Below are 121896 nucleotides of genomic sequence, written 5' to 3'. Positions count from 1 at the left end.
ACGCTTTTCATGTCCCCTCTGCCTTGTTTCCAAGCCTCTGAGTGAAGAGCAGTCAGCCAAGCTTCCTGATGGAAGGCTGCTGGTTGCAGGCCCCCCTCCATGTGCTGAGACCACAGGACCTGAGGCAGCGCAGGGGCCCTGAGAGCATCCTGAGGGTTGCGGGGGCCCAGTGTCCCGCGAGGCGGTGGGAGGTGAAGTGACACAGCCAGAATGAAACGAGCCAAGCGAGGAGTCGACAAACTCAAAGCTTTCATCTCAGCTTAAAACACTGCTCTTTTGATCATTTTTGGGGGGTTCATTTCTGGGTCAAAAACTGGACTCTGAAGGGGTATGTGAATGTGATAACCGGGCTGTGGAATGATCCCGTGATTGTAAGGAATCATCTCAGAAAAGTATTTCTGAAGATCGAACAGAATGAGGTAACCAATTTGCTTTTCCTTTTATTATAAAAGTAAAATAAAAAATAGCATTTATAAATCCAACATATTTTCCTTTAAAGTATTTGATCTAAAAAACATATTTACAATAGCAAAATGCAGAAAAAGGGGGTAAAGACCATTTGCAGCACTGATTGTAACTGTGTTTACATATTGACATTATATGTTGACATTATATATTGACATTATATGTTCTGTTTTCAAATCACATAGATAACCACATTGGAAAAGCAATAAAGCCTTTTTTTTAAAAAAATTATACACCAGGTAACTTTCATTTAAAAATATCCCTTTTCATAATCCTTAATCTGAATGCATGACAGTGCTGTGGACGGCCAGAGAGAACACCAGGTGGGGACTGGGTCACCTTTTAATGCCAGCGGGAACGCGGGGGTGTGGGGGCAGCAGCAGTGACAACGGGAAGCAGCTGGGAAAGCTCACTAAGCCGGCCTGCCCACAGGGAGGCGGCAGGCCAGCCAGGCATGGTGACTGCTCAGGACTGTGTGTTCGTGGACTGGACTAGTAACATTCCCGTGAGAACCGAGAAAGGAAGCCAACTGCAAAAGGCCTTGAGTGAAATTCCGAGAGACGGAGGCAGGCTGCTTTTCCTCTGAGCACCCGTGGATGCACTTCGCCTTCCTTCTTTTGGACAAGGGTGGAATTTCAAAGCTTTGGTTTACACGGTGTTGGGGAACTGCCAGCAGGCTAGATTTTGCCCTCTATGGGTCCTTCCTGCCCGTACTCATGGGGCACTTTGTTAAGAGTCAGCAAGGAGCTGCTGCTGGTCAGAGACTCTGTAAAGCTGAGTTTGCGGAAGGACGTCTCCACGCCGCTGTCACAGATGCTGTCGTCTCGGACCTCGTCTGGGGGAAGAAGCACAGAGTCACTGGGGCACAGCTGGGGAGAGGGCAGAGCCTTGGCTCTCCTACACCTTTTAGCCTCGGCAGGCTCAGAGTCTGGGTCTAAGAGGCTCGTGGGCAGCTCCTGTCTATCCGCTTCCACAGGCCGCCTGCCTGTCACTCCTGCCACCCGCCTGTCGCTACTGCGCCCGGCGGCGGCTGACAAACAGAGAACCCCGGGCAACAGAAACACCGTGAAGACATCAAAATTAGGCAAATGTTTCCACATCTCTTTCTTACCATCACGTTTATCAGAATCCTTTCCGAATTCTCTTAACTCACAGTGGGCCTTCTTTTTCTTAGAAATCAGGTGTATTTTTCCAACCACTGTATTACCTATTTTCTAGCTGGGGAAATTGCTGAACCCAGGCAAAATAAATGTGTGACCGAAGTAGGAACTAAAAATGAGATATCTCTCTGGGCCTCACGTGCTATTAAATGCTACTCATTGCTTCAAAAACATTCTCGTAGCAGAGAAAAGATAAGGTGATAATGAGGAAAAGGAGTCTGTGATGAACCAGTAGGTCACAATCTCCTTGTTGAGAAACGTCTTTCAAGATGGGAACAATGTGGAGTTATTGCCTATAGAGAGAAAGTGATCAGAGAAACAAAGTCTAATATACACAAATCAAAATGCTATCTTCTTGTATATTAAGTTCTGATATTAAAATAGTAAGACCTTAATGGCCGTGACACGCTGTTGTTTTTTTTACTAATTTGGTAGATTTATTGACTGATTTGATTTATTCGGTCACCCAATCTTTACTGGGTTTCTATTATGTGTAGGAGGTATTTTAAAAATAACTACAAGTCAGAGATCAAATCAGATTTTAAAGATATAAGTATTTTTCTATTTCTTTGTGTAGAAGGAGCATCAGGTCACGACATAGGAGATTAGGGCTATTTTGCTGGTGGACACTTTATTCCTTTCCAACGTGTGCAACATCTGTCCTTACTCTCCTAGAAGGGCCCCTGACAAGGTGACCCCTTGGGCTGACATTGAAGGGCAAGAAGGAGCCACTGGGTGAGGATCTTTGCAGGCAGGGGGTCCTGAGATGGGATCAGACTTGTGAGCAGAGGGCTTGGGGGACAGTGGGTGCAGGGAAGTGGGGCAGGAGGAAAGGCATATGGAAGGGTTTGCGAGAGACAATGGATAAGTGACACTGCCTTTGTTACCTCTCTCTCTTCAAAGGCTTGAACAGTGCTAGACACACAGGATGTGCTCATTAAAGATTTGGTGAGTGGATAAGTGAACTGGAAGGTATACAACAGGTACAACCATAGCAGTACTTTCTAAAAAGACTCTTGTTGCCTGAGTGGACTGAAGGAAGAGGGGCAGACCGGAAGCAGGGAGACTGACCAGGAGCTGCTGCAGGAACTGAGGCAAGAAATGAAGGTGGATGGACAAGGGAGGCTGTCCCAGAGGAGGGGCTGGGGGCTGCGTGTGTTCTGGCTGCGAGCAGCAGATGTTCACAGCTGAGTCTGGGATCTTTGTCCTAACCTCCTGGAGGATGGAGGAGCTTCTGCCTGACATGGCCAACTGTTGGTCTTTCAGGGATGAGGGAATTCTAGCTGCTGCCATGTTCTCGGTGGGAACTGACAGAGGGAGGGTCCAAAGAGAGAAAGCACGAGTGGTTGTTGAGAGAGTTCGAGAATACATTTGCAGGGAAACAAAGGGCTGCTGGGAGTCTGTTCTGGGATGTGTTTCAGGTGCGGGACAGAGGATCAGTGCTGGGGGCCGGGAGGAGGCGCGGGGAGAAGGTGAAGCCACTTCTGGGCTGGACGGGAGGAGCCGAGGGTGCTGTGGTGGGAACTGCGGTGTCATCTACATTCTGGGGCCAGCCCTGGCTCTACAGGTCCTGCTCTGTTAGTTCCTTTCTCTCCTTTACACTTAAGAAGTGAGAGAGACACTATTTGCCTTAAGTAGCCACATCATTGTTTTTAGTATTTATTTTACTATTCACTACGTAGTATTTACTACGAATCCAAGTGACTCACGGGTCAATGGGACTGCTCCTGGGGACCGCACCCTGCCTGACCATCAGCATCAGGAGAGGCACAGAAGGCAGAACCCGTGAGCTGTGGAGGGAGATGGACACACGGGACAGGGTCCTCAGGGGACGACAGCCACAGCTCAAGACATGGAGGACACAGCCTGGGGAGCAGGAGGTTATCTCCGCTGCTTGTTCTGTTTTTCCCTTACCTACTGGCGACCTCGTGGAGGCAGGTGAGAGGGGCAGCGAGAGGGTCTGAGGCGTCGCCTTCCCGGGGCCGGGGACTACGGTTGCTGGGGTGCAGAAGGCTGCCTGGATCACTTCGATGGCTTCGGTATAGCCCATCTGTCTCAGGGCCTCCACCAGCTCTCTTATTGTGCCCCCGGAGACCTGCGAGAAAGACAGGCAGCGTGTGTTCCTGAGCAGGGAGCCAGGACCAAGCAGACAGGCCATCCCCACGACACCCGCCCCGCTCTGCCCCTGCGAGCGCCCAGTGGCCTGCAGGGCTGGGCGCGCAGATGGCCACGGAGACGCGCGGCCTTCATGTCGGGCTTCTTGTGTCAGCGCAGAGACCTCTCAGGAAATCACAGAGAAGCGGCTTCCAGTAAGCCCGGAGGACAGAGAAGGAGAGAAGTGCTGAGGCGGTGAAACTCTGCCTGCCATGAAGGTCACGCGGTATCCCTGTTGGGGTTGAGGCTCTGAAAACCACCGAGAAACCAGAGCCACAAAGGAAATTCTCAGTAGACCAATGATTTTACCTCACAGAAAGCTGCCTCTGGGTCCTGACTGGGGACCACGGCATGCTCTTGGGGATGGGAAGATAATGCATGTGGATCACAGTCTATCATGGTGGTTCAGGCGGTCAAAGTTCTGTGACAACCCTGACCTTCTACCTAGGATTTCTGCAGGAAATCTCAAGATATCTGAAAACTGCCTTCTTACAAAGGTGGGTTTCCGCCCTGGTCGGGGTCACTCTCCCAGGACACAGTAATGACTGACTTTCCGCCTCCTTGGGAGGGGACCATGGCCAGGTCAGTGATGTTAACAGACAAGAGTCAAGTGCAAGGGTGAGGTGATGGGTTACCTCATAGTTGTCCATCAGAGTTTTAGAAGGAGCAGGACTCAGCCGGAAGGCATTATTTAGTATCCCCAGACCTAACTTCTGTGCCAGAGTCGCCCAGTTTTTATCTGGATCAGGGATTTCTAGCAACTTGTAGAGCTGCAGCTTTGCATCCTCAGTCAGCTGTTTCATGTCTCCTGAAAGAATGAAGAAGAAACACAGCTGTGCTAAGCGCCCAGAGACACTCTGGAGGGACTGAGCACGGCCCCCTCGCTGCTGCCCTTGGCTCCCAGTGGGAGCCAGGAAGCTGCTTTTCCTTGAGCAGGCAGCAGCCCAGCCAAGTAAGGGCAGTATGCATGTTTTAGCAGATCACAGCCGGACAGGCTCCTTTGCATACATCCAAGGAGCTTTTGATTCTGGAATAAGCCACCGAGCCTTTCATAGCACAGCCTGGCCAATGCTGCTTCTCTCTCAGCCCTTTTAATGACTGTGTGGAGGGAATACCGGTTAAGAGCTCACCTTGCGCAAGTAAATCATCAGATGTAAACTCTGGCTCATAGGGTTTCCCATTTAATATATCAAACACCTGTTGGGGAGAAAACCGTGGAGAAACATTACACATTAAAGGGACCAGGATGGAGTCAGTTGCTTTGTAATAAACTCACTGTGTCCTCCTGATGAGGGCCTAGTACCCTAAAGGTGGAAGAATGGGAAGGAGTCGGTCCCATGACCCTCAAAGTTAGGACAATGCCTTTTGGACAAAGAAAAGCCCTGGGGGCTCTGGGGCCAGGAGGCGGGGCTCTATAGGGGCTTCTGAGGTGGATAGGAAGGCCCAAGCCAACCTTGCAGAGAGCTGGCACCACAGTACTTTTAAAGGACAAAGCCAGAACAGTCCAGTGGCACCTGGGTGGCTCAGTGGTTAAAGCGGTTGCCCTTGGCTTGGGTTATGATCCTGGGGTCCTGAGATCGAGACCCCATTGGGCTCCCTGCTCTGTGAGTAGCCTGCTTTTCCCTCTCCCACTGTTCTCCAGAACAGTCCAGGCCACCAGATCGGCCATGTGTTGGTGGGAGACTTGTCAGTAAGTGAAGTATGTCTGAGAGCCCGGAGGAGGACTGGGCTTAAGCAGAGCCGGAAGCTGGGCCTCCTCGCTGCCCCCTCCTCCCTCAGGGAAGGCGTCTGGAACGAAGTCTATAGATGGGCTCAGACTGGGGTATAGTAATGCTCACAAAGCTGGATATTCTCTTCCAGCACCAGCTGCATTTTAAATTGAGGGGACAGAAAAGTCTTAGGTTAAAAGGAAAAACACAATTCCGTAGCTATGGAGACCTCTCTCTGTGCTCTGCAGTCACTCCGGGCTCGCTGACTTTGGTAAGGACAACATGGGGTCACTAAAGTGGGTTATCTTTGTGTGTTCTGTGGTGAGGCTTCTGGGAAAGCCAGGTGCTCAGCATTAAAGGGAACCGTGTGGTCTCTGCCAGGGTCACTCAGCTCAACACCACGAGCCTCAAAGAGGCAAACAAGCAGTTTTTGGATGTGGAGCAGCGCTTGGCCCTAAGAAAGTCGATTTTGTTGTGTCAGAGATGTGTCTGATGCCCGTGTCCTCCCCCTGGCTCTTCTTCCTGGCCCATAAAGACTTACTCACTGCTTTTCACCCTCAGATCTCAGGTCACTGGAGTTTGGAGGAAGAGTTTAAGTCTCTTTACTATGTTTATAGTTATTAAAATCCTCAGAAGAATCCCTGGGTTCTTTTTATGAAAAGAAATCACTTAGCAAAATTCTAAGCAAACCGCAACATTCCTCCTAGCGTCAGAAATGGAGATGGGAACCATTCTGGTGTGAGCTCAGAACGGGAAACTCTTGCATGAATTTTGTGTTTTCTCTTGCGGAACCCTCTCTCACAATTTAACCGTGATCTGATTAGGCTCACACTTTCACACTCATAACTCTGCTGACCTAGATCTTTCATGGGTAGGCTTTTCAAGATAAGTATGTCTCTTGACAAACAGACTTTCTTAAAAATAAAAGGATTGTGCTTTGGGGAGAAGACCATCTGTTCTTATACTCCCGAATCATTAGCTCCCTCCGGAGCTGCCGCCACACAGACAGGAACCACACTCACCTGCCAGTTGGTGGCCATGTCTAGAGGTGTGGTTCCAGGCACGACTCCTTCATCCTCTCCATCTTTTTCCCAGGAGTCATCCAGGTCATAGAGAGGCTCAAAGTTCTGCACCAGGGGATCTGCGCCTGTTAAGTTACACAGCACAATAAGCCCCGATCTTATCGACTCTGAAATGCCTGCAGAGGTCACATTTCCAAAGGTAAAGCACAATAGCTACTTGAGGCAATTACCGGGATGATTTTTAATACAGGAAACATGCTTCTACCGAACTATTCAGAGATCCTCTTTCAAATTCTAATTTATTTTGACTGTAAAGATGTCTGATGATACCCTATACAACCAAGGACATTTTCAAAGACAAAAGACTTAGAAGTACCCTGACCCTCACATTTAACTCTTTAGGACAGTTTTCAACTGAATGAGGCACCTTTAAGCTGAGGAGTAACGGCAGCGATTTATAAGGGCTGGGCTGCCTCCTCAGGATTCAGGACCTAATTTAACGTTCCAGTTCGTGCCCACCACTGCACATGTCTCAGGCTATTCTCTTACTTGCTCAAAAGAGCAAACTTTACTGTATCCCTATACAGCCAATCCTTAAACGGACAAACACCACAAAAACATTCTCCTACGATGTCTAGTTATTGATCTTGGAAAAATGCAGTCTGTTTCTTAATGTGCAGCAAAAAAACACCAAAAGTCACTCAGAGATTAGAGCTAGTTACCTCTTAGAGGCTTAGAAACTATTTTTATGAGAGCATTTAGTCAGCTGTCTAACGAACAGTAGTCAGTTCAGTAAACCCTTCTGGGAAGAACCTGTTTTTATCTTGCTGGGCGATCATTTGCTTTGTGCCAACTTCAATAATAGGAGAGGGCCAAATGAGAGTCAGGGAAGGATCTTCGTGCTGTTTCTTACTTCAACCTTCCAGCCCTCACCTGATCCAGAAGGCAGGGAGGGCCATCTGACCACGGAAAACACAAGAAAAACTAAGAGGAATGATGTATGGGCTGATGAATGCTGGAGGAGCTGAGCTCGGGTCCTGAAGTGACCTTCGGCATGACCGGGAGCTCAGCACTAGGTTTTTCATCCGAGTACCTTCATTTACTATTTTTGTACTCTGTTTTCACTACTCCTTTCATGGGGTATTAAGAATTTAAGAGAAAGTGTTTTTGAAAGGGTTATAGGTTTTTGTCTGAAATCATTTCTTTAAAAGATTATTTATTTATTTATTTGACACAGAGAGAGAGAGAGAGAGATCACAAGTAGGCAGAGCGATAGGCAGAGAGAGACAGGAGGAAGCAGGCTCCCTAGCGAGCAGAGAGCCCGGTGTGGGGCTCGATCTCAGGACCCTGGGATCATGACCTGAGCCGAAGGCAGAGGCTTAACCCACTGAGCCACCCAGGTGCCCCCTGAAGGCATTTCTTAACTGGAGCACTGGGTGTGGTGCAAAAATAATGAATACTGTTATGTTGAAAATAAAAAATAAATTTAAAAAGAAGGTAAAAAAAAAACACTTTACATCAACAAAGTTATGCGATAATCACAAATTACTAAATGGAATGAATATTCATTGAAAAAAAAAATAACCAGGGACATCCCAAACTATTCACACATACTGCAATCAGAGTCTCTTGTTCAAGAGAAAGGTTGACTTGACCGAAATGAAGAAAAGAGAAGGTTACTGTTTATTTGGACATGACTTAATTCGCTTAGAAATATGTGGGGCTCCCAAAGAAAAAGTCTGTATATCATCCTGGGCTAAGTTTTTAAAGAGGTATTAACTCGTTGTGTTTTCTTGAACTTATGAAGCATCTGCTTTCTAAAAAGGTTCTAATAAGATCTGTAGTAAATCGGATAGCTCAAGGTTTGCGAGACTACTCCCATTAAACATTTGTTGAGGTTCTAAGTATGGAAGGCAAGAGAGATTCAGGGGTGAGCAGGAGTAATTACTATACCTCACAGGACTAAAGAATTAAATGGAATGACACCTAAAAATCCTTGAGCAGAGCAGGGGAGAGAAATAGGAGAGAGAATGGAGTCTGGAAGCTCAGATGGATGAGATGTGAGTCATAGCTGTGCCCTTCCTAGGACCCCAGGACAGGGTCCCACAGGTTTCTTCAGTCTGTTTCCTCTGCTGTGAGATGGGGAAAAAAAATGATGATACTTAACTCTAGGGGTTATTGCAGATTAAATGAGACAGTGCATCTGGCAGGCCTAGCACACTGCCTGACACATAGCAGCTAGCAATTTCTAGGGCCTCACAAAAAACCATTTGTTTTTTCCTGTTATTTCAACTTCTAAGGGACCTCTCTTGCCCACGGAAATTCCAAAATGTCTTCTATCAATCAGCTTTTTTTACCTGGAGATTTCTGACACGATGTGAGGCTGGCATTGCTCAGAGTTCTTTAAGGGATCAAGTTCAACCTTAAGAAGATCTCCTGTCATGGGAGTCAACCTAAATCACTAACACCCAAAACAAACCAATGAACCAGAGAGAAAGGACTGACACACGCATCGGGATGGAGCTCAGGATTACAAGTCCTGCCAGCGCCATTCCAGCCATGGACGTGTGATTTTTATTTACTCGTGCCTTCCAGCAATAGCTCCGTGGCTTAAAGGAGCAGCTGGGGCTGTGCGCCTGGAGTTGGGTTTGCATTCCTGATAGAGCTTTCCAGCCCGACCTGCCAGGCCGTCTTACCTGCTGCCTTGAGAAGAGCTGCCAGCCTGGTGGACCCTCTCCCGGCTGCTATGTGCAGAGCTGTCGTCCCATCATAGGTGGTACTGTCTACGTGGGCCTCGCCCTGAAATCCAGCCCACACAGGAAGGAGTTAGTGGAAGGTTCTTGTACCCTCCAGTCCCTACTGTCTCCTGTCAGCATGACTCCTGGGTCCTATACCAGATCCTATAACTAGCCCAGCGGCTATCTGGGATGCTCTCCGCCACTTCAGAAATCCCCAATTGGAGAGAAGGGGCCGGCGGTGTCAGGACAGCCCAAAGCTGACCACCCCGGAGCCTTGAGGAGCTCTGGAATAAATCGAGTCGGCTGCAGGGAGAAAGACGTCTCTGACGTCCGTCCTTGAAAAGATGGTCCTAACGCCCTCTGGGGAATGTAACGCGACGGCAAAGAGGCATGTCCGTCACCTCCAGGAGCAGGCAGCCGGCCAGGGAGATGTTGTCCCGCTCCACGGCCAAGTGCAGCGCCGTGCGCCCAGACTTCCGCTCCTGGGCGTTGACGTCGGCACCGGCGGCCACCAGCAGCAGCAGACACGGCAGGCTGTTGCTCATCACGGCTATGTGAATGGCGTTGAGACCTGCGGCCCAAGCACAGGGACAGTCATGGAGCTGGGAGGCTGCTCGCAGGACAGCAAAACTGGACCCTAGGGAGGGAATGCTGTCGAGTCCCTGCACACCTAGCGTCTGCTCCAGAGAGCCTGGAAAGGTGCTGCAAGGCTGTTGTTCTTCAGGAAAACCCACGGTCTCCTCGCGTGTGCTCAGGAGACACTGAGGGCAAATAAACATTCTGTGGCTTAGTGACGCTTGATGCTTGCTACACCTTGAGGCCGGAGTTTGCTCAGTCCTCTGCTTTTTCCACCTACTAACAATTCCAAATCATCTTTAAAGAAATTAGTCACAGCGGGCAACAGGAAATTCTCATGAGAGATGACAGACTCCAGGGAAGTCGGGAAGCATTTTTGGGTGCAAATCAGAGAACACACATTTATCATGTAGCTAGCTACCAACTGTTTAGAAAGCAGCGAGAGGTCACCCATGACATCTGCTTGTCTCTTACCTTCCCCATTAGGGTGGTCCATCAGTAGTGCTGCCTTCTTGTGCTTGAGTAAAATACTGAGAATTTTATCTTGTCCTTCTTTGGCGGCTAGGTGCAAAACAGAGTTACCCAAGCGGTCCAGAAGACTCAGGTCGGCCCCGGCCCTCAGCAGGTCCTCCACCACAGCCTCTTGCTTGGTGATCACTGCCAAGTGCAAGGGTGTCTGGGAAGTGGAGAAGGGTCAGGAGACAAATGGGTCAGAGGCACACACTTGAAACCCCCTGGGTTTTGAACCTACTGGCTTGGTCGCTACCATTGCAAGAGGGTGGTGTCCTGCCTCGGGGTCACTGCCCGTTGCCAGATCAACTCTTGACCTCTGCAAACGAGTTATTCCCTGTTCCATGCCCTGTGAGAATGCAGTCTGTGCCGGACTGACACTGAGCCACGTGATAATTAAGGTTATTTTTATATCTACAATTCCTAATTGCTTTCTTGTCCCTCATTACAGCCTGCTGACTGCTGATATGTTAATTTTTCTATTAATAAATTTCTTTTCCTTGATTTTCTAGCAGAAATCTATCTTCAGCTGATAATTCTGCATATTAACAAGTCAAAGCAAGGCTGCAGTTTTACTTAAGAAGTGGAAATGAACTCATTACTCAACAGAAACCAATTCACAAAGGTGCTGTCATTCAATATTGACATGGAAAATGAGTTTGCTAAAATGAAAAATATTCTTCCATGGACCGGCTCCATGATGAGACCAACCAACAGAACTCTGGCACCCCCATTTTACAACAGGTGTCCAAGGATTCTAAACGTCTTAACAAGGACGAGAGACCCATCTCAGTTAAGAGGGCTCCGAGGAACAAGCAAGCTGACTTGCTGACACCTCACAGGTGCGTCCAGAGTCCATTTGATTACTCTGCCTGCAAGCCAGTGCCTCGGCAAATGCAAATGAGATATTTTGCAAACAGTGTTTTCAAAATGAGCAACAAAAACAGAATTGTGAAAGTATCTTTCAAAGAACTGAGGCCACTGACAAAAAAGTGATATGTTTTTATACAACTCAGTCTATTTCACAGGAGTCCCTGAAATCCAGTGTGTCTGGTGACAATTTGCCTACACTTTCTCTCTCGGCATGCGATTCCTAGTGACAGCAGCGACAACAGCAACGCCCCTGGTGAAGGATGACCACAGCCCAGGATGCAATGCAAGAAGTTCCCACAGCTTCAACTCACTCACAGTAATAACTGCACACAGCAGAAGCAAGGCAGGCTTTTGGGCCAAATTTCCATTCTTTCTTGTTTTTTTTTTTTTCATATTTTATATCCCTGCTTGAAACAGAATGGTGTCCTCAAAACTTTAGATACTGTAAGCCAAGAGCCTTCTTCTCAAGAAATAAATATGTAAAACAAAAAGGGTGCATGTATTAATAGGAAGCGCTACTTGGGGAGATGAAAAATGCAAGAGAATGAAATTGTAAAAAAGATCTGAAATTATAAAATATTATACCACTCAGAAATTAGTAATTATCTCTGTTTTTTTTTTTTTTTTAAAGATTTTACTTATTTATTTGACAGACAGAGATCACAAGTAGGCAGAGAGGCAGGCAGAGAGAGAGAAAGGGAAGCAGGCTCTCAGCCGAGCAGAGAGCCCGATGCGGGGCGGGGCTCGATCCCAGGACCCTGGGACATGACCTGAGCTGAAGGCAGATATAGGCGGCCCTATATCTGGTTTTAATATGATTTTTTTTCCACGTTATACAAATTCTGCTACCGTGAGTAAGAGAAGTTTTTTTTTGTTTTTGTTTTTTTAGCATAGTCCCACCAAAGGTTTTCTATGAAATTTCAGGCTTTATATCTTTAACCCCAGGATTATATAATGTAGTGTGGACTGTGTGTGAGAGTATCCTAAAATATCTATAATATTTCAAGTGTATATGTTTATGTAGCCAGTATCTGGAAAAATACTTACAAATGCAGTAGTTATATTTGGGAGTGAGTTTGGGGGACCTGTATAGTGCCAGGGAGGGCAACTTCTGATTTTCCAGTGTATTTCCTTATGTATGATCCGAAGAACCATTAACATATACTATATTGATAAAAGTTAAAAATAAAGAAGCAAAAACCCACATGCACAAAACCCCTCATTAATGTTTCATGGGAAGCTATGCAGATAAAACAATCCATATCAAACACACTGGAGGGGTGATCTGTGGTGGGGGGGAGAAGAAGAGGAGAGGGCTTGAAGGCAATTGATTTCAGAAATATCTTCAGAAGAATCCTAACTCTATGCACTGGGATTATTTTGAGTACATCTCTAGAAAGTGGGTGGGGAGAGAGATTTGATCATGACAGATGGTCACAGAAATGTACTAAGATTAGTGAATGGTATTTTGGGAGGTTGTCTAAGACAATTGCCAAATAATCCAAATTACTTAGAGAACTGCAAAATTCTTCCATCGAGAAGAGTTAACAGAGAGCCTTTACAAAGAGAAATGAGTCCAAATTTTAGCCTTTTCTAGTTCTCAAATCGAAGTCGCCACTGGGTGTATCTTTGAGATCTAGAAGCCATTACCAGGGGATCCTAGATTCCCTGTCCACGAAGGAGAGTGGTGCTAAGTTGGGGGAGAAATGGACCTGTGTTCTCCCCAGAGTCCCCAGATCAGAAGGCAAGACGTGTCAGAGGTGGTGGTTTCAAGGTGTTTGTGTCTAGCACACCAGAGAGTCTCAATATATGTAACCAAATGATACAGTAAGGAGGTCAGCCCATAATAAATCACGACTACTGATCCTGTTGTGCGGTGCCCTTTGCAGGGCCTATTTATAAACAGAAAAACAAGTAATTCCTTGAATCTGACCTACAGGCAGCGAAGTGAAGCAATCTTTGAAAGGAGGACCGAGAAGCGACAGAGTCCTGTTCGTTCCCAGTTTTATTTGTATGCTTGTGATGGTTGAGAGGAACAGTCGTAAAGACGGAGCAAATCAAGCTTTAAGGGCCAGATGACTCTCCAAATACCACCAACCCCCAAGATGGTATGAAAATCTGAAGACATTCTTTAAATGTCTACCTAAAATTAGACTTTGTCCTCATTACTTTATATTATGAGTCAGTGAAGAATCCCCAACTTCATTCTTCCGGCGACATAAAGCACCACCACCAGGGAAGGAGCCGAAAGCCTTACATCAAATGAGAGACTTATTTTCCTTATCAGGAAACGCCTATTCACACATAACAATCTAGTGAGAGCTACATGTAGACATTTTAGCTCTTTTGCCTCGAGGAGATAAAAATGACTCACGGCACCTGCTTTAACAACTGAGAACTGGAACAGGTACTTTTACTGTGCAGTTAATTGCACACGACAGTCCGTATTTTTAGAGTGACAGGTATGCCCGGACCAGGCACCTAAGCACGCCGTCCGGGCCACCGAGGGCTGGGAAGTCACTCTGGGTGGAGTGAAGGAAAGGAGAAAATGGGAAAGCTAACAAGGAGCAAGACCAGGAGATTGGCACCAAAGCCAGGTGGGGTGGGGGCGAAGGTCTGGGACGGGAGAGCGCCCCTTTGGCCAGAGTGGCTGGGCCAGGTCTCAGACTCCCAATACCAGCCTCCAGGCTTTGGTTCTGCCAAGTGCAGTTTCAATTTCCTTTTCTCACCTAAAGTCTGCACGTGCCCATCAGGAAGCCTCACCGGGTCCCAGCTACCTTCTCTCTGCAACGTCTGAGACCTCTGTACCAGGGTTCCTCAGTTTGCTTCTGAACCCACTGAATTCCTGTTCAAACCCAACCCAAGCAAAATTCTTTTTTTTTTTTTTTCTGGTTTCCTTGATTTGTGCTGTCTTTCTGATTTTGAAAGACACTTTCTCCTCAACTGACCTTTTTTACTTTTCTGTGTTCTGATTTCAGCACCCTTTATTTGATACACACTTAATCTAGATATTGTCAAAATGTGTTTCAGCAGGCTTCAAAATTCTTACACATTATTGGGTTTCCAAACTTAATTTTTTTCAATTGTATTTATCTTGACAAAAATGACATATTTACTCCAGGTTCTCCCATACTGCATATCTGAAAGTTGCTATGAGCGTAGATCCAGAAGTTCTTATCACAAGAAAAAAAATTTGTAACTATAGGCGGTGATGGATGACAAACGTATTTTGGTGATCATTTTGCCATATATACAAATACCGAATTACTGTGTACCTTAAACTAATATAATGTTATATGTCAATTATATTTCAATTTAAAAAAGAAAAAAAGATGCTCAACACAACTCATCATCACGGAAAAGCAAATCAAAACCACAATGAGATATCACCTCACACCCGTCAGAACGGCTAAAATCAAAACCAGAAACAAGTGTTGACGAGGATGTGGAGAAAAAGTGATGGGAATGCGAAATGGTACAGCCACTGTGGAAAACAGTGCGGAGGTTCCTCAAAAAATTAAAAATAGAACTACCCTACAACCCAGTAATCCCACTACTAAGTAACTACCCCCAAAATACAAAAACACTGATTTAAAGGAATCTATGTACCCCTATGTTTATACCAGCATTATCTACAATAGTCAGACTATGGAAGCAGCCCAAGTGTCCATCGACAGATGAACAAAGAAGAAGTTACACACACACACACACAGAGGAATAATATTCAGTCATAAAAAAGAATGAAATCTTTACCACAACATGGATGGGGCTATAGAGTATAACACTAAGTGAAATAAGTCAGAGAAAGACAAATACCACATGATTTCATTCTTATGGGGAATTTAAGAAACAAAACAAACAAGCAAAGGGGGAAAAAGAGAGGGACAAAATACACTTACTGTAATGGAAAGAATAAAATAAATTTGAAAAAGAAAAAAAAAGAAAATGGATCAATTCTTTGACAGATTTCTAAAGTTTAAACTTTGCCTTCCCCCAGCAGGATGCAGAATTTTGTTGTGGAGTGATTTCTATTATACTCACAGACTAAAGGATCCTAAATCATAAGCAATATGCCCAAGTAACGGGCTTTTAGGATTTAACTTACAAAATACTGTATTTTTCTTACTGTTAACATTATTAGAAATAATATGTATACACACGCACACACACACACATGCACACACACATGTAAAGCATGTATTAACTGCATTTTTCTTCAGTTGGCATTTCTGCTTACCTGGTAGAGATCATTTCTCATATTGATAATGTCATCAGAAATCAAACCAGATGTGACTTCTAGTAGATCCCTCACAAGCTGAGCATGAAGATGGATGATTGCTAAGTGTAAGACACTGAAACAAAAACAGAGTGGCAGGAGTCAACTAAAGTGTTAGTGACCAAAAAAAAAAGAGATCCCCAATAAAGGACAGACTTGCAGACTGGACCTGGCTCACATACTTCCTCTTATTCAGCCCCCAAATGTCTTGAATCTCAAATGTCTTGAATCTGAGGTGGGAATGTTCTACTGTTACACTCATTTTCCATGTCTGCCTGGTCTCTGGGGGCATTTTGGTTTGATCCCTAGAGTTATAAATGTGCCTTGAGGCAGAGAAATCTAAGTTCAAATCCCAACTCTGCTTCCCTGCAATAGCCAAAGGCATTTTCTCCTCTAGCTTTCTGCTGGCTTCCTTTGACATATAGATCATGTATGTAAAATGCCCGGCACTAGGAACCGTTCAGGAGAATGTAGTTACCTCACCTAACCTTCCAGCCTCCTCCAAAATACAGTGTGTTGGCTTCTGAAAGATCTTCCTAGATCCCAGGAGGGAAGAATGGGGTCAGGCTTTTAACTACTGAGGGAAGACTCTTGAGGTAAACTTCTGAAGGAACCATGTGATTTTATTTCTCCCTGGCAAACATTCCCTCTGCCTGGAATGGTTCTGCTCCTCTTCTCTGCCTGGACAGTGCCTACTCCATCCTTCGTGTTCCAGCTCCAACCTTACCTCTTCTCCGAACTTCTGAAGCAGAGCACATGGTCAGTCTCCCCTCAAGTTTACTGCTTGGTTACGCAACTGTGGTTTGCTATGCGTCTTTCCCTCTCTCTGGCCTGTGGTCTCAGGGCCAGTCCTCCCTGGGTCAGCCTTACAGCCCTGGCACACAATTTAGGCACTAAATAAGGGTGACAGAATGAGACTGGGGGCTTAGGCTAATGAGGCTGAAAATATTGGCAGGAGCCAAGCATCAGTCCTAAGGACACAATTTTTTTTTTTTTTTGAAGATTTTATTTATTTATTTTACAGACAGAGATCACAAGTAGGCAGAGAGGCAGACAGAGAGAAAGGAGGAAGCAGGCTCCCTGCCGAGCAGAGAGCCCGATGCGGGGCTCGATCCCAGGACCCTGGGACCATGACCTGAGCCGAAGGCAGAGGCTTTAACCCACTGAGCCCCCCAGGCGCCCCAGGACACAATTTTTTAATTGTTAAAAATCTTACTACTAAAATTAACTTGAAATTCCTAAAAAAAGTGGTTACTATGGGTTTAGAGCTTCTATTTACCAGACCATGCTAAGCAGTTGACATATATGACCTTATTTATCAAAACAAGAAGCCCTATGAGGTAGGTAATATTATCCTCATTTTTCCAGTGACGAAATTGGGACTTGCAGGTAAAACAGAACTCAACCGATGCCACATAACTAGTGAGTGATGAAGCAGAGAGTCCAGCCCAAGTCCATCTGGCTCCAAAGCCACCTCTGAATCCCTTAAGCCCCCCTGGCGAAGGGGTATATGGGCGCTGCTCTGTAGAGCTGCTGATGAACCCTTAAGATAAGGAATACGCCAAAGAAAGGACAGATCTCGACGCAGAGCCTACTACAAGTATAGCGTGATGGCAGGACATCTGGGATTTGAGGACAGGCTAGATTTTCTCCAGTTGAAACATCTGAGGTGTCCTGTTCTTGAGGCCTCTTTCTTTGCAACAGCAAGTGCATTTTACTAAGGATTAACTTTGGCACAAGAGGGCCTAGAAAACAAACTCGTGACTTTGTTACTTGAGAGAGCAAATGAATGATGTCGAGGTTTCACTACTGTCTCTTGAAATGTGAGGCTGGAAGAAGGCTAGATTCTAAAATGGGCCCAAAGTCTGACGCAGACATGATGCACATATACCAAGAAAAAGGTCGTATTTCAAAACTCCTAAAAATTTCCATGTGCAGCTCAGCATTTCATCGCAGAAGCACATTCCCCCTCCCCCATAAATCCTCACACCCTCATGGGAATTTCCCCAATACCAGAAGTTCTTGTCTTTTCTTTATTGTACTTTCTGTGATGACTAATGACTCCAGGATTCAGATTACTAGCTGAGTGTGACAAATGCAATGAAAAGAAGAGCCCTGAGGTGTGAGGACCAACAGCTTTCCCTTGTCTAAATTCTCATGAGGCTTCCTCTTGGGTCTTCCCTCTCTGTCCTCCAGCTGGGGCAAACCCCAAGAGTCTGCTGGCAGGAGTACGTTTGGGGTCCCAGGAGGGGCCTCGAAGGATTCATGTTCCACTTGGGCAGGGAAGACCACCTCCTGGGTCCCCCTCTGTGTCCTTACCCATGCCTGCAACTTCCCCTCAATGCACCCATCAAACGCACGTGCCTCATATCTTCTCCACAGTCCTGCCCTCACAGACATGCAGTCCCTCGCTAGCTTCCACGTGCTCATCTTTCTTAGGCTCATCAACTCTGCATGCAGGTCTGTAAAAATGTCACTTGAAACCCTGTTCTATCTTGGTTAACTGGCTGCTTTCTCTTGTGGTTCTACGCTATTGAATGCTAATTGGATTCTTTAACCCTGTGAAAACATTCTGCTGTTCACAGCACCACACAAACGAGGCTGTACGGTCTCGTACTGTATAACAAGGCCAGTGGTTACACCACATCCTTGGTTACGTTGCAAGGAATGAGAACAAAGGTCTCTGTTTGAAACCCTGAGGTTGGCACTTTCCTAAAGCGTTTGATTCCGTTTTCAACCGAGGTTTAAAAACGCAGCCCTCAAGAGCTCCTCTACGGAAAAGGATTTCTCAGGGTTGACACTATTTTAGGAAAGTTTTAGATGAGGCACTTGACTTGAATCTGAGGGCTGTTGTCTCTTGTTATTCTCACAGGCTTTTGAGATCATTCTAGAAGTCTCAATGCAAGGCCTGAGAGGACTGGTTTAGAAAGAAGCCAGGGGCTTTGCCAATATAAACTCAGTAGCATTAGAAACGTACGATTGGTGATTGGAGCACAGGCCTCCCACACGGCGGGAGTTAGAGCCGTCCCAGGAGCCTGACCCAGTCACAGACTGGTAACTGGTAACAGACGCAGGAGGGAAGGAACCAGTAACTGGGAAAGAATGATAGCTGCCTCTTAACTGTTTTGTTGTTTTCGTGGTGCTATCTTTATAGGGCTTTTTCTTGAGTACACGGCCATCGTAAATATGCGGTTGGGATAACAAGTGCTTGAGGGATTTGGTTGGACCAAATTTTATTATTATACCATTTCAGCACATAAAGAAAATGTTATTAATCCAATAAATAAAATTTTTTGAAGATTTTATTCATTTGAGAGAGAGAGAGTGAGAGAGCACAAGCAGGGGGAGAGGCAGGCAGGGGTGGGGGGAGAAGCAGACTCTCTGCTGAGCTGGGAGCCCAATGCGGAGCTCGATCCCAGGACCTGGAGATCATGACCTGAGCTGAAGGCAGATGCTTCACCATCTGAGCCACCCAGGCGCCCCATACATATGTTTATTAAATCTTATTTCACATGTTATCCCAATAAACAGAGCGAGGTTTTTGAAACCTTCCCCATTCCCCACACACGTCTTTGTTTTCTTGCCCAGAAGGCAGTCCTCCTAGAAGAGGACTTGAGCTATGCTAGGACCCAACAGGTGAGAGCCGCAGGACAGGAGAAGCAAACGAAGGATTCAACCTTACTGACACCCTACTGTCCACGACAGTCTTCCAGTGACAGGACCCGATACCTCTAAACGATTCTTTTTATCTCTAGCCAGTGAGCATACAGCAATTTTCTCTCTTCCCTGCCCTAAGACAACTTTTGCTTGCTCAAATCCTGACTTACCTGTCTCCATTCTCATCCTGCACTGCAGTGAGGTGGCGCTGGACAGCCAGCAGCATCTTCACGTCCCCTGTCACCGCGTAGTCGAATAGGGCGTTGGCATGCCGCTTGGCCAGCTGCATAGCCTTCTCTAGAAAGAGGTTATCTGCAAGGCAAGGACACAATCGCAGCTGAGTTTCCTCTACTCGCTTTATAGGTACGGCGTGCTTGAGGTCAAAACCATCAGCAGCAGAGTTCCGATACCTCAACACACATCGTTTTAATTGCAAATGCTCCTCTCAGTACTTCTGCATTGTGTTCACTAGAAAAAGCACAATTGGACACTGGACAAATAGAGAGGCTGATCTCAAAAATCTGTCTCTGGTTCATCAGGGGAAAGAAATTGAGAAATGTCTGTTATCTTATGGGGCACACTCAATCTCTAAATAATGTTGATTCAATTCACTATATCATAAGCAATCCCTCTCTTGATGAAATAATCCTTCATGGAGTCTTCAGCAACTTTTCTGTTAGACAAAGTGTCAAAAAACACAGACAGACATTCCATAGGCCACCGGTGTTCTTGTGAAGTTTGCTTCTGGAAGGACAGGGGAAGGCAAACTGAGACCTGTAGGCCAAAACCGTGGCCTGTTTTTATATGATCCGCCACTTAACCATGCTTTGTACATTTTTAAAGTGGTATTAAAAAAAAAAGAATCTGTGATAGAGACCATAACTGGCCAATAAGTTGAAATATTTGCCATCTTTCCCTTCCCTTTTCTCTAATGAGTACTGGTTCAAAATATGCGCAGAAGTGCACCGTCCCTCTTTATCCTAATTGTTCAAAGAGGGCATCAGGGTAAAAGGAAATGGCAAAGTTCTACTTCAATATGATAGTCAAGCTCCAGTCGAGAGAGGAAACTATTAAAGTGATGGAAACTTTTCTCTATTATCTGTGATAGAAATGAATGAGATGATCTCCCACGATACCTAAAACTACATAATTATGATTGGAGAATGCATATGTAAACCTTAGTCTTTCTATTCAGAGACAACATGGGGAGCATGGAAATCTCAGTGTGAGTAAGATGATCAGACACATGCTTTTCGAAAAGGACACACGACTCTGAGGAGCACACTGAACTACGTATTGATGCATCATTCTTAGATGAACAGAAAATAAACCTGTCTTCTGGCAATGGTCTCCACACCTCGAACCAACCCATCTCCTCACCAGTCAATACCACGTAACCATGTGTGTGTTCACTTACCCTGAAACCTAGAATTCTCTTCCTTCATTCCCACTGTATACGTCAGTGTAACCGCATCATCCCCAGTGCTGGACTTCTTGTCCTGTTCTATGGGTTCCGTTACTTTCCCAGAGGGGCTGACTGCCCTTCCGTCCACACTCTTGCCACCAGCTTCAGAATCCTTTTTAGATGGGGTGTCTGTGGTTCCTAAGACAGAAACAAAAATTCCAGCTTTTTCTCAGTAAAATCTATTAAGTTATAATTTACTGTTTCATTTGTCAGATAAAGATGGGAGGCAAGTTTACTGCAAAGGGAAAAGAAAAAACAGTAATTTAAAATTTCTTTTAAAATAGTTAAATCATTAGGTAACTTGTTTTGGAACTATTTTAAAGGTTTTATTTATTCGGCACAGTGTTTTGGAGCTATTTTATTTTATTTAAAAAAATTTTTTAAAGGTAGATTTTTTTGGGGGAAGATTTTATTTATTTATTTGACCGACAGAGATCACAAGTAGGCAGAGAGGCAGGCAGAGAGAGGAGGAAGCAGGCTCCCTGCTGAGCAGAGTGCCCGATGCGGGACTCGATCCCAGGACCCTGGGATCTTGACCTGAGCCGAAGGCAGAGGCTTTATAACCCACTGAGCCACCCAGGCGCCCCTATTTTAAACATTCAATTCTAAAAGACACATTTTTACTACAGACATATAACATTACATTAGTTTCAGGTGTACAGTATAATGATTCAATATTTGTATATACTGTCAAATGATCATCACAATAATTAATATCAGTTAGCACATATAAATCTTTTTTCTTTTGATGAGGAACTTTTAAGATCTTAAAAAGTTTTTATTTAAAGTTCTAAAAACTTACATTTCATTGTTTATTTATAAAGGAGAAAAAAGAAATATAGCTCTTCTGTGAACTTCAGGGAAGTGGATTTTTTTTTTTTTTTAAGTGGCCTCCATACCCAGCATGGGGCTTGAACTCACCACCCTGAGATTGAGACCTGAGCTGAAATCAATAGCCGGATGCTTAACTGACTGAGCCACCCAGGCACCCCAGGGAAGTGAAATTTTTTTTTTTTTGGTAAAGATTTTATTTATTTATTTGACAGAGAGAGATCACAAGTAGGCAGAGAGGCAGGCAGAGAGAGAGAGAGGAGGAAGCAGGCTCCCTGCTGAGCAGAGTGCCCGATGCGGGACTCGATCCCAGGACCCTGAGATCATGACCCAAGCTGAAGGCAGCGGCTTAACCCACTGAGCCACCCAGGCGCCCGGGAAGTGAAATTTTTAAAGTTTAAATAAAAACAGAGGAATTATTCTTTCCCTAATGTTATTTCACCAAGCAAGTTGTTAGAATGCAATATCAAGCCATGTTCTTTAGTGCGGGATCTACTTGGGGCACCATTTCTGTGCTCTTTCAGGCTGGACCATGCCATCTGACAGGTGCTCTGAGAAGACACAGGTTTTATGAGCAGAATTGGCTCAAATCCTAGTTCTGCCATTAACAGGTACGTGCCTTCAGTGAGTGAATGAACATTTCTGAATCTGGGTGTCCTCTGTCTGTACAATGAAGACACTCCTCTTTTCCTTATAGAGCAATCATGAAGATTACACTCAAGATGTGTAGCAGCACCTGACAAAAAATGCATTCCATACCTGGGAAGGCTTCACTGTATTATTTCTTCAATGGGTCCACTAGAATGGACATGTAATATAAACCATGAGGCCATGGTGTGACAACTGCAAATTAGGGGATGCATTTGATGGGAAAGGTCACCCCTATAAAACTCAAAATGTCTATAAAGTATAGTATTTAAGGGGGAAAAAAGGGAAAGAATAGGTAAATTTGGTGACTTTTTTTATGCTTCAATAGTCAAGAGTCTCTCTAGATCCCTTTTTAATGTTTTCTTCCCCCTGGTCATACCACTCACAAAGTCAATATATTTTTTAAAGTGGGCTCCATGCCCAGCATGGGGCTTGAACTCACGACCCAGTGTTTAAACACAGCACTGGGACTAGAATTTATATTCATCACAGGGAATAACTTTTTTTTTTTTAATGGAAAAGTACCTTCTTAGTTTATTTGCCTTTATCAGTTTTTTTTCAAGATGATAATGTCATGATAGGTAATGATAAAAAAAAAAACAAACCCTTCTTAGCATTAGTTTTGTTATTCTTTCCTCACTATTAAAAAAACTATCTTACTTACCATGTTTCATCCCAGCATTAGATTTAGTGGTTCCGGGATGGAAGGTAATTCCACCATATGTAGGAAATCCATAGTGAGGGAAGCCATACCCTGAAAAAGCAAGCAAAACAATTGAAACCTCATGCTTTTTTTTTTTTTTTTTTTTTTTTTAAAAACAAAGACTCAGCAAAGTTAAGTGTCCTTCCTTAAGGTGAGTGTGGGCTTTGGTGTGGGAGGCCAGTGTGCCCAATCCGCTGCTTCCATGGAGAGTTAGCAAGATACACTGTGGGAGATGACAGGATGATCAGAATTCCACTCTGATCAAGCTTAGATTTAGCAACTCAGGCAACGCCCAGGCCTGGGGCAGTGTGGAAGAGTTCATGCTGGAGAAAGGCTCCCACCCCTGTGTGGAGAGGAAAGGCCAGTGGTGAGTGGTCACCAACCAAACTCCGATTTGCTGACACAGAGGACCCTGAAACAACCTCCGGCGGGAAAAACTGAACCAAACAAAATACGGAAAAAATACTGACTCTTCAGGGGAAACATGACCACATTGTTCATTCTCAGGCACTTGGTGGCAAGTTTTTCCAAAACTTGGTGGAAGCATAAACTCACACGTAAAACTCTTTGGGGGAAGCAGCTGGTATTAGATGTCATACTCTCTGACACTGTAATTTTACTTCAAAGAATCTAATTTACAAAAACAATCTGGAATAAAAGAAAAGCAATGTGGACGAAGGCATTGAGTAAAGACAATAAAAAACAGGAAACACATTCAAGTAAGTAATACTATGGTGTGTTCACTTGATGAAATACTAGGAGTCATTTAACTGATGCTTAAAATGTTACGCTTACATAAAATTTATACTGCCACGGGGGAAATGCTTATGTTACTTAATCTGTTAGGGAGAAGCGGCATCTCTGACTCTATATACACAATCGTGATGTGCTGATAATAAATCATACAGGTGAATAGATCAAATACAACACATTATGAGGACTGCAGCTGTACTCATGACACTGCATAAATACATAGTATAATGTCTGCACAGAAAAAAAAATTTGCAGAAGTTAACCTTCAACAGCAGGATTTTATGTATCTTCAGATTTTCTACAATGTAGTACATATAATATGAAATCCTCTCAATGGTTCCAAAGAAAACCAAGACAGTATGGAAGGGAGGGACTGAAGGGAAGGAAGAGGGGAGGAAGGAAGGGGGGGGAGGGGAAATACACCAAAACGTTAATAGATGCATTCTTCAGATAACTGGCCTCGGGTGACTTTTTTTCTTCTTACTGTTTTTGGTGTTACCTACATGTTGCAATAGGAACATGCGTTTCCTTGAAAAATTCTGTATGTTGGGAAATTTTAATTAATTTAATCTGTTGCATTCAATAATGTCCCGGCCGCTTGACCCACATACAATCTGGGAACTCTAGGAAAGGAAAATTCGACCATGACAAGCTTTAGAAAAAGCAGACTTAGCTCGTACCTGGCCCCGTACTTCCAGCACCCCCTCCGCCACCGCCACCTCCAAACATGCCTCCGCCTCCAGCTCCGGCTCCGCTCCCGCCGCCGAAACTATCTGAGAAATTAGGCATGAGCTTCTGCCGTTTCCTCTGCACTTCCTCTTTATCTGTATTTAAAGGAAGAGAAACCAGAGGAGAAAAGACTGATTCAATTCCACTACTAGCCACAGAAAGAGTATTGATTCGGATGGTATTTTTAAACACCTTAAAGGGAAACAGAAATCACCCAAGGAGGAAGAGATGCCAAATTTCAAGAAGCAGTATATTTATTCCAATGGATCGGAATACAGAGAACTGGCCTCAGAGAGACCACAGAGCTGCACACACCCAAATCCCCTCTGCAGCAGTTTCTGAAGTCCCCAGTGTCATTCAGATTAGTGAAAGACTAGATTTCCCAGCAAACGTTAGGATACTGAAGACACAGAATAAGAAAACCAATACTGAGCATTCTCATTTGGTCATTCACAAAGGATTCCTAGCCAACTACCATTTATAATGACTCTGCTATGAACTAAGTGCTAGGGAGAAAGAATATATGAATAATGTCTTTGCTGTCAAGAACCCTTAAAATATAATTTTAAGGTTGCAGGGGGTGTTGCGGGGGAGACCTGGAGAGAGAGAGGACCCCAGTGCTATATATGGTAAATTTATGGCGCACACCAGTGTTCCAGGAGATCGAGGAAGCACTTCTAGGAAGTCCCTGTGGGGTGGAAAACTCAGGAAAGTCTTGCAGGAATCAACTTTCTGTCAGGAGAGGGCACCGGGAGGATGTTCTGGAGATGGGATATAGGGGCAAGTAATGAAGGAAGGAATGTACACTGTGTGCTTCTGAGAGCTGCAGTGGTTCCGTTTAGCTGAAGTGAAAGTTGAGCATGAGATATTCTTGAGAAATGGGGCTACTTGGGACTGCCCTGTAGAGCTTCTGGATTGTGAACCAAAGGGGTTTACCAGCAGGAGAGCCACTGAGTGTTTCTGAACCGGGGATGATGCACATAGGGTGGTATTTTAGGAAGCTTCCCCTGTTGCAGTGCATAGGACAAAATGAAGAGTCAAAGTGAGAGGCAGAGACAGTGGAGACATAAGGAGACGGGGGCTGTTCCTTACTGGGCACCATGATAATACAACTGGGCGAACCCCAGAAATACAAGGAAAGAGGGATCGGTAGTCAGTGGTGACTGATGAGAAACGGGAGGCTGAAAGTCTAAGAACACAGCTTGACTGCAGTACAGTGATGCCCCCGAGACTGTTGACTGTCCCAGTCCAGACACTACTTAAACCATCTTCCCTCATTCCTTGTGTAGTTGCTGTTTTTCTTTTGCTTTTCACTCTGTTGTTCTCACCAGTCCCAATGCCTTTGCGGTCCATTACCGTGTTCTTGTTTCTTCTTTCTGTTTCCGTTTCTTTCTCTTCTCTGGCCTTCCTACCATATACTTTTTTCTCCCCTCTCTCTTTTGGGCTAAAAGGATGGACGGTTTTTGTTTAAGTAAATAACCAGTGCGGTATTCTTTTTCTCAATGAGCAGTTTGATACTTAACAATTGTCCTATTTCTGATTTTTCTTTTTTTTAATTTTTAAAATTTTTTTCTATTTTTAAAAGAGTTTTATTTATTTGTCACAGAGAGATATCACAAGTAGGCAGAGAGTTAGGCAAGAGAGAGGGGGAAGCAGGCTCCCTGATGAGCAGAGAGCCTGATGCAGGGCTCGATCCCAGGACCCTGAGATCATGACCTGAGCCCAAGGCAGAGGCTTAACCCACTGAGCCACTCAGGCGCCTCCTATTTCTGATTTTTCAACGTCAGTTTTGGTCAATGTTTTTATGTTCAGAAAGATCCCTACTTATTTCTAATTCTGTGGTTGTTTCAGTCACCTCAGGGCTCAAGAGGATGCTCTTACTGACTACCTCACAGTCACTACAGTGCAGCTGGAAGACTAAAGCATGGAATAGGATACAGCAAAGTACCCTTACAAATAATGGTTCAAAAACTGATCATGTCGGGATGCCTGAGCCGCTCAATCAGTTAAGCAGCTGCCTTTGGCTCAAGTCATGATCCCAGGGTCCTGGGATCAAGTCCCGAGCCCCACACCAGGCTCCTTGCTCAGTGGGGAGCCTGCTTCCTCCTCTATTTCTGCTAGCTGCTCCCCTGCTTGTGCTCTCTCTCTGACAAATAAATAAATAAAATCTTAAAACAACAACAACAACAACAACAACAACAACAAACTATCATGTCCACACCTGTTAGGAAGAAGAAAGCCAATGTCGGTCAACTTGAAGAGAATGTGCTTCCCCTAGAAAGTGTTGGCCTCAAAGTAGAAAAACTTTACAAATGTCCTTATCAAAGATTTTGGATAGATTTATAAAATTTTCCCATCAGTTGTACTATAACCAATAGTCGTATTTATTACTCAATCTATATACTGTTGGTCTCACATAGAATATTAGTTCATTAGAAATATGAAACACAGGAGGGAAACAGTTCACTCATTCATCTTCGGGGATAATGTTATCTATTGACGTGCTTTCTAGCAAAGAGATCATTTGGCATTTGCTATGTACTTCTTTTGACTTAGAAAACAGATGTTCAATGGTTATATTTCACTGTAAAATGAGAATTTTTGAGTCAATTAAAAATATTAAATATTCTATATCCATTAAGATTTCAATGACAAGAAACTGAAATGGAAATTTCATTACGACCGGCTTTTAAAGAGAAGAACCTGCAGTCTAAATTTCCCAGAAATAAACATGGAGATTTTCCCATTGCGTTTACTTATCTTCATGGTCTGCCTTTGACAGTGGCACCATGGGTTGTACTATGAAACATCAACCTATTCCAGAAGGGATCTAAGTGGTCACTTACTACAAGCTCTCCTTTGGGGAAGAGGAAATAGAAGCTAGGAAGATTAGGGGACTTGTCAGAGGTCAGGACAGAGTGAGGATCAGATCCAAAGTTTAGTGAGCTTTCCATTATATCAAGCAGCCATTTTTGGGAAACACTCCAAAATATCTCTCCTTTCCCACCCCTGCCATAGCTTTTTTTTTTTTTTTTTTTTAAAGATTTTATTTATTTACTTGAGACACAGAGAAAGTGAGCAGGAGGAAGAGGGAGGAGAATTCAAAGCTGCCTCCGTGCTAAGCGCAGTGCCCCATGCGGAGCTTGATCCCATGACCTCAAAATCAAGATCTGAGCTGAAATGAAGAGTCATACTTAACCCACCGAGCCACCAAGGCACCCCCTCTTTCTTTTAATAATTGATGATTATGATAATAGTTCAGTTCACAAACATAAGCTTTTAGTCTCCACCCTTTTTATGCTGTGTGTATGCCTTAAAAGTAACTCATTCTGATTTTTCGGGTTCTAGTGTTCTAGTAAAGATATCTGCATTCCTTTCATAATTTAAAGATTATGATTCTGTTTCTTCTGAATCTCTATCTTTTCAGACTGAAAAATCACATGGTCTTTTTTTGCTTTCATACAGCAGTTCCTCAAATATCTTCTTTTCTTTTCAATCATCCTTCTCTATTATTTTGTCTTCCCTGAACCCAACCGTCTCCATAAAGTTTTGATGAGGTACAATGTCAATAACCATAGAGGTGTCTGGATGATTCAATACAATGAAAGGAATATGTGTTATATTTCTTTGTCTGATGTCCTTCTTGATGGCACCCAACAAATTTCTAGCCTTTTGGAGGGGTCAATCAATAAGTCAGCTTTCATATTTACAAGAGCCAGGATATGGAAGCAGCCCAAGTATCTATCGACTGATGAATGGATAAAGAAGATACAGTGTGGGGCGCCTGGGTGACTCAGTGGGTTAAAGGTTCTGCCTTCGGCTCAGGTCATGATCCCAGGGTCCTGGGATGGGGCCCTGCATTGGGTTCTCTGCTCAGCAAGGAGCCTACTTCCCTTCCTCTCTCTCTGCCTGCCTCTCTGCCTACTTGGGATCTTTGTCAAATAAGCAAATAAAATCTTAAAAAAAAAAAAGAAGATACAGTGTGTGTGTGTTTGTATGTGTGATATATATATCATATATATAAAATACATGCATGTGTGTGTTTATACATAATATATATGATATACAATATTATTCAGCCATAAAAAAGAACAAAATCTTGCCATCTGCAAAAACATGGATGGAGCTAGACAGTATTATGCACTAAGCAAAATAAGTCAGAGAAAGATATCACGTGATTATAGTCATGTGGAATTTAAGAAACAAAACAAACAAGCAGAGAGGAAAAAAAAAGGAAGAGACAAATCAAGAAACAGACTTTTAATTACAGAGAACAAGCTGCTGGTTACCAGAGGGGAGGTGGGTGGTGGCGGGTGAAATAGGTGGTGGGGATTAAGGAGGGCACTTGTGATGTATGGAAGTGCTGAGTCACTATATCATACAGCTGAAACTAACAGAACACTGTGTGTTAACTAAGTGGAATTAAAATAAAAACTTGAAAAAAATAAGTCCGCTTTCAGATTTATCTCAGCATCTACTATATGACATATACTAAGAGGTAACCGGCTGGCTCAGGCAGTAGAACATGTACTTTTTGATCTCGGGGTAGTGAATTCAAGCCCCACGTGGGTGTAGAGCCTACTTAAAAAAGTACATACATGGCATATACTGTTCTAGATGTTGGGAATGTAGCAATAAACATGAAAGATCAAATCTATGACTTAAAGAATAGTCTTCCTATTGAAGATGGAAGAAGATAAGACATGTAAATTAATACATAAGACAATTTTACATATTGATAAGATAACAAAAAATACAAAATTAGGCAATGACATAAGGAGTGACTGCAGGGGCTGGGGCAGTGGAAGATGTATTCAGTGACTTCTGAGAAATGTATACAGTGATTCTTTTCCTGGGTTGTATAGTTCGGATTCACTTTCATACACTTAGTCTTATATGAAACGGCCTGCTACTTTTTGGGACCACGTCATATGTCGTGTGATGATTGCTCCCTGCAATTATTTCACCTTGGAATTTTATAATCCAGAAGGCTTTATTGACTAAGGTAATTTTTTACCTTCAATGAAATAGTTCTAATCTCACACGACTTGATCACAATATGTTTGGTCATTCTTTCTGTGGAGCTCAACTGCCCTTATTTTTCTTTTTTCAAGATTTTATTTATTTATTTGACAGACAGAGATCACAAGTAGGCAGAGAGGCAGGCAGAGAGAGAGAGAGGAGGAAGCAGGCTCCCCACAGAGCAGAGAGCCGGATGTGGGGCTCGATCCCAGAACCCTGGGATCATGACCTGAGCTGAAGGCAGAGGCTTTAACCCACTGAGCCACCCAGACACCCCCAGATGGTTCTTCTTATTTGTTTGTATTACATGGAGCTTTTAGTCAGTGGCAGTCTGGAAGTGCTTGAAGCATATAGGTGGGGATTTTGAACTTTTAGAAGACCCCATTCTCTAACCCCAGCATCTGATATTATGAATGAATGTCTGAACATGTCCCAGCTGTCCCTTACTCTTTTGATGAACAGATACCACTGCAAAAGGTAGACAGGTGGCCTAGAAACCAAGCTTAGCTTTGAATGCTTCTAGGCTCATACATGTGTAGGTAATCTGGGTATTTTTTTAAAAGTAATTCTCTGTGTCGGAAAGAACAGACATTATGTGAAGATGTATTTTAGGAGAAGAAATCTATTTTTTTCCCTCAGAAAGTCCCCCCAGATTAGCCATATTTCTCTTCTGTGTCTATTAAATAAGTGTGTTTAATTGAAAGCAGTGATTTTCATCTTTATGCAGCCTAAAGCATTTGGAAGACCTCAGGCTATTGCTGGGTCAAGAAATAAGGGGAGGTGGGTTTCTAGGCAAGACCAAGTGGGTCGGCTCCCTACTTCCACTTTAACCAGAGCCTGTCAGTACTGGGATTTTTCAGCCTATATGTACTGGGATTTTGCATGAAATTATACGTGGAGGGGGAAAAAAGCTCTTCTGCTGACAATGTCTTCACACCACAGTAATGGAATGCACTAAAAATTGGACTCAGTGGTGGACAGGTCACAACTTCTGAAAAAGAAGAGAACCCATGGAATCATCTTCTAAATGCTCCTGCCACAACATGAATCCTAGGAAAAGAAGCCCTTTTCAAGGATCCCACATCACATGTGGCTGTCACAGGATCCAATATTCCTGTGCATCATCAATACGGCACCTTTGTGGCTTCTGACGTCAGTCAAGACATGCCCTGTGATGATCATTTCATTGACCTCCCCCTATGGTCTCACTTCCCTCTAACCCAGGGGTTTCTGACTTTCTTTGTGCCATGACCCCTTTTTACAGTCTTGTGAAGCCCACGGATCTCTTCTTAGAATCTTAATTATTAATATGTAAAATACAAAATAGGATTATATTAAAAAGCTATTAACTAAAGTCCATTTCTATTTTTGGACCCTTTGGGGATCAGTGGACTCTAGGTTAAGAAGGATCTTTGAGCAATTATTCCACTGAGGGGCTTGTCACACTCATTCTGAGAGGATTCTCAATGCTAAATTTCCCACCCTGCCTTCTGGAGTTCCAGTCTTGCCTTTTGACGGCTTATTAGGAATTTGCCAGAGAAAACAATGTGACATGTTTGAAACTGAGCTCCCTCTTTGCCCACTCAAACCTACTTTTGCTCTCTTGATTCTTACATCAGCTCAACCACGTAACATGGCTGGGATTCCTAGAACCATCTAGGACTCCTGAATTTTTCCTTCACCTCCTACCCCAACCAGCATCTGGGTCTTCTTGACACTACCTTCTTTCATTCTTTGCACTATGACCTTCATGAACCTCACCTTTTCTCACCTGGACTCTTGCATTACTCTTCGGGCTCCTTGTATGCTGCTCAGATAGTCTCCTCAGTGTCCACATAAGGAAGTCAGAGTCATCAATCCAAATCTCAGTAGGCCTCATCATTCTCCTCTCCAGAATCAATCAGAATTCTTCAGCTACCCATCAGAGCACTTCTGTGCTTGGCTCTGGACTTCCTTACCTGCCTTGGTCTTCGGTGGTTCATCTTGGTGCTCACAAGGCTCTCACTTCTTTCTGAACAAACACTAATTGTTCAGCTCCTCAAGTTTCTTAAGCCTAGGAAACCCTTACGTTCCCTGTTTCTCACCCAATTACTGAAATACACCCCAAGTGAAAAAACCTTGAAGAAGCCTACTTCTTCTTCTTCTTCTTCTTCTTTTTTTTTTTTTTAAATTTTATTTATTTATTTGACAGATGGAGATCACAGAGAAGCAGGTAGAGAGACAGGAGGAAGCAGGCTCCCCGCTGAGCAGAGAGCCCAATACGGGGCCCGATCCCAGGATCCTGAGATCATGACCTGAGCCGAAGGCAAAGGCTTTAACCCACTGAGCCACCCAAGCACCCCAAGAAGCCTACTTCTTGGTGGCTTCTTTCGAAACAAGGGTCCTCAGAATCCTCAAAGTGTTTTTGGATGCCTCCCTGTGGGAGCTTATCAAAATCATAATTCTCATTGTAACTATGTAAGATTATTCTCTCCCCTTCTTGGGGTGTCTTTTGTGAGGACAAGAAGGGTGCTTTATTCATTTTTATGGATCTGCACTGCATGGTGGCTGAGTCTCCCGTTCTACCGTCTGAGGCCAGTTGATACAGCGTTTGATTCTCCTGAACAGCCGCCTTAACCGGCCAAACCCAAAGAGTCTCAAATAAATGGCAGATTCTCAGATTCAAGGGCTAATTCTCAAATGTCTAAATCTCACATAAGCTTGGTAAAAGTAACACTGTTTTGAAAGGCTGGACTTAATTCCATGATCCCTAAAATAGGATATTACTTCCCTCCTCTAAAAATCAATACCATTGGTCTGGGGGCCAGCTCCTCGAAGCCATTCAAAGGAAGCAGTCAACTGATCTTTTCTGATCAGCTCTGTCCTTTTATGGGAAACAGCACAAGAGTGTAAGCAACCGAGTTACCTTTGATTTCAGGGTAGTAGAGAAAAGGTTTGGGTTCGCTAGTTTCCAAATCAGATTTCCTCCGAAGTTGGACAAACACGGAAGCTGGTTTTGTGATGTTGACATCTTTATACTTTGGGGTTTTGAAGACGATGGCGAACTGTAGGATACAAAGATCCAAATGTTGGGGGAGGCCTGTATTTTTTTTTCCTGGAAATGCTACTCATTAAACATATTCTTTATGCCCAATGTCTAGACACAGTATACTAAAAAAGAAGGCATTCTAGAGAAAGTTACAAACTCAGAATTCTATGCCCATACATTATCATTAAATTGACACAGTAAAACTGAAATACAAGATTATGCTAATGTTTTGCCAACCTTTCTTTTCATTTGTCTAACATTTCAAATGTCTTCCAGTAGTTAAATAATCGTGTGAGTAAAATACATCATATACTCCTCTTTCTCTTCTAAGTCAGCCTTAACATGCTCCAAAATTATTTACAGCAATATCAGAAACACTGGATGTGGAAAGAGAGAGTGAAGAACGGGGTACTACAATCAGCCTGTAGGTTGGCCAATGAGGAGAGGAAGCTAAATTCTGCAAGAGAGACATGTATTTCCAAGTGAGGATGGCCAATGCGCTAGGCTTTGAGGGCATTCTGTGACACCTCTCAGCTACCCTCCTCACTAATTTCTGGTAATGCCACAATAGTTTGGCATTTTTACAGTTTCTTGTTTGATTTTTTTTTGACTATGTAATGTATTCATAGGGATCGAGTCTTTGTAAAATATGGAGAGGTACAGAGGGGCATACCCCATGTCTGAACACACCTGCATATGCCTCTGGAGCTCCAATCTAAGCAATTCCTACTGTGAGCCTGCCCCCAAAGGGAAGCACGGTGATGTTATTCATTCCTTGGGTACTCTTCCAGAATTTCCTTATGCTTATGCAAACATGAACGATCTATTTTTTTAAAGCATTTTGAAACAGGTAATCCTTTTTAAAAAAATTTTTAATATTTATTTGTCAGAGAGAGAGAGATCACTAGTAGGCAGAAAGGCAGGCAGAGAGAGGGGAAGCAGGCTCCCTGCTGAGCAGAGAGCCCGATGTGGGGCTTGATCTCAGGACCCCGAGATCATGACTGAATCTTTTTTATATGCACTTTGTTCTGTATCTTAAAATATTTTTTAATGTTGTACTTTCGAGATTTTTCCATATTAGTTCATCAACTATTCATTCTCTTTAATAACTGCATAATATTCCCTCATACAGATCCACCATAATTCCCTTAACTGGCCACTTCTTGATGGACATTTTAGATTGTTTCCAGTTTTGGGGGGTGAAAACAGTATTTCTCAATCACTGAGAGTGATTAAGATACAAAACAGCATTTCTCTTAGTTATATACTCACTTGTCACTGGGAACTCCTGACTTATCACGATGATATCAGCCTCAAGTAGAAGACTCTTCCTTTCGACACTTTCCATTACAATATCTCTTTAACAGGTCTCGCCATAATTACTCAGATGGAATACTATAGTAGATGACTGTCCCTTCAAAATTCACATGTTGAAGCCCTAACCCCTAGTGTGGCTATATTTGGAGAAAGGGCTTTTATGGAAGTAAATAAAGTTAAATGAGGTCATGAGGGTAGAACTGTGACAGGATAGGATTAGTGTTCTTATAGGAAGAGACACCAGAGAGCTACTTCTCTTCTCTCTGCCGTGAGAGGACATAGCCAGAAGGTGGCTGTCTGCAGGCCAGGAGGAGAGAGCTCTCACCAGGAACCATCCCTGTCAGGCCTTGATCTGGGACTTCTAGCCTTCAGAACCATGATGAAATAAATTTCTGTTGCTTAATACACCCAGTCGATGGTACTTTGTTATGTCAGTCTGAACAGATTAATATGATTACTTAAAATATTTCCCCTAAAGGACCTGAGGGCCATTGCCTTAATGGGTAGGTGACCAGACACCCAAATGAAATGTCATGACAAGGTCTCAGAGCCAGTAGTCTAAGGCCTTGCTCATAATTCTATGGTAGATAACTTTTCTGGAAGATGTGCAAGAGTGTTAAAAATAGTATTCTTTTATGAAAGTTAAATAAGTATTTACGATTTTTCTTATTTCATACATGGAAATTAAGTACTGAATTTCAACAAGACAGAAAATGTAAAATCGTCATGACCATCATCATCATCCACTTACTTGTCTATGAACATCTGTGGGGGAAAAATCTCCAAATCCTTCCCAGATCCCACCATTTTCCTCCTCTTCATAAAATCGAATCTGGATGTCATCTGCAAACAGTCACATATTACACAGAAGTATAATTTCACATAGAGTAGTAATATTTGTAAGCATGCTGGAAAATGCAGCTGGTTCAATATTCTACCTACTATGTGTTTAAACTTTTAAAAAAGTAATTAATATGAAAGACTTTTGAATCATTCAAAATTTTCACAAATCATTGCATTTTTTTTATTAGTTACCACAGTAATGGACGCTGAGTTTCATTTATAATGAGAGAACACTAGATTTACCTATTCGATCTAACTTTACTCTTAACCAGTCTTTGACTTTCCCACTTCTCCATCACTAACCCAATTCATTTCTGAGAAACACAAGGGATATCAAAGAATATCAGAATCCCAAAGGGTGGTTCAAACTCCATACAGATCTATAAATAATATTTAACTTCTATAAAGTATACTATATGGTAACACTATTTTAAGGGATTTATGTGTATACATGAACTGATTTCATCCTCACAACTCTGTGATGCAAGTGGACTATTAAAATCCCATTTTGTGGAAGAGAAATTGGATTCAGAGAGATTAAGTGACTTATCCAAGATTGAATAGCTAGTAAGTGGAGAAGCAGAATTTGAACACAGCCTCCAGGCTCATAAACATTCTGCTCCGCTGCTTCCTTGTGATACTTTGTCAGTCCATATGGAGAAGTTGTTAAAAATATCATATTGGGGGCACCTGGGTAGCTCAGTTGGTTAAGCGACTGTCTTCTGCTCAGGTCATGATCCCAGAGTCCCGGGATCGAGTCCTGCATGGGGCTCCCAGCTCCACGGGGAGTCTGCTTCTCCCTCTGACCTTCTCCCCTCTCATGCTCTCTCTTTCTCAAATTAAAAAAAAAATCTTAAAAAAAATCATATTGGTCAAGTACCTTTGGATGAAATAGGAATGCCTAAATTTCACACTTGTGTCATTGATTCTACTTCTGCAGAAATATGACAATATAACTCAGACTGGCATCTCCTTGGCTTTACTTCCCATTTTATAGAAAGAACTGCACTACTGATTTATGAAAACTAAGTTCATACTTCTATTTAAATAGAATTTTAGAAATATTAGGGTTGGATAAAACAGCTCATTATCTCCTGGTCAATTCCTTTGCCTTCAGGTAGGACTAAACAGGACCTAGTTATTCAGACTCTTTAAGCCAGGTACAAGACTTCTCTTTTTTTTTTTTTTTTAAAGATTTTATTTATTTTTTTGACAGAGAGAGATCACAAGTAGGCAGAGAGGCAGGCAGAGAGAGAGATGAGGAAGCAGGCCTCCCTGCTGAGCAGAGAGCCCGATGCGGGACTCGATCCCGGGAACTCGAGATCATGACCTGAGCTGAAGGCAGCGGCTCAACCCACTGAGCCACCCAGGTGCCCCTACAAGACTTCTCTTAATAAGTCATTCCAATGTGATGATAATGATTAAGAATTGCATTTATAAATAAAGGAACTCAGATTGTGTTTACTCATTGAATGTGTACATATCACCCGGATAGAATGGGTTAAAAAGAGGCGGACACCAGGATATGCAGAGGAAGTACAAGTTTTTTTTGAATAAAGATACATATACGTTTACCTTAAAATTAGATTGTATTTTTTTCTGACCTTTAAATCTCAGGCCTTCAAAGCCATCATTCTTCTGTTTAAGAGCTGTATTTTTAGGTATGCACTCCTCACTTGGAAATTGCTCGTCAATTTGTAGTGAGTAGATCTTTATCATACCATACTCTCTATCACTGTATTTTAAAAATGAGTTGTTGGAGAAAATAACACAATCTCCTTCAGCTTTTGCTCCTTTATAAATCTTGTACCATTACTAATGAAAGGTCAATGCCAAGAACCTTTCTTGAAAGTGGAAATTATGAGAAATATGCTCTGAGAATTTCCCTATAGTCCTTATTCTCTTTTTCACAATTGACATCAGTGTCACATGAATGTTTTGGAAAAGCTCTCTCAGCAATGAAGCCTTATAAAAGAAACTAAATTAACGATTTTACACTATAGGAGCACCTGGGTGGCTCAGTGGGTTAAGTCTCTGTCTTTGGCTCAGGTCATGATCTCAGGGTTCTGGGATCAAGCCCCAAGTCAGGCTCTCTGCTCAGTGGGGAGCCTGCTTCTCCTTCTCCCTCTGCCTGCCATTCTGCCTACTTGAGCTCTCTCTCTATCCTTCTGTCAAATAAATAAATAAAATTTTTAAAAAAAGAACAACAAATTTGGAAGAGGCAAAATGTGTACATTTTCTGAAGGAGTTCCATGGCAGAAGAGGCATATACTGGATTTGCTGCTAAAAAGTGACTCACAGACACACCCAGAATTACATTTCACATTTTGAAATCAGAGCTTATATTTACCTTTCTGAACCTTGTCACAGAGAAGATAAATTTCTTCTCCTCCAGTTACACACCCAGCTGTCCTGTCCATTCTTACAATTTTCAAGTTGGACGCATTGGGGGCCTCTGTCCACAGGAGAGAAACAACAAACATCATGCTTTATCCTCAGCTTTAGAAGCCAGTCTCTTAGAGGGAACCCTGCCCTTAGCACACATTAACCAAAGAAAGTTAAAATAATTTATCAGGAGTGGTCAGCATTAAGTCATGTATAAAACTGTCAAATCAATATGTTGTATGTGTGAAAGCAATATAATACTGTATGTTAATTATACTTTCATTTAAAAAAAAAATAGAGGTATGTGCTATGGTGAGTGCTGTGAAGTGTGTAAACCTGGCGATTCACAGACCCGTACCCCTGGGGATAAAAATATATTATATGTTTATAAAAAAAGAAAAAAAAATAGATGCTTTCATTTATATTGTTTCAACAAGGACACAAATACAAAAGCTTTTGGAAGTCCTTGGAAGTCCTCACCTCTTCAGCATGGATCATTCATTACTACCCAAACACACGAGGCAGAAAAGAACAATATTTGCTTCTCCCAAACACATTAAGAAAGATTCATACAGAAAGAGAAAGATCTTTTCTGATGTTTCAGGGAAGTACTGAGCCAACGGATTTGTGAAATTTTGTATAAGTCAAGACCTTCAATTATTTCCATGATACTGATATACTTTTACAAAAGTCTTAAAAATCTAGAAAAAAGCACAGTTTTCTTAAACTGCTTATAAATTCTTATTTTACAGAAGAGAAAAATGGAGAGGTTAAAATTCTTTTCCCCAGACTAAATTAGAATTCTGTGTGGTTAGGGGCAAAAGTTGCTTGTGGTAATAGTATAAAGCTTCCTTTTTTTTTTTCCCCCTCCCACAGCTGCATTTTAAGGTGATCTTTAGTATAAAAGTCTACATCATTTTATAACTCTTTCACTTCCTTTCAAACTTGTTTAAATTAGAGAAATCGGTCAGTTGTCGTACTTGGAGCATGGAGTTTTCTACTTAGACCAAACTCGATAAACTTTCAGTGAGCCTAGGTACCACACTTGCAGCCTTCTACAATTTGTTTAATAAATCCCATGCATACCAAATAAGAAATCTGCAGGGTAAATGCTGAAGACCATTGTAAAACTCTTTTAAAAAGTTCTAGGAACTACACACTGAAATAGAATTTTGAAGTCACATACTGTCTAGACTACTCATTCAGTTAACTTGAAGTTCTTTTCTTGATAAAAGCTAGAACATGCAAGAATGTAGACGGATAAGAGCAAGGGTTTTTTTTATTAACACCTCTTTAGAGCCTCAACAGAAAATATTGAGGGTTTTTTTAGGAGCATCAACAATATATCCTCATGGCAAGGAATTCATAAATAAGAGCTCTGCCATCCTCAAATGGCATATAAAAGTCTAGCATGCACATTGGAGGAAGGAGAGCCATATTTATTGCTCACCTTGTAGCATTCACTTTGAATCTAGACATCAACGTTTCAAGCTAGATTTTAGTATTCCAATTTTGTAGATGATAAATGTGAGGCTCCAAGTGATTAAGTTACTTGCCCTGGGATTCTGAGCTAGTCAGTAACTGCCAGGCCTGGGTTAAAAGTCTGTACTTGACACTACACAAGCTGCCTCCCGGCAGAAGTCAAGGACTCACTGCTGTCATAGATGGCGTCTGACACCACGGGTTCCAGGCGCCTCGTGAAGCTGCCGGTGCTATCTGGAAGAAAAGCTGTAAACATGAGCCGCACCACGCTGAGGTCCATCTCCTTCGTCTGCTGAAGGGCTGCCTGGCGGATGATCTCCTTTTCCCGATCTAGGACCACACAGCACAGCGCATTCATGCCCAGGGAAAGAGTAAAGCCAGAACACTTTAGATAAGATGTTTTTATAAAGCTCAAATAAAGACCATGAATTGAAAACAAAAATCTATTTTTTTCTTTTGAAATTGTTTGTATTGCTAATACAATTTTCAAAAAATTTGTCTCATTTATGTCATCCAAATTAAAGGCATCAAAAGAAGACCTATGTTTTCTCTGGATGATAGTGAAAACTGTCCTCCGTGAACTCAACTGCCTCTCTCCTTTCTTATCTTCCCCTGATTTCTCCTTTTTCTCCCTACAGTGACAGTTAAAGGCACAAAAGGTGTGAAGCCATAGAATGCAATAAACTTATTATGCGTGAGTTGTACTGTGAAATGTGAAAATTAAGTCTTCTGAAAGCTCCCTGAGCACAGGGACCATGTTCATTCCACAGTGCCTAGCACAGAGCCTGACACATGGGAGGTACCCCAAAAATGCTTCTGGAGAAACTGAATGACTCAACTGCATTTGACTCCTTCCTTGCCTGCTTGCATTTAAGTTATAGTATCATAAAAGGTGATAATTCAAGTGGAGAATACTGTGAAAGTGCTACAGCTAAAGAGATAGGGAATTTCAAAGGAGGGGAGAATCCAGAGGCTCTGGAGCAGAAGAGACATATGTTCTCAGTCGTGAAGGGATGGTACAACTTGAACTTATGCAGAGAGTAAATAAAGGCATTCCAGGAAGAGAGAGCAGGAAGAATAGAAAGAATGTGCCGAGGAAGTGAGAATCATGGTGTTTCTATGGAATAATTCAGTTTGACACAAAGGGTGGGGGGCGGTCCTGGGAAAGAACACTGGAAATTCAGCAGGGACCAGCTCTTGAAAGGCCTAAAAGGCCAGCTTACTGCATTTGGATCTTATAGACAGCGAGCGGGGAGATACTGAATAGTGGTGAGGCGTAGGCTTTTGCAAGATCCATCTGGCCCCGGGGTGTAAACTGGTTCAGAGGTGGGGATGGGGAGAAGCAAAGCAAGAAAAATGGAGTGAGGAGCGGAGTGCTAGAAAGAGCAGAGGGGAGCAGGGCCACAGGCTGGAGACGCAGTGCAGGCAACAAGGAGGATTCATTCAAAGGTGACGTGAAAGTTTCCAGTCTGGACATCAGAATGCGTTGAGTGGAAAAACAGTGATGGTTTGGGGTCACCTGAGTAACAGAGGATGACAGGATGACCAGACAATGGACAATGTGTGACAGCAGAAACGGCACATGTGGTAGGACAGGATTGGGGTGGAAAGAAAAAGTGTAAGTAAAAATAAGGAAACATAAAATCATAGCATTTTTACAAGAAAGAGCATAGTTTATGATGTGCCTGAAGAGCCCGAAGAGATTCCTTCTAATAAGGTGAGCCCGGGGAGGTAAAACAGAGAAAACTAAAACAAAGGAACTGAGTGTTGTCTTGTACACTGGTTTTGACAGGCTGAAAAGGGCAGGGTGTGGTGTTTTAAGTCGTGGAAAACACATAAAAAAGTATGAATCTGCATCAGGTGTTCAGGGAGCTGTGACGGGGAGAGAGGAGTGCATGGAGGGACTGGAGATAAAGCTGGAAAGGTGACTGGGGCCAGACTGAGGGCTTTCTATACCAGGCCGTGGAGGTATAGACTTTATTCTAGGAAAGAGTGGGATGCCATCAAAGGTTTCTGAGCAGAGAAACTGTGGTAGCAGCTCAAGGGACAGTTTGGGAGAAGGAGAAACTTGGGGTAGACCGAGGAGCACCCAGTTTACACACAAGCAACGGAGAGCCTGATCTCAAAGCACAGGCTGGCAGAGCGACACTCACCTGTGAGCTGCCGGTCTCCTCCGCCTTCCGCTTGCAAATAGGCAAGATCAGGATGCACCAAAAGTCCGGGGTTGTAGCCCTTTGTACATGCCTCTGTCATTCGTGCTTCCAGTGTTTCAAATACTTTCTTCTTTGTCACATGAAGTATACCCAGGTTCGCAAAGCTGGTGAAAAAGCAATAACAGCAACATCCACCACCAAAAGTTAGGCTGTCAATGACGAGAGTCTAGTTTTACTCTAGCAAAGAGGCTTTTAAAAAAAACACACAGGCCCTCAGTTGCTGGAGCCCACACTATAATCAAACACGTTACTATGTCCATGGTGAGACGTATGAAGTAGCCTCACCAAAGGGGATCATAAAGACTACACATCAGGTCAGAGTGGGTCTTGCTGCCAAAGGGGCCTGTGGCAAACTTCACAAAATTTTTTGGTTTTCAGGGTTTATTAGGCTTTCAAATAACACTTCAGGGAGTGAATACACACATATGTATGTCTTATTAAGAAAGCTTCACCTAGATTCACTCTGAAGTATTTTCTAGGAGAACTCTTTAAATTTAAAAAAAAATTCTGAATATAGTACTAACTTATCTCATTTTTTTGAAGAATAGAGGAATCCTATATTTGGAAGGATTTTTTTTTTTTTTCTTTTGGATCATCCCTGGGTTTCTGGTTGGGCTTTAAAGTCTATAATGGAGTCTCATCTCCTCTTGGGTTATCTCTAAGGCTGGAATTATTTATTACCACTAGAATGCAATCTAATGCTACATGTATTCAGGATAGAGAACCTTTTATTTCGTGAAGCCTACATACCTCTTGGGCAAAAGATGTTAATAAGCTAAATAAAACAAGTTAAGGGATTTTAAAGAAAAAGCATAAATTACTTCAGCTCTTCATTTTTGAAAGTACATGAAACAAAAAAGTATATTCAATAAACATAGTACAACAAACAAAAAAGTACTTTACCAAGGAGGAGACCCATTTGTTCAACAAATACTTATTCAGCTCCTTATTTTTTTTAAAAAGATCTTATTTATTTACTTATTTGACAGAGAGACAGATGACAAGTAGGCAGAGAGGCAGGCAGAGAGAGGGGAGGAAGCAGGCTCCCTGCTGAGCAGAGAGCCTGATGCGGGGCTCGATCCCAGGACCCTGGGATCATGAACTGAGCTTGAAAGCAGAGGCTTTAACCCACTGAGCCACCAGGCACCCCTCAGCTACTTATTAGTGCCAGGCAGTGTCCAGGTGTCCTGTCAGCACCCGGGCATCCCTTCCTTCGTAGAATTTATATGTTAGTGTAACCAAAGAGAAGAAACAAGAGATTTTACAGTATAATTAAGAGGGTAATAAGTGTTACCAAGAAAAATAAGGTAGGAATGGAGAAAAGGAAAGGTAATAGTAGAAGACACGATGTTTTAAAATAGGGAGGAGCCAGAAAAAGCCTCACTGAAAAGATGACAATGAGCAAAGACTCGAAGAATGTGAGGGAAAAGACGTGGCTAAATGGAAGAACAGTGTTTGAAAAGGAATACCAAGTATTTGAAATAACAGTATTTGAAAAGGAAGAAGCCGAGTCCCTGAGATAGGACCGGACCTGATGTTTTCAAAAGACAACAATGGCAAGGAGGCCAAAGTTACTGGAGGAAAATCCACAAGACGTGAGTGGTAAGTGAAAAGGTCAAAGAGATAAGTGGGCACACAGATCTTTTAAAGCCTTGTATGCTTTTGCAAAGACTTTCATTTGGTTCTGGCTTTTACGCAGGAAGAAAGATTAGTAACAGAAGACAAATATTATGACAACTGGACTAGATGAAACAAAGACTAAGATAGTATGGGAAGAAGACAAGATGAACTAGAAGAAGAAAATATAGGCGGTGAAGGCAGAATGAGATGAGCGTTCGGACAGAGGCCCAGAGTCGCAATGAGAAACATGTCCGGAGAGTGACAGAAAAAGGACATGAACTAGCACGATGTATAAATCTGGCAAATCACTATGTTGTGCACCTGAAACTAATGTAACATTGTGTGTCAACTATACTAAAAGAAAAAAAAAAATAGAATAGCTGAGGCACACAGAGGAAAAAACAGACCAACAGAATATAAGCTCCTGATGGCAAAGAAGTCCAGTGCTTAGAACAGTGCTTGATTGGGGCACTTGGGTGGCTCAGTAATTAAGCATCTGCCCTCGGCTCAAGTCATGAACACAGGGTCCTGGGATCGAGCCCCACATAAGGCTCCCTGCTCCACCAGAAGCCTGCTTCTCCCTCCCCTACTCCCCATGCTCATGTTCCCTCTCTCGCCGTGTCTCTCTCTGTCAAGTAAATAAATAAAATCTTTTAAAAAAGAACACTGCTTGACATATGGGTGTCTAATAAATGTTGAATACACGAATGCATGAATTCACACAGCACAGAAAAATATGCAACATGACGTATTGATATGTATGGAAGCATAGACAGTTTATTAGAAACAACACCATCTTTTGGCCTTTCAGGCTGTACTCTGATGTAGATCATCCACAACTACCTATGTATAGGTAGTGACAGTGACAAACACCTATATAACTCTTTACCCTTTACCATACAGAAAGTGATTTTCATGTATATTATTTACCTAATCCCTATGAAAAGGGCATCATCCTTATGTGAATAATTTATTTACTCTGGTAATAAATGGAATAATACAGAAGCTAATCTTCTGTTTCAGATAATGATGGAAGTAACAGGGACAATATTGAACCTTTCACCTTAAGTAACATAAAACACATGGAAAATGGTTTTCTAACACGGGATAACAGGCAGCACAGGATAGTGATCCTTAAGAAAAACAACTAAGCTGATTCCTACAATAATGCTGGGTTAATGCCTGGAGTTTCCGGGCTGCAGTCTAGGAAGGGAGACCTAAACAGGACCCGGTAATCTCCCTGAGTTTTGGAGACAGAGTTAAAAATCTGAGGAGGCTAAAGAGGCTGCAAGTCACAGGCAGAGAACCAGAGAAGAAAGAACCACATACAGAGTGATACTCAGGGATGTACAGTGTGACCAAGCCTTGAGTCTTCAGCAAAGTAATGATCAGAGCATGGGTGTGAGGAAACAACTGAGACTTGGGGTGGGGCCGGGGTGGTGGGGTACAAAACACCAGAAAGGAGCAGGCAAAACGTTTCTTGGAGCACAGTGGGGCTGGACTAGTTCAGGAAATCTTGTAATACATGAATCATCAGGATGAATATTCAGAAAGGTATTGGCTTAGTAATGGTGTCAAATTAACCCCAGATGGAAGGTTGATCTGGCTTCCCTAACAAATCTTAGAAATAAGTCTAGAAAGGATCTAACTGTTCCCAAATTTAATTTCATCCCAATGTTCAAAAGTATTTAAAGGCATACAAAAAAAAAAAAAAAAAAAGCCAGCATGCAGCAATCTAAAATTCAAAATGCCTGCCATTCAATCACAAATTACCAGGCATGCAAAGACAGAGAAAAAAAGAAAAAGAAAAAGAAAAAGAAATAAAGACACAGGAAAATACTGCTTATAATGAGGATAACAATCGATCATAGAAACATATCCAGAAATGAGACAGAACAAAAAATTTGTAGACGTCTACACTGAAATAGCTATTATAGATATATTCCATATGGTTAAGAAGATAAAAAGCTTTAATATGTTAAGGAACACTTGCAAGATATTAAAGAGACGTCAAACAAACCTACAGAGATGAAAACTGCAATGGCTGAAAAGAAAAATACACTAGATGGAATTAAGAATATGTTAGACACTACAGAATAAAAGGATTAGTGAACTTGAGGACATAGTAATAGAACAATTCAAAATGAAACACAGGAAGAAGAACAAGTAAAAATAACAGATCACCAGTGAGCTCTGGACAATTTTGAACAGCAAAACACACAGGTAATTGGTATTTCAGAAGAAAAGGGAAGGGGCGCCTGAGTGGCTCAGTGGGTTAAAGCCTCTGCCTTCAGCTTGGGTCATGATCCCAGGTCCTGGGATCGAGCCCCGCATTGGGCTCTCTGCTCAGCCGGAGGCCTGCTTCCTCCTCTCTCTCTGCCTGCCTCTCTGCCTATTTGTGATCTCTGTCTGTCAAATAAACAAATAAAATCTTTAAAAAAAAAAAAAAAGAAGAAGAAGAGGGAAAAGAGAAGTGGATGGACAAAATATTTTGAAAAAATAATGGCTGACACATTTTAAAATTCAATTATAAAACTCTAAACCCAGTGGTGCCTGGGTAGCTCAGTGGGTTAAGCCTCTGCCTTCGGCTCAGGTCATGATTCCAGGGTCATGGGATCGAGCCCTGCATCGGGCTCTCTGCTCAGCAGGAAGCCTGCTTCCCCGCCCCCCCGCCTCCTCTCTGCCTACTTGTGATCTCTCTCTGTCAAATAAATAAATAAAATCTTTAAAAAATAAAAACCTCTAAACCCAGAAATCTAAAAATCTTAATCAACTCTGAAGCACAAAAAAATGAAGAAAACTATGCTAAAGCCCATAATAAAATTGCTTCAAACTAGTGAAGAGAAATGAAAATTAATGAAGAAAAAATCTGAAAAGTTATTGATAGAGAAAAAAATGACACACTACATGAAGAGGAATAAAATATCAGAATGAGGGCAGACCTCTTGCTGGAAACAAGGCAAGCCAAAAGGCCCTGAGGGCAGCATATTTTAAGAACGTGAAAGAACATTGTCAACCTGGAATTCTATACTCTTCAAAAATATCTTTCTAAAACAGAGACAAAATGAAGAGTTTAAAGATGTATGACAACTTTAGAATTTATCAGTAGCAGACCAGCAATAGAAAAAAAAGGAAGGAAGGGCTTCAGGCAGAAGAAAATGCTACCAGACAGAAATCTAGAGCTATGAAACAGAATGAAGAGCACTACAAATGATAAATATGTGGTTAAATATAAATACTTTTTTCCTTATTTAAAATTTCTTTTAAAATATAATTGAGCATTCAGCCATTCTGGAAAACAGTATGGAGTTTCCCCACAAAGTTAAAAATAAAGCTACCATACGACCCAGCAACTGCACTACTAGGTATTTATCCGAAGGATACAAAAATAGTGCACTCTGATGTTTATAGCAGCAATGTCCACAATAACCAAACTATGGAAAGAGCCCAAATGTCCATGGACAGATGAATGGATAAAGAAGATGCAGCATATATTTATATAGTGGAATATTACTCAGCCATCAAAAAGAATGAAATCTTGCCATTTGCAACGATGTGGATAGAGCTACAGTGTATTATGCTAAGTGAAATAAGTTAGTCAAAGACAAATACCATATGATTTCTCCATAGGTGAAATTTAAGAAACAAAAGAGATGAACATAGGGGAAGGGAAGGAAAAAAATAAGATGAAAATTGAGAGGGAGGCAAACCATAAGAGTAGCTGAACTGCAGAGAACAAACTGAGGGTTGCTGGATGTAAGCTGGGTGGGGGATGGGGTAGTTGGGTGATGGGCATTAAGGAGGGCACTTGAAGTAATGAGCACTGGGTGTTAGATGCAACAGACGAATCAGTAAATTCTACCTATGAAATTAATAATAAAAAGGTAATTGATAATTTAAAACAAAAATTTAAAAAATAGTACATTGTGGGAATTACCACATCTTGTAGGTGTAAAACAGAATACACAATAGCCATGGGCTGAGAGACAAGAAATGGAAGTACTGTTCATATACCATCTACGAAGAAGTACAACGTTACTTAAAGGTAGACTACGATAAGTTAAAGATGTATAGTATATAGCAAGCTGTAAAACAACTTCTAAAAACTATAAAGTGGTTATAAACCAAAATAGAAGATAAAATCATAGCAAATAATTAATCTAAAAGAAGACAGAAAAAAGATGAAAGAAGGATCAAAAATCGGATGTGATAAGCAGAAAACAAAGAGCAAGATGGGAGAGTGAAACACAGCCCTATTAGTAATCAGATTAAATAGAGATTATATAAAGACCTCAATTAAGAGGCAGACGGTGTCAATTAGAAAAAAAAAATAAGACCTAACTATATGCAGTGCATATTTACTCTGAATATAAAGACACAAATAGGTTAAAACTAAGAGGATGGGCCAAAAAATGTTCCACACTAACATTAATGAGCAGAAAGCTGAGGGGTGCCTGGGTGGCTCAGTTGGATAAGCATCGACCTTTGGCTCAGGTCACGATCCTGGGGTCCTGGGATGGAGCCCCAAGGTGAGCTCCCTGCTCAGTGGGCACCCCCTACCCCCGTGCTTTCTCTTTCCTGCATAAATAAATAAAATCATTTTTAAAAAAAGGTGAAATGGCTATATATTAGTATCAGCCAAGGTAGATTTTTGAGCAAAAAACTAGTACAAGGGATAAAAGAGGGTCATCTCATAACCATAAAAGGATCAGTTCATTAAGCAGACGTAAGAATCCTGAATGTTTATGTATCTAATAAAAGAGCTTCAGGAGGGTCACCTGGGTGGCTCAGTTGTTAAGCATCTGCTTTTGGCTTGGGTCATGATCCCAACATCGAGGGATCGAGGCCTGCATCAGGCTCCATGCTCAGAGGGAAGCCTGCTTCTCCCCTCCTACTCCCCCTGCTTGTATTCCTTCTCTCTCTGTCTCTCTAAATAAATAAAATCTTTAAAAAAAAAAGAGCTTCACACAATACAAGAAACAAAATTTTATAAACTGGAAGAAGAAATAGATATATCTATAAATATTATCAGAGATTTCAACACCTCTCTCTTAACAACTGGGAGAACAAGTAGGGAGAAAGTCAGTAAGGATAGAGAAGACTTGAACAACACTATCAAACAACCTGACCTAATTGACATTTATAGAATATGCATTCAACTCAATTAGACTAAGCATTCTTTTTAAGTGCGCAAGGAACATTTACCAAGCATACCATATTGTAATCCGTCAAACAAATCTCAATAAATTTAATAAGAGGACTGAAATCATACCAAGTATTCTCCTAACAGAATGGAACTCGATCAGATATGAATACATGAAAGCTATCTAGGCAGGGGTATATTTAAACCAAGATGTAATAATTAATTGTCAAAGCTGGGTGATGAGTACGGTAAGGGCTCATTGTGGTTTTCTTCTACTTTTGAGTATGTTTGAAGATTTCTAGAGTAAAATGTAAAAGAAAACAAGAGCAGGCATTATTACTAACAGCACGTGCAACCGAGAAAACTGAGGATCATAAATGGTTTTTTTGTTTGTTTGTTTGTTTTTAAAGATTTTATTTATTTATTTGATACAGAGAGAGAGATCACAAGTAGGCAGAGAGGCGGGGGGTGGGGTGGGAAGCAGGTTCCCCTCTGAGCAGGGAGCCCGATGTGGGGCTCGATCCCAGGACCCTGAGATCATGACCTGAGCCAAAGGCAGAGGCTTAACCCACTGAGCCACCCAGGAGCCCCGAGGATCATAAATGTTAACACATGGGAATGCAAGATGGTACGGCCACTTTGGAAAACAATTAGGCAATCTCTTATCAAAACAAATGGACCCTTAGGGTCCATCCCTACAATTCCACTCTTCAGTATTTACCTAAGACCGAAGAAACGAAAACTTACGTTCACACAAAAAGTGGCTCTGTCAAAACGGGAAAGAACCTAAAGGTTCTTCAACAGGCGGACTAACTAACTGTGATGTACATCAGTGGGGTACGATATCACTTCGGAATGAAAAGGAGGGCGCTGCTGGTACACACAAGAAGCAGGAGGAACTGCAAATGCATTACGCTAAGTAAATGAAGCCAGACTCAAAAAGGCTATATATGTATTGCCGGATTCCACCTCTATGTCATTCTGGAAAAGGCAGAACTGTAGGGATAGAAAACCCATCAGGAGTTGCCAGGGCCTGGAGTGGGAGGTAGAGGCACAAAGGATTTGGGGGACAATGGAACTATTCTATACCTTAATTGTGGTTCTTATTCCTGTATTTGCCAAAATTCGTAAGACTATGCACTTTAAAGGCTAAATATTACAGTATTTAAATTATACTTTGCTTCAGTAAAACTTAACAGAGGTTTTTTTAGAAGATGGCTATCACAGCTAATGAAAGAGGGCTGGGTCTAAAATCTTGTGTCTTACTCAAAGTGCCATAGTCTCTACAGTAGTTTGCAAAGTGTAGTCTCTAGACCAGGAGCATCAGTGATTCCCGAGAACTTATTAAAATGCAAATTTTGAAACCCTATCCCAAACCTACGGAATCAGAAACTCTGAGGGTGGGACTCAGCAAATCCTCTAGGAGATCCCAAAGCACCTAAAGTTTGAGAACCACTGCTCTATGCTCTGCAAGACCAAAGAGATCAGAACCTCTGAGAGGAGGGCCCGCCTCAGTATTTTTATAAAATGACCAAAGGTGACTTTAATTAGCTGGCAGGTTTGAAATCCTCTACACTGTTCCAGATGTTTCCATCATCATCATCATCGTCATCATCTGGGAACTACTGCTGCCCTCTGGGTAGGTTCAAACCCCCATGCCATTAGTTTGGGATTTTAATTAATTAATTAATTAATTAATTTTTAAAAGATCTTATTTGACAGACAGAGATCACAAGTAGGCAGAGAGGCAGGCAGAGACAGAGAGAGGAGGAAGCAGGCTCCCTGCTAAGCAGAGAGCCCGATGCGGGGCTCTATCCCAGGACCCTGAGATCATGACCTGAGCCAAAGGCAGAGGCTTTAACCCACTGAGCCACCCAGGCGCCCCTAGTTTGGGATTTTAATGGGGCCCCTCTACCTGGCTTTTCTTCCTCTCAGGACGCAAACATTGACTTTATAGCTGACACAAGATTCAAAAGCATCCTGACTCCCAAACTACACCCTAATTTTAAAGTTGGACACTTCCAATCTCAGTCCATACCTTGTTCATTTTCTCCAACCAGCATCTTCTCTGTGTATTTGGGGTTAACATTATAAAACTGCCAATAATCAATTATTTTTAGACCTACAAAACCACCACTTTAATAGATTTGCACTAGCTCATTGAGGGAGACCTTGCTTCTCTTTTGTACTTATATAACCACTACTAGTGCTTACCAATTGGTACATGTAGTAAATAGTAGTTTTAAAAAAAAGCCTTCAAATCTCTCTAAAGCAGGGCTGCCAGGAAACAGAGGGTGTGGTGATCACTGGTGAGGAAGGCGACTTAAAGCAAAGTCAGGTAACAGATAGTTTCCATTGATTGAAAATTCAGAGAACTAAAATGTTGTTGAAACTAACTGTTGATATTCAAGGCCAAAAATAAAATACCGAACTAAAATTATTTTTATGAGGACAAGCACTAAAAGCTAACTGAACAAATGAGTAAGAAATAAAATGTGAAAAAACCTAAAGCTAAATAAAAAGAAATTTTTAAAGGCAAAATGTTAGCACTCAAACCTACAGTTGTGACTCAAGTTATCTAAAACATGAATATTTTAATCCAGATAACAAAATGTCTTTGAATATAGAAACTAAAAGAACCCCAAAGATAAATATGTCTTTGGCTTTGATAATTTATTTGTTTTAATTTGCTTTTGTGTTTTAAAAATTTTAATTCCAGTGTAGTTCACATACAGTGTTATGTTAGTTTCAGGTGTACAATATAGTGAATCAGCAGTCCCATATATTACTCAGTGCTCACCAAGATACGTGTACTCTCAATCCCCTTTACCTATTTCACCCTCCCCCAATCTCCCTTCTGGCTTTGATTTATCTCCCCTGAGTTATTTTTTACATATTCTTTTTGATATGTTGGATTGGTGCCCCACTCATGAATATATACTCTTAGCCTAAGAAGTATTATTGGAGAGATTTCCTGGTTCCATTTCTAGTATTGACAAGTCTGCGGAGTCACTCTGGCTATCTTCCTAAATTTCTCTAGGTCATATTCTTACCTACAAGTTAGAACTGAATAACAGTAATCGATGGCATTCCATAAATACATGTTGCAAGTCAGCTCATGTTTCATAATATTAGCTAATGTTAGCTCAGTCTAGAAGTTTTGAGAGGTAAAGGGCCTGGAGATAAATTCTGTAGCCCAACACTCATATTTTATAAGGGAAGGATTTAAAGGGCTCAAGAAGTCATATAGATTACACCCTAACCCTACTGCTGAGAGTGACAGAAATGAAGAGAATTCTGGTTTCCAGACTACTAGCATATTCTCTACTAAAATACAACAGGTTCTGACATTGGAAACTTAAAAAAAAAATTTAAATAAATAAGAGAGACAAATCATGAAGGAAATATTATATTTTAGAAAAGACTGTAGGCAAAAGTTTCTCAATTAAAAATCAATTATAAAGGGAGTACCAGTGTTTCATAGAACACTCTTTTTTTTTTTTAAAGATTTTATTTATTTACTTGACAGACAGAGATCACAAGTAGGCAGAGAGGCAGGCAGAGAGCAGAGGCAGCAGGGAGCAGAGAGCCCGATGCGGGCTCCATCCCGGGACTCGATACCTGGGCTCAATCCCGAGGCTCGATCCCAGGACCCTGGGATCATGACCCGGGCTGAAGGCAGAGACTTTAACCCACTGAGCTATCCAGGCGCCCCTCACAGAACACTCTTAACAAGAAAGTCTACTGAGTCTGTTGTAACTATCATGTGGCATCCTCTTGACTGAATTTCTTGGTGAAGTTGTATAGGGTCACAAAAATCCCACAGCGCTATGAGGAGACATCTTAATGATCAAACTTGGGAGTGTAGGTGCTCAGAATGTTTGCTGAGTGAATGAGTTCTCCCAGCGACAGAAACCCCCTGCAAGAGAGTAAAGGATTTCCTTTCTTTCCTCAGAAACAGGGAACTTACTTCTATTCCTGCTGTAGGTTTCAAACCAAATAACCATTAGTTCCTTCTAAAATCCTAGAAGATTACGAAGCCAAGCCACAGAAACACCAAATTATAGACAACATACTGGCAGTTTTATAGTAACAAATGTTATTAGTAAGGAACTTCACCTATAATTTCCTCTAAAGGATATGATTATCACACAGATTAAACAGGACCAACACTTCAAACTGACAGCAGCCTACTGGGGTAAATCCGCAGAAACACTAAGTGATCAATTAGTCTGAAACTCTGACAATTACCCTGCATCTCAAAGCTCTCACAGGTCAGTCAGGAACCGTAAGAGTATTCCAACACTGTGACATTCAACAGGAAACAGGCCAGTCGTTTAAGAGAATGTTGAAACAAGTTCATATAAAGCACAACTGAATTTTTAAAATCAATTTAAGCTTCTTCCTCCAATCGAGAGGCTTTTTTTTCTAACATCAAAAGAATCAGATTTTAGTGACTTAAAAGAAAGCTCTCTCTCTAGGTTTTTCACACTTGAATATTTTCACAGTCAAACAAAGAAATACCTAGGAACATGAAAGTTCAACCTCCCCAATATCAACCAACTTAAGACCTGATCAGAATTCAAAGCCTGAAATGCTACCATCAACTTAATTACAGTTGATTTAAACAATAGCTCTCTTTTGAGCGCATAGTCCAGGTTAACTGGGATTTTATCATTAACTGTTTAAACCAGTATTAGGAAACCCTAGAAAGATATTCTTAAGAATCAAATAAAATTAAACTTTCTTACTCCTTTTGGGCTGAACATCTTTTATAATAACTCATTCATTTAAAATTGTTCTGTCTGTCTAACTCTTACATGAATACGTCCCTTTATATTTAAATTTCAAGTCTGATGAATGCCAAAACTAATTTGCATTCCTGGGCTTCTTATCCATGCACACTTTCTAAACAGCAGAGAACTGAAACATATTTATCTATCTTTTTCATGCTCAAAATGTTCATCCTATAAATCCAAATCTTTTAATAATTCATTAAAAGCATCATCAAGAGTATAAAGCCATCTTTGAGAGTCTTGGGAAGGTTCCGAATGAAAAGGATACCTTCAGTCCAAGTCCCCGGGTGCCATGTTTCCTCCGCTCCTGCCTTTCACAGTGTCTGTGATATGCCCTCACTTACCCGACCACCATGTCCTTGGGTCCGGCAGTTACAGTGCAGATCCCATCCTCACAGTGTTTTCCCACCAGGCTGTGTGCGTGCAGGTGGATGTTTTTCCCATTTGTGACCAACTGAACAATAACCTTTGCAGGTCCCACATAGTTGCAGATCTATGTAAGAAGCACATTTAGAGAGTTAGTACATCTGACTATACAGCGACATGGAAAAACGTCTATGACAAAGCAGTAGTTGTAAAAAGTATGATACGAAATTTGGAATACCTGTACATATATGACCACAGTTCCATTAAAAAAAAAATATGTGATGAACAAATGACAGGATGGAAATAAAGTAAAATGCTAATGCTGGTTGTTTCGTGTAGGGAAGATATATTCCAGGAAGCAGGCCACTTATAATGTGTGTATTGTTCAAGTTGGAATGGCACATCTCAGAGGATGCTGTGTAGCCATGAAGCAGCCCCCTTCCAACTAGCTGAGAACACGTTTTCATCTGTACCCTCGTCACAACTTTTGGTCATGAATGAATGCTGGGTAGAAGAGCCATGAGAAGGGAAGTGGGGTTGATGGACTGATGGAAATCAAGGGAAAGAGAGAGAGGAGCAGAAGCAGTGTAACCCCAAGTCTCTGCCATGAGATTAGGCAGGACACAGAATCTTGCCAGGGACTTGGCTCTGAAGGTTGGCCATGGATACCCAAGCCCATGGACTTGTCTGTGGTGATGTGTCAGGACACTGAAGCCTTCAAGAGCACTCTCTGCTATGAGCTCTGATAAATGAGTTACACATGTCCAGGTCACAGTAAGTTTCAAGTAAGTGCACTCCCTATAGGCAAATCCTTAGATCTGACACTTGTTTAGCAAAACTGGATTTTTTCTGTTTAAGGTAATTTATCTTGTGCTCGCTTCGGCAGCACATATACTAAGGTAATTTATCTTTTTAACTGTTAAACCTTTAAAATGTTGATAGAAGCCCTAAAAAGGAAGTAGCATGGAGATAATGGCATTTTAAAGCAAAGACAGCCTGGACCCCCTTTCTCCTCTAGTTGGTCCCCCAGCCTCCTACAGCAGACCATAGATTGCTCCCTTGAGAAAGCCCCAATACTAAACTTGTACTAACAGAAAAGACCAATGGCCTTATTTTTACTTTCCTGAATCCTGTAAGTCAGAATTCTGTGATAAATTCAGCCGAACTATTGAAAATGCACTATATTTCCTTAAAGGGTAATCAGCCATCCTGGCTTGCCTGGGACTGAGGTGGTTTCCATGGCTTTCAGGGCTAACACTGGAAAGAGGTCACCATCCTATTTCCTTAGCTCTTCTTGTCTCTTTTTGAGGAAGTGAGTGAACTAAATTCAGGATCTCCTAACTATACAATCATTAGAAATATTTTGATCTGCACAAGCAGTCCCTAGCTCGGAAGGAAAAGAAAGTAGACAGGTACCCCATCTAGCAACGAATCCTTGATGGAAGTCTTTCTGACATTAACTTGAGGAAGAATCTACACTCGCCAATAAGATTTCTTGGAAAAAGACAGAATCCCCTTCAATCAGTCTGCTTCCCCTCTAAGTATCATCAAATGGATTCATATTCCATTGAGGCAGGGTTTTGTGAGGATTTTTTCAGTATGGATTTTTTCTCCAATCCAATCTCTCACTGCAAGAGTTGAGGAGAAGTTGATCAGAGCTGGGATTGTCTGGCCAATTGTCTGGCGTTCTGGGGAGAGACGTTTCCCGCCCTGAGCAAAGGACAGAATCCTCTCTCATCAACAGTATAGCTTCCCTGGAAACGCTAGCACCTCTTTGCCTGAACTTTGGTCCAGAGCTGCTGCCAAAGCTGCTTCAAACCTTCTAATACTCCTTCCCAAAGCAAAGGCCTTTCTAGGAAGTGGCCTCCCGACCTTGCAGAGCAAGCGCATCGCACAGAACGCTGAGGATTAAATCAGTGTTGACCAACACCTCAAAGCACAAATCATCTCTAGAACAGGTATAGCGCTTAAAAAAGCCTCCTGGCTATAAAAATAATTATGAACTTAGTGCTTTCCCTTTTAAAACATGCAGAAGAAAGCCTCTGCCCTTCAGGGCAGGACAGGGAATGAAAAGTTCTGGGTTTGCTCCAAAATTGGTTGTTGTCCCCGCAGAGTCCCTGGGTTGCTGATGCAGTTCTGGGCCTTGGTGTCAACATGTGAAATCAGCCTTTGTTATGATGACATATTCTACAGGGACTTCTTTGGCAGTAAAAAGCACTAAATAGACATGTAATTTCAATCCTAAATGCTCGGAGCACAGGAATGCAACCATGTAAGGCATGATGAAATGCTTCACTTGGGTGAAATCAGGGAGGCCCTCCACTTAAGCAGAACATCAGAAGGAATCTAGCGATTAGAGCCCAATCCCTTTGGATATTCGGGCTCTTCAATGTCACCACTATGAAGGAATCAGTCACTAGAATTGAAGGATAGACTAGGAGGCGTCCTCAAATAGCACTCACATCTTTTTCTTGCTATTACTTCATGACTGAAGGGTGGCAAGAATGAGGAAATGAGTAGTCTCTGAGGTAAAAGGACCAGAAAACTTTGCCAGTGACTAATGTGCAGTTTGATCCATTTAAAAGACTTTAGGTCAGCATGGCATCATCTGGTTTTTACACCAACCACAGGGCAACGACAGGGAGGCCCCTGGGTTTTGTGGACTTTCCAAAATACTGACTGAAAGAAGAAAGCTGAAGTGTGGGGACAGAAAAAAAAAATGATACTATTTTCAGGTTGTACGGCCAATGAAGACAATGGAATTCTAACCTAGGGGAGGGCATACTTCAGAGAATGCCGCCATGACTGAGAGCTATTTGCCACTGATCCAGAAATCCGTATGTTCTACAGAGAATTTGGTTATTTTTATTCAGCCTCCCTACTTCTTTGAATAGTGTAGTTCCCTTGAAAATGAAGTTTACAGAAAGCAACTGCATCTGCCAGGAAGGCTGGGTTATTTTTGAAAGAATCTGAACATATAGCAGGCTCTTAAATGGCAAGGGCTTAAATGCAAGTTAAGCTTTCAGTGAAAGCCAGGGAATCAAAGGTGAAAATGTGAGTAAGCAGCCAGCCACCAAGGGACACTGTAAGAGCACCTAGTGCAGGGGCAGAATAGCTAGGTGTGAAGATAGTTCCACCATTTACTAGCTGTGTGCCCTTGGGCAGTGTTCAGTTCCTCATCTATACAATAGGGATAAAAATAGGGCCTTGCAGGTTTGTTACGAGAATCAAATATGTTAAAGTTTTTATAATGCTGCCCAGTAAATAAGAGCAATATACAGTGTTAACTATCATCTTATTGATTACTGTAATGTACTCCCCTATCTAGAGACTTACAACTGCACTGAGGTGATTTTTTAAAAATCCTGTCTAAAGGCAGGGGCTGGAATAAATGACCAATTCAATCCACTTTTATTCCTAGGGTTAAGTTTTTGTTTTTGTGTTTTTTCCCCAGAGTGCCATATTTTATTGGGCTTTGTTAATTTTCTAGTAATAAACTGTGTTATTATAGTAACAGCTATTATTCTTGGAGGTGCTCAGGATTTCTCAGCTTCCTTGATGAAATTAAACCTTTCTTCTGGGAGCTTTATGATGCAACAGTCCTGATGACCACAGGCTAGATCTACTTTTTGAGTAAAAAACAGAAACCTAGTGTCGCATATCATACCAAACTTACTCAAATCACCTCCTTTTATTCAAAGTTATTCTGTCATGCTCTGGCAAAGTTCATACTGGTTCTTAAAAGGTGACTAAGAAAAGTAGTCTAAAATGTTCTGGGGATTAGAATTTGAAATGTCCGGTATACTTACTGAGGAAATTTGACCTAATCACTTTGGCAGAAGAGTCAACGTGAATGTAAAACGTGACACATGAAGGAGTTCTTTTCTTTCTTTCCTTTTTTTAAAAAGATTTTATTTATTTATTTGACAGACAGAGTTCACAAGTAGGCAGAGAGGCAGGCAGAGAGAGGAAGAAGCAGGCTCCCCACTGAGCAGAGAGCCGGATGCGGGGCTCGATCCCAGAACCCTGGGACCATGACCTGAGCCAAAGGCAGAGTCTTAACCTGTTGAGCCACCGAGGCGCCCCGAAGGAGTTCTTTTCTGCTTAGTCTTTCTCATGAAGTGATAACCATGATGACAATAATTGAGGAGGAGGAGGAAGAAAAAAAATCCATAATTTTCAAACAGAAATCTGTTCTAACTTTACCTGTGTACCTAACTTGGTCCCTCTTCTGCTAAAACAGCAGAGCAGTATGATTCATCTGAGAGCTCTGAGCTTAAGGTGCCAGGCTCAAATCCCTCTGTTACCACTTACTCTATAGCTGGGCCCATAAGAAAAGATGGTTAACATCTCTGGACATCAATTTCTCCATCTTTAAAATGAAATGAAACGCACTCGATTCCACAAACTGTTTTTGAGGATTAAATGAGGGAATACAGCGCTGACACTTAATGGGATTCATAATCTCAAATATAAACCTTTCTCCTCTCCAGACTACTACTTCACCACAAACCCAACCATATCCATTTATTTAGTGAGTATTTCTTAGGCTCCTTCTACGGTTCATGCGCTGCAGCAGGCCGGGGACTGAAGGGAAACAATGTGAGTGCAAAACAGACATAACCTCTGTTTTGATGGGAATAAAAGAGTGGGGCTCATAGTACTCAGAGAAACTCACAGAGAAATATAAACGCCTAACTGTGAAGCCCTTACAAAAGACACACATACTAGGAGCTGACCTCGTCAGGATGTCAGAGAAAGGTTCCTGAGGGAGCAACGAGAGACAGGAGTAGAACAAGGGAAGGGGTGGGCAAGAGATAGGGGGTTGAGAACAGATGTACAAGGGGCCTGTGGTGAGAGTCCTCCTCATTCTCTCCCCGGCCATACTCATCACCATTCTCAGGGTTTCCTGCAAGTGGTTCCAATCTCCCCAGCAGTATCCCTCCCGACTCTTCTCTATCTAGAACCACTCATTCTTCAAAGGTAAGACCTAAATATGCATCTTCCATGGCACTTTCCTCACCACTGTGGCCCACAAAACTCCATGACTGTCCCCTTTGGCAGGGGGGTGGAGGTGGGATGTGATTAGAGTGAGGCAGGAAAAGCAAATGCAACTTTTTGCAACGAGATGATGGTAAAACCAATTTGCAGCTCAAGGGTTATTGGCTTAGCTCTCTTGCTTGTTAACCCCCCAGAGCACACACATCTATACCTGGTAACCTACTGTTCGTAGGGAATGCAAGGGAACGTGTTAACTCAGCACGTCTTCATGTCAGCCCTGTGGGGTCAGTAGGGGTACTCCATTCTACAGCTGAGGGAACAGAGGAACACGAAGATGAAGCAAACCATGTTCCTGTCACTAGAGTGTTGGGCAGCCCTGCGAACCTGGGTCCGCCCAACTCCAAAGCCCATTCTCATTTTCCATTACACTGCCGACCACTGGCTCAATGATTTTTTCTTCTGTAAATACCCCGTCTGCCTGGTGTTGTGCAGCTCTCCTTTGCGGGGACGTGACAGTGACTCCTGAATAACCTGTTTGTTTGGTTTTGCTGCTGTGTGTTGTGAGAAAGTCTCAGAGTTAGCAGTGAGGTGGCAGAAGTGCACCTGTCCTCTTGCAAGGCTCCTTCATTAAAAAAAAAAAAAAAGAAAACATGCCACAGACACCATTAGCTACGCATCAATTCCTCTCAGTTAGGTGGCATGTCAGATTATAAAACAAAGAAGAAAGAGAGGAGGAGGCACAGGCAGGGGTCAAAGAAGAAAGAGAAGGAAGAGGAGGAGAACGGGAAAAAGAAGGAAAATAATAGTTTTCATTATGTATCCTCTCTCGGTGATGATAGATAGATTTTCCTGTTCTTTATTCTTTGTTGAGCACCCAGGAAGTACAGAACAACCTTTATTAAATGAGAGAGGACAGAACCATGTCTAACATGGTTTCTGGCATGGAGTGGGAAGATGCTCAGTAAAACTGGTTCTTTCCTTTCAAGGTACGGGATTTAAAGTTGATCCCGTCTGGGATCAAATGCCGACTCTTTCTTCTTCTAGCTCCGGTGACTTTGTATAAGTTAGGTAACCTCTCTGAGCCTCACGCTTCACAGCTACAAAACGGGCCAGTAATGCAACCTCAGATGGCTGTTGAAGGACAACACCGTGCCAGACACATAGCCAGTTCCAGGAGGCACTGGTTTCTTTCCTTCTCTTTTATTTTATACACGTCCCAGTTCTTCCTGGGCCTCTCACCGACCCTTTTGGGTAGACAGAGAGGACACTATCATCCCCATTTTGTAGAAGACAAAGTTCAGACAAGTTCAGACAGACTAACAAGTGACATAACCCAAGGTCAGACAGCCAAGACATGGAGGACCTCGGAATTCATCCTATGTCTTCTGAATGTAAGTAAGGGAGGTGTTCTTAGTAAGGTGGGATGATGTGAAAATATCCTCTTTGACCCATTCACTGTTGATGACATGGTTGTTTTTCCAGTGGGGCACCTGGCTGTGCACTGAGTCAGTCACATTCCTTTACCTTGTTTGCAGTCCTACTTGTCTGACCAACAACACATAAGACTCAGATGTCAGGCTGGGATAAGAAAGGCAAACTCAATACAACAAAATGTGCTAAGACTATGTTATCGACTACACAGAGAGAGGAATAAAATCCTGGTCTACTATAACTCTGCTTTCAAACTTGGAGTCATCTGCCATACTTTGACCTAAGGTTTCTTTTTTGTCTGTTCTATTTTAATTTTCAATTTTATTACATTAATATAGCTGTTTATAAATCATGATTCTTTCAGAAAATAAGTAACACAATTTCCTTAGCTTCAAGAATTGTTGGCATTTGGGGAGCCTGGGTGACTCAGTGGGTTAAGCCTCTGCCTTCAGCTAGGGTCATGATCTCAGGGTCCTGGGATCGAGCCCCGCTTTGGGCTTTCTGCTCGCAGAGAGCCTGCCCCCCCGCCATCCCCAGCCTGCCTCTCTGCCTACCTCAGGGTCCTGGGATCAGGCTCTCTGCTCAGCTGGGAGTCTGCTTCCCCCTCTCTCTCTGCCTGCCTCTCTGCCTACTTATGATCTCTCCCTCTCCCTGTCAAATAAATAAATAAAATCTTAAAAAAAAAAATTGTTGGCACTTGTACCTCAACAGGTGTCATCACCTCATCAGTAAATTTACAAATAAATCCTTACCCTTTATATGGCCCAATCATCCATGCTTGCAGAAGAACAGAGGAGGAGTACACAATGTGTAATTACAGATCAATCATGTTACAAATGTTCACTTATAAGCCAATTTTTCAGAATTGGGGTTTAGTCTAGAGTAGTGGGATTCAGGTACAACTCTCACCATCCTTACCATACTATGTGTATTTTCAAATTCTCTTTTTTTACCAAGTATACAATTATAACATCCAGGCAGTCCTTCAAAAATATCCCGACTCTGACCACTTCTCCCCACTGCCGCTGCTGCTCCCTGGTCTAAGGCCACGGTGATCTGTCTCCACACTGTTTGCTGTGCCTGCCCCACTTCCGCACCGCCCTTTCTCCTGAATGATCTTGCTCAAGTCAGGTCATGCCAAGTCTTGTCACTCCTCTGCTCAAAGTTCTCCCAAAGTGAAAGCTGTTGAAGCTGAATGATTAATACAAGGGGACTCATTATATTGTTCTAAGTATATATGATTAAGATTCTCCATGATAAGAAGTTAAAGAAAAACATCTCCAAACCCTCCAATGCCTTTCCATTTTAACAGTCCCTGGCAATCAGACACCCCACCCCCATTTCTTCCTTCATCTTTGTTTCTTACTGCTCCCAGCACGACAGTCACATCAGCCTGCCCGCTGTTCTTGACCTGGCCCGCTCAACTCCTGACAGCTTCTGCACGGGTTGTGTCCTCTGCCTGGAACACTCTTCTCCGGATACCTGCATGTTCTCTTGCCTTCCTTCCGGCTTTGCAGAATGCCATTCTCTGCGGGGGGTGGGGGGGGTGGGGTTCACAGCTCACCCCACCCCTATTGAAACTTGACCACTCCAATCCCTGCATTCCTTGCTCCTTTCTCCTGCTTTATTTTCCTTTCTACTAATTACTACTTAATTTACAACACACTTTACTTGTATTGATTATTGGCTATCTTCTAGACTAGAATAGAGGCTTTATCAGAGAAGGGATACTGATTCGTTTCCTGCTAAGTCCCCAGTGCCTGCAGTAATGTTTGTCATAGTGTGGGTATTTGATAATTGATTCTTTAGTGAATATACGATTAAGTAATTAAGGTATAAAATGTTATCCATGGAAGGCAATTTATTAAAATATAAAGAGCTGTGTTAAGTAGGAAGTGGAAATAAGGTAACTATATTCTTTCTCTTATTTTATCTTTTCAAAAAAAAAAAAAAAACAAAAAAAACAACCAACCATGGCTAGATTCCGGTGTAACCTCTCAATGGGCTATTTAAATTAGAATATGATTATTTTACATCAGAGCACATTAGCTTGAGTTGGTGGAAGGGTGTCTGGGTAGGGGCTCTAGAACCCCAGGATGGTAAGAGGACTCTAACTGTTCAGTGGTGGGAATTCTGGCAGCTGTGGGAAAGGTAAAGAAAGACCACTCTGAAATCATCTCCCTTGGAAAACCAAGGTAGCGGCTTTCCTCTTAAAAGTCCGAGACACCCCCATGTCCTTCCCTCGCCCCACCCTAACTGCTGATGCCCATCAGGCATTCTTCCACAGGGCTAAAGAGTCTTAGCCCCCGACTCAAACATATCTCTCTTCTTTGCTTTGTTATTGCCCTCAGGGACCCAGAATTCACATTTCTGGTCCACCCCAATTTCACAGTCCCTTCCTCCCCATGTGAGAGGGCTCTTCTTTGATGCTCACTGTGGTCATTGACAGGAATAACCACCCCGCAGGATTATGAGACAGCACAGCTACACCTGTAAGATCTCAATCTACTGGGGCTCCTTTTTTCCCCCCAGGCTTCCTTGCCATAGAGATTAGGCTCTGCAGTCTGACAGTCCTGGCTTTGAACCCTGGGTCCTCCCATTACTAGCTGAGTGAGGCTGGGAAAGAGAGTTTGCCTTTTTGCCTTGTTTTCCCATCTGTGTGTATAAAGTGAATGCAAATACATAATCTCTGAATCTTCATGCGGATTAAAGATCACTTAAAGTGTCTTCTATGGTTCTTGGTACACGGCAGGCACAAAATAAAGGACAGTGATTTTCATTTGTCTCTTCGAGCCTTAAGCAGATTATCTGCAGTTGAGAGACCCTCTCACTTCGTTGAGAGGGTGGAAACCATCGCATGCGAATCTGCTTAACCTCCTTCTCCTTCCTGTTCCCTGGGCTCAAAATGTCCCTGTTCCTTCACATATCCTCCCCTAATTCCAAGAAAGGTAGGTCTGTTCCCTTTTCCAGGGTCAACCAGTCTGCTTTTGCCCTTAGTGCCTACTTATTCCAGACCTCCTTGAATTACCCTCTTCCGTTCCTCTCAAAAGGACCCTTCCTCTTAGCCGCAAAACATGTACAGTCTTCTCCCTTATTCTAAAAATCCCTTTCCTGATAAGGATGATGACAACTGTGAAGGTCAGCATTTACTCAAACTATGGGCCAGGCATAACCCTAGGAAATACAGAAATAGAGAATGATTCTTTCATTTCATCTTCTCTCAAAGAACCCGGCGAGAGAGCTTCTTAGAAGGTCCTCCCACCTGCTTCAGTACCATTCTCTTTCTCCTTCACAAGTGTGTAAGCAAAGTCCTCATCTTTAAGTACAAAGCTGTACTTAACATGTAGCCTTCTGCAAATGAACTAAATCCCTTTTCCCCCAAATGAAAAAGTGCTTCAAGGTCATGATGACTGGGCTCCCCGTTTCCAAATCCACTAGCCACTTCTTAACTCTTCCTTCCGCTTCCCTCCTCAGAAACCTGGGCTGTCCTACCATTCCCTCTTAGAAACTCTCCCCTCTCAGTTTTCGGACACTTCGGCTAAGGCGTTCTCCTTCCTCCCCAAAGAGAAGTTTCTTCAGAGATTCAGTCTTTGGTGCACTTCTAATCTCTACCACGATCACTCTGTTGATGTTCTTATCTAGTCTCCCAGCTTTAATTGTCTGTGCCAAGCAGATAACTCCTTAATTTAAAACCCATGTGTTTACCTTCCTTGTAAGCGTCTGTAACATTGCCAGTGGTCTACAGAGCATCTTCCTGTCCACAACATCTTTGTAACTCAATCTGCCCGTGACTGAGTCAATGGCCCTTTATTCTGGAACGTACTCTACTGTTAGATGATCCTTCTAAGCAACTGCACTGGAAACCTCCCTGCCATCTCAGACACTTCTGCTGTCTTCCACATTCAGTCAGTTGCCAAATTTCAGTGAGGTCATAGTCCCCAGATCTTGGGCATTTGTCTTTCTCTTCTGTTCTCATTGCCTTGGTTTTTATCCATTTCAGCCTGAACTCTTGAGTTTAACTCAAAAAGAATCATGGCATTTCTTCTCACAGGTGTCCCTGTGCCTTTCCCTTCCAAAATCCCTTAGCACGTTGCTACCAGGTTTATGTTCCTAAAGCACAATGCTGTGTAGAGCATCTCATTCTCGTATTAAAACTTATATAATAATCTACCCATTTTCCACAAAACCCGGTCCAAGTTGTTGAACCTTACGCAGTTTAGCCCTGTCATACCTCTCTAACCTTATTCCCACCTCTCTCATCTGCTCTTCCTACCAGCAGAATTGTTCACTATTCCCATTCAACCTCAGACTTCTAAGTTTGAAGCTTTGCTGTTGATTTTTCTGCTTGTGCTCTTTTCTCCAGTTAGTTTGCTTTCAAATTTCTATCTTTCCCTCAAAAGCCAAGCCAAAATGCAATCTCCACCTCCGAGTCTTCTATGACCACCCTCACTAGCCGGCTCTTACAAGTTTGCCTTGGTCTTAGAGCTATTAGGTCATGCACTCTTCCAGTCGAAAAGCAAAACAAAACAAAAAAACCCAAACAACTTTATTCAGCCATCTCCACACGGCAGCTACAGGTGCCGATTAGGTAGTGGTGAACAAAACAAACACAATATTTTCATCTTTCAGATATTTTAGGACATATTTTAGTTCCTCTATTGAACTGACTGATCCTTGATGACAAAGGCGCTATTTAGTTCTTCTTTCCAATTCCCCAAACCCCAGCACAGAAACAGAACCGATTTAATCAATCCTTAAAAGAACTAATGAGTCTGGTACCAAATAAATAAATAAATAAATAAATAAACTAATGACTGAATAAATATTTAGCTCCAGGCTACAAGGAGGAAAGAAGGAGCAGCAAAGTGGTTAACTACCCCGGGGGCAGCAGTGGGCAGTGAGGAGAGGGGGCTGACAGCAGGGCCCCCCCAGGCTCTTTTGCCCTGAGGTCCCTGTTCTGTAATAGGGTTTGTCTCACTAACAGAACCAGAAGGGATTGCCCTGAGGAATTTCAGAAAAGTCTTAATAAAAGGGGTGTGAAATTCTACTAACTCTACTAACTCCTTGGCTTGAAATCATAGTAAGGCCACGGAACCTTAGCACTGTTTTAATTTCTTAAGATATTATTTTTTATAAGCACTTGTACTCCCTTTCCACTTTGATCCAGGTTTTCCACTAAGAAAAGGAACTGCCCTTTATACACAGTCTGGCTGCAGAGATGCTACCTCTTTAATTTTTATAAATTCAGTTCTCAGGCAGGATTTAACCCTGACATAGAAATTTCCCAACTGTGCTGGGGCTTGGCCAAGATGGTAGAATGGGAGGAAAACAATCATCAAGGTCGGTTCCAGGTAAAACAGAAGTGAGAGCCAGCGGAGGGAAGCACTGCCTTAGCCACAGGCCCTGGGTGATCAGGGAAGTGGACCTCGCCATTCTCCATCCCTGCCACACTCTGCCAGAGTCGCTGGAGAGGAGATGGCTTTCCCCACCAGCATCCCAGAGACGCGCAGTCACCCTCCCGCCCAAAAGAAAGCAGTCCAAACTTCACGGGGTCAATTTACATTTTTAAGTCACTGAAAAACACCCCAGGAGTGCAAACTCAGGAAGCTTTAACCCACCTGAAGCCATAGCTTATTTTCTAGTGTGATTCCAGGTTTGGGGAAAACAAACGGAATGATAGCACAGTTGGTCAAGCATGAACAAACTGTGCTTAATATAAACGCCTCAGAATTCTTAAATGTGTGAAAGAATGTTCTCCTGAAGTCTGAAAATCTTAGATAAGAAGATCTGGATTAATTCTTAGTGTTAAAGTTTTTGTTATCCAGCCAGTGGCTAGAGCTCTAGCCATAGAGCCGCTAAGATCCTTGGTTAGCCACCTTTCCTTCTCGGGCTCCTGATGTCTTCGTTTGTAGAATCACTACATAATGACTAACACATCTTCCAGCTCTAAAATTCTATGATTCCTGTTTATAGGTATGGGACACACAGGACAACACCCAAAGATCACATTTTCAAACTGAAGGGAAAAAAAAAAGAATTTAAGATCACAGAATTTCTGAGTTGGAAGGACCCTAATAGAAAAACTTCATTTTGAAACTGTGAACATTTTAAAAACATGTCACCACAATTACAAACTGAGAAAACATACAATCAACACTCAAATTACCTGTTGCAATGGGGCCTCTGATAGCATGGAAAATCAAAATTCAGAGACAAAGAAAACCTTTATGTTAGGCACAGATTTCAACTTTTGTCATTAACACTGAAATTGAGTACCCACAGTGTTTATTTTCAGTTAATTCAAGGAGGGCCCTGTCCTGGGAATTAAGTCCTGTTAATAAAGATAGGTCTTTTCCGGGGTTATGTCAGAAATGCGTCAATTACACAAGTTGGTGGGAGGGAGGCACAGACAAGCAAAACAAAGTCAGAAGGAGAAAATTTTGGTCTATGAAAGTTTTTTTTTCTTAATCCATACAAACTGCATGAAAATAATTAGAAGGATTAGACCACATATAAGTTGTGACTGAAGTAGGTCCAAAATAAAAATTTCCGGTTTCTGATTAGTTTATTCTTTGAAAATGGAAATGATTAGTATAACTTTTTAACATTACTTCTTAAATTTTTTTTAAATTTTTTATTAACATATAATGTATTATTAGCCCCAGGGGTACAGGTCTGTGAAATGTCAGACTTACACACTTCACAGCACTCACCATAGCACATACCCTCCCCGATGTCCATAACCCAACCTTTAACATTATTTTTAAATAAAGTCTCTCAACAGATTGTTTTTGACCCAAACTTGATTTGAGATAATTAAGATTATCTTCCAAAACTCAGATACTCAAATTTAGTTGGGATTATATATGACTAATTTCGTTCTTCTTAAAGGCATAAAATCATCCTCAGGATATATTTTTCTTGCTTACAAAACCCATTCTATTACTTTCCCTGAAACCCACTGGTTAAAGAAGTAATTAAATAATTTGGCTCTCAATGACTGAAAGTACTCAGAGACGACATTTGATGTAGAATTTAATTTGTACTGGAGTAAATACAGCTGCCTGTACAAGAAAGCGGACTACTTTGGGAAGAAGACAATTAACTGTTCCTTTCTTCAGAAGGAAAGTACATAAGATAAGGCATTTCAACTCTTCTTCCGTGATTTCCTGTGGAAAACCCCTACTAAATTAGAAGCATTACGAGTGAGTATAACTGGGAAATTTTCTTTGTCTTATTTCTTGTTGCCACTTTATTGGCTAATTTACATCCCGGACATGGGTGGGGCAAAAGAGAGAATGCGACCTAAGTGTCAGACTGAGGTTAACCAACATGTTGTACCATCTACATACTATGATGTAAGCAAAAGAAAGAAGGGGGAAACATTAAAATTTCTAACAAGCTCTAAAATAATATCAGCCAGGAATTTGGAAAAATGGCAGGCCTTTAAACCTGCAAAAAAACCCTTCAATGCGATAACTTTATATTGTTCAGTTCAGTATAAAATGACTAAAACACAAAGTATATGAAATGAATCATATGCTCTGATGCTTGGGCGAAATGTTCTGCAAGTTATTATTTTATGTCACTTTTAGGGATTTGCCAGAAAATTATAACTGCTTTATAACCCAAGCCTGGTATCCCTTATCATAAAGTCATTAATTTATTAAGGAAAATTCTTTTTAAAGGCATACATAAAAAGGAAATTTTCGGACCGTAAAGGATCTTACATAAGTTAGCTTCCCTGTCCTATCGTCTTCCAGTTGATTTCTGAGCCGGTCTGGTGACAATGTACTTCATTTGTCCTGAGGCTATACATGCCACCCTCAGGCAGCTCTAACTCTCAGTAACAACTGAACCCTCTACCGCCTGGGGATTCCATTCATTGTTCCTCATTTCATCTTCTTATGATAGACGGGATAAAGCTCATCTTTTCTTTCTCATGATAGCCATTCAAATATTTGATGACAACCAAATTCTCTAGGCTATAAATAATTTCAGGTTCAAAGACTACTTCCTTTTGAAGGTTTGAGTTCTGTCACCATTCTGCCCTGAACACACTCAGGCTGGTTTCTATTTGTCTACATATGTGGTGTCTTACTCAGTATACACCTTACTCCTTGCGTGGCCTTTCAACAAAGAGTGGAAATGACACCACCACCTCCTTTGTTTTATATACCCTACTTCTGTTAATGTAGTCTGATGTGAAATTACTTGTTTGGTGGTCACATCACATTGCTGTGATGTTAAGTCCACTGTCACCTACAACTTCTAGATCTCTTTGCCTGCCTATCCCACGCTGTATTTGTGGTAATTTGTTTTTTGGATGCATTCATCATCTTTAAATATCGCTGCTTAAGAATTTAGCCCTTTGCTCCCTGCTCAGTGGGGAGTCTGCTTTTCCCTCCTTCCTCTGTCCCTCCTCGTGCTCTCTTCTCTCAGGCTCTCTCAAATAAATAAATAAATCTTAAAAAAAAAAAAAAGAATTTAGCCCTTTGTCCCAGCTTTTCAAAACTAATCTGAACTCCTATATTTTGTTATTTGTCACTTCCCGTTACTGCAAATGTGGTAAGAACTCCATTGGAAACACTGATAAAATGCATGAAGTGGCTGGAGGAAGATCGCTAAGGCTGAACTATGCCTCCTGTTGACAGCACCGACACGAGAAATATTGTTATGACTGAAGTACCAAACCAGAGATCTCCAGCATCTCACCGTGTTACCACTCTTAGAGACCTGTCAGACAAGACACAAGAGTTACACTTGGTGTGATTTGTTCTTACTGAGGTGCCTGAGATGGATATCAGACCTCGAGCCTATGGTTTGGAAATATACCTACCAAACAAATGCCATGAGCATTCTATCACAAATGGGGGTGGCCGGCAGGTTAGAAGTGTGGAAGCCAGTAGGTGATCCCAATGTAAGGCTGTGCTTTCCTCCAGCCCTCCCCAAGAAACACACATGCATGCACATGTGTGCACACACTCAGACATATGCACACAGCTACACACATACATGCACTGCAGAGCATCCCTGAAGAGGCACTCCTCCAGCAAATTTATATATATAAACATTTTATATATATAAACATATATATATATATATATATATATATATAAACATTTATATATCATCCTGTATATATCTGCTTCCATGTGGCCCTGGGGGGCAGAGATGATCACATTCATGTGTGTGACCATGGTGCAGAGCTCAGCACCTTGCCTGGCATGTGGGGTGTGCTACATAAACACGGGCTACATGAATGTGAGGAAGGGAGGACAGCCAAGCAGCCTTTGAAACCTACACATGGAATGTTGTAGGTTTAGAAGGATTCAGGTTTCTAACTAATAACCCAGAACACAATTTACATCATGGCTCTCACTGATTCCTTTTGTGTCTATATTCAAGACAACCTGACTTTCCCATGATTTCTAAAGAGTCTAGTTAATTTCATGTAAATGACAGATAATGAGGTTGATAAATATTGAGATTCAAAAAATAAAATAAAATCAATAAGGACAGGAAATCCCTAAAACTGAAAACAAAAAGGTTGACTACATATCCCAACGATACCATACCTATATAGAAGGGTAAAAATTTAATTCAAGACACTTTCAGACACATTGCTTTGAATATCCTCTCTTGAATATATATGAAGGTCAAAAAAAACAAAACAAAACTACAAAGAAAGTCTGAACTGCGTTTAGTAAGTTTGTATCGATATTGGTAGAGCAATTTAGAAGCTACTCTGTATGTACTACAGGGCTGAGCAAAATGAGTAGGTTTATTGGTATGACCAGCAACTAGGGTTTTTATTATTGAAGAAAGGTGATACAGATATGGAATGGGAGAAGGAAAGGAAGAAGCCTGTGGGGTTAGACCGGAATTATCAGTATGAATTCAAAAATATTTTTAAAAATTAATTTTCTAGCTCTGTCTAATGAGAGCCTAGGAGAAATTTCTCCAATAAAAGGAACCAGGGCTTCTTGAAGAGATGGATGATCTCAGGGCTGGTGCAGGGAAAGTACAGGATGAACCTAGTACATTCTATTATTTCAGAAATAAGGAAGTATTAAAAAAATTGAGTGGAGACATATCAAAAAGACATAGAAGCAAGTACAAATAACTCTCACTGGCCAAGACTGGGACCAATTAAACATCGAAATAAACAATGACAGAAATGGCTTATAAAATATTGACTAACAAAATGACTAATGAGTACATACTGATCCTAAAAAAAAGTTTTTAAAGAAATGTGAAGAAGAGAAAGCTCTATGTTTTCTTTTTTTTTTTTTTTTTGAGAAAGCTCTATTTTTTTTTTTTTTAAAGATTTTATTTATTTATTTGACAGAGAGAAATCACAAGTAGATGGAGAGGCAGGCAGAGAGAGAGAGGGGGAAGCAGGCTCCCTGCTGAGCAGAGAGCCCGATGCGGGACTCGATCCCAACACCCTGAGATCATGACCTGAGCCGAAGGCAGCGGCTTAACCCACTGAGCCACCCAGGCGCCTAGAAAGCTCTATTTTTTAAACAGAATTCCAACTAACAAAAAGTAAAAGGAATGATATAAGTCGAAAATCACAAGTTTATCACCATCAATTGCCAATAATAAATAATTCAGTAAAGATTCATCCATGAATGCTAAAACCATTGGGAGCAATAGATGAGGATGGCGGCTTGCACCAAGGAGGCAGCAGTGGGGGTGGGGACAAGTGATTAGGTTCTGGGTAAGTTTGAAGGCACAACAGTAAGACTTCCTGGTGGATCAGACGTGGGGGTGCAAGAAGAGCGGAGTTCAGGAAACTCTTAAGGGTTTTAGCCTGAGCAAGTGGAAGGATGGAACTGCCATTTTCCAAGAAGGGAAAGGTATTAGTTCAGTAGGGAACACTTGCCGTGGAAAGAGTCCACTGAGGAGTCTGAAGCAGAAGGGGCCCATTTCAACTCAGAAAATTTAGACACGTGGCTAAGGTCTAAGTTACAGTGTCCCAACTCAGTGGGACGAGGACACGATCACCTGATTCTTGGTCAGGTGCAGCAAGGGAGGAAAAGGAAGAGAAGGCTGTTGAGATGAGAAGAATGAGACAGAGAGCAATTGGAGTGAAGCCTTGAAGGCTGGTCAAAGACGGGATGCTTCCAGTAACAGCCTATTATTATTACATCACATTAAGTGTGTCTTCTTTAGCTGTATTATGATAGTACTGGTGCTCCTTTGGGGAGGTCTAATTCTAGCATTTCCTGCATGTTGATGATTCACTCATTATCCAAACAATTACTGGTTACTCACTACATACTATTGCAGATACTGGAGATAACAGCAGTAAACAAGACAGAAAAAAAAATTCCTGCCTGCCCTCATGGAACTCACAATCATGTTACAGACATTTTCATGATTTTTTTTTATTATTAAAAACATAAACATGTCCTGCATGAACATTTAATGCTATAGATGTGCCAGGTGCGTGTATGTCAGTTACTTCACTTAATGCTGCTACTCTTCCTTCAAGGTAGGTATTTTTATTGTCATCTTATAAATGAGAAAAATAAAGTCTGAAGAGATTTAGCAATGTGAAAGATCACATCACCTTTAAGGGCACAATCTTGAGCAAGATCCAGCTTTTGCTTTCAAGTACGATATTTTGCTCACAAGACCACACAACTCTACTTATCTGCTATATGACAGATATCTTCACTTCAGCAACTTAATGGGTTTACTCAGATCCTGCAAAGTCCCCTGTATTGTGTAAAGCATAAATAAAGTACCTTATATGAAGCAATTCATTATCTTCTCTTGTTCTAACTATTGTTCACTAGGATTAATATCTAGGATATGATCTCATGCCTTTCTCTTTGTGAAATCTTGCAATGGTTATGGATGGAATTGGTCTGACCTGCTTACAGGATTGATTGTTAAATTTTCAGAAATTTTGCAAGCTAGTACTTCATACCGATAGCTTGAAACTGACCATGGTGGGAGTATTTACATCCAGGAAACTGACAAATACTACAAATCAGGGCTTTATTTTGTTCTCCTGGACAGCTGGTTATTAAACAGTTACTAGCACACAACTGTACTGAAGGTCCAACATCTACTGAATGGGGGGAATAACACAGGAGTTACTTTCTTAAACAAATTATTAAAAATACTGACAAACTTCTCTAAATTGAAAGATTTTTTACTACTCCCTAAATCTATATTAATGATATATAAGGGAACACAGCAGATATATGTAAGTGTCTTTCTGTGTGCAAAATGGGGCTAAAATGGTCTTTATCCCATACCTCAAAACCACTAGTTTATAATGCCAGGACCTACACCTAATGAGTTGAATAGTGTACCCCTGAAGTTCAATGTTCACCTGGCACTTCAGAATGTGACCATATTTGGAAATGGGGTTTTTGCAGATATAATTAATTAAGATGAGGTCATACTGGATGGTGGTGGGCCTGAAACACAAGACCAATGTTTTATAAGAGAAAGGAGAGGTAGATTCAGACACAGAGGGAAGACAGCCAGTTGAAGACAAAGGCAGAAACTGTGCAGTGCTGCCGCTAACAAGCCAAGGAGTGTCCAGGATTGCCAGCTCCCAACCACCAGAAGCTGGAAAGAGGGAGGGAGGATTCTTCCCTGGAGCCCTCAGAGGGAGCACGGCCCTGCTGACAACTTGAGTTTTGACTTTTAGCATCCAGGACTGTTAGAGAATAAATTGCCATTGCTTCACCCGGCTTGTGGTAATTTGTTATGGCAGCCCTAGGAATTAATACAGTACTCACGCAAACGAAATCAGTGCATGCATGGTGTTGAAGAGAACGCAGTTAAGGAGCCTAACAAAAGTTTAATACACTCCTTTCTGGCTTCTGACTACCTATATTTTCGTAAGAAATCATGTGTTACATCTACAAGGAAGCTTTTGGCATAGGATCTCTTTTCAATCTCCTACTTTAAAAACCCCAGACAGAAGGAAGGACATGGTATAAACAGAGTGGAAACAATACTAATTAGTGAGGTTGTGCTAAAAATAAATTAGTGGACTGGTGAAGTTTTTGTGTAACTCCATGATTCCATAAGCCAATTAGCAAAGTTGTCACTCAACACTTAAATTATTGTGGGTATATAAAAATAAAAGTAAAGGGGCACCTCAGTGGCTGAACTGGTTTAGCATCCGACTCCTGATTTCGGCTCAGGTCATGATCTCAGGGTCATGAGATCAAGCCCCACGTTGGGCTCCATGCTGGGAATAGAGTCTGCTTGAGATTCTCTTTCTCCCTCTTCCCCTTCCCCCTACTAATCCCCACTCACACATGCTTTCTCTCAATAATAAATAAAGTAAAATAAAATAAAGTAAAATGAAAGCAACTACTATTTTTAAGTGCTTACTATGTGCAATGCAATGAATACCTTAATTTATATGCATATCCTATGGAGTACATATTCTTTATCTCAACTTTACAGATGAAGAAACTGAGCTCTGGCCAAGTTGAGCAATACTGCTAGTTAGTGGCAAAGCAAGGCATCAACATCACTCCCAGCCCTAAACTGGCTGACTTCAGAGGTAATGCTTTGAAACCTAAAGGTGTGGTCCATAGCCACACCTGACCTTACCTAAGCCCCAGAACCTCTAAGCGTAGAACCAGAATCCTGCCTCTTTATCACTTCCTTCCAGGCCTTCAGTCAGACACCTGTTGCTCTCTCTCCTGTACCCTCTATCTCACTCTTTCCTTCAAGTGTTCTGTCCTTCTGTGATACATTCCAGGAAATTATTTCAGATCTATTTTTCCATTTGGTAACTGAAGTCAATTATCATGTCTCTAATCTTGATTTTTTTAAAGATTTTTAAAAAGATTTTATTTATTTATTTGACATAGAGAGAGAGAGAGAGATCACAAGTAGGCAGAGAGGCAGGCGGGTGGGAGGGGAAGCAGGGCCCCTGCTGAGCAAAGAGCCTAATGCAGGGCTCCATCCCAGGACCCTGAGATCATGACCTTAGCTGAAGGCAGAGGCTTAACCCACTGAGCCACCCAGGCGGCCCTAAAGATTTTTTTTTTAATTTATTTGTCAGAGAGAGAGAGAGAGCATGCATAACCAGGGGGAACAGCAGGCAGAGGGAGAAGCAGGCTCCTCTTTGAGCAAGGAGCGGGATGCGGGACTCAATCCAAAGACCCCAGGATCATGACCAAGCCAAAGGCAGCTGCTCAACCAACTGAGCCACCCAAGTGCCCCTCTAATCTTTATTTTAACTCATTCACTGAGTTAAATAATTTCAGTGGTTATATTTTTAATTTGGAATCCTGCTTTTTTTTCCTTAACATTAGCCCATAAGCAGTTTTCCATGTTGTACAGTCTTCATAGAGGTTTTTTTTTTTTTCTTTTAAAGATTTTACTTATTTATTTGACAGAGAAAGTGAGAGAGCACAAGCAGGCAGAGCAGCAGAGGGAGAGAGAGAAGCAGGCTCCCCAATGAGCAGGGAGCCTGATGTGGGGCTCGATCCCAGGACTCTGGGATCATGACCAGAGCGGAAAGCAGTCGCTTCACCAACTCAGCCACCCAGGTGCCCCTTCACACTGTTTTTTACAAACAGTGGCATAATATTTTATTCTGTAGTTATACCATGATTTACCTATTCATTCATCTGTTGTTATATCTTGTCATTATATGACATAAGCCCTCAGAAATTATCTTAGAATTATAGAATCCCAGATTGGCTAAATGACCCATTGTGACTTAGCATGTGTGGAACAGGTCCCAGGCATCTCTGCAGTTAGAATACTCTTGGGTGGGGTGCCTGGGTGGCTCTGTAGGTTAAAGCCTCTGCCTTCGGCTCAGGTCATGATCCCAGGGTCCTGGGATCGAGCCCCACATCAGGCTCTTTGCTCAGTGGCGAGCCTGCTTCCCCTTCTCTCTCTGTCTGCCTCTCTGCTTACTTGTAATTTCTGTCAAATAAATAAATAAAATCTTAAAAAAAAAAAAAAAGAATACTTTTGGGTGATTCTGATGAGAGGGAAACATAGATTTAAAAGACCCTCATAATTGGGACGCCTGGGTGGCTCAGTTGGTTGAACGACTGCCTTTGGCTCAGGTCAGATCCCGGAGTCCTGGGATCGAGTCCCGCATCGGGCTCCCAGCTCCATGGGGAGTCTGCTTCTCCCTTTGATTTCTCCTCGCTCATGCTCTCTCTCACTACCTCTCTCTCAATAAATAAATAAAAATCTTTAAAAAAAAAAAATAAAAGACCCTCATAAGTAGAAAGACCCTTAATATTTCAATAATGAATAGTATCTCCTGATGGTTAAGAGTATGGACTCTTAAATCATACTGTCTGGGGGCGCCTGGGTGGTTGGCGTCTGCCTCTGGTTCAGGTCATGATCTCAGGGTACTGGGATGGAAGAAGCCCTGCTTTAGGCTCCCTCCTCAGCGGGGAGCCTGCTTTTCCCTCTCCCTCTGCTCCCCTGCTCCTGCTCTGTCAAATAAATAAATAAAATCTTTAAAAAAAAAATCATACTGTCTGAACAGAAATCTTGCATTCCATCCCAGAAAGACTGTGAGACTCAGGGTAAGCCTCTTAACTCTTCTGGGCTTCGATGATCTCATTTATCAAATGAGGATCAGGGAACCTACCTCAGTGGACTGTTGTGATGCCTAAACGAGATGACGAAAGTAAGCACAACAATCCATTCTCATAATCATTCTGTTGGGTGGACAGGGACCTCAAGGTGAGAGGAACTGCTTGTGAAAGTCTTCCTGCGCCTTCCAGAGTACCCACAGGAGACTTTGGGGAGGTGACTATAGCACAGATGGTTCTGATCTGGGAGCCTGCCCTGCAGGTGGGGAGAGGATGCTGAGACTGCCAGGGAGTCTACTGTCTCACCTCTAGACCAGCTGACAGGCTGAGAAACAGCTTGTCTGTGCAGGAGGAGGTGTTACACATTTTGAGGGCTGTAGTACTTCCGGATATTCTTATCTTATCAAGAAGCATTACCAGTTTGTGACTTTATGAGACCTGAATTCTTGAATGGAATGGAGAGACGCTGTAGATAATCTTCAGACTGAGCTTACAGGGGTGAGCAGCCATCAGAGATTTGTTTTAGGTTCAAGAATGGTCCCAGGACAATCGTGTATTTAAAGAAGAGGAGAGGAAAGAAACATGGGAATGGCCCGCAGAGGATGGTCACCAAGGCAGGACACACAAAAACAAAACTTAAAACTCAGACAATCTGTGGTTCCATTGATAATCTCTTAAAGGTTAAACTTCACAACTACAATCTCTGCTAGAAGTTTCCTTAATGAGTAGATCTCTCTAGTTCATAGTAGAGATGATGAATATATACAGTGAATTTAGAGGGCTCTTTTTAAATATATTCTACTACGTAATATTTTGTTCTAGGGGCCAAATACAAAACTTTGAACTACTTGAAAGAAAAATTATCTAGAAGTCCAGATTGTGGTTGCAACATAGGAGAGAGTTTTGTCTGCTTGCCTAGAGCAGGACCGGGCACACAGGGCTCAATGAATATTTGGTAAATGAATTTTCTTTCTTTTAACTTCAATTACTAATGGTTAGCTTCATGCTGAATCAGCATCAGTATGGAAGGGCAAGAGAAAGAAAGCAGCGAAGCCCATTCACCATCTGTGTCTGTTGATAAGAAGTCTCCCTTCTTTTCCACCGTGCAACCAAAGGGAAGGGAGGCTTTCCTGAGCTTTGTATTTCAACCCTGAAGTATTTCAATTCACTTAAAATGGATAAAAACATGCAAAAACGTAACTATAAAATTTAAAAGTACAAAAATAAAAACTGAAAAAATTTACAAAGACATTATATACATATATTATACACCAATTTTTTAATTAGCTGCTGTCCAAAGCTACAGAGACACGTACTCCACGGCACTGATTCTTTTCTTTTTAAAGATTTTATTTATTTATTTGACAGACAGAGATCACAAGTAGGCAGAGAGGCAGGCAGAGAGAGACGGGGGAGAAGCAGGCTCCCTGCTGAGCAGAGAGCCCGATGCGGGGCTTGATCCCGGGGCTCGATCCCAGGACTCTGGGATCATGATCTGGGCCCAAGGCAGAGGCTTTAACCCACTGAGCCACCCAGGTGCCCTATATGGCATTGTTTTTTAACCATGTTTGAATCTTTCCCTTTGAAAATCTGATTAAAAAGTTATTTCTCCAGAAAAAATGTATGTACATTAACATAAAATTCTGCACAGAAATTCACAAGTCCCAAATTTCTCTGAAACCACCGAAGGGGATTCAGGTCACAGGCCGTCTCCTCAATATACAGAGCACAAGACTCCGCACCGAGGGGATGTCGTTATTTCCCCCAGGAACATATGTAAATAAGAAACAGCTCAGGGCTGTTGATGGAAATTTTAATAAATGCTATGAGCTTAGGTTATATACGCATGCCTAATTTATTCTGGTGATTTTCTTCCCTGTTGTTTTTAGAAATTGAGTCAGATTAAATTATTCAAAATTTCTATTAAAACTAGATCCTTAAAACGGCAAACCTCTTGGATCAGACAAGTCTATACAAAGGAAAGGTTATGCAAGGATATGTGATAGCCTTAAACGCCACAGCAGATCAGCTGGTCTTTATTTGACCTTGATGGAACTCAGCATTTAGGATTTTTAAGTGAGAGGCACCAAGAGCGAAGACTTAAAAAAAAAAAAAAATCAAGTGGGCAGGGGGGACAACAAAAAAGCTGTTGTTGACCTACATATTTCGACACATGCCTTCTGTTCAACGTAAAACCCTCAGGAAAGAACACATATGTGAGAAAAAGCTTTCAGAAAACATTCGATTAAAAATAGTTATGCTCCCATCAGCTGTGTTTCAAGTTGTAGTCCATTGCATTTGATATTTATAACTGAAGAGAAAATAAAAATACCCACTGGTGAGCTATTTGTATTTTAGAATCAAGGTCACTGACACCGATTTCTGTTTGGCATAGAGTGGGCTCTGCTGGAGGTTGTCCTAGCAGCTGAGGACGGGTACTTTCTGCTGCTTTGGAAGAGAATCACTGAGAGCTTATGAAGCCCCATCGGGCTGCTCCTGTTGGCGCCCTTCCACCTCTATGGAGGAAAGGAGTTTGATTAATAAAAAAAAATCTGATGCATAACTTTCGGGAAAAAGAGGGAAATGAGCCTTCTTTGGCACTCCTTGCTGAGTCAAAAACAGGCAGGGACAAGCTTGGCCCCGAGGAAGCTACTTGTGCTTTTCTGCCAGCCTCTCCCATTAGGAGCTCCGTGATGAAATCAGAACTGAGGAAACTTTAAAGAGAAACTTTATTGGATAGTATAATAGAATATTAAATGTTTAACAACAGGAAAGCTTTTCTTTAAAAAGGGCACATAAGGGTTAGTCTGCATATTTACTTTCCCTAGGTTTTTCTCTCAGTATTATTTTTTGTTGTTTTGAGTCAGAACAAGCTCCACATTGCAAATGAATAAATTTTATCTAGCTGATAAAGAGGAGTCAGCATGATCAAAGTGAACGCTGATCTTCAACGGAGTCGAGTTTTAATTCTCATTTGCCCTGAAAAGGAGCCATGATATATATTAGAAAATTAGGGTGGAAGCCAGTAAAAATTAATTCTCTTGAAAATGCCAATATTTATGGAAGCATATTTATGCAGTAGAAGTAGTAAAGCCTATCAGAGAATGAAAGTTCAGAACACTGGTTTAGTTACCAAGAAAAAGGAAAAAATGATAGATGGGTGGGGTAGTACCTGTAACTGTGTTTCATTTGAGAGACAGAGAGATCAGAAGCGCACATGGTAGAATGTTAAGATCTATTAATCTAGATAGTGTACCAGGTGTCTATTATACCAATTTTTAAATGTTCTTGAAATATGCTTGAAGTACTTTGTAATTAAAATAATTTTTTTTTTTTTTTTTAAAGAATGTGAAGGGGTGCCTGGGTAGCTCAGTTAGTTAAGCATCTGCCTTTGGCTCAGGTCATGATCCCAGGATCCTGGGATGAAGCCCTGCATTGAGCTCCTTGCTCAGCAGAGAGCCTGCTTCTCCCTCTGTCTCTGCCTGCAGTTTCCCCTGCGTGTGCGCTCTCTCCCTCTTTCTCTCTGTCAAATAAATAAATAAAATCTTTAAAAAAAAATAAAAAGAATGTGAAGACTTACAGAGCAAGGCTCTAGAAGTCTGAATGGGATTCTGACTTGAAAGAAGCATGCAGAACACTAGATGGTCCAATAGTCCGTAGTCCGAGTTCTAGAAATAATCTCCACACTGGAAGAACAGGTCTAAGCCTGGCTTACACCCAGCTTATGAGAAATAGGGTTTTAGGCATGGGATAAAATTCCCGTAGAAAAAAGAGGAGTGGGTAGACCACTAGAGTTGTTTTAAAATGATTTAACTCTGGTATCATATTTGGACAGTTAGCAAGAGAGTAAGCCCAGTGGGTTTTACATCCTCTCATTCTATAAAGTGCAGTTAGGGGTCTACATCCCCCAAGTCACAGTCAACCCCAGTAGCTTTTGAGGTGGCCCCTAACCCTTTGCTGTTGCCTGTGTGTGACAGAGAGCACGGGAAGCCACCAGCCTTTCAGATGCCTGAAAAATGGAGTGGTGTGCTTAAAGACAAGGGAAGACAGAACAGTAAGGGGCTGGAGGTGAGGAAAAGGCAGAGCCCATAATATTGCACTGTTAAAGCTGAACAAATGTACTTTAATAAGGATGTAGTATATATAGACCTCAGAAATAGCATTCCTTCCCAGTAAATCTAAATGCCCTCCCTCTGACTTCTGCAGGAATGGATTCTGGGGTAAGTGCGGGGCACTCCCCATTATCGCTCCCTCCACTGGACACTGAGGGGGAGGATGGGGACCACCCACTGAAGCTCCCACTTGCTCACCCACCACCACGGCTCTGCTGGCTCATTGCCTAGGCAGAGCCTGTTTCCACTTTCACTTTCTCTTCTGCAACAGTTCACGACCAAGTGTTAACTTTTAGATATGAAGTCATCATAGAATATGGAATGTTGAAGACCTCTTTTTTCTTTTCTTTTCTTTCTCTTTCATATCCAGTATGCTAGCTCAGAGATCCAAGAAGAAATCATACAGTCACTGTGATCATCATGTTGAAAATAAGTATCTACTAATAATGGAGAAAAGTATGTATGTCTGCAACATAATATACTTAGGCGATTCCATATAACCCATGTGCTACAGCTTTATAATAGAAAAGGAGGCAGAGGAGTGAGGTTACGTCTGATTCAACCTGCGTCTAGATGGGTGGTTCTAAGGCGGCAGGGTAATTTTGCACCACCCCCTGCCGCCCCCCAGGGATACAGCAGTATCTAGAGACACTTTTGGTTGTCACAGTTGTAGAGAAGCTATTGGCTTCTAGCATGTAGAAGCTAGGGATGCTGTTGAGTATCCTGCAGGGCACTGGAAAGCCCCCTACAACAGAGAGTTTTCTGGCCCCAAATGTCAGTAATGCCAAGTCTGAGAAACCTTGCTGCTGTTGCATATGGCCCACTGCTTCCCTTCGAGCCTCACACAGAATGGGTGCTTAGTTCACTACAACAGAAGACAAGTACAATTGTAAAGATCCTCCTGATAAGATGCTCTTTACAGGTATAGGTACATCTTTATAGGTACAATTGCAAAGCTACAGGTACATCTTTATAGGTAAAATTGTAAAGATCCTCCTGATAAGAGACAGATACCGAGAACAAATCTTTCCTCTGTCTAAATTTTACAGAGAGTCGGGATTTAAAACCCCTCCGTAACCTGAAAGGTCCCGTTCCATCACTATCAAAAGTGAGATTGGGAGAAGAGCTCTGGGACAAATACCTCATGGTTGTGTCTCTCTCCCTCCTCTCCATCCTTCCCAGTAAGAGTTTTTAAGATAAATAAAATGACTTCCTTTAACTGTTGTGAAGAGCAGGGGCATTTAAACTCTCAGGGAACAATGATGGGCTAGAACAATGACAGTTTGTAACAGATTCTCTAAACTGTACTTCCTTTTCTTACAACTGGAATAAATGCTTAATAAGTATATGTTGCATCAGTGAATAAAAAATAAATGACTGACATAATGATACCGTAGCTCAAGTGTAATAATGAGCAATCTTGCACATTTATATTTTGACTTTATTTTTAGTTGCTTATATACTTATATTTCCCACTAAGTATTAAACTCCTTGATACGGAAACTATGATTTGATAAGAACATTTAATGCCTCCATTAGCTGTTTCATTTCTCAATTATTTTGTAAATGTGAGGCAGCAACCACTACATGAGAAGGATGTATGAAGACTGAGCATAAGTGAATAGAGTTTTTTATTAGGTAATAAATTTACAACAAAGGTAATGCTATGTATTTGTTAGCATCAAAAATTGCTACTTAGCCACAAAAGCCTGAAGCATTACAAATAAGCAGTTCATGAAAATACCATAATTTACATTTTTTTGTACAGAGCCAGTCCAGAAAAAAAAGTTTTTCTCTTAATGTTAATTCTTCAGTAATTATAACCAACACCAAAGTTGGTAACACGTATCTTTCAATTACCCTTATCACAAGCACACAGGGTTCTTCTCAGGGTTCTCTCTCTCAGGGTTCTCTCTCTCCCTCTCACTTTTTGCTTGCATGCACTCTCTCTCTTTCCAAAAAAAAGAAAGAAAGAAAAGAAGAAAAAAGTGCTGGTTCTGATTTCCTAACATCTGAGTACACTTTGCCCCTGAAGCCTCTCTCCCTCTTGTTTTCAGAGTTACAGTTCTCTGCTCTTAGTTTACCCTGGTCCTCCCATGCCCTGTTCCCTGGGTCCCTGCCTCCAGCACCCCACACGGACACACTCCACTCCACGTGAGAGTTCAACAAGCAACAGTCTGCGAAGAAGAGCCAGCCATCCTTGAGAAAGACAAGTGAATTCCTCTCTGAGCCACAGGCTCCTCACAGACAATACACTTTTTACCGACCAGGGTGGTTGTGAGGATTAGAAGAGATTATGTATCTAAAGCACTTGGCAACTCTTTGGTGCTTAATAAATGCTAATTCTCTTGTTTAATTGCTGCTCCTCTTTCCTCACCCAGGTTCTAAAGGACTTGAGACCATAACACTGTGGTTAACACATGGTATTTACCCCGCCTGATGACCCTGACTGGGAGAAAAACATCTTTTTATCCCACAGGGCAGCTAGCTAGGAGACTTCCAATGCAAAATGTCAAGTAGGACTGGCACTAGAGAATATGCGTGAGGGTTATTCAAATGGTAAGGAACGATATCACAGTATTTTGTCTTCTGTCTTGGAACAGGGATCAGAAATTAGAGAGGCCTGTACCCGGAAGTGGAGAGGGAGGAGAGGGAGAAGAGGCAGGAGGCAGAACACAAGGCTGGCAACACCAGAGACCAATTTCCTTCACATCACGGTTTTACTGAGGATCTCTCCTGTTGCCCTTCACCTAGTCCCAAAACAAACCAACAACAAAATATAGAAGAATGCGCTACCCCGAGAGGCACTCACACCTTAGCGGGAACGGAGCTGATAGTCTTTTGCCAAAGTCTTGAATTACTGAACAAACAAAACTTTTACCAATAGCAGAATTGTAATTATTAATGGTTTATCTGCAGAACTCTTAGCAATCAGCCTACGGAACATGGCCTCATGGTATGAGAATAAAAAGCTCAAACTAACTCTGGGAACGATATTCTCAATGAAACTAACAGAAAAAGAACCTGAAGACATGTAAAAGGCTAGACCAAGCCTGCTCCAGGCATGTCTGGAAGCAGTAGGTTCCGTGGACTAGCACGTGTGGTTTGTACAGTCGCTCAAGGAGAGGCCCTACAAGACTTGCAGGCTCTCTGAAGAACACTAATAAACATGTTCTCAATTCCATCTCTACAAGACCCTATGAGGTATAGACCATTAACATTTCTGCATCGTACAGATTAGGGTCCCGAGGGCTAGGAGTGTTGGGTAACCCAGGCAAAGGCACACAGCTCTTCACAGAGCCCGGATCTGAGTTCATGCTCTTAAATACGACGCCACATAATCCCACACCCAGTCATCTGCTGTTTCTCACTACATCTCCAAAGGGCTGATATCAAGCACTTCTTTCGAAGACTTATTAAAATTTCAGGAAGCATAACAACTAAAAACCACTTGAAGATGATCAAGAAGTAGTAAATGTTGGTTGATGTTGAGATAATTTCTACTACATGGAAATATTAATAGAATCTTAAAATGTGTCACTTCTATTGCTAAGAGACAAATTTCTTACTTAAAAATTATAATGATCATGTGAACAGCTTAGGACCAAAGGCAGACGGTACTCCCTTAAAGCATTCCTTTCTTTTGCTCTTAGGCAATCAAATCTTCTGGAATCATATAGAAGGACATCACAGACTTACTTTGACCTGAGGGTAGGACTTCTTGTTCTTTTCACTAGATGCACCGGGGAGTCCACCGTGGGATGGGCCTTCACATACATAACGGAAACGAAATCCTCTCTGCAAAGGTGAATACAGAGTCAACAAGTTTGAGAAATACTAATTAAAAATTATAGGGGCGCAGTTATATACAAATGTTTTATTCTTGTATGTACTAGGTGAGAGAAGAAAAGCATACACTGTGAAAGGGGACTCTACAAACAAGAACCACTTTTCCCATAATCTTATTATAAATATAGATGTCAATTGATACTTGTGTACTGAGCTGTGGCTTAAAAGCCAGTTCCCTAACCCGGCAGGACCTCTCCTGCTGTGCATATGCGGAGAGTGAGCTGCTGAAGGTTTTAAGCCCGGACTGGACATGCTGCAGCTTGTCTGAATCAGAGTTTCCTCATCTCGAATTGCTGCAGCCAAGCTCCAAACTTGGCCACATTACTGACTTAAGCTTCTTTGACTCTTACTTAAAGGCATTCCTTTATCTACTCTGATCATAGTTGGTTCAGGCGGGATTATAGAAGTGTCCTGTTAAATACATTACATCCGTGTTGTAGAACATACTCTGCTAAAGTTGAGAAGATTTCGGATTTTATGATTATTGATATTATCAGGCTCAGGCTTGGTATGTTAACTGACCTGAGTAATCCAAAACCAGATAATCCCTTTCAATATTCTTAACCCAAGAATTCTACAGATGTAGCAAATCAGTGAAAAGAGAGCTGGAAGCTTTGAACCATGTGAACTACTGTGGGCTGATGGACACCGACGTTCCATGTTGTTTGCTGTTGTTTAATCTATACAGATGAGAAGATTAGACAAGACCATCTGAAAGGTCCATTCCAGTTCTAGCATTTTATGATTTGCAAAACTAACAGTGATAACTGTACCTATTTGTATACCAAGAATAAAGCAGCAAGGAATACTATGAAAATGTATCTGATACTAAGGAAGCTTAATATCGAGGGAGCTTTCAATGTTTTTCCTGCAAGACTCAACTTTATACAGCTGTCAATCAATATGTTGGTGTTACAGTTTAAATTTAACTAGTTTTTCTTTTTTAAAATCCTTTTCAAATACCTTAATCTACTTTAAGGAAAAGCCTCACCTTCCATTTATTTTTGTAGTGGTCTGATTTCATATAAACAGTGCTAGATTACTAGGCCATCAGGAGCTCCACACACCCACTACCTTCCAGTAGGGGCTTTCTACCTTCCATACTCATAACAGTTGCAAAGCCTGGCAAATGCAAAGGTTTTAACAGTTTTAAGCTCGTGGGTCAATGTAAAAATTCTTGCCCTCCTTACATTGCATGACATTTCATTATTCATCATAGGGTCTTGGAAAATAATCTGAGTGGTTCAGGGGCCCTGAACGAATTTAAACCTCTGGTAAGTGTCTGAAACCGTCCCTCTATTTCCTGAGAACTTTCTGATTTCCAAAGAGCATTGGTCCTAAAGCATATTTCACAGGATGAGTAAGGCCTGAAGTAAATTGCCTAGTGTGGGAAAGTTCCTCAAGTCATACACAGATCCAGAGCATATGATCAACTCAATAACCTGGGACTTAAAACAACTTTTGCATATGACTCCTCAGGAGAAATCAGACCTAATACCAGGGAAACCTTTTGAGGTGAGGTCAGTCATTACGAGCAATTCTTCTCTTTTGTTTCTCACCAAATCCAAACCAAAGAATAAGTTACAAATTCAGCCCTACACCTTTTATAGATAAGGGCTGTTGGCTTATTTTTAATAATTGAATGAAATTTCGAATAGCATGAAAAAGCAGCAGCATGTGTTACATAAGCCTCCAGAACTGACTAACCATAAAGACAGAGATTTACTGACTGCTAATCTACTTAAATACAAACTCAGTTTTTAAAAAGCATTAGATAATTAGCACTGAATAATACGTGACAGAAATGGATATTCTAAAGATTAGTCGTCTACGCCATGACTCATCTCTGTCAGAGCTGGGGAAAATTGTGGCAAAGAAAAATATTTTTCTAACTTTTATTTAAAGTTTTTTTAAATGAAAAAATTTAATAAAGTCATTCATTATCTTTAATCACAAAATTCCTTTAGGCAGGTGGAAAAATATACACACTTATACTTTTATATTTTATTGGGAGTCATGTCAAATGAAATATGAGGAAAGAGATATGTCTCAATAGCTTGCAAACAGTTTGAAAAACAATAGGTAGCATTCATGGTTGTGTAAGAGGATCTAAACTTCTGTGCATAGGAATTTTTAACCTGAGGATGGAAATTTATTACATTTTTTTCAGGGAGATAGGATGTCTTCACATGGATAGTCGAAATGTGTTTCTGATTCTAAATTTTTGAAATTAGAGGTTTGCCGATCCACAGCCATTCATTTTAGTAACTCCATTTGCTTACGATGAGTCATCAACCTCAAAGGCAAGGGCTACATTCATCCGGTCAGAAAGTCTGACTTGAATGCAATCTTTTTACTTTCACTGGAGTCAGACATCAAAATAACATCAGCTTGGTAAACAAACACATTGTGTTACTCAGGTGAGCTTTTAGACATCTGTGTGGAGTGAATTAAATTTTGAATTTTGGAACTACACAGCCCTTTAGGTAAATCATAGGTGTCAATTTTTCCTTATGACTGTTGGACCCATAATAGGGAACTGCATTTAAAAATTCTTATTATTTATGCTTATGAAAATAGATGTTTGAAAAACATGCTTTGCCTGGTATGCAGAGACAACAGATTTGGGTTTGATGTCTCATTCTCATGAGTTAATGCATTTTGCAAGTTAGGGAATTTTCCAGGAGGCCAGACCACTGCACAGGCTTCCAGGAGATAAACTTGCACCGGGAGGGTCTTTGAGAAAACGGCTACATCTTGTGAGAAGTCACATTAAAGAACTGGACATGGAGGTAAGGCAAAGCAAGTCCTGCTGGCAGCCCATGGAGTGGGTCTGCCACCGCAAATGCCAGAACAATGTCCGAAGTCTCACGTGGCATTCTCCACATTGAAAGCTTTTTATCTCAGTTCAGCCTACAATGATAGTTAAGATAGTTCTATCCTTTAAATTCTAACCGAAATCTGAACACATATCACAATTGCAGTAACCACAATGGATGGATGCTTTATTTAAGTTCTTGACCTAGTTAGCACTGGTTCAGTATTACACAAAGGAGAAGTGTTACACTCACTCTACCTAGCTGCTGGAAACATTAAGAAATGTTTTGGGTAGTAAGTGCGAGACAGCAGGTATATGCATCTCCAGTCTCGTCAAATGTGGTAAGCACATCCATTCAGAGATCTACTCACTCTGTCCTCATTCTGTGGGGACTTGTACCAGTCTAAAAATCCCCTAATAATTCAGTTCTCCCCATACCCTCTAAGAGAAGCACAAAGATGCTCTTCCCTCCTCTTTCATAAAAATGGTCTCATCTAATTTCCAGTAAATATTTATGCACACAGTCGGGGCATGGTGAGGAAGCCACTTCAATTCCCAGGCATCCCCGATAAAATTAGTGGTAAGAGGAAGAACCCAACAAAATAAAATACTCCTCTTCAGTCTCCAACGGGGGTGAGTCTCCGGTTAACACCAGAGGGACAAGGACTCAATTGTCCCTCTTAATACATTACCTACACCCCACTGGTACTTAAAATCTTAGGTCACATGCTCCAAAGAAAAAACAAAACAGGCTGGAGCTTCTAAAGGAAGGAGGAAAAGTGAAGAACAGAGTTGTGCAGGAACAGAGTTGATGGGTGTACATTAGTGTATACGAACTGCATGGATGGACATTTCCTTATAAATGGAAATGAATGGAGACACCCTCTGCCTTTCCTAGGAGTGGCCTGCTACGCAGCGATGGTGGAGATAGTGAGATAGCAAGGATCTATAATCATCTAGGTTTTACAGAACTACTACTGAGGCTCAGGACGCTTGGAAGAATGACTAAGAGGAATGTGAAGTAGACAAATGAAGTTATCAGATCATTTGGCAGGCTGCTGCCTTTCTAGATAAGCTATGCCCTTCGTAAAATTCACTTGTCATTTTACTCAGTGCTTGAGATACGAATATGAGACTTATGGATCTCACATTTAAAGACAAAGTCCCATCCCTTTAACTCTTACCTGTTTAGGTTGCTCTAATATTTGAAGGTATGGACCATCTGCTAAAAGCGAAAACAACAAACAGAAAGCAAAAGAAACTGTGAGGTTTCTCAAATTGGCTACAAAATATAAAGCAAAAAAAAAAAAAAAAAAACCAAAACAAAAAACCCTGAAATTATGTTTTTAAATAGAGGTTTCAAATTCATTTTTTAGCTAATATTCCATACCGATACAATCTAACTTCCTCATTTGACTAGCAAATTTATTTTTAATAACGGTTTTATGCCTTTAGAGAACCACAATAAATAAGCATTTGTCGAATGGTGATAGCACATTGCATGATCCAAGAAAAGGTGTGATGTCTGTCTGGCAAGGATGAAGAGGTCAACACAATCTTGACTACTAACAAAGCATTTTGAAAATGACACAAATACCAATTAAAAGCAGCAACCATATCCTGGGCACCATGACATTTCCTTTTGCCTTCACATCATTAGACACTGACTTCCATTCCTCAAAGATAAGGAGCCTCATGTGAAAGTAGAAGAGATCGAGCTGGCACCCACATTCGTGAAACACACAGAGTGATCTCAGGCTACCTGCCCTTCCTGAACTAAGTGTTCAGTTCCTTTCCCTTATTTGAATCCCTACGTGCCGCCTTCATTCCCCAGCTGGCTAGGTTGCTTCCCCTGCCCTCCCAAATTTCATCTGGTCTATCAGACCAAAAGTCTGGTGGACTTTTCTTGCTAATTCATAGCTTTTGATGTTTGTGTACAATTTCCGAATACTGAATACTCTCACATCAACTCCTCTAGAACAGCACAGGCATTTTAGAAAATCCTTCTTGAAAATAATTTAACTGAAGATAGGTGCATTTCAATAAATTATTGCAAGAACATAAAGAAGACTAGAAGCTTAATCTATACCCTGACTATATCTGACTTTGGAAAAATCAAAGGCAAATCAGAACCTCTGACAGTATAAAATCAAATTTCGATATGAGAAAGTCCCTAAGCTCCCCAGCTGGTTTTTATGTTAATAGTCTAATAACCCACAGCTCTGTAACAGAGGCATATAATGTTTCTCACTCATTTGACTGTAAATTAGGATGTCTGATACCAACAAAATTCTAAGAGAACGGTTCTGTGGTCATTTCAGTCGTTACAGTCTCTTATCCAGAAGTTTATTCTTTTAGAGAACAGAAGTTCATAATATTTTGGATAAACAAGTTTATGAAGATTTAAACCTTCATTTTGAAATTAAAAAGTAAACTATAACTTAAGAGAGAATTTATTTTTATCTTCTCCGTGTCATGACAAATCCGGATAAGGCTAGAGAACTGGAGGAAACAAAGGTGTAATTATTTCCTGTTACTATGCAAGAAATTTATAAGGAAGTCAGTTAAAAAATGACTAAATTTGAAACAAAACATACATAAGGAAAGGAAAAATGGGTAGTGACTGGCCAATGCAGTATTAATTTAAGAAAATTATCTTCTTTTATCTATATGAAATTTATCCTGGATACCTTAAAATACTTTTAGGAAAAAAGCTGCAATTTAAAAATTCCAAAAAATGGCTAGGACTTAATTTTTGATAAGGAGATAAAATTGCTTAGAAATAGAAATATTTTCATGCTACTAATACAGCTTGTGTGATAATGTAACCAATCTACTCATAAAAATATTCCCTCTACAGGGCGCCTGGGTGGCTCAGTGGGTAAAGCCTCTGCCTTCGGCTCAGGTCATGGTCCCGGGGTCCTGGGATCGAGCCCCGCATCGGGCTCTCTGCTCAGCAGGGAGCCTGCTTCCCTTCCTCTCTCTGCCTGCCTCTCCACCTACTTGTGATCTCTCTCTGTCAAATAAATAAATAAAAATCTTAAAAAAAAAAATTCCCTCTACAAAGCTAAATCAAAAAGAGAGACTTCTTGGGACGCCTGGGTGGCTCAGTTGGTTGGACGACTGCCTTCAGCTCAGGTCATGATCCTGGAGTCCCGGGATCGAGTCCCCCATCGGACTCCCAGCTCCATGCGGAGTCTGCTTCTCTCTCTGACCTTCTCCTCGTTCATGCTCTCTCTCACTGTCTCTCTCTCAAGTAAATAAATAAAATCTTTAAAAAAAAAAAAAAGAGAGACTTCTAAAAAAAGTAACCTTTGTATGTCATGGAAAATACAGAAGAGTTAGGTCACATTTACATTAAATTGCAATCTCTCACTTAATAACTCTTCTAAAAATACTTGGAAGGTTTGTTATTATTTTTGCTATATGGCTTAATTTCCTTTAAGTATGAGAAATTCCAAGGTTTGGGAATTTTATTAGTGAAATGGGGCCATTTTTCTCTTTTAGTGAACACACTCAAAAGTTAAATCAACTAGAAAACTAGATTTGATATGCATGTATTCATTTTAATGCCAATTTTCTTTTGGCCACATTTCTATGCCATGAAGTAATATCCCACTATGTAGAAAAATTTAACTTACATATAACATTATAGACCTAAAAGTTGTATGTTATCACAGAGAGTTTTCAAGAAGTAGTAGAACTAATAGTTCCAGATTTCAAGAAGATACAACAGTCCATATAAGAATTACAGGTTATATTGGTCTACATAACCTCTCTACCCTTTTAAAATGTGAATAAAACATCCATAAATCTTGGATCATAAAAACTGGACTGCAACAGAGAGGGAAAAACATAACAGTAAAAATGATGAGGTAATAATGGGGATATGAGATTTTGTGGTATAATTTTAAGAGTTTTTCTAATACTATGGCAAAATAATTTCTACAACATGAAGCTCTGACTACCTCATATTTACAGAGATTTTTCAACCTCCATAAACTTGATGAAATAAAAACATTAAGAAAGCATCTACTCAGAGTACTGTTTGGCATTTACAAAGCATTAAATGGAAATGTTTATGTTTTCCGGGGGCAGAACCAAGTTCCTAGGCTTTCAATAAAACACTGATACTAAGAAAGAACTTTGAACCCCAGAATAAAAAGTTCACAGGAAATGCAGAAGATACCAAGATCTCTACTTGTTCACAGGAAGTTGACCTACGGCTCAGAATTCACAGCACTTCACGAGACCACGGCAGCCTACAAAATACCCTTTGTAAAGCAAGACAGGCCTCAGCAGTACATGACTTCTGCTAGGAAGGGGGACATAGAGCAGATTTATTTTTTCCATCCCAAGTATTCCTAGATATACGTAATAGAGATTAAAAAAAAAAAAGGTCATTTCATTTTTGATCTAAGAAATGAAAAGTGGGCACCGTAGTAACAATAATAATTTTAAGTGAGAACGATCCAAACCGGATGAAGTCTTTCAATGAGGACAACCCAAGTCCATGGTAAACAGAATAGCTGATGTCCACTTTAGTGAGTATAAAAGTCTCTAGGTTTTTTTGTTTTTTGTTGTTGCTGTTGTTTGTTTTATTAGTTTGTTTGTTTGTTTGTTTTTTTTAAGTAATCTCTACACCCAACATGGGGTTCAAACTCACAACCCTGGGATCAAGAGTCATGTGCTCTACTAACTGAGCCAGCCAGATGCCCCCAGTACAAAACTGTTCTATATACACCTTACAAAATTTACTCAATCTGTTTGGGAGCATATGTTAAGTCCCACTGGTGATATGAGGAGCACATAAAAAGAGCCATCGCACAAACCTTACATACAAATCAATAAATAAAAAGAGATGAAATGAGCTGATTTTTAAAACCATTCATATGAGATTCAACAATTTGTTGTTAAAACATAGTTATGTTAGAAGGAAGGATGATTATCACAAGTTTTATCCAATGTCAGAATGTGAAGGCAAAATCTTTTTTTTTTTTTTTCTTAAAGATTTTATTTATTTACTTGACAGAGAGAGATCACAAGTAGAGAAGCAGGCAGAGAGAGAGAGGGAAGCAGGCTCCCTGCCGAGCAGAGAGCCCGATGCGGGACTCGCTCCCAGGACCCTGAGATCATGACCTGAGCCGAAGGCAGCGGCTTAACCCACTGAGCCACCCAGGCACCCGGCAAAATCTTTTTAAAAAGATGATTTTTCTACTGAGATGATGTTTATGATTTTTGTAAACTTTTAGAAACTTTGTTTCCCCAGAGCCTGACATCATGGATGGCACCCAACAGACACTCACATAAATGTTTGGGGAATAGGTCTGAGAAGTGGAGAGTACCTCGTGTGCATCTGGGATAAAGGAAAGAGGAGTTGTACAGAATCAACAGCTATTAAGACTGAGTGAAAAGGAAAATGCTACCAGAAAAAAAGTCCTTCCAAGCCATCCTCACAGATATGACTAACAACTGTTTAAGTCAAACAATGGGTAAGAGGGGTGGAACATGTTTGTGCAAATATAGTTCCAACAAGTCTAGTGACAGTTGGTTTTTAAAACATATATACCATTTCCTTTCTAGGAGTCTTACTGACTGTCTAAAAGAAGCTATTAGCAAATCTTGAATTTAAAAAAAAAAAAAAAGCAAAAGCAAAATAAATGGCAGGATAACAGGAATGAAGAGGTTTCTTACCTGTAGGTAGTGCCATGTCTGGTTGAAATAATTCTGGGTTAAATATTGTATGAGACAAAGAATCCAAAGGAAACATCTGTAAAAAGGAAAATTTATATAATTCAATCCTTATTTTTCCAACATTGTATTAAATATTTGAAGTTGGAACACCTAAAACAATTATTGGATAACCAAAGCAAAAAAATATCTGGAAATATTTCAAATCAGGATTTTAAAAACACTTTCATGAGACCTAGTGAAATTCTCATGTACACAGAACTTTACATGTTTGGGCCATGTTTATGTGACAAAGGAATTTGAGAAAAATGACCTAATTATAAAGTCCACAGAAGCCAGCACCCGGTGTAGCTTGCTTATTAGTATTTCTTTAGGTCCCAGTGTCTGTTTATTGCAGAGTGGATCCTTAATATTTTTTTAATAAATGATTTATACTGTACTCTCAAAAATATGAGCATAGGAATATAGTCCTAGAAATCCTAGAAATATTTCTTTTATGATGGTAAAGAAATGCCTACTCTAGCCATACAACTTCAAGACCTATAAGAATTAGGCAATAGCCCTGGAGCGATTTACAAAAAAATTGAAAATACAACTTTCAGCCTAAGCAGCAGATACAACTCAGCAGAGAGCTCCCTCACTTTTTTTTCCCCTACCTGTATTTACCTAGCACAATACAAAATACCTGGAATTTGGTGGGTGTGACAGGCTGGATAATGCACCCTCCCCGCTAAGACAACTTCATTCTAATCCCCAGAACCTGCAAATGCTATCTCATAGAGCAAAAATAATTTTGCAGATGTAATTAAGTTAAGAATATGAACACAGAAGTGCCTGGGTAGCTTGGTCTGTTGAGTGACTTCCACTCAGGTCATGAGCTCAGGGCCCTGGCACTGAGCCCCGCATCGGGCTCCCTGCTTACTGAGGAGTTCTGCTTGTCCCTATCCCTCTGCCCACCCCTCTGCCAGTCCCCACTGCTCATGCTCTCTCTCTTTCTCATAGGAACATAGATAATCCTGAATTATCTAAGTGGGCCCAGTAAGAGGGATGGAGGAGATCAAAGTGTACAGTAGAAGGTCTGACTGGAAAAAAGAAGTTAATATGATGAAGGGGTGACGGGCCAAGGAATGTAGGCCTCCTCTAGAAGCTCAAAGAAGCAAGGACAAGAAAGCCTCCAGAAGGAACGCAGCCCTGCGAACACCTGGATTTTAGACTTCTGACATTCAGACTGTAAGAGAATAAATTTGTGTTGTTTTAAGTCACTAAACGGATGGTAATTGGTTACAGTAGCAACAGAGAACTAACACAATGGGTAAGTGGTATGTGTTGATTGAATTATGTATTCTATCTCGATAAGTCACTAATAATTACCTACCCCAAGAGAAAATTTCCTTTCCAATTAGTTTATTCAGGACTTAAAATTCGTATTTCTGAGCTTAGTATTTGTTTCAATCTAAATAAGTCATCTGTTTGAAACATCTGTGGACCGCACATAAACCAACCGCATTTCATTCTTTATGATACGCTAGTTAGTAAGCTGGTGTTAAACAACAAGAAAAACCAGCATTACAGTTTACTCCTTCTTTTTTTAAAGATACTTATTTATTTATTTATTTGAGAGAGAGTGAGTGAGCAAGCAAGAGAGCATACACAAGCTGGGGGGAGGGGCAGAGGGAGAGCTAGAAGCAGACTCCTTGCTGAGCAGGGAGCCCGATGCAGGGTCGATCCCAGAAGCCTGGGATCATGACCAGAGCTGAAGGCTGATGCTTGAGCTGAAGGCAGATGCTTAACTGACTGAGCCACCCAGGCACCCCTCCTTTTTTTTTTTATTAGTATATTATTGGAGGTTCCTGGGACCTATGAGCCTAGCATGCCTAGTTAAATCAAGAGTAAGAAACACGGTGTTTAAATAAAGAACATTTCAGATCCAGCTGTGAGGTATGCAAATAATTCAATTGAGGAACAGTAAATCTGCTCCACTTCAGTGCTTATGAGTAAAGTTTATCTATGCTATTTGTTGTTCACTGGAAAGAAAATAATAAGAATCAAAAAACATGCTATCGGGGCCCCTGAGTGGCTCAGTGGGTTGGAGCCTCTGCCTTCGGCTCAGGTCATGATCTCAGGGTCCTGGGATTGAGCCCTGTGTTGGGCTCTCTGCTCAGTAGGGAGCCTGCTTCCCTTCATCTCTCTCTGCCTACTTGTGATCTCTGTCTGTCAAGTAAATAAATAAAATCTTTAGAAAAAACAAAAACAAAAACAACCTATGCTATCTTAAAAAACGGGCCCCACCTTACAGAGAGTATTGGCCCGTCGGTCTCAGAGTAAGAGAGATGACCTGGCAAGAAAATGTCTTCTCTCTGGTCCTGCAGCAGGTGGAGGGGCCAAACTAATCTAGTAGAGAGCAGAGCACTGGTCTTGGGAGCGAGGCACACACTCCACTTCAGACGAGGCAGACAGAAGCCAGGTTGTGAGCTGCAGCTTGCTGCGTGCTTTAGGTCACAGTCAGAGAGCAAATTCCATAATACATTAAAACACGCAGGATATTTCACTGAGGACATGAATGCCTCAGGAAATACATACCATTAAGCTTGAGACAAGGGAAAAAAAAAAAAAACCCACCTACTTCAAGAACCTCTTGCCTCAAAAATGGAAATATCAGATCGTACCCCATCTGTTGCTGATGATCACAAAAGTGCCCACATAAGAAAAACTCTCAAAATGAATGTTTTCAGCAGGTCTTACTTTTGTGTGGCATAAAGAACCATCTCTTGTTGGTAAGATTTCCTGCGTATAGACAAGAAAGCACGGTCTAAAACCAAGCAGAACAGCCCTAATGCTGGTTAGAGTTTGCCTTCCAATGTTAGAGATAGCATATTAAAAGTGAAAGGTAGGGGCGCCTGGGTGGCTCAGTGGGTTAAAGCCTCTGCCTTTGGCTCAGGTCATGGTCCCAGGGTCCTGGGATCGAGGCCCGCATCGAGCCCCGCATTGAGCCCCACATTGAGCCCCGCATGGAGCCCCGCATTGGGCTCTCTGCTCAGCAGGGAGCCTGCTTCCTCCTCTCTCTTGCCTGCCTCTCTGCCTACTTGTGATCTGTCTGTCAAATAAATAAAATCTTAAAAAAAAAAAAAGTGAAAGGTAAATGAGTAGCCAATATCTTTTCTGCTGTAATCAAAGAAAGTGTTCCTAGATTGATCCTATATCACCATTTGTACAATAAAATTCAAAAGGAGCATCTTAATGTGAAAAGCAATGCCTACTCATTCTTTCTAAATAAATCAGAACATTATCAAGAGTAGTGAATGCTGCACAAGTTTATTTGATTTGAAGAAGTGATACCAGATACTTTAAAAAGTATTTCACTTTTGGTTTTATTTTCCTGACTGATTGTTTGCATGTGTAAATTTGGAAAATCCACTTTTTAGGTGGTTGCTGCTAAAGTTTTTTTTTTTTTAAAGATTTTATTTATTTATTTGACAAAGAGAGTGATCACAAGTAGGCAGAGAGAGGCAGGCAGAGAGAGAGAGAGGAGGAAGCTGACTCCCCGCCAAGCAGAGATCCCGATGTGGAACTCGATCCCAGGACCCTGAGATCATAACCTGAGCCGAAGAGAGAGGCTTAACCCACTGAGCCACCCAGGCACCCGCTGCTAAAGTTTTAATGTGAAATGGTTAGGAGTCTCGGGCCAGGGTGTCCTGCTACCTAGTATTCCCGGTAGGTAATGCTTCATTTAACATATCTAAATGGTTCATTTAACATATCTAGTCTAGCAAACTACATATTCCAAATCACAACATACATAGACTTTCTCTGGAAAGTCCTTCATAACCCTGCCCTTCCCTCCCAGGTAGCAGAGTGATCACTTTGGACATTTCTGGATCATTCTGTGCAAATTACTACAATGGCATTTATCACCATATAGAAACTATGTTTCTGTCCCTCCTATTAGAATGGCAGCTGCAGCACTTGTTTTGTAGTCCTTCTTAGCCAATGTTCTGGTACATAGTAGTGCCTCAATAAATAGCTGATGAATAAATAAACCTCAATATTTTAAATACTTCTTAAAAATCATTAGTTACAAATATAATATTGTTATTATAATTACCCTAGAGTCTGAAAGCTGCTTTCAAATGGTTCATTTAACATATATCTAATATAAAGTATATAAAACACATATGTATGTATGTATGTATCTGTATATATACATACACACACAGAGGGAGGGAGGGAAGGATGGGGAGGAAGCAAAATATTAATAATTTACCAAGATCTGTTGGACTATTCAATATTTCTCTAGGCCTGAAATTTTCCAGGGTAAAAAGTTGGGTGAAAAGGGAAAAAAAGACACTGGAATCCCTTCATAAGTGAAAGTGAATTTATAATGAACAGTTTTATGTTCCCAAAACACATTCACTGCCCATTCAGTCTTTTCAACACCCTTGTGAGTATGGGACTAGAATTCCTATTTTGCAAATGAGAAAAGTGGGATGTGGGCGGCTAAGTGATGCCTCAAGTTTTAAGAGCTGATAAGTAGCAGCCAGCACCTACATAAAGATATCTGAATTCTAAGGCCAGAGGTCTTTTCATGACACTAATTTGCTTCATTGTTAGATGAGTTTTAAAAAAATATTTTGTGTTTTCCCCCAAAAGATACACTCAAATCCTAACTCCCAGTGCCTGTGTACATAACTTTACTTAGCAGTAAGTTCTGCATGGATGTAATCAAGTCAAGATGAGGTCACACTGAAGGATGGACCCTTAATCCAATGACTGGGGACTTTGTGAGAGGAAAGAAGAGGGAGATTTGGTACAAAGATACAGGAAGACACACAGGGAAGAAGATAGGCGCGCAGAAGCAATCCAGCTACCAGCCAAGGAGTGCAGAGGATTGCTGGCAACCATGGCAGGCTAGGAGAGAGAGAGGCCTGAGACCAAGTCTCCTTCAGAACTTACAGAAGTAACCGACCCTGTCATGATCTTGATTTTGGATTTTGATATCTCTAGCCTCCAGAACTGTAGGAGAATATATTTCTGTTCTTGCTTTGTTTTGTTTTTAGAGAGGGAAAGGGGGAGGACACAGAGAGAGAGGGAGAGAGTATCCCAAACAGGCTCCACACCCAGCACAGAGCCTGATGCGGGCTTGATCCTACAACCCTAAGATCATGACCTGAGCCAAAACCAAGAGGTGTATGCTTAACTGACTATGTCCCAGGTGCCCCATATATTTGTTTGTTTGTTTTAAGCCATTTGGTTTGTGATCATCTGTTACAGTAGCCCAAGGAAAATAATATGGTAGTTATCATTTGACCTGTAGCATATATAATTTTTATGCAATAGTATGTGTGATAGGAGAATTTGAGTTACTCATTTTATAGGACATGTCCCCTCTGACCTCACATGGAGGGACAGAGAAGTGACAAAAACAATTTAAAATAAATTTTTACCAATTTTAGAGTTTTCCTGATAAATAATACTGCTGCCTCTGTATATTTAAAAATATGAATCCATTTATAAAAAAATTATCGGTGAGATTATAATACTTACTTGGTCATGTGCTCCCAAATATGTATCGTCTTCTGCCATTCTGGAGCTGTGCATCAAAACAAAACCAAACCAAACTATAAGAATGGAATGACACTTAAGAATTCCATCATGTAGGAGTAAACTACATTATTCCAGTAACACCAAACATAATCCTTTTTAAAAGATCTTAGAAGGGGGGACAGCAACCTTAGAAGAGTAGTTCCTTTTTGGAATTGAAATCTACTAGCAGAAAAATTGCACAATCAAGGAATTACCACATATGTACAATCCAAAACTGGGGCAAGCTCACAACAGTGTCCTGGAGTTTGGTGAAACCAGTCTTCATCCTCTATATGGAAAGCATACATAATTCAATTCTTAGAGGTCACTTTTATTTGTCACCACCTAGACTTCGAAGATTCAGTCTTAGTGCTTGGTGTAGATTCTTTTCCAGCCTTTTATGAATTCTGTGATGGTCCTAGAACTGTGCCTAAGCTTTCTACCCAGAGTTCAAGTTGAGAAGCTCAGAGAGGGTCCTCCTGCTGTCAGAGGGGCCTGTCAGTGATCTGCACAGCACCAGGGGAGGACAGCTAACGTGTGCAGTGCTCTGCCCTCCAGCACGTTCCACTTCAGGGAGTCATTTCCTACCCTTGTCCAAGTGGTAGAGAAGGGCACCTGGGCTGCTCAGTCGGTTAAGTGTCTGGTTCTTGGTTTCAGCTCAGTCATGAGGGGTCCTGAGTTCTAGCCCTGTGCCGGGCTCCACGCTCACAGTGGAATCTGTTTGAGATTCTCCCTCTCCCTCTGCCTCAGCCCCTCCCCTCACTCGCACACCCATGTGTACTCTCTCTCTCAGATAATCTTTAAAAAAAAAAAGTGGTAGGGAAAGACTATAAGAGTCCTTATTATCAAGGCTATCATCTCAGATTTAATCAATCCCAGCCAGATATTAATGTACCGCAGGCCCTAGCAATCTTTGACTACCTGGAGACCCTGAAAAAAGTGAGAAACCATGTGGCCAGATAAAAAATTTATCTAAAAATCACATATCATTTTGGGCTTACTTACTTAAGAACTATCCTTATCATTACTTTAAATACAGGCTGATTTTATTAAAGTTACCTAGATCAAATTTTAGATCTATCTACATGAAAGATTAAAGGACAAAAAAAGGCTGAAAGCAAATATTAATTCCCCCAATAAATTTTTCTTCTATTTTTTACTGAAATATAGTTGACACATGATTTTACATTAATTTCAGGTATACAGCATTCCTGAGACAAGTTTTTCTTTTTTCTTTCATGAAGTCTTTAAAGCACTTGAGATTCTGGGTGAGAATCTTAACTGCACACTAAAATCTGTCTGTCTCCCTTTGCATGGTTATAGTTGTGGCTGGAAATGTGACTGTTCAGCTTGACTCTACCCCACACTTCCTTAGAATTAGGGGTGGCCACTTGCTGAAATGCTCACCAGGGGAATGTCAAAACTATTTGCGTGCCTCTTCCAGGTCTGGGCTTGAGGCCCTCCCCACGTGTCCTTCATGTTTGTGTGCTTCTCTCTCTTTCCTGCTGGATAAAACCTAGACGTGAAGGAGACCTAGCTTCTTCCACATGGGTGATGACGAATGACAGCTAATACTGGTGGTGGTGTGAGAAAGAAGAAGTGTCTTTGTTCTTTGACTAGTGTATTGCTGGGTCTCTCTAGTAAAACAGGCTGATGGGATCGGGAGGGAGACAAACCATAAGAGACTCTCAATCTTACAAAACAAACTGAGGGTTGCTGGGCGGCAGGTGGAGAGGGTGGTTGGGTTATGGACATTGGGGAGGGTATGATGTGCTATGATGAGTGCTGTCAACTGTATAAGCCTGACGATTCACAGACCTGTACCCCTGGGGCAAATAATTCATTATATGTTAATATAAATATTAATAAAAATATTTTTTAAAAACAGGCTAACCTTTACCCTAACAAATACATCTCCAGTAAGGACAAGATCCTCCAAAGAGGACCCTGGTTTCCCATGAAATCCTCTCCTGCCAGAGCCCTCGTGCCTGACGAGGACTGAGCAAGGCTCGTGAGGGTTGCTAGCGGCATACAGAGCAGGGTTCAACTTCAGCAGAAGGGAAAAAAGTGTGTCCAGTAAATAAGAACTCCATGCAGACTGGAAAGAAATATTTGTCTAAAACATAAAACTGCTAAAGATTGAAAAATAACTGTAATCAATTAAGAGAAGTAGCTTAAAAAAAGGGAAAATTGTCCTGATACAGTAAAAAGGAATGAAGTCATTCAAAATTCCAGCATTTTCCCACTGCTGAGTGTGTGATTTTGGATATACAATGAAACTCACTATGGCCTCTGTTTCCTCATCTGTAAAATAGAGGTTTTGATGGGATCAACCTCTGAGAACAGCAGAATTTTGTTGAGCTTGGAGTAGATTAGTTGACTAATAAATGCCCATTCAAAGAACAAATCATAACTCGCTCTGTAAACCTGGATTTTTATATGTACTTAGGTATATATCTATATTATATAGTCATCATCATAATTTTCAGTTACCTGGAGAATACTAATAAAATAGTCAGTGTTACACTGAAATGCAGTGTTAATGGCAGTTACAATATTCCATGTGGAAAATCCTTATTCTTAGAACACCATAAGAGTCCAAGCTTCCAAGACAAATATTAAGATCTTTTTTTATTTCCTTTTTGCCTTTAGGCTTTCCATTAATGTAAGCAAGACCACTGACTTATTAAACTGATAGAATCCATTGAGTACCCGTGACTTTGAATATATATGTGTGTGTACATGTACATATAGCTGTAGATCATTTCCTGACCTTTGAATGTATGGATTTAAAATACAGTGGCCCTCACTTTGATTTTAAAAACTCAACTAAAACTACTCTAACTGTAACAGGGTTCTTATCATGATCCTTATTGTAGTTAAAACTTTAACAGGAATCTCTAAACTGTAGGCACTGGACAAATTACCCAATTAAACATAGTCTTCCTCCCAACATCCTCCCCAGGCTTTTCGCAGAAACGTGTGTCAAAAGATCATGATTTTAAAAGCCCAATCGCAGCCCAAGAGATACCCGGGTGGTGACTGAAATCTGAACTTCTACGGGCTTTGTAAGGCAGTTAAATTCACCGTGAGGAGCTGAGGTAATAGGAACCCTCAGAGTGATGTCAATGTTAGCTCATAATTTTAAAAATAAAATGTCAAAAAAAAACCAAGAATTCTTTGGAAAGGGTGAATCACTGAGTCATATTTGCATTAATTGTAAAAGCAAGTTTTATTTCAAAATTCTGAAACACCAACTAAGCCTTTGGAACTGAAGGATTAGGAAAGACCAGGGAAAGCCCCTCCTGGCCCCCTTCTCCTTGAGCCCTCCTCTCACTTTCCCTGCGCACAGTTCTGTGCTTTTGAGGAAGGACCTTGAAACAGAAAGGAAGATACTGGGTTGACTAGTGAGAAGATGGGCCTAAGCTCTGCATCTCTCTCTCCCAATGGTGAGGTTTTCAGGAAAATGTTCACACTGTGGAAAGAGAAATAGAAAATATAGCCAAGTAGCAATAAAGTAGCTTCTTCTGGGATTGTTTGTGTTTCTCACTTGAGAAGCATAATGTAACTGGCTAAGTTCTAAACATGTGATGAGTTCTACATGAAAAGTCTAATGGATTATTTTCTGCACATCTGTGACAATCTTACCACTGACATCAAAGGCCAGCATAAAGAGTTCTTAGTGAAGGGAGCACGACCAAGGCCACTTCCCTCCTTATAAGTGGAGGAATTTTCTAGGATCAAATATATTCACATTTTTTTTTTTTTATCAGGGCCCGCTGTAAGGCAACATACCCTTTTTGTTCTATTAGATTTCATTAAAAAGAAAAACAAGCTTTTCAAACGCATTGACAATCTGCAGTTCAAAAAACAGAATTTTAGGTGCCATTCAGAGGATGCAGTTGGGAATCAGAGAGATAAGGGTCTATTTCCAAGATTATATTCAGCTATAACAGACACCACTTAGGTATAATTTTAATAACAACCTAGATAGCAGTGAAGATGAAATTAGAGGAAAGACAGTGACTTTTCACCATTCTCTGTTGAATAATAAATTGATATAGATAAAGCCTACTTATCTAGACAGAGGAATTTTTCAGAGGAAATGTACTGTAAGGTTTACACATGTGTGTACTACATATAATGGGAAACATTCAACTGAGATTATCTTTTGATTTGGCAATCCCACTTCCAGAAATCTGTGCTAAAGAATTATATGAGCAAATGTGCAAAAAAAAAAAAAAAAAATTAGTACAAGGATATGCATTGCTGCAAAAAACTGGAAACAACCTAAATGTCCTTTGATGCCAGATTAATTATAATCTTGCTACACTCTTACCATACATATTACGTGGCTGTTAAAAAGAATAATTCAGGGAGGGAGACAAACTATAATAGACTCTTAATCTCACAAAACAAACTGAGGGTTGCTGGGGTGTGGGGGAGTAGGGAGAGGGTGGTGGGGTTATGGACATTGGGGAGGGTATGCGCTATGGTGAGTGCTGTGAAGTGTGTAAGCCTGATGCTTCATAGATCTCTACCCCTGGGGCTAATAATATATTATATGTTAATAAAAATAATTAATAAAAAAGAATAATTCGTATCCATATATAGTGACATGGAGATTATTACTACCTAAGTTACACGTTCCTATGTTTTAATTTTCTAACTCATTTATGTAATTAGAAATACATTTTTTTAAGAAAAAAGAAAAACGCTGTGCTGAACTTAAAAGTTTAACTCCAACATCTTTAACAATTAATGACATCGTGAATCACACATGAAGTATGAATGAGTGAGCAGTTTCTAAGCACTACTGGAATCCTCTTCAAATAAATATAACAGAAAAAATTTAACTTTAAAGGGACTATTTGGGGCACCTGGGTGGCTCAGTGGATTAAGCCTCTGCCTTCGGCTCAGGTCATGATCTCAGGGTCCTGGGATCGAGCCCCGCATCGGGCTCTCTGCTCGGCAGGGAGCCTGCTTCCCCCTCTCTCTCTGCCTCTCTGCCAACTTGTGGTCTCTGTCTGTCAAATAAATAAATAAAATCTTTGAAAAAAAAAAGGGGGCTATTTATTTACATCTTTCTTCTGATATGTGAGTTTATGATGATGAAAGAAACGTTAGTGGTTACTTTTCACAAAATAGCTGTTTATTACAAATTTTTTTTAAAAAATCAGTATTTGTAATCTACTACATTTAGATTCCTATAAACTCATTTTCCATGTTTTCCACACCTCCACCCATTTTCAGCTCCTTAATGCTTTACTTGGGTGCAATGCTACCAATGTGACCAACAGAGAAAATAGCTCCCTCAGAAGTACAAACACATCATGGTTGGAGCTAGTACGGGTCCCTGTCCACGATGGAATGCCAATCCAATAGAGAGAGAAGATACATACACAACCTCCAACTGTTAACTCATGTAAAGCATATTAGCATAGTCATTGGCACACAGTAAACGTTAAGCATTTTGTTAGAGCATAATAAACTCGTTTATGTTAGGTTATGGGAAAAGTAATACAGACAGGAAGTATTTTAGGCATTCTGAGAAGAATCAAGTACTTTTCTTTCCTATCCCACATGTATGGGTACACTGCCACATTCCCTCTTTATCTCTATCCTTATTACTGTTGAATCAAATGTCTGCGTATTTTGTCACTAGGGACATTTGGCAATGTCTGGAGACACTATTAGTTGTCACACTAGTGGACAGTCCTACTGGCATTTAGTGTGTAGAGGTTAGAGATGCTGCTAAAGACCCTGTAACATACAGGACAACCCTTTACAATGAAGAAATACCCGAACCCAAATGTCAGTAATGCCACAAAAGAGAAACCTGATGAAAGCCATCATATAACAGTACTTTGGTTCACATGTATAAAGAACTAAACTTCATCAATTACTACCAATGAATCAGGAAGCACTAGCATGCTTTACACATTTCACTTAATTTTCACAATATTCCTGAGAAATATGGTCCCGGAGGAGAAAACCGAGGTTTACTGACAGCAAGTCATTGGCTGAGGTTGACAGAGTAATGCTAGCTAATCTGACTCTGTAGACTATGGTTCGTTCATCTACCTAAGAGGCAGATGTGATTTTTTCCTTGACTTAAAATTTAATTCATTCTAATCCAGCATTTTTGCTCCAGGTCTCCTGCATGTTCAGGTTGGAGCTAGTCCATTCAGTGCATAGCCCAAAAAGCAGAATAGGACTGTGACAACACACTCAAGTGAGTTCTTCCTGAGATAGTCAAATGTGAAGGTGAAAATACCAGAACAACAATAGCTGCTTTTTATTTTGTTTTGTTTTAAATATCTCCTTTGGGGAGGCCTAGATGGCTCAGTTGGTTAAGCATCCGCCTTCAGCTCAGGTCATGACCCAGGGTCCTGGGATCGAGTCCCATGTCAGGCTCCTTGCTTCTTTAGGAACTTGCTTCTCCCTCGGCCTGCCACTCCCCCTGCTTGTGCTCTCTTTCTCACTCTCTGACAAACAAATAAAATCTTTAAAAATATATATCTCTTTTGTTCAATTACAAAGGATAGAAGGAGAATAAAGAGACTCCCTTTCTAAAATATGTCCATAGAAAACACTATACTCACTAATGGTAGAATAAAAGAATGTAGATCTTTAAAACTAAGGTATATTGACATATTCCTTGAAAGCATTCCTTCCTTCATTAATTTAGTCATTCATTGAAAAAAAAAATTTAGACTTACTATGTGTCAGTTTCCCATGACAGCAAAATATACAAGAGTGTATTCCCAGGGCCCACAGTTGTGGTAGATTGGAAGCAATGACCAAACATTCTTTGCAATTCCACCCAAAGGTAAAATCTATTTCTTCTCCAACCCTTGAATCTTAGCAGGCCTGTAAGTTGCTCTGACAAATAGAATAAGATAGAAGTGTGAGTTTTAAATGCCGGCTTCAGGGGCACCTGGGTGGCTCAGTGGATTAAGCCTCTACCTTCGGTTCAGGTCATGATCTCACGGTTCTGGTCATGATCTCACGGTTCTGGTATCGAGCCTGCATCAGTCTCTCTGCTCAGCGGGAAGCCTGCTTCCCGTTCTCTCTCTGCCTGCCTCTCTGCCTACTTGTGATCTCTCTCTCTGCCTGCCTCTCTGCCTACTTGTGATCTCTCTCTCTGCCGGCCTCTGCTCTCTCTCTGCTCTGCGTACTTGCAATCTCTGTCTGTCAAATAAATAGTCTTAAAAAAAAAAAAAAAAAGCCAGAGAGGCTTTTTTAAGAGAGAGATTCAAGAGAGGCCTTGCAACAGCAATTCTTGCTCTCTTGGAACACTGCTGCCATGTGAACAAGCACAAACTAGCCCACTGGAGAATTGGAGATCCTGTGGAGCAGAGAGGTCCTACTGGACACCCCCCTAAACCAAACAGCATCAGATGAGCAACCAAAAGACTTCAAAGATCAGCAGAACCAGCCCAGACCAGATGACCTACAGAGTCTACCAAATTAAGGGAAATAACAAACATTTGTGTTTTAATTAGCTTTGTGGTAATTTTTTACACAGCAAAAGCAAACGAATGCAACAGTTTAGTAGGTAGGAAGACATATAGGCAAAAGCAATGCAACATGGTAAGTACCACAGGAAATGGAGGGTGTGTATGGAGTGGTTTAGTTATCTTGGCAATTCAGTAATTATATTTTCTTTGTTAGGGTCCTATTCAGAACCTATTCCCCACCCCCACATTCTGTACTCATTTTTACTATATTTGCTTATTCAGTTCCTAATAAAACAAAGGAAACAAGTACATTAGTCAAAAATACTGTAATGTAAACAGAAATAAAATTAGTACTGTAAAACCTTCAAAATATAAGTATTAACACATTGTTACTAGCATTAAGCACAGATATCATTAAGAAACAATAAACCTTTTAGTACTTTCAATTCTCTAAAATCTTAATTTCAACTCTCTAAAATCAAATTAATCATTCTTGCAGCAATGGCTCTCTTCTTGACTTCCTCGTTTCTGCCAATATATCATTGTCTCAGGTACTCAGGGTCAAAAGTTCTGTCACCTTTTTCTCCTTTCCCTCTCCTTATCTCACACATATTCAGTTAATAACTGATTCCTGCTGATTTCTTCCTTGTATTATTTCTTGTATCTGCCCCCTCTTTCCATTCTCACTGTTGTATCCTAGTTGAACTTTCATTGCCTCACTTCTGAATGATAGTAGTAGCCTCCCTACTATTCTCCTTTATAAGGTCAAAAGCCCATCAACCACTCAGCTTATTATTTATTATATTAAATCATATTATAAACATCATCTGTTCCTATGTCCTAACCAAAACGCTTTATTATAGCAGACTGATAGATAATTCAAAAATGCCTTGTTTCATTTCCACCTTGTGTTTTGTCATGGTAGCCTTACATCCTGAAATGCCATCTTTCTTACTTATGTATTACCGACTCTTCAAGCCTCTACTCAAATCTGACCTCTGCCCAGAAACCCGGTATTTCTTCTGTAACCTACAGCTATGCAGTCCACACAAGGGCTCTAACACTTAGGTGTACTGGTGACTTTATACCTGACAACATACTGATCTACTACAATTTAACTTTATATATTTACCATCTTTTTATGGATATAAATGCCTGAAAAGTAGATACAAGAGCTTCACTTCTTTGTATCACCAAATTATTAAATACTAAGTACTTTTAAAAAATGGTATTATATTAATAGTAGGAAACACTGCAATTTCAGATTTGTCAAAATGTGGACTCTTGGTTTTAGTCATGACAGGGTAATGATTATTGAACGTGCCCAACACAACTGTAAAATTATACAAAATAACTGAAGAATAATGGAAGACACTGGGCATGGAAGCACTTGAGGTGAGCTCTAAAATCACTTTTTGACTATGTTCCAAACCATGATACAAGGAAATAGAGTCCAAACAGAGATCTCCAGTCTCACTGGGCAGGGTACCAGAAATGAGGAATTTACATAGACAAAAACGTTCAGAAATCTGCATGGGGTCACCTCTGGTAATGAATACATTCTACGCTGTGCTAGTGCAGGACAAGATTCTATAAAGCCTACTAGAAAAACAGTTGTCAGGGATCTAAGAGCTGAATGGAAATTCTAGAAGTTTTGGGAACCTATGGCAAACACTGATGTTCCAATCATCCAGGATGAAGAGACATCACTGAACAATCTGAGCATTTAGCTCTGACACCAGAAAGATCATGTTCCTGGAATAAGGGGCATACCCTAGAATAAAGTCTACTCTAAGCCCAACTTTATAAAACCAGGTATTCACCAGTTAAATTTATTGCCTACTACAACAAAACTCAACACTGTTTAAAGGAAGACAAATATACATATCTCTACAATGTAGTACCCACAGAGTACAACAAAAAGGGCAAAACATGCAAAGAAGTAGGAGAATATGACTCAAAAGAAAATAATTACACAAATTATGGAATTAGCAACCAATGACTTTAAAACTGTTAGTAGCAATATGTCCAAGAAAATAAAGGAAAAAATGAACATACTAAATGGATAGGGAATCTTGGAAGAGAAATGGAAATAAAAAAGAAAAAGAGCCAATAGAAAATTCTACATCAAAATGGGATTTTATTAGATGACCTGATCAGCATATTGAACACTATAGAAGAAAGGATCAATAAACTTGAATATTAGTCAATAAAATCTATCTAAACTGAAGCACAGAGACAAAAAGCAGAAAAAAATTAGGACACCTTTCATGACCTATGAGATGATATCATGTGGTCTTATATGTGTCATTTAGAGTCCTAGAGAGAAAGAGAAGAAAAAATATTTGAAGAAATAATGGCCAAGAATTTTCCAAATTTGGTTTAAAAAAAAAAAAAAAATCAACCCATAGATCATGAATCTCAAAGATGCCATGTTGGATGAAGACAAAACCATGCTAAGTCACATCACAACAAAAACTGATAAAAATTAATGCTCTAGAAAACAATCCTAAAAACACCCAGGGACAAGCAGGGATAATGATAAGTATGATGGCTGACTTATCAGAAACAATGATGACAATACTGAAAGGAAAAACAAGATTAGTGTACAGTTCTATACTCAGCAAAATAACCTTTAAACATTAAGGTGAAATTGGGATTATTTTTCAAATAAGCAACAGCTGAGAGAATTCATCCTCTGCAGGTCTGCAGCCTGTTAAAGAGAGTTGTTCATGATGAAGGGAAATTATACTGGACAGCAATTTGGATGTACACGGATGAATAAAAAGGCCAAAGATGATGAAAACGGGGGTAAGTATAAGACCTTTTTTCTTGTGTGCTATTAAAAAATATGATCTATTTTCGGGTTTATAACATATGCCGAAGTAAAATGTGGAACAAAAATAGCACAGAGGAAGGGAAAAGGGTAAGTGGAAGTATACCACTGTCAAGTTCTTACATTATATATGAAATATTATAGTATTTATTTGTGTAGACTCAAGGGTGCATATTGTAATCCCTAAAGTAAACCAGTTTAAAATATAGCCAATGAAGGAGAGGAAATGGAATTTTAAAAAATTAACTATTCAAAAGATGGCAGGAGAGGAGGAAAAAAGCAGTAAGGAACAGATGGCACAAGTATATAATAATTACCAAGATGGTACCTTAAGCCCAACTATATCAATAATTATATTCAATGAAAATGGACTAAACAGACCAAAAGAAAGTAGAGATGGTCAGACTGGACAAAAAAAGCAAGATCTGGGCGCCTGGGTGGCTCAGTGGGTTTAAAGCCTCTGCCTTCAGTTCAGGTCATGATCCCAGGGTCCTGGGATAGAGCTCCGCATTGGGCTCTTGGCTCAGCAGGGAGCCTGCTTCCTCCTCTTTCTCTCTGCCTGTTTCTCTGCCTATTGGTGATCTCTGTCTGTCAAATAAATGAATAAAATTTAAAAAAAAAAAAGCAAGACCCAAGTATATGCTTTTCATAAAAATTATGCTTTAATATTAAAGACTCAAATAGTTTAGTATCAGGATGGAAAGTTATGACAGTTACACCATGGAAATACTAGATATAAAAAGCAGGTTATAGTAAAATATCAGATACAGTAGACTTCAAGAGAGGAAATATTACCAGTGACAAAAAGAAACATTTCTTAAGAATAAAAGGGTCAATTCATCACAGAGAAATAATAATCTTAATGCATATGCATATATTAACAGAGCTTCAAAATATAAGAAGCTAAAGTGGCAGAGCTAAAGGGAGAAACAGAAATATATATAATTATAGTTAACATTTTTAATACTCCTCTCTCAGTAACTGATGAAAGCAAATCAATAGAGCATCAGTAAAGATATAGAAAGTGTAGGAACATCATCATTAATAAAACTAAGTGCATGTATAGAACACAACAATGACTAGCAGACACATTCTTTTCAAGTGCACATGGAACATTCACCAAGACAGACCATACATTGGACTATAAAACAAGTCTCAATAAATTTCAAAGAAGTGAAAGCATGCAGATATGTTATCTAAACACAATAAAATTAAATTAGAATCAATAACAGAAAGATTCCTAGAAAATCCTCAACTACATATAATTAAGTAAAGATATTAATCTGGGAGGGGGGAGAAGTACCTCTTAGAATCAGTAAAACATAGTAAATACAACTTCTTTTCCCTGTGTGATAGAAGCATATAAATTCTTGCTGTATCATGTCTACTGTACCCACGGAGGACAGGGATTTTCTTGGATCAGAATGCATTCTAATGTGTTCCCTAAGTATGAATCTTTGCCTATGCTTGTCTTCTCAATCATAAATGAATGAAATTTATAGGGTCAAAAAGATATTCTGGACATTTTCTATCGTATTATAATTAAGTGCCATATATACTAAATGGCAGATTCCATTCTGAGTAAAATTTATTTTTGTTAATAGTATAGTTGGATGAAATACGGTGAATCTAAATTTGTATAGCTAGAGAAGTTTTCTAAAGATTACAGTAAATTAGGGGCGCCTGGGTGGCTTGGTGGGTTAAGCCGCTGCCTTCGGCTCGGGTCATGATCTCAGGGTCCTGGGATCGAGTCCTGCATCGGACTCTCTGCTCTGCAGGGATCCTGCTTCCCTCTCTCTCTCTCTGCCTGCCTCTCTGTCTACTTGTGATTTCTCTCTGTCAAATAAATAAATAAAATCTTAAAAAAAAATACAGTAAATTAGATGAAAACCTTACATGTTATAACTGAAGTCACTCAGGAGATACTGCTGCCTTCCATTTCCACATAAAAACCAATTCAATACATTAAGTTTGAGGTCTTTCATTCAGGTGGCATTGGAAAGGGATTTGATTTACTACAAATTTATTCTCTAAAAATAGAGTATGATGGTTGGGGGAGGGGATAAAGGATGAATAGGTGGAACACAGGACTTTAAGGGCCATGAATATACTCTTGTAGGATTCCATAATGATGGATACATGTCATTGCACATTTGTCCAAACTCAAAGAATGCACAATACCAAGAATGAACCAGACACAAACTAAGGACTTTGGGTGCTTACCATGTGTCAATGTAGGATCATCAACTGTAACAAATGTACACCCTGATGGGAGATGCTGATAATGGGAGACGATGCATAGAGAGGGGCGAGGGTGTAGGGGAAATCTTTGTACCGTATCAATTTTGTGGTAAATCTTAAACTGTTCTAAAAAAAAAAAATGAAGACTTAATTAAAAAGATGGAGTACAACCAAATTTTAATTTCATGTCTGGCCTTTGTCTTGAGCACCATTTTGGAGTATTTGTATTTTCAGACTGAAGAGGAAGTAGACCTCAAGAATTATGAATTGGAGATTAGCATTATTTTGATTAGATAGGGAGAAAACAAGTTCTCTTAAATTTGAGTATGACAACTTCAGTTTAGATTTTCATTTTTATTTATCTTCACATCTCTATAAAAGTATCCTTTATGTTTTAAATGAAAAGGATTAATCATGTGAACCATTAATACTTGCTTGATTCTATGGATATGGTGACAATCGCTCTGGAGGGAGAAGAAGGTTTCCTTAAAGAAATAAGAACAACAGTGACCTTCCAATTACACAAACACACAAATGATGATTTGCAAGCATCAAAATCAGGTCTTAAACAGGGAACTTTCAGTCCTTAAATCTAGTTATGAAGGCATTTCCACATTGACCATAGATAAATCCTTCAATTTATGCAGATGTCAATGTAAAAGGGAAGAAAAAAGTGAACTACATTCTCTTCCATTTCTTTTTATTTTTTTTAAAGATTTTATTTATTTATTTGTCAGCCAGAGATCACAAGTAGGCAGAGAGGCAGGCAGAGAGAGAGAGAGAGAGAGAGGAGGAGGAGGAAGCAGGCTCCCTGTGGAGCAGAGAGCCTGATGCGGGACTCAATCCCAGCACCCTGAGATCATGACCATGACCTGAGCCGAAGGCAGAGGGTTAACCCACTGAACCACCCAGGCGCCCCTTCTCTTCCATTTCTGATAAGGTCTGATGTGAATTCTTCTTTCTCCCATGTCTCTTTATCAGTGACCTTAACTGCTGGGCAATAAACAAAATATTTACTCAAACTCATAAATGACAAATTCATATGAAAATCTGAATTGTTTTCTACTTTTACAAACATATTTTGTTTAGTGATCAAAGTCTCAAATGAACTGACCTTAGAGCTTTTAATCACAGCACAGTTCCTACTTGTGGGGAAGCTCATTATTAGTACCTTGGAGTAATGAAATCATTCAGTCAATTTTCAATTGTATGTGGATGAATTTATTTGTGGACTCATGGAATCAACATGCCTATAATCCAAAAGTCAGTAGTGAAACGTATTTTTTGAAAAGAATTTATTATTTATTTGAGAGAGACACAGACAGAGATAGAGACAGAGAGCACAGCCAGGGAAAAGAGGGAGAAACAGGCTCCCTATCAAGCAGGGAGCCTGACATGGGGCTCGATCCCAGCACTCTGGGATCATGACCTAAGCAGAAGGCAGAGGCTTAAGCAACTGAGCCACCCAGGCGCCCCATTAGTGAAGACTTTTAAATGAGAGTGAAGGGTAGGGGTCCTGACCATGAAGGGGCAGAAAAAAGGCTTTTGGAGAGCTGGTAATGTTCTTTCTAGAGCACCACCTAAGTTAAGGTATTCACTTTGAGGTATATCACTAAAGCTATACTTTTATGATTAATGCAATCTTTTAGCTATGTAATTCTTCAATCTTAAAAAGGCTAATGTAAAGAGAAAAATTTTAAAACTAATAATATTAAATGACCTAAGGTCCATGAAATTATTGATTTCTGCCTTGTTCAGTATTACCGTTCCTCGAACCTGGCACTGGAAAGGACCCAATGTATATTCAAATGAATTAATGGTTAAAAAAAAATCATACTATGCAAAGGTAGAAGAGCTTCTATAAAAAAGCAAAGATTCCCCTACCCCACCTCTCTTCATCTTCAATCCTGCTTTTCAGAGTGACTTTTTACCACTCCTAGCTTTCTCTCTTTTGGTTTTCATGGGGGTTCTTTCCATATTTCCAAACACCATGTTTATATCTTTTTTCTTAATTTGTCAATTTTAGACATTATGTTCTTGTTCTGACACATGAGGACTGAGCTTACATTACTACCACTTCCCTTTTTTCCTCCTCCAACTATATAATTAATGAGAGCTTGAACCCAGCTATAGTTAAAATATTGAATTTTATATTCAATTTCTGTATCAAGTGTGTCTTCAATTTCTTGGAGAAATGTGAATTTAAGTTTACGGCAGAGATTAATAACAAAAAGGTGCAACTCCAGAAACACCTGATGTCAGAATGAAACTAGACTAAGACCATAAATGATAACTCAAAATGCAAAAATGAACAGTTCCTCACATTATCATAATGACAGTCAAGAATTATCTTTGTACCTGCTCACATGCACATTTTCTTTAGGGTGACTTTGCTCAATAGAGCAAGAAAATCTGAACGCTTCCAAATAATACGATTATATCAAAGAAAGAATTTTAGAAGTAGATGGTCATTTAGTTTAACCCTCTCATTTTTATACATAGGAAAAATGAAATGCAGAGAAATTAGCTTGCCCAGAGCCACTCAGCTTAATCAGTAGCTACCCAGTCAGTATCTGCTGACATTCTGCTTAGTTATTTACTTACTCATTTAGCAAACTTACCAGGTGCTATGCAAAGAAAAGTAAGATAAAATCCCCACCCTCAAGATATTTTCTTTCTAGAAAACATAATATGTCAAGAGAAAATGGATTGCAAGCACGTAACTTCAGGATGAGGTCAGGGAGAATGGACAGAGGAGAAAAAGAGAAAGAAATGATGACGCCCCAACCATCTCCAGAGGTTGAGAAGTTGGCCAGGAAGGAAAGGACACAACTCACACAGGGAGCGCGTATGCAGAGGCATTCAAAGTGAGAAAATACAGAGAATAAGGAACTGAAAATTGATGTGGATGATCTGAGAAATAGGGGATGGGCGAGGAGCAAGGGTGGGAAGTGAGCTGTGCAGGAATCAGCTTGTGAAGACAACAGAGACTGATTTCAGAAATATAAAGACTGTGACACGATCAGACTTGCGCTTTAGAAAGCTGACCTTTGTGCTGGAATGAAAGATGGAATAGAAGGAGATAATGAATCAGGAGACAATGCGAAAATGAAAGTTAGGAATTCAATGAGGAAGGGATGGATTTGGGAGGTGAGGAGGAGGCTGAGTTAACAGAACTTGGTGATCGGAGGAGATAAATGACTGGGAATGAAGAATGGTCTCCTAGATTTCTGGCATGGGGAACCTACCAAATGGATCATGGTGGGCTAACAACTGCACTTCTTAATGTGCATGGGGAGTTGGGGAGGGACTGCAAGTTGGTCAATGAGCATGACCATAAATTTGATACTGGCATACTGATGCGGATATCTATATGAAGATACCTAAGTGGCTCAGCAATAAAATTACTGTTTTTTTGTGGCTTACCTTGAATGCCTGGATTCCTTCAGTTTAACACATGTTTAGTAAATATAGCACAACCGTCCCTCGAATCATCTATTTCAACAAAAGATTGAACCACCTTCATAAACAACTTGGACTAATTCCTATTTGGCCTTTACAGCACACTTTCTAAGAGAAATGGGATACTTTCCCTGACTATCATAAAAAAGAACTTGAGGGTAAATGACTGCTAAGGTAATGTTTTAAAATAGTCAGGGCATCTGGGTGCTCAGTTGATTAAGTGTTTGCCTTCAGCTCTGGTCACCATTCCAGGACCCTGGGACCCGGCATCGGGCTCCCTACTCAGTGAGGAGTCTGCTTCTCCTTCTCCCTCTCTCCCTGCTTGCATTCTCTGTCTCTCAAATAAATAAATAAAATCTTAAAATAAAATAGTCAGGAAATATTAAAATGTTCTAAGGTGTACTTGTTAAATTTAGTTAAGTGCTTAAAATGGGAAATGGGGTAAAGACATGGAGAGAGACCATAACGATACTTTATCAATTGAATGCTATGTTATGGCATGAGAGCAAGGAAATACATTTAATTGTCAAATATCATCCTTTTGATTTTAATTTCCCAAGTGTACTGAGGTTTGCTGAATCACAACTGACTTTAAAATGTTTTCAGAATGAGGGGAAATAACCATTGTTTTTAATTAATCAAAAATAGGATAATCCACAGTGAAATGCCTATAAGGAAAGTTCTTTTCAATCTCTCTTTTTGTCATGACCCTCCCCTTCTCATCCATGATACACAGAATTCATCCTTTTCTCTGGAATTTTGATTCACTTTCTAGGTTATTTTTCTTATTCATATTTAAGTCAGTAAGAAAGTTCAAGATCTAATTTTATAGAGGACACTCCCACTAAATCCTTACTTATGCTTTCATTATCCTTGATTTTGACCAAATTTTTAAGACTCATAGATTTAAAACACACACACACACACACACACACACACACACACACACACACACAACTTACATACCTTACTATATGTTAACTACATAATAAATGAATGACTTAAATAAATATTGTATGGGATTTGCTATGTTTTTGGTTCATTTTAATCCATCCCCAACAAAATATTTTCCCAGGCTTCCTGGATGGCTTGAAATGAGCAGTGTGAATACTTTTTATAAAACAATCTTTTCTGGGTACCTGGATGGCTCAGTTGGTTAAGCACCTGACTCTTGATTCTGACTCAGGTCATGATCTCAGGGTTCTGAGATCCAGCTCCCGTGCTGGGCACGGAGCTTACTTAAGATTCTCTCTCCATCTCCTTTTGCCCCTCTGCCCCCCACTCCTTCCATTAAAAAAAAATAATAATAATCTTTCTATTGCCTAGATTTTCCATTCTATTTTAATTTTACATAAACCAATGGTTTTGTGTACTCCCTTAAGTACTTTCCTGAATATCCAACAAAACTAAAAACATCAAGTTTAATTTTTATTCTTTACCTTCTTCATGTTTCTTCCTACTTTAAATTTCTTCTGTATAAACAGCCATTCATACTCCTTCCATCCTTCTATATCAACTTTATTTTAGCTTTATAAGTCATAAAGGTGCTTGTATTATTTAGAGAGCATTATACAAAATGCTATGAATTGTAAGAGGTTCTTTTCCTTTGACCTCACCACCATACCTAACCCCTGTTTAAAAGAAAAAAACACTGAAGTTTTATAAACCAAGTCTTAATGATCAAACACCAATAAATGCTTAAATCCTAAAAAATAAACCTATATCTAACACCTAGTAGACCAAGAAGTTCTTCAAATCTCAATAAAACATGAGGAATTCATGTTAAAACACTCAAAGAAATAGTCATTCTCTCCATTCCTAAAATTCTTGCTAGAAGGCATATTTTCTAAGACAGTCAAGTAACTTATTCTCACTATTCGAATGAATTGCAGGTGTGGGCACAGAACCAATAAACAGGTAGACTGATTAGAGAGTCTGTCATCACCTTTAATTTTTCTTCTTTCATGCTTGATATGTGTTAGAACTGATTTGTGGAGATAAAAACAGACTTGGGGAGGGAGAGGTACGTCCTGACATTGAAACAGTGTAGTATGTTCAGTCTGAATTGCATGATAAAACAATAGTAACGAATAATTTTTTTAAATGACGGCTATTTTGACAAAATTCATTATAACAATTGAGTGTTTTAAATGTTAAATGCTTCTATAGAGGTGTGCTTAACTTTATGCAGGTTTGGTATTTGTTGTTGTTGTTGTTCAAGTTTAGAAAAAAGAAAATCTCACCAACAAATACTCATATCTAAAAAGCCTGAAAACTAAGGAAAATCCATAGCTTTATTTTCCAGTATGGAATGTATGAACTGTCCATAGAATTTTGACTAATACAGTAAAGATAAGGCCAACATTACAGTTTTGTGTTTTTGTTTATGCTTCTCTTCCTGCCTGGAAGCTGCAGACTGAGTTGATTATGTAATGGAACACAGCAGAATTTATTCTTCTCTGAGACTTCTTACAGGGAAGCTACCAAAGTACGTGGATTATATTTTATTATTTTAACTAACAAACACTACTGTGAGTACTTTTCAACAGTGACAGCTCTACAGTGTACCTGTCCTATAAGTAAACATTTAGTTTCTAATTTTTAAAATTTCATTTTTTAAAACAATTTTTAAAATTTTAAACAATTTTTAAAATTTCATTTTTAAAACCTGAATGTGTCTTTGTAAGTGATTCGAAGGGAGATCAGGGTCAGAACCAGAATTAAGTGGGGAGCAAAGCAACAGCAATTTCCGATAAAATGGTTCTAACTCTACTTGGGTCGGGACACCAGGCCTGGGAGTGTTGGCATTGTGTTCTCTTCTAGTCTGGCTGGAAGATTTCATAAATTATGTCCTCATAAAATAATAGATGGTTTGATTTAGAGTTTCAAGGACAGTTTTCCAAAAATGTTCCAAGTGAAAATAATCGATAAAACCCTGACATGAGGAGGTCCTGGGTTTTGCAAAATCATTAAAGTATGAAAAGTGGAAAATACAGTACCCTTACTAAGTGTCTGCTTGTTCCTGAGATTTTCCAGCTAGTAGCTTTTCCCCTTCAGTTTTTTGTAGGTGGTAAGTATTTAATTCTGGATGGCTTAACATATTTTGGTTTTACTTTTTAGTTGATTAATTTAGATAGGCTTTAACAAACTTCAGATTACAAAGCAGTGCCTATAGCACTGTTCCCTCTTTTGGAGACTCTAATATTGAAATTACAGTTTCAATGGAGTGCAGATAAACTCTAGAGTAGCAGAAAGTTACATTTTTTACTTGCATAAACACCTTTTATCATTTCAATTACTTTATTACTTTCCTTCATAAGTGCCTCTAAAACTTGGAAACTAAAACCATTTTTTTTCCAGTTCATAAACTCATCTTTTTTTTTTTTTAAATTTTATTTATTTATTTGACAGAGAGAGATCACAAGTAGGCAGAGAGAGAGAGGAGGAAGGCAGGCTCCCTGCTGAGCAGAGAGCCCGATGCGGTACTCGATCCCAGAACCCTGAGATCATGACCTGAGCTGAAGGCAGCGGCTTAACCCACTGAGCCACCCAGGCACCCCATAAACTTATCTTTCAAATGAAATGCTTTCCTTTTGAAAGTCCCTGGGTACTTTTGTGTTGTTGTTATTTTGTTTTGTTTGTTTGTTTATTTTCAGCATAACAGTATTCATTATTTTTTTGCACCACACCCAGTGCTCCATGCAATCCCTGCCCTCTCTAATACCCACCACCTGGGTTCCCCCAACCTCCCACCCGCCTCTGCTTCAAACCTCACTGGGTACTTTCAATAAATTCCTTGTTCTAATAAACTTCATGTGCTCTTTAGATAAGAATATAATATCTAGGAAGCAAGAACTTTGTTTTTGGTTTCTTTCTTCCCAGAAGGCAAGGCAAAAGAGCAAAAGAGTGTAATTTTTTTTTCCTTGCAGAAAAACAGCTGCCCTATTTTTGAACAAACACAACAAAAGAAAACTTGTGCCATTCCTTCACTCAAAAAAATAGTTATTCGTGACCTACTGTGTACCAATAAGCACAGTGCTAAATGTTAGATATGCCTTGTCAGTATAAATTTGGTATAATTTCTTTTTAGCTGTAGCTACAAGATTTCATTCTTTTAGATAGCTCTTTTCCTCTCTTTTCCACTATTTTTAAAAAGAATTAGGCTCTTAAAGGATAAGCCATATAGAATCTTTGTATTCTGTAAAGCTCCATCAGTCAGAATCTTTTTTTACCATTTGAAAAAATAGGTCTATAAGTTTATTAATATTTATTGAAAATATGGGTTAGAATAAAAGCTGGTTATAAGATTTAGGCCTAATGGTGAAATATAAATAAAAAGTAATAAGCCAATTTGTATTGGGGAATTAAGTCTCTACTTCATTATTCTAATTTCAAAATAGGCAACAAAGCAGTTGAAACTTGTACTACTGAAAATTAAATCTATTAGTTACTACAGGAAAATGAGAGATTTGATAATTGGTTTCTTTTTAAATTTTAAAATATAATATTATTATGATGAATACTCTATTTTCATTCATAATCTACTCTTGAGGATTCTGTGATCTTTAGCAAATGACATCTTATTTTATGTAAAACTGTCAGGCTTTAAATTATTTGTAGAGAAGCAATAAAATATGACTTCACATCTTGTTTTCTAAACTATTAGTTGGTTTTCAAGGGTAAGTCCTATCAACCTCACTCGAAATATGAAAGACAGCACATTAATTTGCACCCAGGAATACCCTCTCTAATACAACTGAGACCAAAGGTACAAAGCAAGTTTATCATCATGAAAAGAATGCTATTTTTTTCCAACAGTGAGGCACTAGATACTCATTAATGAAATATTACAAAGATAAGCATCTCAGTTATGTTACTCTACTAACTTTACCAGATTAAGTGGTTTCAAACATTAATCTTTATTGTTTAAAAAAAAAAAAAAGGTCAAGGAGCCAAGCTAACTTGTATAACTGTGCCACAAGTCCAAACATTCCTTCCTAAGGCTGAATGCTTCTAGTTCTTGAAAATCCTTAAGGTCTCCTAAGAAGTGACAGGGTCAATTCATAGGGGCAAACATGCTTCTCACGGTTTACCTGCTCATCTAAGAAACGTTACAGGGGAGTTCATATTTGTGGGAGGTGCAGAGTACAAATGAGAATTAATTCCCAGAAAGCTGCACAAATTGCTTCAGTGTGGTTTACTGGTCACTAGAAGCAGTTGTCATTAACTCTAATCAAAAATAAATGCTGTTGTAAGAGTAGAACATTTAGAAGTGTCCTCCTACAACAATAAATTCTTTTCTTCCTTCTCTTCCTTATTCTGTTCTCTATAATATGCAACAATCTTACCACCTTACATGATTCATAGGATAAACAGAAAACAATAAAACAATCCCCCTGCTAATTTGCATAGCCATTGATTCTTATGCATCCCTACTTGCTACTGTGATTCCCGTTCAATCTGTAGACTAGAAGAGTGTAACCTGAGTATTTACTCTATTGGTTAAACTATTCTGCATTTCCAGATACACTTTCTATTGCAATCATCTCTATGCTCAGAAGAGCACATTTACTAAGAAGTTCTGAAGAAGGGAAAGATGATATTTTCACTTTATTAAAAAGCCATATGGAAACTCATATTTTTTATTTAACTTACTATTTTAAAATGTCAATACTGTTCTTACTTCTCCCAAGTTGAAATTAATTGAAGGTTATGAAGTAACCACTTCCCCCCAAAGCCAGAACTTTCACCTCTTCTGAACAGGGGAATACCTCTCACAAATTAGGTTAAAAAAAAAAAAAAAAGATCTTGCTGATTGAATGATAGTCCAAGATTCCTGCAGCCGCCAAATCTTTATCTAGACCTTCTATCTACCACAATGAGCATCCCTGAAAGTGAAGGTAACTTACTTCATCAATTATCTGGAAGTCTGAAAGCAGTAGTAAAAACCTGCCTAAATATTAGGTTTCTTACACTAGCTTCAGTTTGTTCCAAGCAACATGACAAGAGAAATAGGAGGGATATGATCACTAAATCTAACATCCTGGCTGTTTCAGTCTAAGCTTTTACCAATGGCAACTCCCAACAGCAACTCAGTCATCACAGATGAACTTGTTTAAGAGGTAGGAGTAAGAAGGAAGTGCAAGATCAAAGTAGTGCTTACAAAGGGGAACAACTATTTTTGTATGTATACTCTAGTATTTACTAACTGGGTTTGAGAAACAGGGTGTTTATTCATTCAGCCCATCTGAATGCCAGCTGCAGAATTTAAGATTAAATTGAAATTTGAAAACAAAGATTATAGATTTTCAAACCCTAATTGTCAAACCCACCAACACCTAACTGGGATTATAACATTCCTTTAAAAAGTGTTTCAATTAGGTTAGAGGTGATTTACTATTCCAGCAAGCAGTATTTCAATGCCAGCATTCAATCTACACATAATGAGCTTCCTTTGTGTTCACATTTGCCCAGTAGGCTGTGGCCCAGGAAGACATTTTATCTAAACAAGCTCCACAGGGCACTGAGGAGTTGCAGGTATATCAATATGGATGAATAATTTCAGGAGATTTCATGTTTCCATTTATGATAAATATCGATTCTCCTTAGCAACTTAATTACATGACAAATGTTAAAATGCTACTGGAAACAAATCTTTGTATTTCCTGTCTTCCCAAGCTCATAAACTCAAAAAATACATTGCTTTAGATTATTTACATTTCCTTAATGCATCAAACAGTAAGAGGATTCATCTCTAGAAAGCACAATATTAAAATTAGGAAAACAACATACTCCAGTTAAGAACTTTATTCTAATCAAGAGTCTGTTTTAGTTTTAACAAACACTGCAATTTAAACTACTCAAGAATATTCTATTGAGATGTTTTTCTAGAAGAATAAGCACTGGACATCTTGATCCCAAGCTTCAGTGTTTACCAAAGATCACCAGTTTACAGAACATTTGTATGCCAGAGTTATTAAATGTTGTAGTAATACTATGGTCATTTTCCCAGATTATGGGCCTTATAACAAAATCTATAAGTTAAATACAGTTATTTAATAAGCTGCAATGCTGAGAAACCCTACTTAACAAAGTCCATGGAAAGGTCTTAATCTTGATAATCAAGTACTGTATCATCAAGTCCATTTAGGTTTCAGTACAGACCAATAAATCACGGCAAACATCTCCATTGGTATCTATTCTTAAAGACCGTAAGAAAACCTGTGTTTAGGATAGGCTTTGTCTATATCATTATTTTTATTTTGGAGGTCATGCATGATACATGGTGCTGTTGTCCGAGTGTTTTACATAATCAGTGTCTGAAAAGTGCTCTAAGTAGATAATTTCTTTTCTCAAATGCCAGGGCCCTGTAGTGTTCATTACCAGGCCCTCCTTGTTTTTTGTGAAAACGAAGATACGGATTCTGTAGTAAGTGAATACATTATGTCCTGGTGTGTTTGTGTTTGTGTGTGTGTGTGTGTATGAGAGAGACAGACAAACAGACATAAGTGGGGGGCTTCTTTTTGAAGTAGAAGATGAAGGAATGAGGCTTTTCTACTCAATTTGGGGGAGCTGGGGAGGGCTTTCCCAGTCAAGAGGACTTGACATACACTTCTGCTTTCATTTCATGGAACGCCCTTAGGTGAAATCTGGTTCAGCACTGCACCAACCACCTTTCCCTTTCCGAAGCGCACCTCAACCCTCAAGCCACCCGCCAGGAGGGGTGGGGGTGGGGGGTGAACATTAAAAAAAAAAAGTTTGCGAGAGTTCCCCCACGGGTCCCGGTTCCCGCCCGGCGCTGGGACGCGAGGAGAAAGGACGGCCCGGGCAACCGCGGCCCTCTGGCCAAGCGGCCCCTGCGAAGTCCAGATGTGCCTTCTGCCCCTCTCTCCATGCCCATGTGCCTCTCAACTCCTGTCAACCTGGTCCTCCGTCCGGAATAGCTCAGCGGTTAGCGCAGGAATGAGGAAGTCCGAGCAGAGCTAGAGGGGTGCGGGGCGGGTAGGCGGCGGGACTCGGGCCACACGTCCCCGGCGTGGCCCCCACTTGCCCGAGTTCGGCTTACCCTGGTGACGAGTCCGGCGCTCGGCCTCCCTGCGCCTGTGGGCTCCCCTCGGGGCGGCGCGGGCCTGCGGGCCGGAGAGAGAGAAGAAGCAGCGGGCCGGCCGGGGCCGGGGCCGGAGCCGGTCCGGTGCGGGTCGGGTCGGGTCGGGGCGAGCGAGCGCGCGTTCTCGCCGGGCCGGGCCAGTCAGCGCCGCGCCATGTCCGCAGCGCGGGCGGAGGGAAAGCGCAGGACGCGCGGTGGCCGGGCCGCGGCTGTGCCGCCTTCCCGGCCGCGGCGGCTCCGGCCTGGGCTGCGCTGGGCTCTCAGAGCGGGGCCGGCGGCGGGGCGCAGGCCGAGGGCGGCGGCGGCGGCTAGAGGCCCGATCGACGGGAAGGGCAGGGGAAGCTGTCAGCGCGTCGCCGGGCCGCTCCGGTGGCGAAACCTCCTCTTCCTGCCCCGGCTCGCTGGTGCACTTCTCTCTCTTTCTCTCTCGCTCACTCTCCTCACTTCCTGGCTGGAAATTCCCACTGACGTCGACGAGAGAAGACAGACAGACGGACCACCCGCGCGCACGCAGCGGGGGCGGGAGGTGGGGTAGCCGCCGGGGGTGGGGAAAGCCCGCACTTCTGGGGGCGCCTTGCGCCCCCGGCCCTGCCTTGCGGCCGGGCTCGGCTCCCGCCCCTCGGGGCCGCTATGGAACGCAGAACTAGGGGCGCGCGTTCCGCGGCCCGGACGCCCGGGTGCCCTGCGGAGCTCCCCCAGCCGGCGCTCCCGAAGCCGCAGAGGCCGGAGCGGACGGGGACGCCCCCCTGGAAACGCCCGCGGGGCCGAATTGTCCCGGGAGACAGGCGGCGCGGAGGTGGCGGCTGCGCGGAGGTTGGAATCTGGCGGTCCAGAGCCCTAAGGACAGGCCCAAGCATCTGGAGGGGATGATGGGGCGGCCTGGAGCCAAGCGTGCTGTGTATAAAAAGAAATCTCATCTATATATTCCTTTTAAGTTGTCTCATTTACACTGAAATCTCTCCACAGGTTAAAGTGGGATTGCTATATCATAACCGGCTTCTGTCCATTGGATTCTGAACAATCTGCTGGGTTTTGGCGAGGTCTCCAATCTCCTGGTTATGACAGTTACTCAGAACTTTCCTCTGTAGGGTGTTGTCAGGCCTTTATGATAATTACCGTGGATAGAATTATAGCAATGGTGGTAGCAATAGTTTTGTTTCACAGCTGATAATGGGAATACTGATCCAGCGGTTGGGAGTTTCTCTCTCTCTCTCTCTCTTTTTTTTTTTTTTCTGGAGAGAGCACTGTTAGAACCGGCAGCCGG

At 40.9% G+C, this 121896-nt stretch overlaps 1 protein-coding gene across 4 annotated transcripts; it reads right to left on the bottom strand.

Moving 5' to 3' along the window:
• Nucleotides 1–691: 691 nt before the first annotated feature.
• NFKB1 (nuclear factor kappa B subunit 1) lies at nucleotides 692–120679 on the bottom strand. 4 transcript variants are annotated; one of them, XM_032333025.1, is made up of 24 exons: nucleotides 120591–120679; nucleotides 96485–96530; nucleotides 90947–91022; nucleotides 86437–86477; nucleotides 82285–82383; nucleotides 52463–52611; nucleotides 40500–40663; nucleotides 38518–38676; nucleotides 36830–36934; nucleotides 34388–34479; nucleotides 32197–32335; nucleotides 24221–24364; nucleotides 22749–22838; nucleotides 20558–20743; nucleotides 19311–19452; nucleotides 15445–15559; nucleotides 10299–10500; nucleotides 9650–9819; nucleotides 9207–9309; nucleotides 6511–6635; nucleotides 4910–4976; nucleotides 4415–4587; nucleotides 3540–3720; nucleotides 692–1300 (listed from the first exon to the last, which is right to left on the bottom strand). In XM_032333025.1, exons 2-24 carry the CDS (start codon nucleotides 96521–96523, stop codon nucleotides 1143–1145), a joined length of 2919 nt encoding a protein of 972 aa, XP_032188916.1. In that variant the 5' UTR covers nucleotides 96524–96530; nucleotides 120591–120679; the 3' UTR covers nucleotides 692–1142. The 4 variants fall into 4 exon arrangements, with proteins under 4 accessions (XP_032188916.1, XP_032188914.1, XP_032188915.1 ...); XM_032333023.1 differs by having other exon boundaries at nucleotides 86437–86474; XM_032333024.1 differs by lacking the exon at nucleotides 96485–96530 and having other exon boundaries at nucleotides 120591–120663.
• Nucleotides 120680–121896: the final 1217 nt, after the last annotated feature.

This window comes from Mustela erminea, chromosome 2, assembly GCF_009829155.1.
Source record: "Mustela erminea isolate mMusErm1 chromosome 2, mMusErm1.Pri, whole genome shotgun sequence".
Taxonomy (NCBI): Eukaryota; Metazoa; Chordata; class Mammalia; order Carnivora; family Mustelidae; genus Mustela; species Mustela erminea.
Note: the sequence above shows the minus strand (reverse complement) of the source record. Positions and strands in the feature narration are given on the sequence as shown.

Bases quoted from the DNA above. Each gene is read 5' to 3' on its own strand.
- NFKB1 (XM_032333025.1), bottom strand. From the start codon at position 96,523: ATGGCAGAAGACGATACATATTTGGGAGCACATGACCAA. The intron at 40,664-52,462 runs GTAAGTGAGGGC...CTTTTTCACCAG, and splicing joins CCCAAGGACATGGTGGTCGG to CTTTGCGAACCTGGGTATAC. The intron at 9,310-9,649 runs GTGACGGACATG...GCTGGATTTCAG, and splicing joins CCGGCTGCCTGCTCCTGGAG to GGCGAGGCCCACGTAGACAG.